The sequence below is a fragment of the Euleptes europaea genome, chromosome 1 (genome assembly GCF_029931775.1).
Source record: "Euleptes europaea isolate rEulEur1 chromosome 1, rEulEur1.hap1, whole genome shotgun sequence".
Taxonomy (NCBI): domain Eukaryota; kingdom Metazoa; phylum Chordata; class Lepidosauria; order Squamata; family Sphaerodactylidae; genus Euleptes; species Euleptes europaea.
In genome coordinates, this window is record NC_079312.1 from 96,771,334 (window position 1) to 96,915,512 (window position 144,179).

General features: G+C 43.8%; 4 protein-coding genes across 4 annotated transcripts in view; 2 read left to right on the forward strand and 2 right to left on the reverse strand.

Annotated features, from left to right (window-relative positions):
* Positions 1-17,078: 17,078 nt before the first annotated feature.
* On the forward strand, positions 17,079-20,655 carry GDF9 (growth differentiation factor 9). Its single transcript, XM_056867043.1, has 2 exons — positions 17,079-17,364; positions 19,736-20,655. The coding sequence occupies exons 1-2, from the start codon at positions 17,094-17,096 to the stop codon at positions 20,653-20,655; spliced, it is 1,191 nt and encodes a 396-aa protein (XP_056723021.1). The 5' UTR covers positions 17,079-17,093.
* Positions 20,656-48,417: 27,762 nt separating this feature from the next.
* LEAP2 (liver enriched antimicrobial peptide 2) lies at positions 48,418-50,143 on the forward strand. Its single transcript, XM_056866919.1, has 3 exons — positions 48,418-48,510; positions 49,316-49,452; positions 50,107-50,143. The coding sequence occupies exons 1-3, from the start codon at positions 48,451-48,453 to the stop codon at positions 50,141-50,143; spliced, it is 234 nt and encodes a 77-aa protein (XP_056722897.1). The 5' UTR covers positions 48,418-48,450.
* A 6,588-nt stretch (positions 50,144-56,731) lies between these two features.
* Positions 56,732-103,931, reverse strand: AFF4 (ALF transcription elongation factor 4). Its single transcript, XM_056863846.1, has 21 exons — positions 103,777-103,931; positions 103,266-103,392; positions 98,878-99,678; positions 97,581-97,625; positions 97,105-97,191; positions 87,321-87,357; positions 85,783-85,831; positions 83,130-83,184; positions 82,699-82,736; positions 81,443-81,605; positions 79,683-80,597; positions 76,808-76,896; positions 74,690-74,924; positions 72,084-72,181; positions 70,903-70,966; positions 70,638-70,774; positions 64,623-64,694; positions 63,154-63,247; positions 60,394-60,437; positions 59,675-59,895; positions 56,732-56,998 (listed from the first exon to the last, which is right to left on the reverse strand). Exons 1-21 carry the CDS (start codon positions 103,875-103,877, stop codon positions 56,880-56,882), a joined length of 3,591 nt encoding a protein of 1,196 aa, XP_056719824.1. The 5' UTR covers positions 103,878-103,931; the 3' UTR covers positions 56,732-56,879.
* Positions 103,932-137,712: 33,781 nt separating this feature from the next.
* ZCCHC10 (zinc finger CCHC-type containing 10) overlaps positions 137,713-144,179 on the reverse strand; it is a 19,301-nt gene continuing 12,834 nt past the window's right edge. The window contains exon 4 of the mRNA XM_056863835.1: positions 137,713-138,083. Coding sequence (XP_056719813.1) covers positions 137,813-138,083 — 271 coding nt within the window. The 3' untranslated portion in view covers positions 137,713-137,812. The remainder of the gene's footprint in view (positions 138,084-144,179) is intronic.

Genomic DNA, 144,179 nt, shown 5'->3' on the forward strand with positions numbered 1-144,179 from the left:
AGTGTAAGAAGCCCTGAACCAGAGAGCTGTGGGATCACAAATAACCCTCCTCTATTCAGGAAGGGAATGATCTGGATCACAGTCTTCTTGTTTACCATCTCTCTGCAGAGGCACACGCGTTAAAAACCAGTCCTGTACTTTGCTACAGCACAGACAGACAAGATTTCATATATTAGAAAAGGGACCACCTCAACCCTGAGAACCTCAGCACTATTGCATCTGCAATGGAGAAAAACCTCAACAAAATACAGGAAGTCCGACCCGCCGTGCAAAAGGTTGGGGGGGGGGGCGGACATAAGTGTGCGGAGATAGTGATGCTGTCGGCTGTCCGCCCTTCTAATCACATGCTTAAAAAGCAAAAAGAATAATTTAATAAGAGCAGGTGAACACCACGCATGCCTAAGTGCCAAACATGTACTGTTTCACACAACACACAATTATTCTTTCGGAGCTCATACATTTCTGGCTAAGTCACCACTTCTACACATGGAAAGCCTATTCTTTTGAGCCATTAATGGGCTGATGTACTACACATGCGTGCCACCGGCACAAACGTCTTTCCTACAAAACAGAATGACAATATGATCCATGTTGATAATATTGCTACAATTGTTGTGATATATTCAGAAACCAGCAACCGCAACAATACTTTAGAAAAAGCCTTAAGAAGAGTCAAGAGTGGGACCAAGCCATGCAGAGAATTCTCACAGGGATCCAGAAACAGAATCCCTGAAAAAAAGGGTCTTCTGAACTTCAGGTCAGATCTAAGCTTCTCCTTGTGCAAGTGAAAGGCATTTTCCTTCCAAATAGTCCTCAGTCCATATCTTGTGCCATTCTGAGGATCCTTTGACCTTCTGAGGCAACTTTTTAGGAAGCTCAGGAAGGAGATGGCTGCAGCAGGAACAAGGATGTGGGAAAGACCTGTTCTGTTATGATCTGTTCAGGTTACAATGCACACTTCTTTGGATCCCATCCATAGTTTACAACTGGCAAATACCTACTATCTGATGCAATTTTAAAAAATTGAGTTCTAGATCTCTTTCCGGCAATAACAAGGCCTTAATACCTTGAAAACTACAGACTAATTTGTCCCTTTTCCCCAAGTGTGTTCAGTTTAATAGAACAAAATATTATTTTACTGCCTATTCCAAATAAAATCTTTGGTAAATCCTGCTGATGGACCTCTTAAGTGGTATTTACACTTGAAGAAGGACTGCTTCATATAATATAACAATGTTTTCACACACAGTGGGTTATTTTAAAAACCTCTTAGCTGATTGGCTTGTTTTGGTGTATCAATTCTTACATTTATCTCACTAGTTTTAAGAACACTGCCAATAACTCCATGTCCAGTTACTTGAGCCATAAGTTCTTGATTAAATGAGCTACTCCTAAGTATCTCAGCCCATGGGATGGACATCTTTTCAAATTTATGCAAATGATAATATAATCTGGACCTGTCTTTCCCCCGGAAATATTTTGCCCCAAAGGAGTTTCGGTTTTTATGCATCTCTGCTTACTATCTTGGCAGGAAGTCCTGATCCAGAGGAGTAACTGAGAATCCCCATTAACGGGTCCTCGCACAGGGCAGCTGCAACATAAAAGGAACTGCTGCCCTTGTGACTGTTACAATGTGCTATGGGGATGAATAAAAGGCTCACGTACCTTCCAGTTATGGAATATTGGAGATATACAGCAACTCTTACATTTGCAGCTCTGACAACACTTATTCCCAAGCTATCTTACAGAGATGCATGAAACCTCTCCAGAGGAAATTAACTCCAGTTAACAATATTGACTTTAGCTTGTTCTAAATCAATAAAATACTGATATTCTATAAAAGACACAATTATACAAGGCTCCCATGCTTTGAGCAAACACTGTGTTTTATATGCTTTAATTTCTCATTCAGTAACACAAAACTAAGTCATTCACAGCTCCAACACAAGAAATAAATGAAAAAGAAACATAGGAGTCAGGTGCTTTGTTAATTCTTTTTTGCTCCTGTTTCTTCTGTTGATTGAAACAGGGAACCGACATAGGCACAATATCCCAGCACTGATTTTTCCACATTTAAAACAGAAACGGATTAAAAAAACAAAAACATCAGACAAAAAATGTCCTGTTGTAAAGCATCACTACACTTTTAAATTGTGCAATAAACAAGAAGGCCTTTCCCAGTCTCCCACTGGCAGTCTCTAATCCACCTTTACCTATAAATCCTCATTCACCTTCACTGAAGGTACATTGCCTCCAGATGTGAATTCATATACCCAGGAACTAGAACCAATCATTGTAATTTATATACCATATGTCAATCCCCTTCCTCCTGGGGATTTGTCAACAAAGTTTCTAGATCTGCAGCAGCATAACAAATCCTTGAGGGGAAAAACAGTTATAATTACCTGCTTACCATCATTCGATGTCGCCACTGCTTAACTGTGCCTCTCAAGGCAGTTGCTTGAAAGACTTTGGTGTGTTTTTTTCCACGATACTGTTTCCCTTTTAGTGCCAGCACGCAGCAAGATGTTGCTATAGTTCCTTTACCCTCTCTCACACACAAGTACAATTTCTTTAGACTCGGAGAGAACTGGGCTCAACTCGTTCAGTTTTCTTTGGTTCCCCTAGCTACTTTTCTACCATAAAGGTAATTGGAAGAAATCCCTATCCAATCATTGGAAAGTAGGTGGGGTTAGAATAATGAACCTGAAACTCAAGCTTCAGAGTAAAAGCATTCCAGGCTGACCCAGATTGCCTCATGCAAAAAAGGAGAGAAAAGCACCCGCCAGCACTGGACAGGAGAAGGAAGATTTATTCTACTAATTCCAGTCCGACTCAAGGCTCAATTGTTTTTAATGTAAAGGCACGACCCACGGGGGCAATCCCATATTCATGGCTGAAGACCACAGCGACCTGTCACGGTGTCAACTCATATGAATTCCTTTGCCCTTCGAAGAAAATACTTCCTTGTCTTTTATTCTTTTTCTACCTGAAAAAACATTAGCAAATTTTAAAAATTAATGTTATTGCAGTTCTGTCCAGTGCTGTTTCAAAGTATTTTTTTTAAAGAACATATAGGGAAAATTTACACTTTTAAAGATGATGGGCAGCTCAGAGCTGCTTTCCTGATTACTGTTTTTGTTCATAGGAGTATCCTGGCAAATTATACACCTAGGTCGTTTATGCAAGAGAAATTTGTGCTAGGTTTGCTGCTCTGCACAGTTTTCTGATCCAAATTCTCAAAACTGTATGCTTGGGGGCTTTTTGCCCCCAAAGATTTTTGTCTCTTTGTTTCAAAGTGTTATGTTAGCAAAAAAAAAAAAAAAAAAAAAAGCTAAAATAGTTTATAGGAAAGAAGTGGGGAGGAACAGCCAGCTCCGTCCCCAGGATGTTAACACTCGCTGCTGAAACTGACCAGAGAGGAAGCCTATGAGGCGGGGGGGGGGGACGGGACAGCCAGCTCTGTTCCAAGTAGGGTTGCCAGGTCCCTCTTTGCCACCGGCGGGAGGTTTTGGGGGCGGAGCCTGAGGAGGGTGGGGTTTGGGGAGGGGAGGGACTTCAATGCCATAGAGTCCAATTGCCAAGGTGGCCATTTTCTCCAGGTGAACTGATCTCTATCGGCTGGAGATCAGTTGTAATAGCAGGAGATCTCCTGCTAGTACCTGGAGGTTGGCAACTCTAGTTCCAAGATCTTCACACTTGTTGCTGAAACTGACTAGAGAGACCAAAGAGGACACGTATGAGGCGCAGAGGAGGGAACAGATGGCTCTGTTCCCAAGATCTTTACAACTTACAGCTGAAGCTGACTAGAGAGACAAGAGAGGATGCCTACAAAGTGAGGGGGATGGGGAACAGCTGGCTCAGTTCCCCGAGATCTTTACACTCGCTGCCAAAACTGACCAAAATGGCTTCTCTGGGAGAGGTTGGATGAGGGAGGGGCAAGTGAGAATAGGCAGGGGAAGAGAAACCTGAAGCTAAGATTATTCACAGAAATTGCCTCGATTAGCTTTGCTTTGGGTTCGAGGCAAAATTTTAAATCGTGATAAAACAGGTTCCTGAAAACACGGAACAAGTGCTCAACGACCGCAAAGTGACATCTGAAGGTCAGAAAAATCATGAATAATCCAAAGGAAGCCCCGAAGCAATCCCACAGGGACCGTGAGGCTAAGTAACCAGGCATAAATGGCCATGAAGTTGTCAGGAGCGGGCCTGTTCGGCTCCTTGGCTCCTCTGAGGTGTTATGACTTTCTCGCGGCTTCTCGCAGCTGCCTCGCTTTGTTGTTCTAACGGACACTTTATCTCGTGCATTCCTCTCCCGTGGGAAACTGAGTTACTATGCCAACCTGCCATATCAGCTATGCTAATATATATTACTGCCAGCCATTCTTGGCTAAGTTAGTTTGCAAGCACTGTTAACCCGTTTGATTTTTCCAATAAAGTCAACTTGCCTTAGGACTACCTGTCTGGGTTGTTGCTTTTGGGGATTCTTCGGGCCAAGGGCTTACAGAAGTAAAGATTTATATTCCTATCCAGTCATGTATCTAACAGCCACATGCTAAGAATTTAGGAATTGCTCTTCCAGCCAAGAACTAACCAGAGCTGACCCTGGTAAGATCCCGAGATCTGACAAGCTCCCACAATCTGACAAGATCAGGCTAACCTGGGCTATCTATCTCCCAGACATAATTTTACTCATGCAAATGATTTGTGGGATTGTTCCTACAAACAAAAAATACTGAGACAGACCTGCTATTCTGAAAATATGCTTCCAAATGGATTGGGGAAAAATTGTCTCAAAATACTGTTAAATTTCTTCTTCTTCGTCTTTTTTGGTGTGGTCAAGTCACAGCTGACTTATGGCAACCCCGTAGCATTTTCAAGGCAGGAGATGTTCAGAGGTGGTTTGCCATTGCCTGCCTCTGTGTTATGACCATGGTATTCCTTGGAAGTCTCCCATCCAAATACTAACCAGAGCCGACCCTGCTTAGCTTCTGAGATCTGACAAGATCAGGCTAGCCTGGGGCTAACCTGGCCAGGGAAACTTACATTACTCTATTGATAAGAAACTTCTAAATCTAGCATTTTAAGATATGAGCAAAACTGTCTGGGAAAGGATCTTGAAACTATTTTCATATTTACTAGAGCAAACAGGTATTGCAAAAGGCAGATTATAGTTACTCAATGTGCAAAGCAAATCTTTAATACTCAGGAGCTCTAAAAAGAACCTAGGAAACAGATACTGCATCCTGCGGCGCTGGTGATAAAGCAACTTCCATTGACAACATGGCATATAAGGGTATAAAACATGTGTTCTGACTAAGCAAGATTGCCAAGCCACAACTTGTTGATCTATTTTTTGTTTTGGCAAGATGATGAATATAGGCCACTACAACACTCTTCAGATATTAAATACAGGACTACTGGATTGACCAAATGACTTGTCATCACGTCAAAGACTAATGGTGCTATCCTAAACAGAGTTACACCCTTCTGTGATCACTGACCAATGGATTTAGGAAGGCACTGTAAATTGCACTGTATTTCTACCTACTAGATAATGTATGTTATGATCTGCTTCTCCAGATTAGAGTCTGCCGCTCTTAACCAACACAGCATGCTGGGTGTCAGTTAAGCCCATGCAGCTGCTTGGCCGGGGTTGCAGCACGGTTTAAATGAGATCTTGAGCCCAAGCAAAGACCCCACGCTCTTAGCCTCGTCGGCCTGAGGTCTAAATTGGCCCTGATTCTCTTTGTGATGTTGTTCAAAGGCTGCAGCCTAAAAATGGCTACTAGCGCCAAACGTTCTCAGGATCTACCGCATTCCCACAGAGTTTGTAGCTGATTCTTCTGCCCAACTGCTCCCAGTAGGCTCCCCCCGTGAATCGCATGTGACCTGAGTCTGGAGGGAGGAATGTCTTTGTGATAAAGATCAAGCATTCTCTTTGAACCAGCTAGTACTGCAGCAAGCAGGCAGCTGGCAGTGCGCCGTATCAATGCTTTGCGCTTCTTGCCTGGAGAGCACAGCAAATTACTACCTTCAGAGGATTAGAACCTGACTGGAAAAGACACCACAAGTGGGCCTTATGGCAGCTTGGCCTGCCCCCTTCCTAACCTGTTGCAACACTATCTTTCTGCTTCTTGCGTAGGTCACACTCAGAACCCTTCATGCGCTGTAATAAAGAAGTAAATTATTGCCTTCCTCAGATTAACTGTAAAGGCATGCAGTGGGGTAAAAACATGAAAAGCTGCTCCTACAGTAGTGCCATAATCTCTTGCAAATGTGGGTCAGAGGGACTGTGAAGGACTCCTGAGGCCTGTGGCATGTGAGAGAAGCCATTGCTCAAGAGCAGGAAAGCATTCTACACCATTTCTGCAGCACTTCTGTTTTCCTAAAACAATTTATAGACACTGCAAACTAATATTCCTCATGGACATATTGAACTGCTTTAGAAGAAGAGCTGATTTTTATACTTCACATTTTCTCTAAGGAGACTCAAAGCAGCTTCCCCTCCCCACAACAGACACCTTGTGAGGTAGGAGGGGATGAGATAATTCTGAGAGAACAGTGACTGGCCCAAGGTTACCCAGCAGGCTTTATGTGGAGCAGTGGGGAATGAAACCTGCTTCTCCAGATTACAGTCCGCCGTTTTTATCCACTACACCAAGCTGGCTCTTTATACCAAGGCAGATCATTAATCCATCCAGCTCAGTATTGTCCACTCTTACTGGCAGTGGCTCTCCGAGGTGGTAGGCAGAGCAGGATCTTTCACAGCATCTGCTATATGAAATCATCACGGTGGCAGAAACTGGCTCCAGGACCATTATCACGCCAAGTATTGCTCTGATACTGAGCCACACCTCTTTCCCCTAGCCTATACCATAAACTACCAATGAAGAGATTGGGCATCCATACACAAAAGAAGGTGCAAATTGTAGACTAGAGTTCTGCCCTAGAAGGCTAGCATTGCTGTATGACATGAAATTAATTTAACCAGGAAGGTGAGAAAGATTTAGGGTTGCCAACTCCAGACTGGGAAATTCCTGGAGATTTTTTTTTTTGGGGGGGTGCCTAAGGAAGGCAAAGTTTGGGGAAGGGAGGGACCTCAGTGGGATAAAATGCCATACTGTCCACCCTCCTAAGCAGCCATTTGCTCCAGGGGAACTTATCTCTGTAGTTTGGAGATCAGTTGTAATTCCAGATCTCCAGGCCACACCTGGAGGTTGGCAACCCTATAAATATTATTAGAGCTGTGATCCTATGCACACTTAATGGAAAGCAAGTCCCAGTGGGATTTCTAGCACTTACTTGCAAGTAAACATGCATGGGATTTTAATTTATTGATTAATTGAAAGAGTCATACCTTAAACTTCAGTAAAGCTCAGAGTTATTTACAACAGAACAGGATAAAAAACACATTTGTGCCACAAACTATAACAAACTTAAATACAATTGAGCAACTTTGCCTAAAGAGTATAATCCTCAGTGAATAATTATTTTTCAAGTGTCAACAAAAGGCCCTTTCAAACAGAATGGCCTGGAAAAGCTGAGGGACGGGGCTTTCTGAGCTGCTTCTGGAAGCTTGTTCTAGAGGCTGGGGGTAGCAACAGAAAAGACTCTCAGGCAACAGCAGCAAACCCCACCTGTAATGCAAGGAGGAGCTGCTGGGTGAAACGAGGCTGATGTGCAGGTTCACAGAGGGAGGGAGAGGCGCTCTTTTAAATATGTGAGACCCAGGCCATGAAGTGAAGCACCATCACCTTGCACTGAGATCAGAAACAGACAGGTATCCAATGCAGCTGGCTTTAAAAATGGCATGGTAAGAGAATAGTGGCTGGTCCCAGAACAGACAGGCCATCACATTTTGTACCAGTTGAAGGTTCTGTACTGTCTTCAAGGGGAGCTCCACATATAGCATATTACAGTAATCTAGTTTGGAATTTAGAGAAGCGTGGATCAGGGTACACAGGTCAGAACTCCCTTCCCCAGGATGTGGTGATGGCTGCCAACTTGGAAGGCTTTAAGAGGGGAGCGGACATGTTCATGGAGGAGAGGGCTATTCATGCCTACTAACTTGGAAGGCTTTAAGAGGGGAGTGGACATGTTCACGGAGGAGAGGGCTATTAATGGCTACTAGTAAAAATGGATACTAGTCATGATGCATACCTATTCTCTCCAAGATCAGAAGAACATGCCTATTATATTAGGTGCTTCGGAACACAGGCAGGACAATGCTGCTGCAGCCATCTTGTTTGTGGGCTTCCTAGAGGCACCTGGTTGGTCACTGTGTGAACAGACTGCTGGACTTGATGGACCTTGGTCTGATCCAGCATGGCCTGTCTTATGTTTTCTTATGTAAGGAAAGACAATCTTCAGACAAAATCATAACCAAGTGACATCTAAAGTTGGCAATCCCATCCAAAACATAAACTTTCCAACCATCTGCCCAGCTTTCAACCTACTGAAACAACTTCTCACTCTACATTGTTTATTAACCTATTTAATATTTTGAACATGTTACTGGACATTGTAATCTGTCTATGTTATCAGAACACAAGTTCCATGAGCTGTCCAGCCCATTTCTAGGGCTAAACGTAAATAAAATATTTCAAGTCTTTTCTGTTCAAGAATCTAAAATTGCAGCACATCAATGTATCTAATTCTAAAAACAGGAAAATCTGTGGATACTTAAATCCAGAGTTTGGAGCCACAGAGAGACAAGGCAGATCTTTCTAGATACATGAAAAAAGCCCTAGGTTTGCAGAAAAATCTGAACTCTTAAAAAGGGGGGGGAGCCCCAAATTACCTTTTGGTCAGGGCTGTGTGGGTATGGTAAGATTAATGGCTTTTGATTTTGATATCAGGAACCATTAAAAAACCCCACAGAGTTCTAATTAGGTTTTTAAAAAGACCCAAACTGGAAGCAAATGGTTAAAATTGTTGGCTTGGCTAGGCACACCAAGGAGGAGAAACAGGAAACAAAGTCTGAAGCCAGTGCCAAGGTGAAAAAGCTGCCTTTATTTTTCACTTCCCCTGAGCTCATTTCTCAGAAGTGGAATGTTGAGGTAAAGGAATGATCAGCTGAGGTCAGCCAGTTATTCTCTTTGGGGGTTTCTTTTTAGTACTCCACAACATCTTGAGCTGTGCTCTGATTAATTCCAACGTATCTGTGATTGGTTTATTTAGATATATGTTAGTTATGGCCCTGACCTGGATGGCCCAGGCTAGCCCCATCTCATCAGATCTCAGAAGCTAAGAAAGGCCATTCCTGGTTAGTATCTGGATGGGAGACCACCAAGGAAGTCCAGAGTTGCGACACAGAGGCAGGCAACAGCAAACCACCTCTGAACACATGAACCTGCCTTATACTGAATCAGACCCTTGGTCCATCAAAGTCAGCACTGTCTACTCAGACCGGCAGTGGCTCCCCGGGGTCTCAGGCAGAGGTTTTTTACATCACCTGCTCACCTAGTCCCTTCAACTGGAGATGTCGGGGGTTGAACCTGGGACCTTCTGCATGCCAAGCAGATGCTCTACCACTGAGCTACAGCCCTTTTAGTCTCTTGCCTTGAAAACCCCATAAAGAATCACCATAAGTCAACTGTAACTTGACGGCACTTGACACGCACACAAACACACACTAGTTATGAAAGGCTTTACTTTTAAAGATCCATGGTGTGCTCAGTCTGCTCTTAATGCTCCCCTATGTGCTCATTCAGGCAGGATACCAAGGGCTAGCCTGGCTAGAAGGAAAGCTGGGGCTGGAGGATAAAAGGAAGTTAATTCTTACTTGCGTGTGAATGCACAAGACAACTTTAAGAAAGCCTGGGCACTTGAGGGGAGATGAATGGCAAATATACCCCTTGGTGGTGACAAGCCCACAAAAGAGGGTCCTCAAAAGAGGTTTGGGGAGGAAGAGATTGTCCTTGACGAAGCGCAAATATGCCTCACCGCATAAACTAGTCCACTCAGCCACACCAGGAACGGATAAAGGGGGAGGGATCAAGATGGTGACATTTTGTGACAATAAGCACTTTAAAATCCCAAATAAATTTCAGAATCAGAGTCTTAACCATTGCACAATATACATGCTTGGATGCACCAGTGTGTTTCTGCAGACAGAAGGATTTGTTCTCTTGGAGCACATCTTTCACTTCGCCTCTCCTGCTGCAGCCCAAAATCGCCCCTAGTTTTGGTGGGACCTTTTGGACCACAGCGGGAAGGAGGAGGTGAGAAAGTCGCATTCTGCAGGCGGAATTCCTTCTGTCCAGAGAAATGCTTTGGTGGATCCAAGCCATCATCACGAAGCTTGCTTGTCCTTATACTGATTTGTAGAGACATCCAGCCTGGGAGGGGTAGCTGTATCAACTTTCAAGAGGCAGAACTGATAGAATGGTTTGGCATCATCAGGTTCAGAGCAAACCCAAGCATCCTTCCCCGCCAATGAACTTAGAAGGGTATAACTCTGTTCAGGGTTGCACTGTTTGTCTGACTGCTGCTGGTCTTAAAACTGAGCTGGTTGGAACAAATAAAACAAAAGTTACAACATTTCAGCAAATTGTAGATTTGTTGAATTAATCTTGAAACAGCTTTGTAATTAACTCTACCAACTGTGTGCCAGGACTGATATTTTATACGTTATTTAAGCCATCACTGCCCTTTCCTGGAAACAGCTAGAGAAGAAAGTTGGATATTTTATAACAGTACAGGAAACATGTCTAATTAAGCACTACTGATAAGCCAAGGATATTCTTTTAGATATTATCCTACTGAAGCAAAAGGAAAGCTGGAAAGCTTTCCCTAATTTGATATTTTCAACATTTGAAGGCTTTATGCATTCTTAAAATTATCATGGCTGGCAGAGATCTTGAGGAGTACATTCCACAGGCAGTGACTGAAAACACTGGGCTAATGTGGATACGTACCTTTTTGATTAGAGATATGTGTGTGCTGTGCTCAGGAGAGGAATGAAAGATAATCTGGAGGCTTACTACAGGTACAATTCCTTTTTTTGTTTCTTTAAGATCAGCATTAAAGGACTGAAAGGTAAGAGGGGCATTAACTGTAGATTATATAGATATGAATCAGAAGCCGTCCATGGTAATTAATATCTCAGGGGACACTGTTGCATAGTTGAAGCCTAAATACAAGATCTATTCTGTAAAAGGAATAAAAATCTGTGTGATCAGTACTCTGGATAACCAAGGAGCAAACTAGATAGTTCTTTCAGGCCCTTTGTCACTTGCTCAGCTAAGTTATGTCTTGGAGGAGACCACTAGACACAATGGTGTGAAGCCCACATGTTATAGCCAGGTCACCACCAAACTCCAATAAATCAGGGTGAAGCTGTGAACGTGTCTTGGGTGGGTGCTTTAAATTACACTGTGAGGGGAATGGATGCTGAACCTTTACCATGTGCACATTTTCTCTCTGAAATCATTTATCCCAAGCAGTTGCTTTCCCTGTGAGAAAAACGGCTGTGGAAAAGCAGTATTCCAAGGGAGCATGCACAAATGGGAAAAGGGTTCAGCATTTGCTGACTGACCCACATGGCTACAAGACCATACAGGGCTCTTGACCCTGGGAATAAACTATCCCAGCGTTGGAACGGACTGCGGCAGAAAAGATCTGTGACAATCAGCAACTTCCACTGAAGCATCATAGGATCTGACCCAGCAAAACTGTCCTCTCCCAACCCAATACCAAAGTAATATGTTGCCATTCACTTGCTTTCATTCTTAATGTTAGGGTCTTTTTAAAGCCCCTGCTGGATTTTTCATGCACTCCAATTTTTAAACTAATGATTGGGAATATTGCCATTGCCCCACAGCAAAGCTATTCCTTTCAACCCCTGCTGTAGGATCTAGGCTGGCAAGAGTACAATGCTGCCCCCACCCCTGACACACACACAAAAAGCCACTGGGGCTTTTAAAAATTGCCACTGGGGCTTTTTAAAATTTAATATCCCTGCTACTGACATCACCTGGAAGAAAGAATGTGAATCTTCTACCACAAATGCACAACACCTAGGAACAGCAGGAAAGGCTTCTTCCATAACACTTATGAATTTAGATTTGAAGTTAGATGAGCTGAAGTTGTTAGAGAGCCCCCTGGTGGCAACATTTGTTTGTAATAGGTGTGCCTAGGTAGCAGTTTTTAAACTTTTGTGCTGGTGATCTGTTGCCATGTCAATGGTTACTACCAAAAGAGCTCCAAAATAAGCAACACATCATAAGACAACATCATATTGTGCATGTCAAAACATTAACATTAGTAGAATATGCCATGTAATGTGTCAAAGTTGTTTTCTACGGTGACGAGCATCTCTTCTTTCCTCGAATATTTCTATTAATGCTGAATTAAGAACAATTCCTTGAAAAAGTAACAGGTGGCAAGCTTACCATGGCCTACAACATTCTCTAGCATATACAACATCTGAACATATATGGTGGACCATCGTTCTGATTTACTTGTCCTTGCGACCCACCACTTTTAAAAAATATTGCAGCTGCTGGGTGAAAGCCTTCTAAATTACAACTCATCTCTGCCAGCGCTCTTATGCAGCTGTTCTGTGAACACTCCCCAAAAGACCAAGAACTGGGGGAAAGTGGTTTGTTTCAAATAGCTCACAGGCATTGCTGGAATTGTACACATGTCACTGAGATGACTGCCAATGGGGAGACCACAATGCAGGGTCCGTTCTTCCTTCTCACTTGAAAGGCTCTTATGTAGCAGCTGCTCCCCAAGGTGGCATTAACAAGTGAGAGTTCCCACATCTCAGAGAACCTATGGGGATTTGTGCACAGCCACACAATACTTGCAAAGAAAATTATTCATATCTTCCCTCTGGTGTAGTGGTATAGTGGTTAAGAGCAGTGGTTTGGAGCGGTGGACTCTGATCTGGAGAACCGGGTTTGATTCCCCACTCCTCCACATGAGCGGCGGAGGCTGATCCAATGAACTGGATTTGGTTCCCCACTCCTCCACATGAAGAAATGATATATGCATGCAGGCCTTCCTAATAGGCTCAGGCTGACCATTCCACAAGGTGGGAGAGACACCACAGAGAATACCTATGAACAAAAAACTATTGATTTTACCTGTTGGGTGGTGGCACCTTCAGAAGGCTCTGTTCTGATGAGCAAACTTGTCACAGCGGAACATAGCAGGAGAGATAGTCCTGCAGCTAGGTAGGGCCAGTGCCTTTATGAGCTTGCTAGGTGATAGTCAGCACCTTGAGTTTAACCTGGTAACTGATCGGTAACCAACGGAGAGTCTGCAGAAAGGAAGTGATATGTGGATGCCTCTTGGTGCCAGACAGTAACCTGACTGTGGCGTTGTGTACCAACAGTAGTTTCTAAGTTGCCTTTAAGAAGACCCATGTAGAGTGCATTACAGTTCTCTAGTCCAAAGGTAGCCACAGCATGGATCCATGTAGCCAGGTCAGTAAAGTCAAGTGAGGAGGCCATCATTAGAGCTAAGCGGTAAAAGGTAAAGGTCCCCTGTGCAAGCACCGGGTCATTCCTGACCCATGGGGTGACGTCACATCCCAACGTTTACTAGGCAGACTTTTGTTTTATGGGGTGGTTTGCCAGTGCCTTCCCCAGTCATCTTCCCTTTACCTCCAGCAAGCTGGGTACTCATTTTACCAACCTTGGAAGGATGGAAGGCTGAGTCAACCTTGAGCTGGCTACCTGAAACCAGCTTCCGTTAGGATCGAACGCAGGTCGTGAGCAGAGCTTGGACTGCAGTACTGCAGCTTACCATTCTGCGCCACGGGGCTCCTAGAGCTAAGTAGAGTTGGTAGAAAACACTTTGTGTAGCTGCATCAGCTTGCTTCTCCAGCAGTACTGCTGGATCCAGAATCACCCCTGGACTCTTAACCAAGTCAGCAAGAGACAACTGGATCCCATCGAAAGTGGGGGGCACCATGTCCTTCAGGGTGTCAGCCTCCCCAATCAATAGTACTTCCATCTTGTCTGGATTCCGTTTCAGCTTGGTTACTCTTAGCCATTCAACTACAGCAGAGAGGCTGTTCAGAGACTCTACAGCAGCACCAAGAGATTTGGATAAAGAAATGAAGAATTGGGAATCATCAGCATATCGATGACACCCTATTCCAGTGCATTAATGGCTAATGTGTTGCAGCAGCGCCACAAAAGTATTGACACATTCACTTACATTACACCCGTAACCCTTACAAGGTATTGCCTTGCTGAGAACCTCTGAGCAAGTGAGCAAAGAAGAGATGTGGCATGGCATTCTTACAGCACAATCATGTGCACACTTTCCTGTGCAAGTGTCATTGAACAACTGGTACCTACTTCTGAGTACACATAGGACTATACATTCCATAGTGTACTTATGAATGCCAACAACATGAAAAACAGTAACCATGCAGCGCTGTCCCACATTAGTCACACACGGCCACAAGCAATTCGCTCTGTCACATATAAACACTATTTTTCTTCAGACATTTCAAGGTAAGAAAACTAAATCCCAAACACCACATATATCAAAACCAATGGAAGCAAAGAGCAAAGATGAAACCCATAAATCATACCAGTATAAGCAATCCATGCACAGAGTGAAGAACAAGACTGCATTTAGAGACAGAAGCATGTGTGATATCCCATTATCTATTTACGCTGGAGGAAGGGGTGAACTGGATTTATTGCTCCAGCTTTACTGCTGAGACTGCATAATTGCCACCACCTACTGGGTTAAAGAGGAGTAGGACTCTTAAATATTCCATTAGGGTTCAGAGGAGGAATCCACATTCTCAGTCCCTTGGCTGAAAGGCCCAAAACATGAATGTAATAATGCATGGTGAGATGTGAGCAGCAAAAATCCCTTCCAAACAATATGTTATCAATATGTTACTTTTATGAACAAAACACAGAGAATTTAACTGCAGCCAAGCAACAACAAAAATCCATGGAGCACAGATTCTGATAACTCCAGACTAGGGGATGCTAATGGGACTGGATTTATTTAAAATATCTATATGCCCACCTTTCTCCTGTGCATCTCTGGACTCAAGGTGGGTAACCACAGCATAAAAACAATATTATAGTGTTAGGGTTGCCAACCACCTCAGGCTGCAATCCTAAGGGCATTTTCTTGGGAGTAAGCCATATGGAATGACACAGGATTTACTTCTGAGTAGACCTGCCTAGGATTGCTCCCTTAGTTTGATTTTGCCGTTGAGAATGTAAGAAGAAATCATGAGGTACGCTTAATTCTGCAGTATTGTGGTGTCCAGATAGGGCCACAGACATGATGCTTAAGAAACCTGCCCAACTGTAGAAATACTTAATGCCTCTGGTTCCATCCATGAGTGCAGCAAAAACACCCTAGTTCTTCCACCTTGAGTCCTCTCTGCCTTGCCCTAAATGACATGATTTAAATGTGACGGTGGCAAGGCAAAAGATCTTGCCCATACCACTTTGCATGGGCCAACTGTCTCATTAAAACAGGACCCTCAGCCATGCCAAACAGCTACATATGCTTAGTTACACTAGAGGTCCTCAGGATGTGGAACTCCTTTGCACAGGTTTAAATGAGACATGGAGCCTTTGCAAAACTGCACAGATCACATCAACAACATCATTTCAAAGCCAGGACTTACAAGTCTGGTTAGGCCTCAGCTCTGGACCACTCATGAGGATCAAGGAATGGATACAGCACAGACATTACAGGTAGTTTGGTTGAAATCAGTGGGTCTGTCTTCAGTAGTGAGTTAAATCAAGGAGAAAAGCAAAAGAATCACTTTTTCTGAGTTCCTCAAGAGTAGCCTACAGAGACAGCACAGCAGATGAGCACTTTGAAAAGCACAGACCTGTCACACGAGGACTCTGTAGATCTACAATGACAGGACTTGTACAGCCACAATTCTTTGTATATGTATCTGTGAGAAATCTCCACTGAACATGTGTGTGTGCGCTGTCAAGTCACAGCCGACTTATGGCAACCCCATAGGGTTTTCAAGGCAAGAGACGTGTCTTAATAATATATCATTAAAACAAATAATTACCACTATGCATTTTTAAAGCCAGGCCAGGAAAAGTTCTATTATTTAGATATTTATATCCCACTTTTCTCCTAAACACCATCCTCTGCTCTTCCATTTTATCTTCACAACAACTCTGTGAGGTAGGTCAGGCTGAGACTGGATCTCGCAGATCCTACTCCAGTACTTTAACCACTAAACTCTTATGAGATGCTCTTGGCATTTACTGCTATTTAAATGTGCCTGGTAAAAAAAACACAAGCTGTTTTCAAATGGTAGTTTGTACTTGAATGTCATTAGAAACAATGGCAATAAATTATTCATATTTTCTAACATTGTGGGGTGGGGGGACAGAAGGATTAAACCCCCTGAGTTTCTTGATTTGCTCAAAATGAAAGCAGCAGTCCCCAGTGCGATCTGATTTCTTGGACCTGATAACTCCCTGATATTTCCTACTTTATTACTGTGTCTCAGACCAACAACCAAATGTAGGTGAATGACTCTAACATATACAGACTATTAAAATAAATATTGCTACTTACAGTAGTAAAGTTCAGTACATGTGTTTTCCTGAATCAGGGCCTAACTTAGCCAATTGGTCACTGCACTTTCCAGGTGAGAGTAGAGATCTTACTTAGCAAACACGCTAGCAAACGGCAGAGTCTGCAGCTGATCAGGCAAAACTGGCAGTGCCATCCTAAGCAGAGTTATGCCCTTCTAAGCCCATTGAATACAATGGGCTTAGAAGGCTATAACATTGTTTAGGATTGCACTGTGGATCACCTAATCAGTTGAATGGCTTTTCTTCCATGCCTAATTAGAGGGGAAAGGCTTTCAGTGATAACATGGAATTTATTTAAGAAACCTGAAGTTGCTGCTTCCTTTCTTTAGAGCACAGCCTGTCATGGGGGAAATGGTGTCTTTGTCCTGACTAATCCCCATCATGATGGTTCCTTGGGGGATACTTACCTGTTGTTGTATTGGACTGTTCTTTTCTGGTGCCCTGTGTTCCCCCAGTTCCAGAGATGAAGGGGGCTCTCAGCCATGGCTGGTCTCAGAAGGAGATGCCTCTGGACCACTTCCAATGCTGTTGTTTCCTCCAGATGCGGAAAATGGCTATGCTCTGTTACCTCCTCTTTTCAAAGTGCTGGTTGGTCACAGCCATCCGGCAGGGAATGACGGTGCCCCAATGCCACGTCCAGACTCCAGAGCTCTGAGATACATGAAAAGACTGTATAAAATGTTTGCAACCAAGGAAGGGATCCCGAAGGCTAACAAAAGCCATCTCTACAATACAGTCCGGCTCTTCGCTCCACGTGCTGAGTGCAAGCACCCTACTGAAGATCAAAGAAGAGGTAAGTGAGATAGTTTCAATTTGGGGGTTAACTTCCCCCCCAACTTTACAGATCTATTCTCCCATCTGCATATTTCTTCTCAAAACCAGTGTAATTATTATGAATGGTTCTCATGTTTTGTTTAAGGGTATAAAAAGTAAAGCCTAGTGTGGTACCTAGTAACTTTTAGAAAGGTTACTAGGCACATACACATAGTAGCCCTCACTTTAAAGGCTATTGGTAACCTTCAGGTAAGCATTTATCTGTCCCCTGGATAATTCAAAGCCTGAATGTTTTCAAGGACACACCAGTAGAATTTGGCCCTCCAAAGTATGCATAGTTACACCACTAACGTTGTCTGAGGCTACCACCATGTGTTAATTCCATAGCCTTGTACCTGTACTTGATTTATTCTATCAAAGCTGCATATGAGTACAGGGAGCTTGCTGGTGGTTTGTAAAACTGTTCAAAGTGGGGAATACATATCCATCAAAACAGTAGTTCTGGCTGTGATTACACAACTTTGCTAAATGCTGATTGTGTGAAGGCTGCCCCACTCTTGCTTGCTGCTTGTGACCATCACAGTGCAGTCCAGTTTCTGGTATATTTACTTAGAAGTCCCCCAGCTGTGTAACTACTGAGTAATATGTTCAGAACTGGGGTCTTAGCTGGAGTTTTTCAACCATGTTTGGAATTAAGCAATTCTAATATTCTTAGCTTTGTGTCAAAGTAAGCTGTTATGGTTATTGAGAAAGCTGGATCATATGTATTTGTCTTGTCTTTGCAAAGAGCTACGGCCAGAGGAATTACTGGCTTCTGTTGAAATCTTGCCTCGTTTCTATCCCTTCACTCAGAAACTAATCATGAAGGCCTCTGATTTACTCAAAGTGCCTTATAGAAGTAGACCAAGGTAGAAATTGTCTGTTCTGTTATTAAGGTTGATGTAACACGGTCCCCTTGCCCTCCTACTTGGGCCATGCAAAACTTTGCTTGAAAAGATGGAAGAGCTGTAAAAGTATGTTATTGTTCTGGTTTCTGGCATCATGGCACACAGTACTGTTCTTGCTTCACCTGTGAGTAGGGTAGACCTCTAACTGCAGTGATATAAATAAGCTAAAATATATCTTTACATTTGGTCAGCTTGAAAATAATATTGCATAACTTGAGAGAGCTGTAAATTGAAGAGATGGGATGGGGGACACAGTTAAGAGGTTTGATTATTCTTAGGAAGACTATATACCAGGCTAACACTGCTGCCTTTCCCCCCAGTGCAGATATATACATGCTGCTTGTGATGCTGTTAACAATTCTCTAGAATGGCTACCTGCAGTATGTTTTGGTGTTCACCCCGTGGGGAAAGGTTCATATTATAGTGTGCAAACAAGAACACATTCACTCAATGTGTTCTTATTCGTACGCTATTATAGGAAGAGGTTCTTCACGTACTCAGTATTAGTACTGAACAAGTGAAGATGCTTACAGGCAACAGGAACCAGCATTTTCCTTGTCTACCAACCCTGTGAGATAAGATAGGTGAGTGATAATAACTTGCACAAGTCTACCTTGTTACCTTCATAGGTGAGAGGAGACTGTGGCCTTGCTCATCACAGCTGTGAGGGACCACAGCTCAGTGGTAGAGCATCTGCTTTGTATACAGAGAGTTGCTGGTTCAACACTGGCTTCTTGAGTTAAAAGGATCAGGAAGTAGTAGATTTGAATGATTGCTCCCTGAGACCTTGGAGAGCTGCTACCAGTCAAAGTAGACAGTAATGACTTTGATAGACCAACAGTCTGACTCGGTGTAAGGCAGTTTCATTTAGTCAAAATATCTAGCTACTACATCGCTGCTTCAAAAGCCAACATAAGGAAGTGCCTTATTGTGAAGCTATTTAGGCCCCTTTTCTGTATCTGGAGGGACTCAACAAAGTAAATCATATCTGAATCCTAGCATGGTATAGTCAGCTATGCTGTTTGTATGTTTACGTCTTTAGTGTTTTAGAACTCTGGTTCAATCTTTAACTGCTGTTTTTTGTGTGCATAATTTAATACTCCAGAATGTCAAGGGAGAGAATACATTTTTGTCTGTTTGCCACTGACATTAGAAGACTCCTTGAGGCTAGCACCACAAAACATGAAAAGGTGAAAACCCAACAGTACTAGAGAAAAACTGTTTCATTTGTAAATCCCAATGTGTTTCAAAGCAGTTAGCTCCTCATCAGGACTCAAGAAGAATAACTTTAATAATTTTCTCCAAAAAGACCTACTGTGTCTTAACTTCTTGAGATAGCCACTGGCTCAAATGATTTCAAGTTTGTCTTTTCCACTTAATGCAATTTGACTAGTTAAATTGCTTTAATCCCTCCCTAAGAAGTTCTTCTTTTCTTCTTTTTAGGAGACCTTCGCTCAGTGGATCTGCTTTTCAACTTAGATTGTGTTACTGCTTTAGAGCACTTATTCAAGTCAGTCTTGCTTTACTCACTGGATAAGGCAGTTTCTAAATCATCAGCCATTACGTGCACATGCAATCTAGTTGTCAAGGAACACGATTCCTCTGATCAAATATGCTCCAGTGTTCCACATACAATGACTGTTGAACTCAGACGGAGGTGGGTTGAGATTGATGTGACCCCTTTCCTCCAGCCTCTGATAGCCTCAAACAAGAGAAGCATTCATATAGCTGTGAACTTCACTTGCCTGAAAGATAATGAGCCTCTTCACTCTAAATGGGATTTCTTCAATATGGCTTTGGTCTCACCTTCTCTCCTTCTGTATCTCAATGACACCAGTGAGCAAGCTTACCATAGGAGGGATATGAATCCTATATGGTCTGGGTTGAAAAACAGTCCTCTCACGGGTCCCAGTGAAGAGACAAGGAAAGAACCCATGAAGGTTGAAAGAGCATCTCGTCATAGAAGAAATGAAAATGGGAAAGTGGAACATACATCTATTCCACCATACAATTTAAGTCACTTTTACCAGCAGTTTCTCTTTCCCCAAAATGAGTGTGAGCTTCAAAACTTTTGGCTGAAGTTCAGCCAGCTGAAATGGGACCGATGGATAATTGCACCACATAGATACAATCCTCACTACTGCAAGGGTGAATGTCCAAGAGTGGTTGGGCATCGCTATGGCTCTCCTGTCCACACAATGGTCCAGAACATCATATATGAAAAGCTAGATTCTTCGGTCCCCAGACCATCCTGTGTTCCTGCTGCATACAGCCCACTGAGTGTCTTGAAATTAGAGAGTGACAGATCAATTGTTTACAAAGAATATGAAAATATGATAGCTACCAAATGCACTTGTCGCTAAAACCAACCCTGATTTCCTAATGCTTGTATTTCAGTATTTTTTCCCCCACCCTTACAAGAAAGTTATCCTTCTGAAGACTTAGCATGGAGTGCTGTGGCAGGTATTTCCTTGATTGCATTTATTTTTGTTAGCTCCTTCTGATTTAACAGGAGACTAAATGTGAAGTTTGGTATAAGGAGACTTCTTATTTCTTTCCAAACAGAAAAAAAAATATGGTGAAATGTTTTGGTTAAAAAAGTACTATGCATCTCTAGGTAGAGCATAGGAGACAATGAATACCTGTCCTTTCATGCCATCTTTTGTGTAGTTGTTAGTTTAGTCTTTCCTATGTTGAAAATATTTTAAAAGAAAACGTTTTATGACAAGTGTCTAGGCACAAAAGGTTTTACTATTGCTGATTTATCAATCACTTCATTTTTATGTGTACTTTTAGTGGTTGAAACTGGTTGTCTGAGACAACTCAGCCCTTTATTATGATGACTACCAGATGTAAAGATTTTAAAGCAATGGATAACCTTTTGTCCGTCTCTGAAGGCTCTTACAAAAGAATATCACATAGAACAATTCCTGGTTGTACATCTAGAGCTATGAATTTGTGAGAAGTAACTTGTTAGGTAGACTTCACATGTTATGAAACTACTAAGATGTGAAAGCATTTATGTAGGATTTGCTTATGAACTGCATGTAGGTCATTGCATCCATTCATATATATAGTAAACCTAAATGGGAAGCCATAATTAGCTATGATTTTCTACATGTAGCACAGATATGATTTATGTAGGTTTCTTACATTAACTTTGACACTGAGGTATCACAGATGTTCCATAATGTAAAGAAGTGTTCCTGTATTCCAGAGATTGAATAGGAAAATACCGGTTAAGAGCCTATATCAGACAGGTTTTATGAACTTTATCAGATTTGGCATTCCATAATTTTTTAATGCTTGCTATTTTCTATTCTGATTGGCTTATGAACAGAAAAATCGTTAAGCGAAATATAAATTGTTATGAAGTAATGTTCTATGTTAACAGTTTAATGATTGTATATGTAAGTTAAAAGCGTTCTGTAGTGATCAGCTAGCTTAAAGCATTTTAGTGTTCCTGTTGTTGCTGAATTTAAATGCCGTCTGAATGTATTCATAAACCTAAACACTTGTTGGAAATAAATGTGAAGCAGCTACTGCTTGCTTTTGTTTTTCTTCTGTGCTGTTGACTCCTTGCAGAGAAATTGTCTTCTAAATTATGTAGCCCTATTCTACAGCAAAATTCTATGAAATTTGTACATGTGTGGTTGGTAAGAGGTATGCTGAGCTGTTTTCTCTGCACTCTCAGGTGATCTTGGTCCTGACTATTTCCTTGTAGGTGTTTTTTAATCTGAGTGCATAGAATATTTTAAAAAGTCATGCATTTGGTAGTGAGGTGTCTCAATCATAGGAAAGAGGCATTCTATCAAAAGCTTAGGCTTGAGGATGCAGTGTGGCAGGCTATGGACAAGATTTTCTGAATATATGACATGTATTTCCAAAGCACAAATACTAAGAGGTATGTTCAATGTATTAGGAAATTCAAGCAATTATTATATAGACTTTTCATAGCTGCAGGAATAAAAGGGACAGTTTATTGCTGAGAAGGGCCAAAGTGACCATGGAGAGTCAGCTGAGTTGAGCTGCCTAGGTTCACAGAATCAGCACTGCTGTCAGATGGCCATCTAGCCTCTGCTTTAAAACCTCCAAAGAAGGAGGGAAGCCTGTTCCACTGAGGAACTGCGCTGTCAGAAAGTTTTTCCTAATGTTTAGCTGAAAACGTTTTTGATTTAATTTCAACCCACTGGTTCTGGTCTGGCCTGCTGGGGCAACAGAAAACAACTCGGCACCATCCTCTATATGACAGCCCTTCAACTATCTGAAGGTGGCTCTCATATCACATCTCAGTTGTCTCCTCTCCAGAGTCCAGGCTAAACACACCCAGCTCCTTCAACCTTTCCTCATAGGACTTGGTATCCAGACCCCTCACCATCTTCATTGCCCTCCTCTGGACACATTCCAGCTTGTTAACATCCTTCTTAAACTGTGGTACCCAAAACTCAATACAATACTCTAAGTGAGGTCTAACCAGAGCAAAGTACAGTAATACCGTGACTTTGCTGATCTGGACACTATACTTCTGTTGATGCAGCCCAAAATAGCATTTGTCTTTTTAGCTACCGCATCAAACTGCTGATTCATGTTCAGTATATGGTCTACTAAGACTCCTAGGTCCTTTTCACACATACTACTGCCAAGATAAGTCTCCCCCATCCTATAATTATGCATTTGATTTTTTTCCTGTTTAGATGCAGAACTTTTTTTTTGCTGTCAAGTCACAGCTGACTCATGGCGACCCAATGGGATTTTCAAGGCAAGAGATGTTTGGAGGTGGTTTGCCATTGCCTGCCTCCACGTCACAACCCTGGTATTCCTTTGAGGTCTCCCATCCAAATACTAGCCAGGGTCAGGCCTGAGTGAGTGTGAATGGCCCACAGTCACCCAGCAAGCTTCCATGGAGCAAGTGGACATTTGAACCTGGGTTTCCCAGGTTCTAGTCTGACACTTTAACCACTACACCACAGTACAGAATATGTATTCTTGCCCACGTGCATGTTACATTCATGTTACAGCTGAAGCTTAAGGAAAAGCCTCTTCAAACATCAGAAGGGAAAAGAAGCATTTCTACATTCACAGGATGGACAAGAAAAGAACAGCATTATGATATTCAGAATTTTCATATACTCACCTACAATGGTGGTTCCAGTGTATCCTAAGACTGACCTCTCTTTCAATAATTTTTTCCAGCATTTATTTAATTCATTTATACCCTGCCTTTCTCCCCAAGGAGGACCCAAAACGGCTTCCATAATTCTCCTCTCCTCCATTTTATCCTCACAACAACCCTGTGAGGTAGGTTAGGCTGAGTGTGACTGGCCCAAGGCCATCCAGCAAGCTTCCATGCCAAGCGTAGGGATTTGAACCTGGGTCTTCCAGATATCAGCCCAACACTCTTAACCACTGCACCACACTGGCCATTTAGCAGCCAAGGAAGCAGGTGAGAGAGACACACGAAGGCTGGCCTTTGGTTGTGGAGGAAACACAACAGGAATGATTCCTTGTCGCATTCTCATTATTGCTGTGAATGCAGAGGCATTTGCAATGGGCTCTCCACATGGAGGGTGTGAATTCACCTTTCTTTCCTCCATTCCCCACCTGAGCACTTTTTGTTAGCTCTGCTATTAAAGAAAAAAAGATATGTATCTGTGTTATAGTATTATAGTGCCATACCTACTGCTGATAATGAAAAATAGCAAAATGACTGCCAATGGAGGGGGGAGAAGAGCACGGAGAGTATAATGGGAAATGAAAGAGTAAAGGGTCCCAGATGTTGATGGGCAATTGTAGCAATATGTCCTCGAGTATAACCTTTCACAGAGAACAGGTTTGGGGGGAAATGCAGCAAAGTAGGAGAAAACCTTGAAGGTGGGGGACTGCATGATAATGTACTGTACAAGCACACCCAAAGTTTGCTGGGTGCAGGGAAGAGTGTGGAACAAAACCTCCATTTGAAAGCCTTTGGATAAACCAGATGTTGTTGAGGCTGACAGCGGAGGCGGCAAAAGCTAATGGCACATGGGAGCATTTAGGGAGCGAACTGGATCTTGTAGAACAGCTTAGATCAGTGATGGCGAACCTTTTAGAGACCGAGTGCCCAAACTGCAACCAAAAACCCACATTTATTGCCGAGTGCCAATGCGGCAATTTAACCTGAATACCACCCCCAGAGGGGGCCCAGAGGGAGAGGCTAGGGTTGCCAAGTTCCTCTTCGCCATGAGTGGGAGGTTTTTGGGGTGGCGCCTGAGGAGGGCAGGGTTTGGGGAAGGACTTCAGTGCCATAGAGTCCAATTGCCAAAGTGGCAATTTTTTCCAGGGGAACTGATCTCTATTGGTTGGAGATCACCTGTAATAGCAGATCTCCAGCTAGTACCTGGAGATTGGCAACTAGTTCCTTAGTGTTTTCTCTCTACATATCAAGACAAATGGAAAGGTGTTTGGAGGATAGCTTGTGGGCACTTCAAAGGTGGAATAGGACTGCACGCCCCTCCGCCCGCACAGACCCAGAGGGTGCTGGAGAAGCCGCTGGAGGGAAAGAAGGAAGGAAGGAAAGAAGGGAAGGGAGGGGGAAAGGGAAGGAAGGGAGGGAGAGAAAGAAAGAAAGAAAAAGAGAGAGAAAGGGAGAAAGAAATGGAGCAAGGGAGAGAAAGAAAAGGACAGAGGGAGACAGAAAAAGAAAGAGGCCATTTATGCATGGGAGGTTTTGCCTTGGATTTGCCACTCGGTGGGGCGCGGCGGCAGGCTTGTGAGAGGCGAGCAGGGTGGGGCAGAGGGCGCCTCCTTCGCACCCACCGACCAGCCATGCCCCTCCGCCCGCACAGGCCCAGAGGGCGCCGGAGAAGCCACCAGCCATGCCGAGTGTGGGCGCTCGGCTTCTGTTCCCCGCTCTCCCACCCGCCTGGCTGGCCGCGCACGCTCCAGTGGCAGCAATGGCGGCAGCTTCTCTGGGAGAGTCCGGGGGCCACCGCCAATGATGTCGGAGGTTCCCCACCCCTGGGCTACAGCCTCCCCCATCCGGGGTGGGGCAGAGCCGGAAAGGACAGCGGATTGGAGGAACCGTGAGTGCCGGCAGAAAGGGCTACGCGTGCCGGAAGTGGCACCCGTGCCATAGGTTCGCCAACACGGGCTTAGATGAAAGGGGACGGAGTGCAGGGTAGGGACTCTAGCCTACAGCAGAAGAGCTGATGTGGTGTGATGCTGGTGCAGAGATTTTGAGGTGATGTGAAAGGATGGTGCATTTGTAGGATTGCCAACTTCCAGGTGGTTGAGCAAACTAAACCAGCAACTGTTGTAGAAAACAATTAAATAAAAAATGTATATATGATTTCAATAGTGTTATTCAAATATCATATACACTATGTACAATAAGTCTAGGTTAGCAAACTTAACCATAAGTTGCAAAGAACACAAAAATATAGGTACAATGTCCTTTTTTCAGTCTTTTTTAGCTGTATAAAGTATCGGTAAGATGGTCAATTCTCCATTCAAACAGAAGTCTGGTAGTCTTTCTGTTTCGGCTTAGCAAGAGCCTTCCTCAGCGACCAACGCGAGCTGTTAGTAACTAGCTTTCGCGTTGGCAAGATCAGTTCCCCCGAAGAAAATGGCCGCTTTGGCAATTGGACTCTATGGCGTTGAAGTCCCTCCCCAAATCCCGCCCTCCTCAGGCTCCACCCCCAAAATCTCCAGGTATTTCCCAACCCGGAGCTGGCAACCCTATTGTGAGAGATCCCCCTCTCTGAGTTTGCTTCTCCAAATCAGTTGCTCAGACGTTGATACAGAAACAATAGATTTATTGAAGCCTTCAGGAGATGAGACAGGCACAGGTAGAAAGTTGCAAGTGAGGGGCTATACGGGTTTACAGAATATATTGACTCCAGGGCACTGGGGCACTGGGGTTCACACTTATTGTTATGGGAAGTTACAAGCTTGGCATAATACAAAACATCAGACGGATCCCAGGAAGTCTGGTGCGGCTATCACACTTCCAAGGCCGCACCGGCCTGAGGGAGTACTGGCAGGAAGAACAGCGGGGGGGAAGATACATGGGCCATCAGGCCTGGCGCCTGAGACCAGAAGGTGTGAACTGCTTTTACGAGTTCACTGATAACACCGCAGGTGATGGAAAGCAGAGACACAAAGACAGAGACCCTCACATTCTGCCCCCCTTAAGGCCCCCCTCCGAGAGGACGAGGCTTATCGGGATAAGCGAGGTGGAATTCTCGAACCAAGCGAGGAGCTGCCATGTGGGGTGCGGCCACCCATTCGTCATGAGCGGAGCCAAGGTTTTTCCAGCGAACAAAGTAAAACAGTTTCCCTTTCTTCCATTTGGAATCTAAAACCTTGGATATTTCCAAATGGGTATCCCCTCCTACTACGGTAGGAATCTCATGAGCGGGAGGGGGGTGGAACTGGGGAGCTGCTACATAAGGTTTGAGGAGGCTTATATGGAAGACTGGATGAACTCCCTTGAGAGTCTTAGGGAGACTCAGTTCCACGGTAACCTCGTTGATTACTCTGGTAATGGGGAAAGGTCCTACATAACGGTCGCTCAGTTTTTTGCAGGGGCGAAGGGAGCGGAGGTTTTTGGTGGACAGATAGACTTGCTCCCCCACCTTGAGTTCCCATCCCGGAGACCGGTGTTTGTCTGCTTGTTCCTTGTACTTGCTTTTTGCCCTTTCCAGATTTTTGAGCAACCATGGCCAGGTGGATTTAACCACCTGAATCCACTCCTGAAGATCAGGGGTAGACTGGAGCTCTGGCGAGACGGGGGCAGAACCGAAAGGGCCAAAATCCGTCCCGTATATAACTTGGAAGGGACTAAAGCCGGTAGAGGAATGAGGCGCATTGTTGTACGCATATTCGGCAAATGGCAGCAGGTCGACCCAGTCGTCCTGGTGGAAATTTACATAGCAACGCAAATAACATTCTACTACCGCATTTACTCGTTCCGTTTGACCATCCGTTTGGGGGTGATAGGCGGAAGAAAGGCCCTGTTCCTCCACTCCCATTAACTTTAGGAAAGCCCGCCAGAATTTGGCAACAAACTGGACCCCCCGGTCGGAAAGGACCTTCCTCGGGATCGAGTGTAGCCTGAGGACGTGCGTGATGAACAGTTTAGCTAAGCCCTGGGCTGAAGGAAGACCTGCACATGGAACGAAATGAACCTGTTTGGAAAAGAGGTCTGTAATAACCCAGAGAACCGTTTTCCCCCGACTTGGAGGTAGGTCGGTGATAAAATCCATGGCGATGACTTCCCAGGGACGGGAGGGGTTCTCAAGCGGTTTGAGAAGCCCCGGGGGTTTTCCCATCCGTTTCTTGGCTGTGGCGCAGGTGGGGCAGCTGCGCACATTTTTCCAACCCTTGGTGGGAAATCACATACCCCAGAAATGTAATAGAAGGTTGGTGGAATTCACACTTGGACACCTTAGCATACAGTTTGTGCTCCCGCAGCCGCTGGAGCACTTCTCGCACTAGGCGCACATGTTCTTCCATGGTCTCAGAGTAAATAAGAATGTCATCGAGAAATACCACCACCCCCCGAAACAGTAAATCATGCAAAACTTCATTAATTAATTGCATAAAGACACTCGGAGCCCCCGAAAGTCCGAACGGCATGACCAGGTACTCAAACATCCCAAAACAACTGGAAAAGGCCGTTTTGGGTTCGTCTCCTTCTTTGATGCGAATGCGGTGGTAGGCTTCTACCAAGTCCAGTTTGGTGAAGATTCGGCCCTCCTTTAATTGTGCTAGAAGGTCAGGAATAAGAGGGAGGGGGTAAGCATTAGACTGGGTGACTGCGTTCAGTCTGCGAAAGTCAATACACAGTCTTAAATCTCCCGTCTTTTTCTTTACAAAGAAAGCTGGGGCTGAATAAGGAGCCTTGGAGGGGCGTATGAAACCCCTCGCCAGATTGACATCCAGATAGTCTCGCAACACAGTCTTTTCACTAGGGCTCATGGGGTAAACCTTTCCCTTAGACAGTTTGCCTTCCCCTACAATCTCGATGGCACAGTCCGTTTCTCTGTGGGGAGGCAGTTCGTCGCACTCTCTAACATCGAAAACATCAGTAAACTGCGAGTACTCAGAGGGTAATTGAGGAGAGACTGGGGCGGGGGACCCTACCAGTGCGGCGGCTGGAGTTCTGAGTACCCGTTCCTTGTCATGCAACCCACAGGGGTTTTCGGGGAAGGAAAGCACCCGTTTAACCCAATCAATGGAGGGATTGTGTCCCCTTAACCAGTTCATCCCTAACACCACAGGGGTTACAATAGGGGCGATGGTGAAATACAACCGTTCCCAATGTTCCCCCACGGACATAATCACGGCTGCAGTTCTGTGGGTCACAGGGCCCCGTTTAAAGTCACTCCCGTCCATTTGGGAAAAACGGAGGGGTCCCGGAAGCCGCTTGCGCCGGACACCCAACTTCTTGGCAGTTTCCTCATTTATCATGGTGCGGGCACACCCCGAGTCGACCAACGCGGGGACCTCTAACGGGGGACCCCCTTTGGGTAGGGACAGATGAACACGCACAAATACATTGTCCTCTTGGGCGCTTACCATCGGTGGAGCTCCTTGCACAACGATAGGGACGGTCTGCTGCGGAGCCCCCTCTACAGCAGACCGACGGCGTTTTTTGCCGGCTGTTCCCACTCTTCCTCCTCGCTGGAAGAGGGGGACGGGGTGGTGGCTTCCGGGGAGCCGTCCGAATCAAAGACGGTATTTGTAATCCGGGACCCCGATGGGACCGTAGAGTCGGATGCCCCATCCTGGGGGCGCGCGTGGAGAGCGGAGGGTGCGCCGGAGCGCCGGCTCAGTGGTCCACTTCTGCGGCGAGGCTGGCTGTCGGCGGCCGGTTTCGTCGGCTCGGCCTGGGTTTGGCGGGGGGGGGTCGGACGGCCTGAGCGAGAGGGGCATTGCGATGCAAAGTGACCCTTTCCCCCGCAGATCAGGCAGACGCCGGCCTCGAACCGCTTGCGGCGTTCCGCGGCCGAGAGACCCCCGCCACCCCCTTGCCGGAGTTCCCGGCCACGGTCACCTCGGGGCCTGGGGTCTCGCCCAAGCCGTTGCTTGGACAAGTTCAGGAGTTGTTTGCGATTCTCGATGTCAGCAGCATGGCGAACCCAACCTTCCACATCCGGGGGGTTCCCTTGCATGAAGGCCCAATGTTGGAGGTCTGGGTTGAGACCCTCCCTGAAACATTGTACCAAGGTAGCTTCACTCCAGTCCAGAATTCGGCTAGCCAGTGACTGGAACTCACTTGCATACTGCGCCACCGACTTAGTCCCTTGGCGCAGTTGCATCAGGGAGGCTTTAGCCCGCTCACCCAGAGTCGGGTCCTCAAAACGGTTTCGGAGTGCTACCATGAACTCGTCCAGGGTTCGCAGCACCGGCGAGCGGAGTTCATACTGCAACACCATCCAGGCAGCCGCCTCCCCTTGCAGTAAGGAAGCCACGTACTGCACCCGGGACTCCTCAGAAACGAAGGTTCGGCCTTGTTCCCGCATAAAAATGTCTACTTGGACCATAAAAAAGGTCAACTGGTCTCCCGACCCGTCATACGTGACTTTCAGGTCCCGACGGGCCGGGGGGGCAGGGGTTGCGGGCGGAACTACCGGCGCCCCGTCTGGGGGAGCACCGGCTGGAGGTTGCAACTTCAGCGCATCTAGGGTCGTGGCCATCTCACCCATTACGCGTTGCATGATCTCCATCTGCTCCTGCATAGCCCGGCGGTCTTCCTGCCACTGCTTTCGTTCTTCCTCCATGAGGGCCTCTTTGCGGGCCGGGTCCCCTTCGAGTCCCGTGCTGGGGAAGGCCAACCGGCGATCCTTCGCCGCAGTCCGCGAGAGCGACCAGCCCTTGGGAGAGTCCAGCCAATAAGTAAGCCCCCGGGGACGTCCGTCCCGATCTTGGTCGGGGGCGCGATCCTTCGGTTTCTTTGGCTTGGCTCCCTCCTCCTTCGGGTCCGGCTTCTCCGGCTCGTCCGGTTCCTTGGGGGCATCGGGGTTAGGGGTGGTGTCCTCGTCGGCTGACATTCTGTCCAAAGCGGTACAGCTGCAGTCCGAGAGGCAAGGACTTGCAACTTAATGTGAGAGATCCCCCTCTCTGAGTTTGCTTCTCCAAATCAGTTGCTCAGACGTTGATACAGAAACAATAGATTTATTGAAGCCTTCAGGAGATGAGACAGGCACAGGTAGAAAGTTGCAAGTGAGGGGCTATACGGGTTTACAGAATATATTGACTCCAGGGCACTGGGGCACTGGGGTTCACACTTATTGTTATGGGAAGTTACAAGCTTGGCATAATACAAAACATCAGACGGATCCCAGGAAGTCTGGTGCGGCTATCACACTTCCAAGGCCGCACCGGCCTGAGGGAGTACTGGCAGGAAGAACAGCGGGGGGGAAGATACATGGGCCATCAGGCCTGGCGCCTGAGACCAGAAGGTGTGAACTGCTTTTACGAGTTCACTGATAACACCGCAGGTGATGGAAAGCAGAGACACAAAGACAGAGACCCTCACACCTATGCATTTGGGATGGCGAGGGGGGTTATTTGAGAAGCTCACCAGAGTGGTTCTCTGTCAAAGCCAGTGGCTTTGAGGGCAAAAGGTGACCTCAGGGTCTTGGACCCTCAATCCACTGGGTGCCAATGCCCTTGCTGCAGAGAATGCTACTTCTTTGGCTGAGCGAGGACCTTTGAGGAAAGGGACTTTGCAACACCTCTTGTTATAGGCAGTGACTTTCCAAATAATGTTCCGAAATTACCTGTTCACAGCGGGTCGCCGCGTTAGTCTGTCTGCAGTAGGAGAAAAGGGCCAGAGTCCAGGAGCACCTTCAAGACTCACAAAAATATTTTCTGGCAGGGTGTGAGCTTTCGGGAGCCACAGCTCACTTCTTCAGATACAGCTTTTACCTGTTCTCCGTTGTAAAAGTTTTTGCCGTCCCTTGTGGAAGTGAGCGGATGCTGTTCTCTACTGCGGCGCTGCCCTGCAAGGGAAGGCGCCCAAGCGTGGAAGAGAGCCCCAGCAGCTTCGGCTGGCTTAGCCGCGGCGGAAGCGTCCCTCTTTGCCCTCCACGTCCTATAGAGGGCGCCCCAACCCTCCGGCGCCCCGGCGGCCTTCAGGCGAGGCGCGCCTCGAGGAGCTGATGCGGCCGACCAAAGCTCGCGTCGTTTACTGCTGGGCGCATCCAGAAAGAAGAACCCCAGCCCTGGCGTGGCGGTCGCTCGTCTTTCTCTGGAGCTGGCTGGCTTGAGCGAAAGAGCCTTCGTTTCATTTTGAGCTTTGGCCAACGCTTGTCCTCTCAGTTACCTGGGTGGAATGCGACCCCACCTTGGCTCCGTTTCACCCAGGGTGGCTAGGCTTTCCCCCACGGAATCCTGGGAGTTGTAGTTTTCTGAAGGTGCTGACGGTTCTCAGGCCTTTTCACAGAACCACCTCTGAAGGAGAAGGGATAGTAGAAAAGGGCCAGAGTCCAGGAGCACCTTCAAGACTCACAAAAATATTTTCTGGCAGGGTCCTACCCTGCCAGAAAATATTTTTGTGAGTCTTGAAGGTGCTCCTGGACTCTGGCCCTTTTCTACTATCCCTTCTCTTCGTATCTGAAGAAGTGAGCTGTGGCTCACGAAAGCTCCTACCCTGCCAGAAAATATTTTTGTGAGTCTTGAAGGTGCTCCTGGACTCTTGCTCTTTTCTACTACTGCAGACAGACTAACACGGCGACCCACTGTGAAAGAGAAGGGAGTGAGTTGGAAACCAGGTGATGTGCAACAGCCCTATCAGTTCTGCGTTCACTTGGAAACAGGTCCCACGATGTTCGGAGGAGCTTTTGCTCCTAAGAAAGCGTGCCTACCACTGCAGCCTTAATTCTGCAGAGAAGACGTTTTGAGAATTGCTCCGCATTGTTGGCAAGCTTCGCACAACCAGTAATCCCCCCTCCAACATTGTGGAGGGGCTGTGGCTTAGTGGTAGAGCATGTGCTTTGCATGCACGGGGTCGCAGATTCGTTTCCAGAGCCACCGCCAGTCACAGTGAAAAATGCTGACCTTGATAAATATAGTGGGTTATAGATCCAATCAAGCCTGAACTGACCCTAGAAGCTAAAATGACTAAACTGAGGCTGTCGTATTTTCGTCACGTCATGAGACCTCAAGAGTCACTGGAAAAGACAGTCATGCTAGGAGAAGTTGAGGGCAGCAGGAGAAGAGGAAGACCCAACAAGAGATGGACTGACTCTAAAGGAAACCCCAGCCCTCAATTTGCAAGACCTGAGCAAGGCTGTCAAAGATAGGACATTTTGGAGGACGCTGATTCATAGGGTCGCCATGACTCGGAAGCGACTTGACGGTACTTAACACACACACATGTATTTGTGGGCCCTCCACAATGTCTTTAACTAAATATAAACCCCTTTATCTTTATAGGGGCATTATTGAATGGAAGGAGAGTAAATGGGTCTTAAAAAGTAGGGAAGAATTAAAGATAAAAGACTGGTTTTTATATTATAAATTACAAGATATTTTTAACAAAGACAGTCAACTTGGATTTAATAAAAATAAATCCGAGTTAGAAAAGATATTAGATAAAGGGAATAAACGAATGATAGGTAGGATGTACAAATTATTGATTACAACTAATTTAGAACAAGAAAGAATTAAACCAGTCATGATCAAATGGATGCAGGATTTAGGATTTAATATAGACTTGGAAAAATGGGAAAATTTATGGAAGAGGGATTTTAAATTTACAATAACCAATGAAATTAGAGAAAATCTCTATAAAATGTTTTACAGATGGCATATAACGCCAACTATGGTATCTAAGATGAATAGTCAGGATAAAGAAATTTGTCTGAAATGTGGAAAAGAAAGAGGAACTTATATGCATGTCTGGTGGACTTGCAAAAAAATTAAAAACTTTTGGAAAAAAATAGTGAAAGAAACAAATAATTTGATTAATGGTAAAGTGAAAAGGAAACCATTATTTTGTTTACTGGGAATACCTACAAATAATATTTATGACCGGGATAGGATTATTTGCCAATAAAGTTTTACTGCTGCAAGAGTTGTGATAGCTAAAGTTTGGAAACAAACAAATAAACCTTCAATTATAGACTGGAGAGAGAAACTGTGAGGATGGCCAGATTAACGGAATTTTTACACGGAAATGATTTGGAAGAGTTTAAACAAACATGGTTTAAGGCCACCTCATATTGGGATAAGATGGCAAAAATGGATTTTACTATGTTATTTAGTGAGTTATAGAAAATTTCGTTTTAGGTAAAGCTAAATTTTAGATAACTAACAAATAAAACTACCAGACACTTCTTCGGAAGTCCTGGTGATGGGTCACTTGTTTTTTCTGGTGGGTGGGGGGAAAGGGTACTTTTTGATGATTGTATTGAAAATTGAATGGTATTGAATATGTTATATGAATACCCTTTTACACTTTTTTTTCTTTTTAATACTATTGTATTTTTCTTTTTTTCTTCTTTTTTCTTTTTTATATTGTAAAATTCAATAAAAATTAATAATAAAAAAAAAGATAGGACATTTTGGAGGACGCTGATTCATAGGGTCGCCGTGACTCGGAAGCGACTTGACGGTACTTAACACACACACATGTATTTGTGGGCCCCCCACAATGTCTTTAACTAAATATAAACCCCTTTATCTTCATTATTATAAAGATAGCCACACAGGTATGGAGAAGAATGCATTGTCTTCAGGCCCAAGCTAGAGGTTCTTTAGGCTTGCATGTCTCCAGATTTTTGTGTTTCCTTGACTGCCCATACAGCACAGCTGATTGTTTTGTGTGGTGGGTAGAGCCCTATGTTGATAGGTACCATGATAACTATTTGGACCAACAGCTTCAGGGGGTAATTTAAGTCTGGAAAATGGAATTGGGAGGGGATGCTAAAAGCCCCTTCCCTAGTGCTTACAGCCCTGATTATATTGGCCTTTCTCCATGCGGCTTTTTAAAAGATAGTGGGAGATCTGATCCTGGATCCCTGTTGCCCAGCCTACTCTGACTTGCAGTTCTCTGGAAGGTGAGCACAGACACTGAAATAAAATTGTACATGCTTTTCTATTTACAGACATTAGAGGGAACAAAATATAACCAAGACTAAGGAATGCATAGGAACAAATCTGTGGCAAGAAATGAGGGATTAGCATACAATGGAAAAATCAACAAAATATCTGTGGGAATAAATTTGAGGATATTTCTACCAAGATAAGTAGTAATACTTTTGTTATTTCGAAGAGTGATGTTCAGTTTAGGAAGGGTATATGCACTGCAGTTGCGTCTGCAATAAAAACTTTAATGCTTTCCATAATGACAAGCTATTAACCCAGACTTTATTTGATATGTTATTTAGCAGATCATGATTTGTAACTGGGAAATTGAAATACTGCTAATCATCTGGGTTTGAGTATTAAAGGTCTTCCAGTTAATACACATAGCCGCAAACCTAACATTTTGACATCAGGTATTATTAGACTTCATAGTGACTACATTGGCTTGTGGTTAGTTGGCTTCAGAAACTAGAATAGTTCATTATGTCAACCTAGTTTAAGTTTGGCAAGGAAAATGGCCTCACTGTATTTACTTGAGCTTTGTTGGTTGTTTATTTTAAGGGTGATTAACTCAGTAGGTTCTGTGCTCTTTGCTTCTGTATATTTAAGAAACTAACCTTCGTACAACATTCCATCAGAATCAAAGAGCAAATGAGACTTCTCCCCACTATTGTTTTATGACACATCAACCACACAGCTGTTGCATGGGATGCAGAGATCTTTCTGCAAGGAAGAGCTACTGGTTGAGTGTTCCCATTTCTCAAAACTGTCTGATAAAATGCTTTTTGAGCTCACAGGGCTTTTGGGATCTAGGGTGCTATCTGGAATAGGGCTGTGGTAATACTGGCTTAGATATAACCCTCTGTACTCTCACCAGTGTTCTTACCATTCATCCAGTGCATTTTTACCTTATCTTCCTTTCAAGGACCTTGGGGTATTTATTTTATTTTATTGGATTTCTAGGCTGCTCTTCCTGACTTGGTCAGGCTCAGAGCGGCTTGCAACATTGTGTAGTGTACATTGTCCCCATTTCCCATTTTATCCCCACAACAACCTTGTGAAGTAGCTTAGGCTATGATGTTATCAGAGTGGGAATTTGAATCCAGGTCTCCCAAACCCTAGGATGGCACTTTATCCTCTATGCCACACTGGTTCTGAGTTTGATCCCTGCACCAGGGTTCCGTCTGCAAAAAAGGGAGTGGCTGAAACAGGCTAGTCACAAGACAAAGTGTAGAGAATCTCTTTTTGACTTATGTTATCGATTTATTACACTTATAGCCTGCTCTGCCCATAAAGGAGATAAGGGCAGATGCATGGATTCTAAACATGTGCTCATCTAGAATGGTTAGCAGTCCAGAGCTTTTTATATTCCCAAGAAGAAATGCTTTGAGTGTCTTCAGGCCATTGTGGCTTGAGACAGACTTTCTTGGTACTTGCTTTTCTAGACTTGTCCTTGAAGCTCCTGTTCTTGTTCCCTCTTGAGGGGTCATGTGCTCCCCATCCCATGTGCTTCAGCATGCATTATTCAGTCTTACAAGTGCTCTCCCCTAAAAGCGTAAGACCGTTCCACCATTCAGCCCACTATTACACATTGGCTGGATATTGCACTGTTTCCTTTTTAGGACACCTTCAAGACTCCCCCTCCAATCTTCAGATGTGGTAACTTCATCTGGCTCAGCCTCATATAGGCTTAGCATATTATTTAGCATATTATATAGGCTTAGCATATTATAACCAAAATCTAATGTGTTTCTTCAAAAGACTAAATTGGTATGTGTAAAAAAGACTGACTTGTCAAGATAACTCCTTTTTTAATATACTGGCTACTTTGGGGCTATGTTGACAACAAGTGATTTTCCTCTTATCACCCTGTTCAGTATAATTTTAAACAAAGGCTTTGCCAAGTATGGTAAAGTGTCTTCACCTCTTTAAATGAATAAACAGCTGACATTCTGATTTATTTGACATGTGTTTTATATTCCCCTTGGTGCTGTAACCTTGGGCCTGTGGCTATTATGACAAGTGCCAATAGCCGAAGCTGGCAGTTTCTGAGAACCTTTGCCTCAGTTGGCCTCCATGAGAAAACCAAACATAAGGCTCACACTTGTAAAATGAGCAAAGGTTTGGTCAGCTAACAAGACCAGCTCCATATTTCAAAAGCCTCTCCCTCTCCAAAATTCTCAAACTCCGTTTGCTGGATTTCCTTTGTGCTACTTCTTCAGCATCAGTCTCCACGTTGCCGTCCCCATTTTCTATATTTTGCTGACCATGTGAGTGTTTGAAAGGTTTCCAGATAATTTCTTTTATCCTGTCAAACTATTCCGAAAAAAGTGTGAAATGGCCCACGATGACTCAGCACTTCTCTTGTGTAGGTTCAAAGTCATCTTGACATGCACCAGATTTCAGAACTTTCTGTTGGCTAGTTGGCCAATTGTTAATTCTTTTTGGGGGGCAGAGCTCTTTTTACCCCTCTCCACAGGACTGCAGGGTGCCACCCTGACATGCAATTATTTGAATGCACACGAACTCATATGAAGCTGCCTTCTACTGAATCAGACCCTTGGTCCATCAAAGTCAGTATTGTCTACTCAGACCGGCAGCAGCTCTCCAGGGTCTCAGGCTGAGAGCTTTCACACCAGCTACTTGCCTAGTCCCTTTAACTGGAGATGCTGGGGATTGAACCTGGAACCTTCTGCATGCCAAGCAGATGCTCTCCACTGAGCCACAGTCCCTCCCCATTTCCTCACATCACCCAGATATAACCCAAATATGACAGGAAAGCAAATCATGTGATGGTCCTCAAACCTGCAAAGCTGAGGGTGACCACAGTCCCTAGAATTTTGTGTCCCCTTATCCACCCCCCCTTGGCAGCCCTGCCTACCCATGGGGAGAACCCAATAGGATTCATTGATATAGGTGCTACCAATGAAATCCTCTGCACCACATGTGAAGCTGGAAACTTTCCCACTTCCCCTTCCAGCTGCAAGCTGCTGTGCTCCATGAAATGCAGTTCCTAGAGGTGGGACCTTGGGAATAGCATGGGGTATGACATGAGAGTCTGCAGTGGGAAAAGGAGCCAGCAGAAATCTCACACAAAACCGAAGCAAACTTGGTTCTAACTGTTGATTGTTCCTGTGCTTGGAGTCTTTCACATTCTACCTAGCCATGTTGTGCTTTGCGGTCCTAAGGGCAGGAGCAGCACCAAAGCGGAAAAGGTGGGAGGCAATGAATACAAATACGCAAGGAAATGGGTTAACAAAGGCCACAGCTTTATTGATTACAGCAAATGTAGCATTGGCAAAGCATAGGTCCCAGAGCCAGGTACTGGGCAACCACCCTGTCAGCTGATGAACGATCCCCCACCCAAGGGTTGGGAGGCAAACCGAAGTGGCGAACCAGTAGTTCCACTTGGGTCATAGTCTTTCGCCACCTGGGAGTGGAGCCACATGTGCTCACCCACAGGACTAGAGGGGGACAAAGAAGGTAGAGTACATTCAGAAGAGGGAGTCAAGTTAAAAATTTAACACTGAGTAGTTGAAATAAGTCAACATAAAATAATGCTGTCTCCACAGAGGGGGCAGAGGTGAGATGTGATGACAAAACAGGCTGTAAAAGTCATGCAGGCCGTATGCTTCAGGTGTGGTTTGTGTGACCCCAGCTGAACAGGGACAGTCATGGCAAAGGACAGACCTTGGCAGGTTCTGGGTTATAAACCTATGACATGACTCTGTCATGGTATGCTTACTTGGTAGCATTACTCATTAGGTAATTAGAAAAGTATAGTATCAATAGATAGGGTTGCCAACCTCCAGGTACTAACTGGAGATGTCCTGCTATTGCAACTGATCTCCAGGTGACAGAGATCAGGTCCCCTGGAGAAAATGGCTGCTTTGGCAACTGGACTCTATGGCATTGAAGTCCCTCCCCAAACCCTGCCCTCCTCAGGCTCCGCCCCCAAAACTTCCCACCAGTGGCAACCCTATCAGTAGAAGTTTTTAAAAATATTTTAAAAATGTTTAAACCTGACTACACAGGAGTCCTCTGGGTTAGTAGAAAGGCAGACCAGGGACTTCAGTTCTCTCCTAACTTGGATGGGGTTATAGTCTTCTTGAAAAGCCAGGTTTGCAGCTTGGGAGCACTGCTTGACATGACAATCACCTTAGAAAACCAGGTGGCTCCAGGGGCTCGGAGTGCCAGGCCCAGCTGATGCACCAACTGCGTCCATTCTGGGTCAGTTAGATCTAGCTACAGTGATCCATGCTTTATTTATACCTAGACTGGACTGTTGCAATGTTCTCTACTTGGGGCTACCCTTCAAGAGTTTTTGCTCTCACAGTTCTACTGAAGATATCACCCAAAGGGAGGGGAGATGGATGTTCAGATTGCTCACATCACAGGAAATAACATTGCTGCAGCATCATCCATCTTGTTTAAAACCTTCCAGTGTTAGAGACTGAGGTTTCAGGATATAACTTGCGCTCATAACTGGTATGGCTGGAGAACTGGTACAGAACCTGTAGCCATCAGCAGAACAGAACACGTGATGTATCTTATGCATGTCAATAAAGGAACAACCAGTTCTTGTTCTACTGAAAATGGAATTTGGAAATCCAACATCCCTTGTATTCCAAAATAGGGTCTCAGAATATTTTTGTAACTCATTTAAATTTTGTTAGGATGCCTGGAGCTATTAGTTAATCTATCCTCCACAACAGTTTAATATAGCACTGAATAAATGATGCAAGTTGTCAGTGGATTGAGTGATCAACTAATAGCTCTCCTAGTAATTGATTTTATTGTCTTCAATAAAGTTGCATACCCCCCCCCCCAAAAAAAGTGTTTGGGAGCTGCAGCTAGTTCAGGATTCTGTGCCTAGACTGCTGGTCGGGGCCAGCTATTCAGAGCATATGTTCCCAATACTGCAGCAATTATACTGGCTATTGATCCACTCCCAAGTCTAATTCAAGGTGTTGGTTCCTTTAAAGCCCTGCATGGCTTGCTACTAGGGTTGCCAGGTCTCTCTTTGCCACCAGCAGGAGATTTTTGGGGCACAGCCTGAGGAGGGTGAGGTTTGGTGAGGGGAGAGACTTCAGTGTCATAGAGTCCAATTGCTGAAGCAGCTGTTTTCTCCAGGTGAACTGATCTCTATCTGCAGAGGATCAGTTGTAATTGCAGGAGATCTCCAGCTAGTACCTGGTGGTTAGCAACACTACTTGGTACCAGGATACCTGAAGGATCATCTTCTCCCATACATTACTGCCTGGGAATGAAGATCACAGGGAGATGTCTTCCTGACTGTCCCACCAATGAAAGACACTTGTTTGGTGGGTACACGAGAGAGGGGCTTTTCTATGGCAGCCCCACAGTTATGGAACCTCCCCAAGGAGGTGTGCCTGGCCCCCTCACTGTCAATCTTCAGGAGGCAGTTGAATAGTTTTTTTTAGGACTGCCTTTGATTGATTTAGCTTTTATTATTGGCAGCCCTAATTAGAATTTTTAATCTGTGACTTTTATAGGGTTTATCGTTGTTTTTATTGTGTTTTTATAATGTTTCATTTATATTGTAAGCTGCCTTGAGTTCCGCAAGGGAGAAAGGCGGCTAACAGATGTTTTAAATAAAAATAATAATAAATGAAAATGATGTATTGGAACAAAACAAATATAGTTTATTTTAAATGTATCCACTCTAAAATCCATAATGCCCTTGCAGAAACAGAAAGGTAATTTACTACTTTCTACTAGGCCTTACCACTGAGAAATGAAAACGATGCCACAAAGAATTGCTGAGCCAGGTACAGATGTTGTTGTCTCCAAAGTCATGAAAACAACAGCAGGACCCCCTTTTGACAAATTAACCCTGGCTTTTACGTTGCATTGTAAATTTGTCACTATGGAGCGTTCACTTCCTGAGCTATCAGCATCTGATGATGATGTTCTCTTTTACATATTTTCTTTCTAGTTGTGACATAGGAGCACTAGCTGTACAGTCGTCCCTTCACATTGGCCTAGATGTGTGATTTCTATTTCGAGCTTTCAAGTTTTCCTCAAAGGAACTGGCTGTAATCTCTAATCGATATTGTGAAGTGTGGATAAGTCTTTGTCCTGTCTGCTCCCACTGAACTTTGTGTTAGTACAAGGAACATTTGTGCAACTTTACAAAGAAATCCAGACATTCTGTTCCAAACTTGGTGTGGATTTAAAAAACATGGTTCACTCTTTATTTGTTTTAAGTATATGTATTAATAACAAGTGCAGACTTTGCCTTGGATCCAACAATCATTTCTGCTGATGGAAGGGATTTCGGTCAGCAGAGCAGGAGCTCCTTGCTGTCCTCCTCCCACAGAAGCCCAAAATGCCTCCCAAAATGCTGCCTCTGGAGAAGACCCACTCCCAATGAATGACATGGGGGAGCTGGAGTTGTGCAGCGGGAGGAGGGAAAGCCTCCCCCCCCCCCCCGTTAATGGAAATCCTCCATGGGATCCAACCCTTTATTAGTGACCTGGAGCTGTGTTTAAACAATGAAAAACTAATTAATATAGCACTTCCAATGCACAATACCTTAGTTTTCACTTGAATCCGTTTCCTATCAGCTCTCTGTACTAAGATAGTTTTATAGAGTAGGAACTAAGCTCTGCTCAGATCAGCCTAACAAATCAGGACCTCAATTAAGAACTTGGCACCCGTTTACAGTTGCTAGACTTGGGTCCCTAACCTGGTGACAGCACAGTGCTTGTTGACACCTTTCCTGGAGCTCAACAAGTGATTTCAGAAATCTGGGTGGGGTCAGGTGGGGTTTTTGCCTAGCAGGGCTTCTCATTGGCTGTGCAGACTTTTTAAAAGTTCCTTTGGCAGCGGCCACCGCAGCACAAGGATCTTCACTGTGTGACTGAAGGAGAGCTGCGGCTATGCAAGAAAATATTTTCAAACAATATGTTAATTGTAAAAGGAATCCTGTTAAACAGCCTTCTGCCAGAAATGTTGAAGAGTTGCTATTAGAGTTATGCAGAACCTCACTCCCTGACATTTTGTGGTTGGCGTCACCTCCTGTGGTTTTCTGTGCTCACTAGTATGTGTCAAAATGCCAAAGGTGTCTGTGGGCTCAAAAAGATTGGGGACCCCTATACTAGGCGGTGGCTTTCTTGACGCACAATGTGACTTTATTGGGTCAGCTGTGCCTAGATCTCAGTTTACCTCAGCAAAAAAAAAAAAAAAAGGTTCCTGGAGTCAAAAGCTTTGTTGTATTTTTTCATGTCTGCACATTTCCCCCGCCGTTTGGTGTTGGAAACATTTCCCCATCGTTTATTCTCCAATGTTTCCCCGAGTACTTTTGCAGCGATATTTATTTTTCTTCTTATTTGAGCCAGCTTCCCTTGAGTGTGTGGACATCTTGGAAACGTTCCTTATTTCTCCACCCCGCCAAACACCTCTCACTTGTTCACACCCACTGTTTTGCCCATTTGCCTTCCCTTCCCCTCCCACCACCCATTCCCCCCCTTTTTTTTGTTTTTTTTTAATGCCTAGACCAGTGAAGGAACACTTGAATAAATCCCCTGTCAGATAGGCTCTCTGTCGGCCCGGGATATGAAACAAGATGGTTCCCCTGACAGACAAAATGGAGTTTTTTGTGCACTCCGTTCCTCTCCGTTTGCACCCGGTCTCCTGCCCTAGATCTGCACCTCAATGCTAATCTGATACCGCAAAACAATGCCGGAAGCCCGGGAAGATCAGCCAGTTAACGCATGCATTTATTTCCTATATGCGTTGTCTTAAGTCTTTACCGGTAGTTAACTTCTGTATTGTTTCTTTGTCTTCGAAACCTAATCAACCCCATTGTATTTACCCTATATCCGTGTTGGCGAACCTATGGCACGCGTGCCACTTCCGGCACGCGTAGCCCTCTCTGCCGGCACGTGCGGATCCTCCAAGCCGCTGGCCTTTCCGGCTCTGCCCCTCCCCGGATGGGGGCGGCTGTAGCCCAGGGGTGGGGAACCTCCGACATCACTGGCGGTGGCCCCCGGACTCTCCCACAGAAGCCGCCGCCATTGCTGCCGCTGGAGGGAGTGTGCGCGGCCGGCCAGGCGGGTGGGAGAGTGGGGAACAGAAGCCGGGCGGCCACACTCGGCATGGCCGGCGGCTTCTCTGGCGCCCTCTGGGCCTGTGCGGGCGGAGGGGCGTGGCTGGCCGGTGGGCGCGAAGGAGGCGCCCTCTGCCCCACTTCGCTCGCCTCTCCCCGCATCCCCCCCTTGGGGCAGGCAGGCCGGGTGGGAGATCCCCTCCGGGCGGGGGGCTTAGGGGCCTGGGCAAGGCAGGCAGGCAGAGAGGGGCGCTGAGCTAGGCTGGGCTCCCTCCCTCCTTCCTTCCCTCTGCGCCAGACGGGCCTCCTTTCCGCCGGAGCTGCACTCTGAAAGGGGTGGGTGGAGGCGGTGGCGGCGAGGCCCAGCCTGGCGGGGGATCCTCCTCCTGCTGCTGCTCACCCCGGCCACGTGGGAGGCGGCCGGTGGGGCCCAGCCCCATGCACAGGCAAAGGGCGCGGTGGCAGGGCTGGTGGCTGGCGAGCCGCGGGGTGGGAAGTCAGGCGGAGGCTCTGGGGCGCCTCCGGGGCAGGACACCGAGCCTCCGCTGGAAGGGAAGGGTCTCCCGACGCCCGTGCGCTGCGGGCTGTTCTGCGCGCGCGCCCCCCTTCTCTGCTGCGGGCTGAGGGAGGAGGGGGGCGTGTGTGTGTGTGTGTGTGAGAGAGAGAGAGAGAGAGAGAGAGAAGCGGGAAGGCTTTCCTGTCTCTGGCCATTCATGCATGGGATGTTTGCCTTGGATTTGCCGCTCTGTAGATGCACATTTTCCCCCTCCAAATTCTCAAAACTCATCAGTAAGTCCCCATGCAGAGTTTTGAGACTCCGGATGGGGAAAATGTGCATCTGGAGAGTGGTAAATACAAGGCAAAATCTCCCATGCATAAATGGCCTCTTTCTTTCTCTGTTTCCCTCTGTCCTTTTCTTTCCCTACTTTTCTTTCTCTTTCTCGCTCCATTTCTTTCTCCCTTTCTCTCTTTTTCTTTCTTTCACTCCCTCCCTTCCTTCCCTTTCCCCCTCCTTTCCCTTCTTTCCTTCCTTCTTTCCCTCCAGCGGCTTCTCCGGCACCCTCTGGGTCTGTGCGGGCGGAGGGGCGTGGAGTCCTATTCCACCTTTGAAGTGCCCACAAGCCATCCTCCAAACACCTTTCCATTTGTCTTGATATGTAGAGAGAAAACACTAGTTGCCAATCTCCAGGTGCTAGCTGGAGATCTCCTGCTATTACAAGTGATCTCCAACCAATAGCGATCAGTTCCCCTGGAAAAAATTGCCACTTTGGCAATTGGACTCTATGGCACTGAAGTCCTTCCCTAAACCCCGCCCTCCTCAGGCACCACCCCAAAAACCTCCCACTCATGGCGAAGAGTAACTTGGCAACCCTAGCCTCTCCCTCTGGGCCCCCTCTGGAGGTGGTATTCAAGTTAAATTGCCGCATTGGCACTCGGCGATAAATAAGTGGGTTTTCAGTTGCAGTTTGGGCACTCGGTCTCTAAAAGGTTCGCCATCACTGCCCTATATGTACCGATGCTTCCCCATGCCTGTATTCTAGCCTTAAGTTTCTATGATCTTCTGAACTCGCTGACTTTCTCAAATAAAACGTTTAACTGCACCGTCTGGAGAGAAGTCTTTATTACCAGGAACGCAACGTGTTGCTGAGACCTGACATCCCCTTCACTGCGGGAAAAAGGGGATTTGTGTCCTGGTGCTGGTATTTTTTGGAACTCTGACTTGCACAAACCTCTCCTGCTGCTTAAAATGGGTGGCAGATCTGTGTGAAAGATTTTTTAAGTGAAGCCTTGTTTGTTTGACACTCCTGGATTGAATGCAGCATGAACGTGAGATTTCCCCCATCCTGCATTCGATCCAAGGCAATGCAAAAAAGGGGGGTTTTCGCGTTTGTATCTTCCTCCTCTCACTTCAATTTGAAAACTATAGTCTTCCCTCTCATTGGCAATCTTTTCCGTGCATGTTAATGAATGCACAGATCCCCCCCTCTATGTCTTTCAAACCAATCTCTTTAATCAGGTTACTTTTGATGCCGCAGAAAAGACAGGAGACTGCTTCAAACATGCGGCTAAAAAGAGTAGGACCCCCCTTCTCCTCTCTTCACCTTTTTTTAAATTTTTGGAGACTCAGATCAGCAATAGAACCCTGGATTGGTAGATTGATTGAGTGTCCTATCAATCCAGTGTTCTGTCACTGATCTGAGCCTCCAAGACTCATTCACCCCAAATCAGTTACTTTATTCACATCAGAACCTTTGTTTATAACCCAGTTTTTGCTTTTAGGTTCAGAGATGATATAATAACTAAACAATTTGACAATTAAAAACTGTTTGTTGCATTGTATATAAAATAAGCCAATTAGAATATTGCAGAAATATTCCTATATGTTTCATTATGTGCAGTTTATGACAAAATTGTTTTGGGGGAGCATTTTATTATGTTGTCTATTTAAAATGGATCAATGAGTCTGTGGTAGGCAGGGGCAATCCTGGACTGCTCCAACAGGCCAAGGGCATGGCTAGTGAGGCACAAGGATTAAGCCCGTGGGCAGGGTTTGACCCAACAGCTATAATATTGGGTGCAGCTGGCTGTTAGGTGCGGTGGCAGCTCTAAGCAGCAAGAGCGTGCAATTAGGATAGCGAGGGCAGCAGAAGAGGGGAGGTGAAGGATCGCTCTCCCAGTATCCCGGGGGACTGCAATTACTGGGATGGGATTTAAAAGTGCTTGTGAGGAGGAGCTGGGGAAGTGTGCACATCTGGCGTGGGACAGTGGAGAGGCACAAGGTGGACGAGGCAGGGAGTAGTAACTCCCCTGAGAGGGGCTTTGGGACTTTTCTTCTACTGACCAATGAAGTTCTTATTTGGACTCCTTTGTGCCCCGACTGCATTCCTGGGTAACATGGAACCCCAACCTCTCGCCCAGCCTCCTACAGGCGTCCATACTTCCTCCCTCCCTTCCCCCACTCTGGGACAGACACAGAACCCGAGACTACAGGGTCTCTCTCACTCACAGAAGCATGCAAACAGAGTAAAAGAACCCCATTGTGGCCACCTCCCTTGCTTTCCACAGTTTTGTCCTGTGGAAGAAGCAGAAAGATGCTGATTATGGGCTTCTTCACACATGACATTTTCTGAGTACAACTGAACACCACTGTGACAGTTCCATATATATTACTCTTAATTTACTTGTCTCTGGAAGTAAGCATAGGCTTACATCAGGACACACAGTGCAAAACTTACAACTGTGGTTGTAAACCATGTGTGAAGACATTTGAACATGTGGTCTTTGTATGTGATCTCAAAATATAGCTGTTTTCCTACATCCACGTGAATTCCACATTCCAAGCATGTCATGTGTGAAACAGCCTTAGTTAGGCTGCCTGGAGCAATGCCATTGTGCCTGCAATCAACAGCCTTGTCCTGCTTATGTGTCTGTTTCAGCTTACAGGGGCTTTTACTGTGTTTCTCTTTGGGAAAGACTTCTTGACCCAGGCCCTCCTTACCCCATTACAGAGAAGAATGTACATTGATGTTAAAATTCTATAGAGCATGCCCTGCTATTCAACCTTGGAAGGACAACTAATCCAAATGCAATTACCTTCAAACAGAATACATAGACTATGCTTGTGCCAAATGAGATTGTCCTAACTGGCATTTCTGTACACAGCTAGCATTCTCCTCAAACATTACATTGTCTTGAAGGCTTTTTTTTTCTTTCAGTGCAGTATGTTTGCCTGAGTTATTCTGTTATCTGGGGCTGTGTGTATGCAAGACAGGCAAAAACAAAGCTTTGCCAGAAGGGAATAGAAACAGAGACCCAGGCTTTGTCAGTTGGGAGGGACACGATTGCATCGATTCCATTTGAAGATGCTATTGGAGTACAGTCTGCTCCTAGTAGTGTAGCTGACTTTCAGTTGGTGAAGTCTGCTGAAGTGGACAAGGTGCTTAGAGGTGAACAGCTGCCTAGATCAAGACTTAGGCCTTGTCATTAGCAGCTGATAGTATCTAGCTGGGTTAGGTTGTTCAAGAGGGTCCAGGAGGTAATTGGTATAGTCCAGAAATCACAAGACCCCTCCTGATGAGGGCATCCCTAGGCCCAAATGACCTGAATAATTAGTGTATAGTGGCCTACATTCCATTCTTAAGGAAGGTACTGAAATGGATGGTGGCTATGCAACTTCTGGAAATCTTGGAAGAGATGGATTCACCTGGGTTTGAGATGGAAATGGGCTGGGTCACCCCAACAATCTTCACTGGGAAAGTAAAACAAAGAGTACATCCCTGTTGATTCTGCTGGACCTCTTCGTATCCTTTGATACCATCAACCATGATATCGTTCGAAGAGGATAGGTGGGTTAGCAGTGGGGAGGGGCACCATGCCATGGTGGTTTTATTTTTACTCGACTGTCTGGTTCCAGAAGTGTGTGTGTGTGCTACTTAGGCCCATGGCATTTGTGCTTTTGGCTCCCACAGGGGGTCTCCCTCATGCCATTTAACATCACCATGAAACCAGCAAGGAGAGACTGTCCATGGATTTGGAGTCAACGTCAGCAAAACATAGATGACACCCAGCTCTGTTTCTCCTTAACAGTTGGAGTGGTGAGTCTGTGGAAGTCCTGAACAGATGCCTGGTGAAGGTAATGGGATGGATAAAGGATGAAGCAAAGCTGGAGCTTTGTATACATTTACTTTTCTGGAGTACCAGCTACCACTGTACTTCATGTATCAATGCTCCAACATTATTTCCTTACACCACACTTCTCAGTTTAATAGGCAAGGGAGAAACACAAAGTAAAACCAGGAGTCAAGAGGAGAGGAGGGAAAGAATTTAATATAAAAGAGGGAAATGAAGGAGACAAGGAACAAGACAAGGAACACGCAGAATATTATCTTCCAAAGGTACAAACATTATGGAAAAAATGCTATTCCTCCCCCTTGACTGACACTGGCCTGTCTATTCCCACTTCACCTGTATAAAAGCATTGTTTAAAAGTAGATTTTACTTCTGATTACACAGTGTTATATATTTAGCAGAAATTTTGTACATAGAAAAGTTTAGATGAATGGTTTTGGAGGAGACAAGACCAAATAAAAGCAGGTTTTAGAAAGTTACTGCACTTTGGATTTCCCTTGGTCAACAGGGATCTCACGATTTCTACAGTACTTGCTTTGAAACAAGCCAAGATTAGCTTCCCAGAGATTTAATTAATAACTATTCTTAGAACAACCCTACACAGGATCAGCAAAGATTAAACACAGTGCATACCGGGCTAGATTAAATCAACATGCCACATTTTCTGAATAGGTAATATGAAACATGTTGAGTAATTTGGGATTGTTTTTTCTTTTTAAAGATTTTCTTCCGATTGTTGGCTGTTGCAGATAAGTATTGCAGAAGAGGTTCAATGTGCAATGGACTACTTCATATGATCAGAAAACAAATGGTAGATCTATACGCTCACAAAAGCTCATGGAGGAAACAGCCAGAACTATACCACTTCTGAGAGTTTGGGGAAATGTGCGAAACACACATCTCATGCATGACTGCAAAAGTCACCATTCACTGGAGGAAACCAGATCATAATCAACACTCCCCCCTTCTCCCTTCACATGAGGCAACTACTGGCAATTGCCATCAAATTCTAGGAAACTAAAAAAAGTATGATTTATTTCTATTCTGCTCTGACCATTTGCCTCTTTTCTGGTACATTGTGAAATGAAAGTTTAAAAAAAGGAACAGTTGGCATGTTCGATGCACTGAACAGGCAAAGTACAAGTGCTGGAAAAGTAAATATAGTTAGCCTGGTGGACAGACCTTGGACCACCACTTGAGTAGATAACTTATTAAACCTTTTTCTTCCCACAATGAACTTTGGCTCCTTAATAAGTTGGCAGCTGATGCAACACAGAGGCTTTGAATCTATAAAAGCCAGGCAAGACAGCTGGACAAGTATGTTCAGGAATTTCAGTAGCTTCTGTAAACACACTGACCGGTGGAAAGCTATCCAAAGATGAAGCAGTACTTGAAAATTGCAGCAGTCATCTTAGCTTGTTCTGTCCTGCTGACTCAGGTAAGAACAGAAAGAACTGTCGCATTTGACTTGCTAGTTAGCACAATAATGGTCTGAGTGTTATTTGCATGACTTGTTCTGAACAATGCTTAGCTACTACTGTCTTTGTTACTGGAGTATTAAGATACTAGTGAAGGTAAAGATTGCAGCCCTAGCACAACCATCTGAGTGGTTATTTATTCACAATCAGCAAAATACCTGTCATTGCAAGGTACATATGTGCAAAAGGGCATTTTTATATTTGCAAGACTCACTTCTGCAGACAGACCAGGCTGCACTCCTTTGCAGAATCTGAGATCGGTTGTAGCAGGTGGGATCATTGCTTCAGGAGTGGAAAGTGAGTTTTGACCTTGCTATATCATCAGCTCCACGCACTGCACATCACTTTCTCCTGTATCGATGACTGGTTGTAGGGGGAAGGGGGAGACAAGCACCCTAGGCCGCAGCTGGTGAAACTTGCTATGTGGGTAATAGTTTAAAATTCCCACTGGTTTAGATAAAATTGTACCGAAACAGGATAACAATGGAGTGGATCCAACCATGCTCTGAGCAGCCTTCCTTCACCTTCATTGGCTCTTCCCTTTCCTTTGGAAACTGCTCAGCGGAGAGGGAAGACAGGTGGGATCCACCCAAATATTTTCCATTCTGAAATCCTGTTGATGGTAGGAGTCTGAGGGCATCCAAAAGGCTTAATATCTAAACGGGTCCATCTTATGCTCTGAGCCTGGCTTTGGCTGGGAAGAGCAGGGTAACAAATGGAAATAAATAAATTATGTGTAATGGTCACCTTGCACTTGCTTTTCAGACTCACTGTGCTGCGTTGCATCCACAAAGCTCTCAGCTAACCAGGCTTAAGAGAATGACACCTTTCTGGAGAGGCGTCACAAGGCCAGTTGGAGCCCCATGCAGGGATGACAGTGAATGCTTCAGCAGACTATGCAGGTAATCGCCTCTTCCTTTGAAACAAAGCACCTGTGTTTCACACACCCAACTGGCCAGCCAAGGCTTCCATTCAGATATGCCTTCTGCAAGAAAACCAGCCTAGTCATCTTGGACAGAAAGATGCCTCTTGCAAAAATTAGTTTTGCATGATTAAAAAGTGATGAAAAGGAACACCTTGACAGGTATACCAAATATAGAATGACTTCTTTGAGAATACTTTGTTTCAATTAGGTAACTGTAACACTTTACAGCACCCTAGTTTTAAACACTATTTAGATTGTTTGCATTATGTTTTCCAAACAATTTGTCAGATTTCTGATTGGGAAATCAATTAGGCTCAAGACACTAAACACAGATGGCTTTTATTGACCATCTGCTAAAAATTTCCTGTAAATATACCTACAATCACCACCAAGGAAAACAAATCTCATTTCAGACTTGCAAATCTAAAAATGAAATCCAAGAAACTCCTCTGTGACAACAAAACAATGGCAGGTTTATTGCCCTCCCTGTGAAAACACACAACCACATGGAACAATCACTTCTTTAGTGAAAGGCTCATATAAGTTTGCTTTCATAAGTCAGCGTTCAATTAAAACTTTCTCTGTATGTGGCCTAAGAAAATGTAAACTGACTTATTTTTCTCTTTTGCAGGAGTAAACGCTGTTCTGTAACAATATCAGAAGAATGATTCAAGAAGAAAATGCTGTTTCAGTTGACAATTTTCCTGTTTGTTTATTTATTACCTCCCTAGAACCACTGTATATATTTAATGTGTTTTTTAATTCAAACCTTTCAACAGCTGTAAATGCGCTTGCTCGAAGCTGTTTTAGGCTATACCTCTGTGAGCTTTTAGCTTAAATTGATCTTAGTTTTTATACTTTGTATTTCATTTTTTATCATGACATTAAAGATCTGTTTAAGCAACTATTTATCTTGTATATGATTAGTCAACTGGAGATAAATTGAAAGTACTTGGAGTAAAGCTGGACTATAGACCTTAACCATTTTGCAGGAATTAAGGGAACGTCAATCTTTGACTGTGCCTCATCTTTTACAAAGCTATCAATTTGCAAGCATCCAGCTAACTCTGAGAGCCAGAAACAGCATACATTATAGTAAGCACCTCCCTCTACACTAATGCTGACTGAAAGAGATGAGCAAAGATATAACAGTTTATGGCTTGTAGACATTCATTGTGTGGTAATGTTGCAGTCAGCTTGATACAAGCATTAACTTTAAGAGGATAAAGTGGAACAGAAGCACGGAGTGTGTGTGTTGCCCCTCACAAAGCCTACCAGAACACAATACTGACCTTTCCACCCTACCCCCTATCATGTTTTTCTGATGAGATTTCCCCTATAGAAAAGCCTATTCATAAAGGATTAATTCAAGCACTGCACTTGTAAAGTTTAATACAGAAAATCTATTTGATATTTATTAAACTTAGTTTCTCCAGTTACAGTTTTGCATTGTACAAAGCATTTTAATGACACAGTAGTTAAAAAGATCTTTACAAATTGAAATGTGATACCCTTTTCTCCAAATATTTAATTGCCATAAATTTGTTTAAAAATACACATTAAACGCATATTTCAGACACTAAACTTTCTATAATCTCAATACCACAAAATACATAGAATATACTATACAGATGTGGAAAAAAATCTAGTTAGTATATAATACTTTGCTCACCATTAACATACGTGAAATGCACATACTGACTTAGAAATCCTAATTTGGAGCCCCAAAGTACCCTTTTGAAATTTCAAATGTATTGCAAAGGAAATAAAATATCACAGTTTTCTTTTAAGTTTAGTTTTGGTTGAAAACAGATGACTAAATATGTTGGTAAGTTACAAAACATATAAGACATGGACATGTCATGTACAAAGCATACAATAGTGAGCCATCCTGCCACCCATGATCAGTACCAAGCTGCATGCTCAACAAGGTTTTTTTTTTAATTGGTAGTTACAAGTTAAAAAATAACCTCCCTCCCATCCCACTTCTAAAGTTTACCCCCACACACAAAAAAGAAAAGAAAAACCTTCTTTACCAAATAATTTCAAATAAGATAAAGGATCTTTAATAAATATATAAGCACTTTATCCTCCATATACAAAACTTCTTAAAACCATTTAAAAGGGGGACCAGATATAAACGTCAGCGGCTGTGCTTGCAGAAAGCCAAGTTCTCTCGGAGATTTCAATGCAACCATCTCAAAACAGAAAGGGAACGTTTTGAGGTCCAATCTGCCAGAATCCATTCTCCCAGTCACGTGAACCGTACCAGGGACAGATATCTTGCCAATGCATTTACAGATGGAATCGAGGAGTGAAGTCAATGTTATATCAGTTTTGCCCCTTATCTGAGCTGCAGCAGTTGGTTCAGATGTCTTCGACCAAGTTCTTTAAGCTCAGATGAGCTTGCAAGAGCTAAAAATTATCATTTGGGGGGGGGGGGGGAGAAGGAATTTGTATCAATGTCTGAACTTTCCAGGATAGTCTCAAACCAGTGAAAAATCTTCTAGTGGCCCACCACTGCTACATTAAAGTGACAAACACCCAAGAATCATCCAAAACAATACTTGGTACTGTTAAGCGGTATTTCTTCTCTCTTGGAAATTGTCTCAGGAAAGGGCAAATTAATAGAGCTCACTAATAAAAGCTTTGGCTATACTTTGTTGAAAGATATATCCAACATTAATGGTTATTGAAAAAAACCACAATTTCCTGCAATACTGCTTCCACTCGATTAAGCTCATTTAGTCCTTGATCCAAATATTTATGAAATATTTGCCATTTAGGACTCTACCAAATGGTTTGAATGCTGCTTAACTCCTCTATGGATCAAAGGTGTTCAAGCTCAGCTTCATCTAAACCACTTCAGTAAAAATACTGCAGATTTTACAGTGCAGGAAAAACTATATACACACCAAAAGTTAGCTTTTCCCTTTAGCTGCCGAATTTGGCAAACTAAACAAGTTATCGTCTGAAAGCTGCATTTTACTTGCACTTGGCAAGCATTCAGTTATATCCATAGAATCTATGCATGCAGTGGCTGATCATAACACACATTACTGGGGTAATTTTGTATAAAATCACAGCATTTAAGCCTCGTTGCTCTATAATCAACTCACAGCACTCCTGCATAATATGAAAAATTTATCACCACCACCAAAATGAGGATGGCTCAGGAGTCAATAAATATATCAATATAGTCAGCTGCACTACAATCTAACACAAACTTTGGACAGATCCGAGTTCGTTCATCTACATATGCATGTGAATATATGTATTAGAAACATGTACATTACAAATTGCATACTACTGTCAAAGATCGAGAGCCATTAGCTCTGTTTTGCAGCCAAGAGATTTAAATCACACTGAATATGTGGGTCATCTTGGTCTGGTACCCTGAATGTTCAATGTAAGATACAAAACGAAGTAGCCAAGTGTCTACAAGTCCATGATTCCTAAGGACCTGCCATCAGAATTCTGCTTGAGTTTGGGATGCATGTGATTGCCACTTCATCCCCAACCCACAGATTAAACTTCTGTCGCTTTTTGTGCTGCACTATCTTTCACACCCACCGCCCGCAGCCTGGTGGAATGCCCACAAAATTTCACTGGTGGATCTCACACTGTTCATGATTTGCTCTCCTATGACCCTGTGAGGCTGACGGAAAAATTCAACATAACTTGAACGCCTGAGCAAGCTTAGCCTGACCATTAAGCCATTTTTAAAGGCTCATCACTGGGATGAACTACAAACACTGATATGTGTAACACACAATCATGAACCCCTTATACGTAACAATGCAATATTTTTCAAAATGAAGACAACAGCACAAATTATGACAGTGCTCAAGAGATGCTTCCTTATTTTAAGGGCAGATTTGCAGCATAATTCCATGTAGGCCTACTTGGAAGCAAGTCCTATTATGTTCCTTGGGGCTTACTCCCAGGTAAGTGCATTATCAGCATTGCAGCCTTAGGTTGTTCACTTGGATTTGGGAAAGAAAAGTAGATGCGTATGAGATTTTCTTTGAAGTATTAAAACTCTGGCAAAATATTCATGTACTTCAATGAAAAAGAAATTCAGAGTACAACACTAGACGGCCTTTTGATATCTGTTGACTCCAATACAACAGATTAAAAACTACTAGGAAGCAAAGCACGACTTATTTAATTTGAGCACACAAATATCTCAGGAGGGGACATATTGGAACAGATAGTGTATGCTTCCTTAGGTCCACAAAGCAGAGAGGCATTGCTAGATTTACTATTAAACATACCCTTATTAAAGATTCATCTGGAGAAGTCCCCCCCCCCTTAAATTCTAAAGTGATGGACTTAAGTTTTAAAACAAGATTATTTCCAAACAAAAGGCAGGAGAAAGACAAGACGTTCACACTAACAGGAATAGTAACTGGATACAAAAGCAAGCCAAAACACTCTGCAGATCGCTGCAACCATAGAGCTTATATAATCCAGCTCTCAACAGTGTAGAGGCTTCAGCAGGACAGTGTGCCAGGCACTTCTGAGCATTAAGAAAAAAGTAACTTCCCAATGGATTTGTGCTGGAATACATGGACCAAGGTACATGAAAATACACCTGCTTTAAAAACTACTTTAAATATAAAGTCCGGAACTCTCCCAGTCTGTGAATGCAATGAACTGTGCATCTGGGGAACAATATAAAGTTATGCGGCAGCATGTGTGCACACATTGGCCCTAACAAGCCACACTGAAAGAAACACACTGGAAAGCCAGCGTGGTGTATTGGTTAAGAGCAGCAGACTCTAATCTGGTGAACCGGGTTTGATTCCCCACTCCTCCACATGAAGCCTGCTGGGTGACCTTGGGCTAGTCACAGTTCTCTCTGAACTCTCTCAGCTTCACCTACCTCATAAGGTGTCTGTTGTGGGGAGGGGAAGGGAAGGCGATTGTAAGCTGCTTTGAGACTCCTTAAAGGCAGAGAAAAAGCCGGGTATAAAAACCAACTCTTTTTCTCCTTCCAAATATAGATATTTGGATTTACCCATCATGGAACACATGAAACTGCCTTATACTGAGTCAGATGGTCCATCAAGGTCAGTATAGTCTACTCTGACTGACAGTGGCTCTCCAGTGTCTTAGGCTGAGGTCTTTCACATCACCTACTACTGAATTCTTTTAACTGGAGATGCCTTGGAGTGAACCTGGAACCTTCTGCATGCCAAGCAGATATTCAACCACTGGGCCACAGCCCCTCCCCTCACTGTTTAACCAAGCCTTGGACTCACACATAGCAAACGTTTATAGAGTGAACACTCTTTAATTTATGATGCAGTATGAAGCTATACCTTCATCCATTTAACAGAGTATTGTCTACTCTGACTGGCAGCAGCTCTCCAGTAAAGAAAGGTCTTTCCCAATATAAGCTATTGGAGATAGCTCCACTGGCGATGCTATAGATTGAGTCTGGAACTTTCTGCAGGCAAGCCATATGCTCTACCACTAAGCTATGCCCCCTCCTCCTCTTTTTATGCACACAGGAGGAATAGATATGACTATTTTTTTATCCACTTGTTCAATACATTCTTATGGGTGGAGTGCAACACTAAACAGTATTAATGGTTATGAATACAGACCCAAAGGGTACTGATTTCAAATTAATCTATTCCAAGTTTGGAGGGGTATGAATTTGCGAATCCCTGGAAGAAAAAACACGTCAGAATACAAGGCCCTATGTTTACTGAAGTCACTATAAGTAATGAAGCTTCTCAATATCCTAAGGACATATTGCAGTACTAATTAATGTAGAATTCTATTCCTTCTTTCAAAAGTCGCCATCATTTGGCACATAGCTACACAGCTAGACATAAATTTAGTGCAATCGTTTTCTTGAACATGCACGTTCATATCTGGGACAGGATTCAGGAACAAGGGCAGGTAAAGCAGCATTCCACAATCCCACACTGAAGGGGTTCAGAGTTTGACTCTAAAAGACAACCAAGATGTATTGCCAACAAATGACAGCCACTAGTATTAGGGAAAAGGAAGTGGAATTTTTAGCAAAGTACTGCAGGAGACCAACTGGACACAATACACTGGGTCCTACATGTAAAACCTCTTGTAAACAGTACTCAAAATCTTCATCTAAAAAGGCATAAGGCACACCAGACTTGATAGGGACAGTAAGAATTTTTTTTTTACCTCAGAAAAGCACCTTCTATGGAAAGGTACTTTGGTTAGAAACCTTAAAGCAGTCGTTCAGAAATCCATGCATGATTCTTGCTGATCACAGTTATTTCCTTTTAAAAATTAATAAACTATTCTCATCACAAACGTTTAACAGTAATGGTGATGTAAAGACAATGGGAGTAAAACCAATATTTTAAGTAAACTGGGGAAAACACAGTTTACAACGTCCCTGTAATCATATAAGCCTACTCTTTACCCCATCTTGCCCACTGCGTACTCATGTTCAACAGAAGACACTGTTCATGTTTTCTGGTTAAGAGCTGGAAATGAAATAAGCATCAGTTCCAGGTAAGCATTAAAGTTAGTGGCTTCAGTGTCTAACAATGACAAGCAAGGAAATAAAGATGCTGCACAAAGCATAAGATTGTCCGTTTGAAACAATTTCTAGTCCACACCTGGAGACTGAAACTCATTGTGACCCACATCACTTTGACATTGCATTAAATGCAACTTCCTATAATGTTTTGCGATTGTTAGTGTTAAGACATGAGTTTTGAAACTAATTTTCCATATAGCGTTACATTTCATTTCAGTGGGATGGCTTAATGTGTAGAAGAATATCCTTGGAACTTTAATACTTAGCACAATAGTAAAACTGTGGCTGTCATTTAGGGGTTGAGTCAGATATTCATGAAAATGTGTCCCTATACTTTAGAATCTATCAACCCTTATTTCTTGTACAAGCTCTACCACCACAAGACATTACAGAATAACAAAGTTCACAAAATACTTAAATAAAGTGTCTACACTTAATCTCCACTAAGTACTTGATAGGGGAAATTTATAGGAAAACACAGCTAAATCTTTACAGCCCCAAAACAGAGCTTTTAAAAAACAAATTAAAATAAATAAGTTTTAAACAGATCTATTAGGCATAATCACTCTAATTTCAATCCAATTGCAGCTCAGTGAATCCATATTATATTAAAACGTTGCAGAGTTTAAAATATTTTAAATATCTTAAAAAGGGGACAAATGAATAAAGTTCATTGACATGATGATTTCGAGTTCTCACACACATGATGCTGGAGACACATGAAGGCATTCCTTAATCATACTTTCCACTAAGCAATGCGTTATGGCAGTCTTCCTTATTTTTATGACACAGTGTTGAAAAAAAATCAGAGGCAGTAAGAAAAGTGTCTTCTCCGTTTTAAGATTTCTGCAATCCAGGTATCACTTGGCATCTGAACGCAACCAGTGTAGTCCCTGTCTAGTGTAACGTACTAGCTCTGTCATGAGACTTGCATTAAAGATCAAAGGGCCCATAACTTTATCCAGCTCTGCGAAGAATTCTACAGAAAATAAGAAACAACAGGAATGATACACACATTTCCACATATCTCCCGAAACCGATAAAGTACTGGAAGGGCTGTCATGTGAAGTGATTGTATCGCTTTACTCTGCTCTGGTTAGACCTCACCTGTGTTCAGTTTTGGGCACCACAATTTAACAAAAATTGTAGATAAGCTGGAACGTGTCCAGAGGAGGGCAACAAAGATGGTGAGGGGTCTGGAGACCAAGTCCTATGAGGAAAGGTTGAAGGAGCTACGTATGTTTAGCCTGAAGAGGAGAAGACTGAGAGGGGATATGATAACCATCTTCAAGTACTTGAAGGGCTGTCATATAGAGGATGGTGCCAAGTTGTTTTCTGTTGCCCCAGAAAGTCGGACCACAACTAACGGGTTAAAATTTAATCAAAAGAATTTCCATCTAGACATTAGGAAAAAAAATTTAAAGTTACAGCGAAACAGGCTTCCTTGGGACGTAGTAAGCTCTCCTTCCCCGGAGGTTTTTAAGCAGAGGTTAGATGGCCATCTGTCAGCAATGCTGGTTCTATGACCTTAGGCAGTTCATGAGAGGGAGGGCATCTTGGCCATCTTCTGGGCATGGAGTAGGGGTCACTGGGGGTGTGGGGGGGAGGTAGTTGTGAGTTTCCTGCATTGTGTAGGGGGTTGGACTAGATGACCCCAGTGGTCCCTTCCAACTCTATGATTCTATGAATTCACGTGATGGACTTTATGTGTATTAATTTTGTATCCAGAGCACTGTCCAAATTTTTCGACTAATTCCATTAGGTGTCCAATGGATTCCTAAGGGTTTAGAATAGTCAACACAAGATTAGAAAAAAACCTCCGTCATTCTCTAGACTATTCTATGATGGACTTTTTTCTGATTGCAATACTAATCTTGTGTTAAACCGACTTGAGGTAGCTGAAAACGTTATGACAGCAAGAGACCGCGTACACTTTCTGAAGACACCAAAATGTCTGAATTGCCACTTAAGCTGGGTCATTATCAAGACTCCATATTAATCTTGATTACACGTGTCAAATGCCACATAATGGGACTCTTTCACCACTCAAAGGCTCAAACACTGAATTTTCCGAAGAAATACCGTATTTTTCGCTCCATAGGACGCACCTGACCATAAGACGTACCTAGTTTTTAGAGGAGGAAAACAAGAAAAAAATCTTGTTTTCCTCCTCTAAAAACTTGTCTCATGGAGCGAATGCCAGCTGGGCGCGTGCGCGTTGGGACGGCGCGAGCCGGTGTTCCCTGCCCAGACGGCCAGCTGGGAGGTGGGCGGGGCCGCACAAAGCTGGCTGGGCTCGTGCGCGTCGGGACGGTGCGAGCCGGCGCACACGCCCTGCCGGCTCTGTGCGGCCCCACCCGCCCCCAGCTGGCCGTCGGGGAGGGAACGCCGGCTCGCGCTGTCCGGACGCACACGCACCCAGCCGGCTCTGTGCGCCCCGCCCACTTCCCAGCTGGCCGTCGGGGCGGGGAACGCAGGCTCGCGCCATCCGGACGCGCACGCGCTCAGCCAGTGTTCCCCGCCCCGACGGCCAGCTGTGAGGCGGGCGGGGTGCACAGAGCCGGCTGGGCGTGTGCGCGTCCGGACAGCGCGAGCCGGCATTCGCTCCATAAGATACACAGACATTTCCCCTCACTTTTGAGGAGGAAAAAAGTGCGTCTTATGGAGCGAAAAATACGGTATATTGCTAAATATATTGAGTTTGACAATCCAGATAAGACAAATTGTTTGGTGAACATTTTGTCTACCCTGTGGTCCATGTGCCACATGTGGAAATTCAGTTAATTCCTTTTTCAGCTGAGGAATGGGAGAGAAGCGTCTCTTCTAAGTACCAGACGTTACATTAAAATAATTTTTTTCTAGCTAATACAAAACGCTTTCAACTGCGTAGCTGCAACAAATCCAAATTTAACAGATGCTTGAACACCTTTAGAAACTTTACCCCAAAGATACTTTGGGCATCTGGTAATTTTGACATGGGTGGCCAGAAAAGAGTCAAAATTGTAAAATAAACTTTGCACTTTAAGATGGCAATTTCCAAAAGTGATTCAAGATTGCAAAAATTTCTAACCTGTGTGCAACCTTGACCTTGTGAACAAGTTCCAGAAATGGGCAAGATTCTTTGGAACTGAGGCTGTTTACAGTTACTCATGATTGTGCATGGGGAGGGGTGATGCATGTGGGTCTTGAGATCAGAGGATACAGCTGGCAGATATAACAAAACATATGGGGGCAAGGTTTTACAGGATCTCCCCCACCCTCCCCCCAGAGCCATTTCTGATCCTAGGAGAGTTTATTTCTGGGTTTCAGGGACTTGTGTGTACTAATGGTTGGTGGGGAGAGGGAAGGGAGCAAATTCAATCCTTTCTCTTCCATGAGCAGAGCTCCACTCATGCAAAAGGCAAAAAGGGTGATCTCAATTCCTCCCCCCCACCCACGGGTCTGGCTATTAATATATCAAATCCCTCAACCCCGGGGGAATAGCTGTGGGGGGAGGGGAAAGATCAGGGATTGCCTGGCGATCTGCAGGATCCAAACCACTGTACTGCTTAAAAATCAAATGTTAGAGGGGAAAACATGACGATACACTGAAATATCTAGGTATACAAATGCGTCAAAATCCAGCAGACTGAAAAATACTGTTGTAAGGTCTTACCCTTTTGCTCTCTGGCAAGCTGATCTGCTTGGTCCCAAATTTCAGTGGCATACAGAAAATTAGACGTAACCTGGACATAGCTGGCTGCCATCTGGTGGATTCTCTGTGGAATAGTCACTGAAGAAGTGCTCCCTGGGGGGTTGGTTGACCCTGAAGAGTAGCTTCCTGAATTCCCCGGAGACAACTTTGGAGAGACCGGAGACGGCATACTGCCTGGTTTGCTAGCAAGTAAAAACACAGGTACACATTTTGCTTTGCTGCACCTTGCATTAACCCAAGGCAGAACATGGGGTCACAGTTTTTGTTCCAGCATGTAAAAAGTGCATCCAGACATATGCTGGATGCATGCGAGAAACCAAGCCAGCCAGGTTCTCCTGTGTGCATCCCCAGCTACACGATCTGAATTTGTCAGTGGAGCTCTGCTGATGTAATGGAACTTTCTTACCTTTGACCCTCCCAGTGCAGCCTATGAAGCTCCCCAAAATGCTGCTCTTGGGAGTGGGGGGGGGGGCAGGAGACCCTAAGGAACAATGTGGACAGGCAAAGTAGGGGCTCAAAGTAGGAGGGAGGAATCGGCATACGCCAACATACACAAGGGTGTGTCTGTGTGGAAATGTGATTACTGCCATACATAAACCCTTACAAAACCCTGTCTTGTTTTTTTTTTTTAATCAATGGTTACACGAAACAATATAATCCTCTGTTGAATAAATGCTTACCTTCCCATACCAGGTGATGGGGCTTGAGAATTATTGTACGAATTCTGTTTAGGAACAAGAAAATCACAAGGTTTTAATAGACTGCTGAACTGTTTGATAAAACCTAACAAAAAGGATAAAGGCACAAAGTTGCTTTAAAGTTGGGGCAAATGAAAAGGGGAAAAAAGTCACAGAAATAAATGAAACCGAATCTGGGCAAGACTGAAAGAATTATTTGAGACTGTTGCTATGACAACTTGCAACAAGATCTGGTAACTAAGCAGCAACACAGAAAGTGTGCCTAAATACTGGTTAATGTGAGGATAGTATTAATTTATTTTTCCTGCTATTGTTGCCAGCTTAGTACATTGCAGAGCTAGATTCTTGTACAGAGTGGGATTGAGTTAGTTGTAGAGAGTCACAGCTCTTATTTTTATCCCCACAGTTGCAGCATACATCTAGAAAAGGCACATAAAAATGTTACATTATTAGAAAGAAAAAAGTAATTATTGTAAAACACCCAACTATCACATCTACACAGAAGCTTTCAGGTGGAAATCAGGTTTGTGATAATAAAGGTTTCAGAATAAAACTAGGGACACGGTATTTAGCAATTATTGTTTACCATCTGAAATGTGTATTTAGATTTAATTCCAACTCTATAAATGAAACGGTTCAATGGTTATTAAATGTGTGATATGAAAAAATGACATCTGCTGCTTGGGTTCAGGATACCTGAACAGTCTTCTCAGATCTGTATGATCACCATAGCCCTCTCAACACTTGAAAGCATTAGATTTTGAGATCTTACTTGAAGCTTTCTGGGATTAGAAACTATTACTGGAAAGTCCTGTGCCTCCCTAAGAGATGAACATAACTGATGTAGAATCTAGAAAGAACTTATCTGGCGTTTCCATGTCCATATCCCTAGCCCAAAGGTATTTATAAGCTTTCTTGTCTAAATCTGAAATGTTCTGAAACTGACAACAGTCCTTTAGTTCCAAGCATTTTTTCTGCAATTTCTTACAGTGCATTAGATTTCTCCAGTGGCCAATAAGCATTACCGGATTTTTGCTCCATAGGATGCACCTTTCCATAAGACACACCTAGTTTTTAGAGGAGGAAAACAAGAAAAAATCTTGTTTTCCTCCTCTAAAAACTTGTCTTATGGAGCAAATGCTGGCTGGGCGCCTGCGCGTCGGGACGGCACGAGCCGGCGTTCCCCGCCCCGACGGCCAGCTGGGAGGTGGGCGGGGCCGCACAGAGCAAGCTGGCGCACGCGCCCAGCCGGCTCTGTGCGGCCCGCCCGCCTCCCAGCTGGCCGTCAGGGCGGCTCACGCCGGCTCACGCCGTCCCGACGCGCACATGCCCAGTTGGCTCTGTGCGCCCCACCCGCCTCCCAGCTGGCCGTCGGGGTGGGGAACACTGGCTCGCACCATCCCGATGCGCATGTGCCCAGCCGGCTTTGTGCGGCCCCGCCTGCCTCCCAGCTGGCCGTCGGGGCGGGGAACGCTGGCTCGCCCCGTCCCGTTCCGACCCGCATGCGCCCAGCTGGCATTCGTTCCATAAGACGCACGGACATTTCCCCTCACTTTTGAGGAGGAAAAAAGTGCGTCTTATGGAGTGAAAAATACAGTAATTCTTGAAAGCAACATACTTCACTTCAATCCACTGACACCTGAGTGATACAATCCTTTTGTTTTCTAAACAAGTTCTTCACAAGTAATAAGTTACCTGAACTTTAAAGTTTTAAAAAATGGCACTTTCCCGCCATTAAGAAGTCTCCTGATATACAATCAATTAAAAAAAATTAGGATTTCAAACCACCAAAGCCAAAGGGGAGTATATCACTGCTCACATATTGTCAAAAAGTGTAGGGGACTGAGGCCAAGTAAAAAACTGGTGCCTGAACAAGGTATGGCGTGGGACTTCCTTGTTCACTGCCAACCGCTGCCAAGGTTGTTTGGTTTAGTTGTAGTACTGCATCTCTATCCAATTAAGGGCATCCACGGCAATTCACAGAGATAAAACAACATAAATATAGTCTCAGTATAGTTCTTTGATTCCAAAGATAAGACCATTATTAGTCAATCAAAAGTAATTAATTAGGAAACAGCAAATCCTCAAGTTTTATGAGAAACAATGCAGGATGTAAAGCTGGAAATATATTAACTGCCAGGATAGAACTTCTGGGACATTCTGCAAAAATGTTACAGATCCAGAGAAGCAAACTGGACAATACAAGCTATCATTGGAGGGGAAAGAGGGGAAAAAACAAAACACAAACACAATTATAGAGATGTCTGTAAATAGTAGCTAGGATTATGTGTTTATTATATTTCTAGCCCGCCCTGAGCCTGGTTTTGGTGGGGAGGGAGGGAGGGAGGGAGGGAGGGAGGGAAGGAAAGAAGGAAAGAAGGAAAGAAAGAAAGAAAGAAAGAAAGAAAGAAAGAAAGAAAGAAAGAAAGAAAGAAAGAAAGAAAGAAAGCTACTAAAACTGATAAAGATATTACTGGCTCAAGAAAACCTATTGCTGGAATAAACATTTTTACCTTTTAAGGTGCCAGCAGACCCCTTGTTTTATTTTGCTGTGACAAACTAACATGACTACCCATCTGGAATTGCCAAATTCTTCAATTATTAGCCATATTATTTAACTTCTCAATCTAACAAAGATTAATTTATAGTCAGTTACAACCACTCTGGAAGCTAACTTCAGTGAAATAACGCACCAAGTGAGAAGAATTCCTTATAAATGATTTGCAACAGTAGACTTTTTACCTTTAGATGTTCTGTTAGTGTCTTGGAATACTTCAATGCACTTTCCTTCTTCAGCTTGAAAAGTCTTAAATATAACAAAGACTGGCATCTAAGACTAGTAAAAGAAAAAAAGCAATATTACTTTAGGATCTGCTAGTAATAGCTCAATTAATAGGAGCTGTGCATTCTAAAAATATGCAATATACTTCCCATCTTAAACTGACACCAGAATATTCGTGACTCAAGTTCTCGTTAAAATCAGGTATCAAAAATAAAGCCCATTAATATCTTGACTTTGTTCTTAGTGAATGATAACCACCATAGCATTATTTTTCTAATACTGACTTTGAAGAATTAACTTTAGTCATATATCAGTAAGGGAAGAAAATGATTTGTTTTAGATATTACGTATTACAAAGAGAGGGCATCTCCCCCATTATTTCCTTTTTCCTTTTCCTAAAAGCCCCCATAGCCTCTTCGGTTTTCCTGCTTTCTCTTCTCCTTCTCACTCACAAGCCAGCCTACCTTTATCAGCCGTCTTCAGCTTTCCCTCCATCCCTCACCCTTGCAGCCTCGTCCTGGGAAAACTATGGCCCAGTCGTTTAGTGCTGGCCGTGAGGCTAGGCCCAGTTGTGCGGTGGGAAACCCACAAGGACTTCCAGGGGGACTCATTTCCCCTGTATCCCCTTCCCTACAGTATTTCCTCTTTCCCTCCTCCTGGCAACCCTCATATCCTCACCTTTCCCTGCTTCCTTCTTTCCTTCCCACGCACCAATCAACGTACTTTTTATATGCCTCCCATCTTTTGCGATATTTATTATTTATTTCATTCATTTATACCCCACCTTTCTCCGCAACGGCAACTAGCTTACATCACTCTCTTCCATTTTTCCCTTACAATATCCCTGTGAGGTAGTATAGTGAGTGACTGTCCCAAGGTCATCCAGTAAGCTTCCATGACAGAGAAGAGATTTGAACCTGGGTCTCCCAGATCCTAAACTGAAATTCTAACCACTGCATCACACTAGCTTTTGTGAAGTTGCTGCTGTTGAACTGTAATGAGTAGCTGGGTCTAGGGGAGTCATGCAAGTCATGTGGTAGAAGGAGTCTGGTCATTTCAGCCAGGCCTGGCTCTCATCAGTCCTCCCCCTCAAAGGCCAAAATAGCCCTGAAAATGGCCCTGCACTGCTTGCTTTTTATTTATCAAGGCTTGAAGACTGGCAATACTGTTGCCTAAGGACAGCCACTTATGACATTAGTTCCTTAAAGCTACAGGTGATGCTTTTATTGTTTTGAGGCGGGTTTTTTTTTTTTTAGATTTTATATTTTTTCTGCAAACCTGGGGCGTTTTTCAGGTTTATAGAAAGATCTGTCTTCTCTGTTCATGGCTCCAATCTCTGGATTTAAGTATTCCACATAAGTAACTTTTCATGGCTATATCTTGCTTTTAGTTATTTACATCTTCCCAATTAAATTCAATATACACATACCACAGTACTGCTAGCCTTTTGTCAGCAGCAGTAGCATCTGGTGCTGAGCAATTCTTCAGTTTCATAGTGTACCTGCAATCAGAAAACAATTAATACACCAAAACATCCTGTTTTTAGTCAATGTTCTTTTATCAAAAATTATTTATGCTGAATACACTGCACCAAAAATATTGTGCTTAATTTCAGCAGGGCATAGAATTTTGTTTTTTAAGACTACAGAGGAAATCTTATCTTGATAAAACCTCAATAAATATAGCAAGGAGTATGAATATTTTTAGGTAATCGGAGCCTTGACTACTTACCGTGAGGGCTCCTTCTCTTCTGAGGCGGAGGGCATCTTGTAGCCGTGGGTTATTGTCCACGCCCTATCTGGAGAGGCAGGACTAAAATGATTTCCTGCTGCCCCCTATCGGGACACTAACCCTCTGTTCCTCAGTCACAGGCTTGCCTAGCTCTAGACAGGAACAAACAAGGTATAACAGAACAAAAACGTAACCTTAACCAAAAACACAGGATGGAACATTCCTATAACATGAGAAATAGACAGGACTTGTGACTGGAGCGGTCTGAAACTGACTGTCTTCTGAAGGTATGGTTGATAGCACGTCGTCTTGACTTTTCGCCCGGGTGGGCAAGATGCCCTCCGCCTCAGAAGAGAAGGAGCCCTCACGGTAAGTAGTCAAGGCTCCGTTCTCCTCTGAGGCTCGGGCATCTTGTAGCTGTGGGATCTATAAGAGCTCCCATCAGGGTGGGTCACGCATACTCCTCCACAACATGCTGTAAAACCCTGCGGCCGAAGGCCGCTTGTGCAGATGACCATGTGTTGATCTTGTAATGCTTGACAAACGTAGACACGTTTGACCACGTAGCTGCACGGCAAATTTCGTCAACAGGAGACTGCCTGTCAAACGCCGCCGTTGTAGAGGCGCTGCGAAGCGAATGAGCCGTAATTCCCTGTGGAAGAGGAGCACCCGCAGCTTTATATGCCTCCGCTATCGTTGACTTTAAGGCATAACTAATGGATGCCGCGGACATTCTGAGACCCCTGTTAGGACTGGAGATGTTAATAAACAAGTAGTCCGTCTTTCTCAGTTCTGCTGTTCTGTCAATGAAGATGCGCAAGGCTCTACGCAGGTCGAGAGAATGCCAAGATCGTTCCTTTGGACAAGATGGTTTAGGACAGAACGATGGTAAAGAAATGTCCTGACCACGATGAAAAGGAGAGTTAACCTTAGGGATGAAGGTAGGGTCTGGTCTCAATACCACCTTATCCCTATGAAAAATGCACAGACCCTGACGAATGGATAGGGCTCGTAGTTCCGACACTCGTCGAGCCGACGTGATGGCCACGAGGAATAGAACTTTCATCCTCAGGAACCTTAGAGGTACTGTCCGAAGAGGTTCGAAGGGTTCCTTCGTTAGGGCCTTGAGGACGATGTTAAGGTTCCAGGTAGGGAACCGGTGAACCGTAGGAGGTCGAGTCTGGGATACTCCCTTTAGGAAGGAGACAATATGCCGATGTTTGGATAACGAAAGTCCATCCACCGTTGGTATAACTGTAGCTATGGCTGCGATCTGTCTGCGTTGAGTAGAAACTGCCAGGTTTAATCTCACCCCCTCCTGTAAAAACCCCAGGATGCTGTTGATTCCTGGTTGAAGAGGGTCAAATTTCCTTCTACGTGCCCATCTGACAAACGCCTTCCATGATGCGGAATATATGTGCCGGGTCGCAGGTCTGCGTGCCTCAAGTATGGTGTTCACAACCTCTGTAGAGTAACCCAGATTGACAAGGTTCATCCTTTCAAGTGCCAGACGGTCAAACAGAACCAGTGGGGGTCTGGATGGATTAAAGGTCCCTGGCGTAGAGCTCCCCACTGCATTGGAATTCTCCATGGATCTTGAACTGCCAGTTTTCGCAGAGTGACAAACCACGGACGGCGAGGCCAAAACGGTGCCACGAGAAGTACGTTGGCTTTTTCCGTCTGAATCTTGTGAAGGACCTTCGGAATGATTGGCAGAGGTGGGAAGGCGTACAGAAGAGTCTTTGGCCAAGGATTGAGAAGAGCGTCGATTCTCTCTGCGTCTGGGTGGAAGTATCTCGAGTAGAATCTTGGAAGTTTGGAATTGTCTGACGAGGCGAACAAATCTACCTCTGGAAGACCAAATCTTTGCGTGATGAGACGAAAGGAGTCCTGGTCTAAGGACCACTCTCCTTCGTTTACTTGTTGCCTGCTTAACCAATCGGCTTCCACGTTGAGGGTGCCCTTTATGTGTTCTGCCCGGATTGACAGGAGCTTGAACTGGGCCCACTGGAACAGTCTGACTGCTTCCTGATGCAACGCCGTTGACCTTTTGCCCCCCTGTTTGTTCAGGTGGGCCTTGGTAGTTGTATTGTCTGTCCTGACCAGGACGTGATGATTGCAAATGTCCGCTGAGAAGGATAGAAGAGCCAGTCTCACAGCTCGTAACTCTAGTACATTGATGTGTTGGGTCGACTCCTGAGCAGACCATCGACCCTGGGCAATTTTTCCGTTGAGGGTGGCTCCCCACCCCTCCAAACTGGCGTCCGTAAACAGCTGAAGAGGATCCTCGTGTAGGTAGTGTGTGGGCTTGGTTAGATTCTCTCTGGACGCCCACCAACGCAAGCTGTTGCGGACCCTGACTGGTAAGGGAATTAATCTGTCCCGCTTCATCCCAATGTCCCCTTGATATGGACGGAGATGCCACTGTAATTGTCTGGAGTGGAACCTGGCCCAGGGTACCACTGTTATGCATGAAATCATGTGCCCTAAAAGCTTCGCTAGGGACATTAACCTGGCTGATTTGGAGCGGACGGCCAAGGAAGCCCGACTGACAATCTTTTCCACTCTCTCTCTTGACAGGGATACAGTGTTTTTCCTAGAGTCTATACGGACTCCCAGGTGGACCAGAGATTGTGAGGGGCTGAGGGAACTTTTCTCGAAGTTCACTAAATACCCGTGGTCTTGAAGGACCTGAACCACTCTGAAGGTATGCACCCGGGATTGTTCCCTGGATTGTGCACAGATCAGGATGTCGTCCAGGTACGGATGTACCTGGATAGACTCCTGTCTGAGGGTGGCCATAACAGTCACCAGGGTTTTTGTGAATACCTGGGGGGCAGAGGCTAACCCAAAGGGGAGTGCCCTGAACTGATAATGATCCTTGTCGTGGGTGAAGCGAAGGAACCTTCTGTGGGATGGGTGGATGAGGACATGGAGGTAGGCCTCCGTCAAATCCACCGCTGTCATAAAGGTCTGAGGCTGGAGGGACTCTATGATGGATTTTAAGGTTTCCATCCGGAAACGTTTGCGCCTCATCTTTCTGTTCACGTATTTTAAATTGAGGATAGCCCTCCAGTCCCCATTTTTCTTCGGAACCGTGAAGAATATGGAGTAGACCCCCATCCCTTTCTCCGGGTTGGGGACCTTCTCCACGGCTCCTATGAGCAACAGATGTTGAATTGCTCTGGCGGTTCTGGCCCTCTTTTCTTTCTTTAGAGGAAAAGGGGAAGAAAGGAAACGATCCCGAGGCAGGGAAGAAAACTCCAGGAGATATCCCTGAGAAATTATCTGAGATACCCACGAATCCGGTTTGGATTTGGCCCAAATGTGACTGAAAGCCTGAAGTCTCCCCCCCACTCCCAGCAGTGAGGCGTCATTGTGAATTGTTGTTTTTGGGAAACTTGTCCCCTTTGTCAGACCTAGTCTGGCCTTGTCTCTGGAACTTCCCCCCTTTCCGAAAGGACCTGCTCTGGTTCCAAGAGCTGTTCTGGTCCCAGGAGCCCTTTCTATAATCTGCCCGGTATCTGGGAGAAACCTTGGATGAACGAAAGGACGGGTAGGAAGAGGATCTATTCTCCTTTCGAAGTTGTCTCGGGAGCACGTGCTTCTTATCCCTAGTTTCAATCAAAATCCCATCCATTTTTTCCCCGAAAAGTCATCCCCCTTTGATGGGGTATGACATGAGGATGGTTTTGGATCTGAAATCGGCCGGCCAAGCCCTGAGCCATAGAGCCCTTCTAATGGACATGGTGGAAGCCATGGCCCTGGCCGTGAAGGACATTGTGTCCAGGGATGCATCTGCCATGAGAGTAATGGCGCTAAGCACTCTTTCCAGGCCTCCGACTACCCTACGGTTCTCGGCTGGAACCAGTTGTAGAAGCTTTTTGACCCACAAATAAGAAGCCCTCGCAAAAATGGAGGTAGTGGCGCTAGCCTGGATGGCTAGGGCCGAAGCCTCGTGAGCCTTCCTTGCCAGCTGGTCAGTCTTCCTGTCCAACTGGTCACGGATGGAACCTACCCCATCCTCAGGGATCAACCCAGGGGTCTGAAGGTCAGCCACGGGAGCATCTACTACATTAACTTTTAACATCTGCATGGCATGGGGAGCCAGGCTATAGTGTTTTTTGACATAGGCCGGAACCTGCTTGTTGGATGAGGGGTTATCCCACTCATCCGTGAGGGCCCTAATGAAGAACTCTGGGAAAGGAACCAGATTGGACTGAGTTCTCCTTCTGGGAAAGCACTCCTTTACTCCCTCTTTGAATTTAGATTTGGGTTCCTCTGAGGACTGTTGTTCCTCATTAAGATCCAGGGCAATCATAGCCTTTGCTAGTAATCCTTGGAAGTCCTCCCCCGAGAACAGCCTGGGTTGTTGGTCATCAGGGCGAGGGGTCTCGTCCTCGGAGTCGAACTCCCCTTCCTCACGTTCTTCTCCTGCTGACTCCTGGTCAGAGGAAGGAGTATCCTGATGGCTAGGGGAGTCAGAGCCAGATTGAGAAATCTGCTGTGACTGTGACTTTCTGGCGGCCTTAGTGGGCCATGAAGCGGATGTCTCTCCTCTGGATGTCCCCCCCGAGGTGGATGGACTGCCCTCCTCCCCCACGGAGCGGGAATGGGAAGCCACAGTGGAAGGGGATCCTGAAACCCCGCCAGAAAACTGGGGCAGGCGCATTTGAAAAGCCTGAAAGGCTTGCCACTGCCTCTGCAATGCTATATTAACCATGTCGTTGGCCTGATCTGCGGTTAAAAACCTCCCTGTTGCCGCCTCTGAGGTGGGAAAGGGATTAAAAAATGGTTGATGGGCCGATGCCTGTTGCATAGGCATAAAGTGGCCCCCTATAGGCCCTAAGGAAAAGGCGGGAAGAGGTACTGCAGGCTGCCTTTCTGCTTGTTCCGAACGGGGGGGGGGGGGACGTTACCACCTCCCGACGGGAGACCTTGCATTGCCACGGGATCCAGAGTCGCGGGCGAGGTCGCTACTGAGGAGGGCTGGTTCCGCGAGTAGGCAGTCGGGTCCTTCCCGCTGGCTCTCGCTGCGCCGGAAAACTTCCCGTTGCCGCGTCTCCTGCGTTTAAGGCCGGCAAGGGTCGGGGCTGTTTTTCGCGCCTTCTTATGCCTGGGCTGTGTGGCGACTTCCCGGGTCTCCAGCAGCTCTCCGCTCTCCTCTGTTGCCAGCGCGGGTCCGCTCCCGCCGTCCTTGGACTGCGCGCTGTTGCCCGGGGCGAACTGGACCAGCCCCAGTGAGTAATCTTTCTCCGAGAGAAGGTCGTCTTCTCTATTCAAAATGGCGTCCGCCATTTCCCCCCCCCCCCTCTTCTTCCCGACACAAGACTGAGGACGACACCAGGAAGGTCGGGAAAAAGACACCGGGTAGGTAGGATAGGGTGGGGAGGTAAATGCTAAGAAATAGAGGAAAGGATTGAGGGAAAAATACACGAAAAGCCTCTAAAACCTAAGCCTAATCCCAGAGCTGTGAAGATCACTGCTCTCTCCACTAGGCAGGACAAAAGACTGAGGAACAGAGGGTTAGTGTCCCGATAGGGGGCAGCAGGAAATCATTTTAGTCCTGCCTCTCCAGATAGGGAATGGACAATAACCCACGGCTACAAGATGCCCTCCGCCTCAGAGGAGAAAATTTAACCTCACACAAACAAAAAACATCTTTAAAAAGACAGCTTGAACTCTTTGAACCTGTTCTGACTTTATCACTTACTTGATCAACTCCACTGTTTCAGAATACATAGGGAATGGGGACTTTGATTCCTGAGCATTCTTCTCCAATGCATTCCCACATTCAATGAATGACACTACAGCATCAAGGTAGTACACCGCTTTCTCAAACCTGTCAGACTGAATAATACCAATCTTTGAATATCAAGAATAAAAGGGAAGATTAATAACAAGGTCAGAAAAATGGCCTAACAAGAATTATACTAATGTATGACAACAAGACTACAGTTTAATATTTTTCCCCTTACCAATGCATCAGCACTGTGCTTTAACTTCTTTGCTTCTTGCAAGTAATGGTCTGCTGAGTAAGTCCTGAAACCCAAAATGAAATCAATGAGATTGATAAAATCAGCTGAGTTTTCTTACACAAACAGAGCAGTTCCCACCATACGCAGAGGGTGATGAAGAAACAAACTTGTATGAGGACAAATGAAGGCCAGGTGAGATAATGCTTCTTAACTTTTTGTTCAACAGAATAGAGAAAGCTCTTGCAAAAGCCCCTGGCTGTCCTGGTACCAAGAGATCTGGTACTTCCATTCAAACAAACCCTCTTGCATCCCCTCCTGTCCTGGAGAAGGTCAATGCACCCAGCTGAGCGATACCCCATACAATGCAGGAACTTTGAGGGTGGCTGCTGCTTTGGCTCAGTTCATTCAAAGAACAGCGGAGAATGGGGACGAGAATTGCTCTCTTGTGACAGTACTGGGGCCCTAACACTACATCCACACACACACTTGTATGTATCAGGAATGTGGGATGAGGCTCCAAATGCAGTCTCTTTGCTAACTGCAATTTCACCTGAATGTACTTGGACTTTGTTTTTTGGGGAATTTTTTTTTTAAGTACCACTGAGGGCTAGGCAAGAGCAAAGAGAATTAATCACGTTACTCTCAAAAATGAAGAGTATGCAAAGTTGACTTTAAAACTGCGACACCAGCCTACCATGCGTTAGCAATTCAAGGCAACTGTCTCTCCTCTAATAGGTGGAAAGTGGAATATTTTAAAAAGGCCATCTTGGGCCTGGAGAAGACCAGGGGCGAAAATGCATGGTTGCTTTAGCCTCCTTTATTTCCTGTTTCAGCCAGGATTCAACTAGGATCGAACGCATGTATTTCGCCAAACGTGGGTTCGATCCTGGCTGAATCCTGGCTGAAACAGGGAATGAAGGAGGCTAAAGCGACCATGCGTTTTCGCCCTAGCAGACTTGCAGGAAGACCACCACAAAACAAGCAACCTAAAAAAAATTGGATCAGGGACAATCTTCAAGTAGTTTTTTTCCCCTGGCAACTATGTAACTCCCTCTGGCAGAAGAGTGCTCAGGTACCCATTGTCATAGAACAGTAAAAAAGACTCCACAAAGACATAAATATTAATCATATGTTCTTTCTAACACACAGGTGAACAGCCTAGCTTTTATTTTTGTCCTCACCTGTCATCAAACACTAGTTTTGCCCTCCGGGATTTTGAGCTATCTGCAGCCGTAGCAGAGGCAGAAGAGCCGTTTGAAGAATTATTTAAAACCTTTTCCTTGAAAGAAAAAGACATAACACTGTTAGTTAACACACTGATTTTGGTCAGACAAATGCTCATTGCCCATGCTTCGCTTAAATGCAATCCAGATGTGTGCCACCACTCATGCTTACCACACAGAGAGCTTGACAGACACAGCCGTAGCTACACTGAACCCAGCAAATTCAAAATATAAAGCGAGTAAGCAGTTTCGTTACAAAGCAGTTAATAATGGTTTGCCCACAGTAAAAAAAAAAAAAATCAACATTTTTAATTTATGTGACATACTACGCAGCTTTATCACGTCACCAGCCTTTGCTGCCGCAGAACCATGCAAGCAAGATCAAGTTGCAGCCAGATGACTGAGCTGAGAATGAATATTGCCACTGGGCGATAATGCAGTACACCAACTTGGGATATTTTACACTGTAATCGTTTCTTCCAAAGAAAGCTACAAGTCCCGGGGATGGTTGAAGCTATAAAATCTAAGAATTGCATACGGAGACGCTCATATGGCCACCTTCTATGCTGTTCTCCCTAGTCACCACTGCTCCTTCCTCCTCTTTTCAACCCTCCCACAGCTGCTGTTTTCTCTGCTTGAAAGACAGGGTTAAAAAACAAAACAAACTGCTTCATAGTAATACCCAGGTGCCATGTGCAAACGGCTCCCCTGGGATCAAATATCAAAGCGAACAACACTTCTTTTCTCCACACTGTGCTTATGTTCCCTGTTCCCATTTTAGGGCAATATATGATTGTTATTTAACATACGGGGCTTTCCCTGCAACACTGGAGTACATCTAAAGGTATTCCGTGCAAAAGAAATTTAAGCATTTGTAAAACAAGTAAGCCATATTCCATTGCACCTTTCACTAGCGGGTAAGATTTCAGCCCTGAAATTCATCCACTCGTGCTAACATTTTAATGCAGGAGGGGCACAAAATACTTCCCAAGGGTCATAAGTGGCCCACCAACTTTTATAGTACAGCACACAACCCCTCCCCCCAACCAACTGGGTCACTCAGCAGATTTCATGCCTCTGACCGGCTTTTTTGCTGGGGAGGGTGTGATATAAATTTAATAAAATAAAATAAACTCTTAGCAGGCAGCCTGCTCATTTGTGTCAGGCCAGCTAGGTGCCAATGAAGCAGCATCATAAGAGACAGGCAATTAAACCCCCTCTCTCTTCCCTACCTGGCCCGGAGACTAATTTAGGCTGTGTGAGCCTGCCATTCATCTACAGCACTGGTTCCCAACCAGGGGTCCACGGACCCCCAGGGGTCCGCGAGAACTAAATTAAGGTCCGCGAAACAAAGTTATAAACCCATAATAAATTAATATTTTCAATTAAAAGTTCTCTATTATAAAAATATATATTCAAATATTATTCTAAGTTTAATGTTTAACTAACAGTTATGATTAAAGTTTATTTTCAAATTCTCCGAATTTTTATTTTGAACCTTGGGGTCCCTGCACTGAACAAAGAAGTCCTAGTGGTCCCTGGTCAAAAAAAGGTTGGGAACCACTGATCTACAGAATCAGATAGTGATCGTCATTTTGTCTGTTTGAGCTACCCAAATTCATAGCACCCCAAAACCTGAAAATCATGGGACCAGGCCTGATGAGGTCATGGGCAGAGCCCAGTAATATATTTTCACAGTACAGCACATTTAATTCCAAACATGGTCAATTCTGGCTCATGACACTGAATTTTGTACCCCTGTTTTAATAGAATATGAAAAGCCTATGCTAGTTCAAAGAATTCTGTATCTATATCATCCTTTAATGGCATATGGATTACAGTTACAATCATTAAATATAGTTGTATCCAAATAAAATAATAGTTTATGTAAATAAAATAAAACAATCATGACAACAATCAGATGGGTTTACACTTGATTGTTCAAAGAATTATTAAGACACAGCAGAACTATGAGGGGGTACTAATTACCCTAATTAAAAGGTGGCCCAGACATGACTCAGGACAAGCTTAGAAAGAAGGGTACCAAAGACATCCATACAAGCCAACTTCTGTTGCCTGTAGAAGCTCTCTGAAGCACCCAACTCCCTCGGGACCAACCAGCCAACTCCTTTTGGGGAAAAAATCTAAGAAAAATCTTGAGAAGACATGATTCCAGTCCTTGCTTAAATATCCAGCTACTTGTTTACTTCTTAAGATTTTTCACTGTCCTATTTTCCTATAATGCTTCACAGCTTTGCCTCAACCACAAGTGCTTTAAATTACAAATTCAGCAACCACTTTCACTTTTAAGAAAACACTGCCATGCTTATTAGAAGAACCCTTTTGCCACTCAGAGTAACAGTTGTCCCTTAGAAAGCTACCAGTGCCCAACACCTCAACTCTACCTACTGAAAGCCATGTTTATAGTCATAAGTATATATATGCTCATAAATATATTAGGAGCAGATATACTCCCCTGACTCAGGTAAGTCAAGGGAGAGATCAGATAAGAAATCAGATTTCTCCCAAAGCTCAGGAAAAAACGGACACAAAAAAGTTCTTACCTTTGTTTCCTTAGAATTACTAGAAGACTTCCCTTCAGTCTTCTTTTGTTTCGATGAGCTGCTTTTACTGCTGCTGCCTTCTTTATTGTTGTTACTGCTCGATTTCAAGGAAGAAGACTGACTGCTGGTTCTCTTCCGAGAGCCGTGCTCTTGCTTGGAATCTTTTTGGATGGCTGGGGTGGTGCAAGGAGAAGGGAGAGGATCCTTGTCTTTAGCAGCACTTTGCTTTGACAACCTGCAAAAAAAGGCAAGGAGGTTTTTTTTTTTCATTCTCCTGCTTCATCGATCACAAAGCAGATAACTTGTTTTGCTACGCTGTTAACATTTCCGTATGAAAAAGCAGACAATGGTTTTCAACTCAAACAGCATTTGCAAAAATAACCAATAAGGCACACAGACAGAACAAAAGGGAAATGCTCTAAAAGAACATTATGGCCTGGTAATGCAAAGGGGTCAAAATGCATATTCCATCAACTTGCAGCTGGTAAATATTTTGCTCACTGACACTTCTTTCAGACTCCTTTGGATTATTTATTGGCAACAGAACATTTCCCCTGATGGCAGAGAGAGCCTATTCATGGCTCAGAGGCAAGATTCAGCTTAGCCCCAGGCATCCCTCTCAGGTTTCAATCAAGGTACAGTAAAAAGTATGGCTTCAGTTTCTCTTTCAAGTATATATACTCCATACATGGTTACATCTCTCTTCTTAATTTTGTATGTACCAAGCATAGTAATGAGGAAACACACACACACACACACAAACACAAGGTGCTAAGCCTGACTGCATACGCACCGAAACTGTGAAACATTCCTAGGTAATGCCACCTTTATTATGAGGCCTCTGGCCCTTCACAAACAAGAGCAGGTGTGTAAGAATGTTTGTGTTTTTTAAATAATGAAATAAGCGAGGAAAACAAACTATTTTGTTATCCCAATGACAACAGCAAAGAACCAAAAAATAATGGCCATGATTCAGATGTGTACCTTGTGACAAGACTTTGTCCCCCCCCCTACTTAGGGGATGCATACAGCCTCCTAAGATTTTTGGGTCTAGGTTCATTTTGAACTATAAACCTTCCCCTCAGTTTGCAGGTGGTCTACAGGTATCGAGTGTATAGGCTTTGGGTTCGCTGCTGTGAGGTAAATTTTGTGGCGCACAAGGAGATTATTGAGATCACTGAGGCTGGATTCATATATAAACAATTAATAGGGTTTATTTATTTTCAGGTTGGTTTTAAAGGAACAAACCAACATCACAGGTCTCCAGTTAGACAAAGGTTGAAAACGCACGGTCGCTTTAGCCTCCCATTATTCCCTGTTTCAGCCAGGATCAAATACGTGCATTTCGCAGAACGTGCGTTCGATCCTGGCTAAAACAGGGAATAAAGGAGGCTAAAGCGACCGTGCGTTGTCACCCAAAGTAGAAACCTGGCTGAGGCACGAAAATTTAAACTGGGTATGACTTCAGAGAGTAGTTAGACTTTCTGCAATGCTTTCAGGCACAAACAGGCTTTTATTGACTAGCCACTAGGTTAGATTCTCTCACACACACAGGATTCCACCCACACCAGCCGGCCCTTTCCCCAGAGAGAGTCAAGACTACATTGAACAAGGTCTGCTCCTCACCAGAGACAGGCCTAACAATCGAGCACTCTCTTCTCTGCCAGAGATAGAGCTCAACCGCTCTGCCACGCTACCAGGCAGAGCTACCCTCAGCTCTGCCTGCTCTTTTTCCTGAGCCAGACCTGAGCTATCCCTGCTCTCTCCCTGAGGCAGAACTTTTCTCCTGTGTTCCCTCCCACATCTCATCCCCCTTCTGAAAGGCGATTGGATGCTGGAGCAGCACTCCTATCTGAGTGGCTGATTTTCATCTGAGTGGCTGATTTTCCCTTCAGGGGCAGGATAGACTCCTGTCCATCATGACCCCGTTCTCAATTTTTGGAGAACTGCTCTTACAATTCCACTGGCTTCCCAAGCTGCCACTCAAACTGCCTAGGCTCAAAAATAAAAACTAGTGGGGAGGGGTGTACATTTTCCTGAATTCCTTTTACACAGGTAACACACCAACCAAAATGTGGTACTTTAAAAGTGTCATATCAATACTTTATCAGCACTCACTCTCTATTACTGGACGCCTTGTGAACGGATGAAGGTTTCTCATCCAGTTTTGTTTTCTTGCTTTCAACGGCTCGGTTTTCTTCTGCATTCTTAAATAAAACAAGCACAAGTTAAATAATTGCAGTGATGTTTTATAGACTACTACAATGAGTTAGCAAGCCATTTACAGCATTAAAATCAGTCAGCTAGTAATAGAAAACCTCCGCAGAAATGATGTAACGTCGTTATTGTCAGTCAAATTTATTGACACTAATAGAAAGCAGCAAAATGTAGATGTCTTACTTGAGCAGTACAAAGAGGATTGAAATGTGACTTAAATAGTTCATGAATGCAAATGTGCGACAGCTCAGTTTACTCCCACTATAGGCTGTCAAAACAATAACAGGCCTGCCACTGCTGACACAAAAGCCTTCATTAGATACTAATGGAATGCAAAAGGAAATTTATTCCTAAAAAAATAGAACAATCCTATGCAGAGTAATTCCAGTCCACACCAACCAAAATAAATGGATCTGTACTGGAATCATTCTGCATAGTATTACACTGCAAAACATTTTTAAAATACACCAATAATTCAGCTTTTGTAAAAAAAATCTCTTCTTAGCATATGTGTTAAACCTTTCAATCATAAAAACAGGGGAAAGTACAAAATTATTCTTCTACATTCACTAACGTGGTACAAAAATACTATACCAGCCAATCAGAAAACAAGACTGCCAGTATAGTTAAAATTTACAAGATACATTTATACTACAAAGAGCATTTGCCTTTATTTTGCAGCGTAATTGTGGAACAGGGCTTTTTAGGTCTGTGATTAGTCATGTAGTGACTAACATGTCAGCTGTAAGCCTAGAAATCTCAGTTTAGCAAGGAAGAGTTTTAGGCCATCTGGTAAGCTCAGCCTCACATCCCTGGTCTGCTTTATGGGGATAATAACATGGCTAAGGGGTTGTTGTTAGGGCTGAGCTAACATACATGGAGCACTCTAAACACCCTCAAGGGCTATATAAAAGGTACGTCTTTATTTAGGACACTTTTATGCCACTTCTCCAAGAACCTGCCTGAGGCAGCTTACAAATTAAAAATAATAAATACAAAGTGTTAAAAGTTATTAATTAAAACCCAGCAATAAAAACCCAGCCCAGCATAAAAACATAGACCATAAAACAGACCACTGATGGCTTAAAATAACTGTTTCCAGACTAAAATAGTGTTAAAAGCTCAACCCCTTAAATAAAAGCCTGGGTGAATGGAACCATTTTGGCCTGGTACCTAAAAAAGAAACCAACACAGGCACCAGGTGAGTCTCAAGGGGCACCACATTTGCATGGTGCTACTACTGAAAAAGCCCTGTCTCTGGTTGCCACTCACCTCACATCTGAAGGCAGGGCACAAAGAACAGGGCTTATGAGGCAGATCTTAATTGGCAAGCTGGACAATATGGGAAGAGATGGTCCTAATATTTTCTGTACTGATGATCATAGCTACCAAGAAGATTCTGGAGATGTTGGTGAAACAACTGATGAAGCTCAGATTTGTAAATCTGCCACCATGATCACTACCATAATAAAGATTTTTGTTTCTTAACAGTGTCCTTTCCGGGGGGGATTAATAAATATATCTCAGTTCGACATGAGGATTCCTATACAGGAGTACTGAATTCGCGTTAAAACTGGGCAATACTATATTAATAGAGCTAAAATTGCGTCCTACTTTTGAAATTAAAGGCACAGAATCAAGTGTATTTGGAAAGAATACTAGAAGAGAAAGCATCTCCCAGCATCTTTGGCTTTTCAAGCAATAGCTAGCTGGCTTAGCTGTAACCAACTACCAAGAGGAAAAATTGAAATATATGCAGTTAACAGCTACACAGGAAGCTGTGTAGTGCCAACGCCATCATTATCATAATAAAGCTTTTGTTTCTTGACAATGTTTTTTCAAAGGGGGGGGGGGAATCACGAAATGTGTCTCAGTTCAACATAAAGATTCATATACAGATGACCAAGTTAATTTGTATATTTTAGGCTTAACCCCTAAATATATCCTAAGCAACCATAGCATGCCTGGGATTGTCTGAAAGTAGCAGCTTAACTAAAGCCACCATTGAATCGTGGATTTACAAAGTCAGATCTTGGGCCTACAAAACATTAACAAAATTGGCATCCTCAAAGAAAATTTAAGCAGGGAAATGTGGCTGACAGTGCAATCACATCAATGGGCTTAAACTGGAGTAATTCTGCACAGGATTGCATCGCTAGGCTCCTTCACAATGACATGTGTAACAACTTTAAACAAAAGACAAACATTTTAGTCCCTGTAATCAGGATCTGTTGATGTGATAAAGTTGCAGAAGTCTACAATGCAAACAGGCTAATGAGATCATGGAACCCCATCTCCCTGCCAACACAGATGTTCTAAAAATTAAATCCTCTCAGCACACGTAGAAATCACCCAAGGGATTTTGCTTGTCATCTTTTAAGATTTTCTAAGTCCATTACACTCCATTAACACAATTACCAATTAATAGATGTCATGTCCATCAAATTAGAGATATATATTCAAGCAGACACCGCCACCAGTTTTGGTTGGACTGACTAAACTATCAGCGGCAAAATTTATCATTAGAAACATACCTTTGCTTGCCTTGGTAGTACAATGGTAATATCAACTAATTCAACAATCGTGTCACAACGCACTCCTTTCTCTTAAATCGATTTCCCTCATAATCATGGAACTGCAGGTATGCCTTGCTAAAATTAAGACTCTCAAATCAACTCCTGACCTGCAACAGAGCTGATCAGTCTTCTGTTGTACAGACAGGCTACCACATGTAAGATCGTTGCCATTAAGAGAACTGAAGACAGATTTAACATACCTTATGTTTCCTCTTGCCCTTGGTGGAAGTTTTGTCAGAAGATGTTTTCTGAGGCTCTCTTGGATGCTTCTCAGACACATTTTTCCTCTCAACTTTTGATGGGTCTGCATCTTTGTAAGGCTTCCCTGGTATTCTGGTTAAGAGGGTCAAGTCAATCTTCACAATAAGGGGATACCTTTCATCAGGATCACTGAGTGGGGAAAGGAGTTCCTTCTCTTCCATAGGAGAGAACATTCTTTGCCGTAAAAAGTTGTCATCCTCCTCCATGGAGGGCTTAACAGGAGTCCTATTGCTCTCAGAGTATTTGGGGGTTTGTGATGAAGGAGGCAGGCTCTCATTCTCATCAGAATCAGAAGATGAGGTACTAGTTTCTATGAATTCCTTGGATTTCTGGGAGGATTTACCTGCAACCTTGCATTTCTTTTTCTCTGTTGTAGGCCGAGGGGAAGATTTGGGTTCTTTCTTTATGTTGGGCTTTCTGGAGCCTTTAGTGGCTGCCTTGTGTCTGTTAGAAGGTATATTTGTTGCCATGTCCAAAGGGGTTTCACTTTCTATTTTCAGCCCCCCTCTAGGGGGCTCTTCCACAGACGGTTTGTCTGCCTTTTTGGGTTGTTTTTTCCCAACAGTCCTCCTTTGATTGCTTTCACTCTGAGCAGGTGATTTCTGTCTACCACGATTGCTCTCTGAGCCTTTTTGGGTAGCTTTGGAATCTCTCCCAGGAGTAGAAGAAATGGAATCTTTAGACCCGCTCTGATCTGCATATCCACTCCCTGAACTCTGATCTCTGCCCTCTTTTTTGTAGCTTTGTGTTGAAGGGATGTTACTGTCCACAGAAGAAGCTGGTGATACTTTATGTGGATTCACTTTGTTCAGCCAGTTGTCAAGCTGCCACCTATTTGCTGGAGGTGGCTCAGGCTAAAAGAAAGAAGGGGAACATTTGAAAAACAAGATATCCTGTGTGGTTAATGAACTGCATCAAAACTACAAATCACAATTTTTGTTATTATAAAGGTAAAGGTAAAGGTCCCCTGTGCAAGCACCGGGTCATTCCTGACCCATGGGGTGACGTCACATCCTGACGTTTCCAAGGCAGACTTTGTTTGCGGGGTGGTTTGCCAGTGCCTTCCCCAGTCATCTTCCCTTTACCCCCAGCAAGCTGGGTACTCATTTCACCGACCTAGGAAGGTTGGAAGGCTGAGTCAACCTTGAGCCGGCTACCTGAAACCAACTTCCGTTGGGATCGAACTCAGGTCGTGAGCAGAGCTTTTGACTGCAGTACTGCAGCTTAACACTCTGCGCCACGGGGCTCCTTCTGATTCTTGTAATAACTCTGTGCTGTGTTTTCCTGGGCAGGAAGCCACAGAAAAGGCCATTTGCTACTTGTTTGCAGATCTGGGAGCAACTGCTTCCCCCTCTCAGGCAAACAGATTGGTAGCAAATTACCAGGCAGTTTTAGGATTGGATCTTAGGCAACATGAGCAGGAGCTACAACAAATCTTTGTAGAGGTTAGGCAACACGAGCAGGAGTACAACAAATCTTTCGGCATTCCTCTTTCCAACAGCGCCCCTCCCCTCAATAACACCTGAAAAGTAGCTCCTGTGTGTCAAGAGTCCTTTGGAAATAGTATGGGATGCAAGATGGAAGACTGAATTCACTGAAAACGCCCACCCTTGAGTTATTGCTATATTTTTAATGTCTGAAAATTACTAATATCAAAAGGGTATCTCGTTGGTCATTTGAAAGCAAACGAAAATCCTACCTCTGGAGTTGCACTCTGTGATGGTTCATTGGCCTCGCTGTCACTGGAACTACTTTCACTTTCAGAGTCCGAACCAGAACTGCTCTCAGATCCGCTGTGACTGCTTGAGTCATCCCTGGAATTATCTGCCCCTTCGCTTGTATGCTGAGATGGCTCAGAATTACTGGAGGATGATAAAAGAACACAATGTTATGTTATCTTTTTTTTTCTTCCAAAAATCACTGGAACTGTGACTAGTAATGAATATAAAGATCAATAAGAAAAATGGTTGTGATTTTCCCAACCAGCTGAAGACGCATGACAATTCAATTACTGGTGAAATCCTGATTATCTCTTCTTTTAAACAAAGCACTAAAATCCTAGAGGTGAAATCATGAATAGTTCAATACCACTGTATTTTTACACAGCCAGTTTGCTGCATTAACTAGGATGCAGAGAACATTAAGATAATCAAATGCTAATTTGCTGGTTGCCCCCCGGCCCAAAGTGTGTCCGGCTGGCCTCAAACAGGGACAGGGCTTTCTCTGCCCTGGCCCGTCTGGTGGAATAGTCTCTCTAATGAGACCAGGGCCCTGCGGGACCTTATGGGTTTCTGCAGGGCCCGCAAGACAGAGCTATTCCGCCAGGCCCATGGTTGAGGCCAGCTACAGGTCCTTTTCCATCACATGCTGGCCTCTCTACCCTACCCTACCCCCCTTTCTCGAAATTATATTCTTATGGGGGCTAGAATATGGCAGGTCCTACTGGGGCGGATATATCACAAATTAAGTGCGCCATCTGATATATGATATAGTTCTTTAATGACTTATGGGGCAGGTTTCTCATCATGGTTTTATTGATTTTACTGTGTTTTGTTGTACTAATTTTACCTGTGTGAGCCGCCCTGAGCCTGGCTTTTTTGCTGGGAAGGGTGGGACGATAGATAGATAGATAGATAGATAGATAGATAGATAGATAGATAGATAGATAGATAGATAGATAGATAGATAGATAGATAGATAGATAGATAGATAGATAGATAGATAGATAGATGCTTGAGTTCCACCAATGAGAGAGACCTAAGCTCAAATCCCTGACTTACTCGGTACCTTGGGCCAGCTGCTCTCTCTTAGAGTATGCTACCTCATAGGGGTGTTGTAAGGATAAACTTAGAAGAGGGAACCTTAGACACACTGTCCTCAGCTCAAGCTATGATCATGACATAGATTATATAGATACAGACAGACAATAGTGCTATATCAACTACGGATGCCTACCTCCCAGGTGTACCTCTTGGCACCGTCTTATCAGAATCCTGTAATTAAAGCATCATATTGTCCATAAAAACAGAAGAAAAAACTACAGAATTAGCATCTCATCTATCTTGCTCTAGCATCTATAAAATGCTGCTCAAGGGTAAAAGAATAGATGCAATGATTATTACCCACATAAAGTGTAGTTCATAAGAATGTACTTTATGGAAGTGAAAATACAGCTCTTAATTTGGTAATCTTTAAAACCAGGTATAGACAGACATCAACAGGCGATCAATTCGGAGCCCAGGGAGGAAAGCATCACTTCAAATCTCCCTTGTCAAGCCTTGTTGGTCAATTTACAAGACTTTACAAACAATATGTCTTTGTTGCCTCCATTCTAAAATAACCCTGCCTGTTTTTATTATGATCTCAAAAATACTTCTAGCACATACCTGCTCACCATCACTGTCTTCACTACTGGTGACTGTTAGGTCATTTATCAGCACACTAGGAAAGAGGAAAGGGGGGAAAGGTTTTCAAAAAGTATTTTCTGCTATTTGCTACTATAATGTTCTAAGAAATCAACTTGGTGCATGACAATGCCATTAATTTTCCTCTAATTTTCATACCATGTTTATGAGAGCACACAAAAAGTTCTGAAGTGTTTACATCATTACAAGAGAAACCCAGGACATAAACAGGGCAACCCTAAAGCAGTTACACCTGGCTATGCCCACTGACTTCAACGGTTTTAAAAGAGTGTAACTCATTTTAAGACTCTACTGCAAAACAATCAGCAATATCTCAGATTAATCTGATCTACAGCAGAGTTGTATTATGTAACGCCATGAGCCAGTGACACACTGGTTCAAGAAACCACAACAAAGATTTCATCAGTGTAGCATCTCTGGATTGCGCAATTGCACTAGGAAGTTTCCCCATGCAACTTGGAAGCAGATAAAATAGCAACATGGTGTGGACTGGAAAGAGGGGTGGGAGCATTAAGCAGAATCTAATCCATATTGCCAAGGCTAGAGCTCCCACTTGCACCAAGGTCACACTGCTCCAAGAGATGAACATTAACCTGGAAGCATGAACACTAAAGTGCAAAGGCACTCTCCCAAAGGTAGAATTGGCAAAGACAAAACTAATAAGGCCAGGTCTGCATCAAGACTGGTTGCTTGAAACAGAATACAAATGACTTAAGATCGCAGAAAAGGAAGGGGGCAGAAGAGTATCAGTGAATGGTAAAAACACCGAATAAATGGCAAAGCAACAAGTGCTGGTCCATCAGACCCCCAAGGTGACAGCCAGATGGCTGCGGAACTCATAGGAACTGCTTCTCTATTAAACAGTCTGGCTTCCTCCTTCAGAAAATGACAAGCTTATCATTTATTGTTATATAAACAAGCTAGGGAGAATCCTCCCTTAGATACTTCTGGGTTTGCAGCATGCTACAGCTTGCCATTGCATCCACACTAGGAAAATGTGGTTTATGCTTGTCTCACAAACCAAGACTCCAAGCTGGGAATTTACTACCAATACACATAACAGTTTTGGGTGTCCAGTCAATGCACGTAGAGAAGGAGTGGGTATAAGTATGCCGGCCTCACCCCTATGTGATCGCAGGCTTGTGGCACCTATTTGCAGCATGCACTCCCTTGCTGTGATCAGAAACGTTTGAAAAGCCATCACAAGGAGAGAGAATACACTTGTACACTTTCTCCATGCATGGGTGCCCCGCTCCCATGCTGGTAATTTTATTTATTAAAATATTTATATCTGCCATCCCTCTCGGTTCAAGGAAGCGTAAAAATTATAATAAAAATTATAACAATTTAAAACCAGCAAAACCAAATTTAAAACCACGTGACCACACTCCCCTTGGAGGCGAGAGTGACCGCCTCTCCCATGAGTTGTGCCCACTCTATGAGTTGACTGAATGTGCAGAGAGGTTGTGTGTAGAGGGCTACCGTAGTTTGGAATCCTGGTTTATAAGGCAAAAACAATTCATGACCTGCCAACTACAGTTTGCTATGAACCAGGAAATACCTAACTATATAGTCCCATGTGAAGGAGGCAGAGATGCATGAGCCATGTATCCCCAAGGCTTTTTTTTTGGTAGCATCTCTGAACTGAGCTACAGTATTGCAAATTAACGACAGAGAACTATTAGGTTCACCATTTGTCTAAGAAGCTATATTGAAATAGGTTAAATAGAACTGAAAGGACAGTGATACCCAAATTCCTTTCCTGCTTTACTATACTGCTACCCATTAAACATTTCATTCAATAAATGCAACCAAATAGAATATAGGTATTAACAAGCATTTAAGAGCCACACTTGGCAACACTGTAACAAACATAGAATCTTACTCTGTCTGGTTTGATTCACATCTGTAAAGGGGGGAGAAACAGAAACAGGGTTTAAAATGTTCAACTTGACAGGTAGTTTTGGAACTAAAAACAGCTTCTGATTACACCAATCTAATACACTCACCCAATCTTTCCCACAAAAGGCATTTAAAAAGAGATATGATCACCCCAACATTAAAGGACAAAAACATCATTAAGGTAATGGACAAATATTAAAATCTATCCATCTGGTCCAGACTCCAAACATCTCTGAGACCTTTAACAGCCCAGTTCATGTGTGTCACATATCTGGAGTGATGCAGAAAGCTACAAGGGAAGATCAGGTCAATAACAGGCCCCCAAATGGAGAAAACCCCATCAATCAATTCTGGAAATACACAGATAACGGGAAAACCTTGAACAGTAATTGTATTTGGGTTTGAGAATCAGCTTAAAAAACTGTTCATGTGACCAACTCAGACTTACATATTAACTAATGCAGCAGCAACAGTATCTGGTTCCAGGCTCAGTTATTAAAGTGAATAACAGTTCTACCATAAGCATGCACTGAGAAGAGGGAATTAGAAACCGAGTGATATGTTAAGCAACTTACAATTCTTTGTAACAGTTACACCTCTGAAGGTGGAACTCTAGAACCTCTAAAAGGACCATCTTCCCATCATGCACACTTTCACATTATCTTTGGAATACTGCAAAAGAAACTGAAATTCCTTTGTAAGGAACACTTACGATTTAGATTGATGGCTATTGGATGTTTTTGAAGAAGGATTATATCTTTCTGAAAGTAAAAGAAAATAACTGCTTGAAGTCTAATTATACAACATACAGAATAAAAAAAATTACCTGGAGAAAATGACAGCTCGGACAAAGACTGCACTGTTAGATACAGTGCAAGCAGGTGTTGTCTAACATAGTCCTGTCAATGCACTTGAGTCCTCATGCAATAGCCTTTTGTACTCCTGACTCAACACTCCAAGCAGTATAACTCAGCATTGTTGATGCACCAATTAATTATGCACTAGATTTACTACTACAATTTTTTCTCTTTAATAACCAGTTTACGGTTAATCAGGTTTTTCTAACGACAATAGAAGAGCTAGTGGTGAAAGAAGACCATAATAACCTACACTATTCATAGTCTGCAAAATGGTGCAACGGTGATGGTCTTGTCAATTTTAAAAGAATAGATTAATTCTAGGGGTGTGCAAAAGGTGGTGGTAAAATTCAGATTCGGGTCTAATGGACCTGACATTTGTCAGGAAACCTGGATATTCCTGAACTCCCATATCGGGAATATCTGGATTCCCCAAAAAAACTCAGGCCCATTAGACCCGCATCCGAATTTAACACCCCGAATTTAACATCCGAATTTAACACCCCCCTTCACTTACCTTTACTGAAGCTGCTGCAGTGGCCACCACTGAGCCCCCCAGTGGAGGCTGGGGGTGGATGGTGGCATAGAGCTGCACACTGCCTCTGAGATCTATGTGGAGGCCAGAGGCGGCAGCCAGCTGTGCAGAGCTGCATGCCGGGCCTGGCCGGGCCAAGCCCGACTTGCAGCTCTGCGTGGCCCGCTGCCTCCAAGCCCCAAGTGGAGCACAGAGGCAGCGGTGGCAGAGTGCTGCCCTTGCCACCAGGTAAGTGATGGGGAGAAGGAGAAGAGGGGATTTCCCCCCAATCTTTTTTAAAAAAATTAAATGGCGGTGGGGCCGTAGTGGCCCAAAAAATGCCAAAAAAATTAAAGAAGGCATGGTCTGACACTATAAATTAAATGTGGTCACTTTCATGCAACTTAAAAGAACCAAAAACAGTCTTTGTATAAAGATGGGAAATATTCTGAGGACAGACAGGAATGAGAGCTGGCATAGACACATACAGGTTTTTGACAAAAGCAGTGCCTGCTCTGAAAAATGTTCCAAAAATGGAAACGTAAATAAGCTATAACTAGTGAAGCTGTTTTGCTCCTTCCCTACAGATATTATTTCATTCTCAATGTATGTTAAAGAGCTAATAAATATTTCTACAACGAACAAAGATATAGACAGCAACCACTAAGAAAGTTTAGAATTACTCTCAAATAAGTCATTTCTTAGCCGTTTGCATAAAACACAGATTGGAGTCTTTAACTGGCCAAGGATCAGCCTGCTTGAAAGAATATCACTAGTAAAAATTTATTCAATGGATAAAACCTCATATAACAAAGATATTCTGAATGAAAATCCTAAAACAGAAATAGATTATAAAAATAATATAATTAAACAACTTACTTTGTTCTCCGGTGCCAAAATTAGTCTGCTGAGTTTCCTGGAAGAACACTAAAAGTTACTTTTCTCTTAAAGGTAAAAAAAAAAAGTATTGAAAGAAATAAAACTTTAGTCATGCTGCCTCTGATCATTTAATTTTATTGAAGTCCGTAGCTAGAAATGTCATCCAAGACTATCTGAACCTATTCCAAAATCAAGAAGATCTGCAAACTTTAATCCTGCCCCCCTTATGATCTTGTTTCACATTTCACTTTCCTGGTTCCAAATAATTTTAAGAATTGTTTTATTGATTATTTATTAGTTGCCCCCAAAACCATATATCTAGGAAGCGGAGTATACATATCAGAAATAAATCACTGTTAATCACTCCGTATCAAGAGGCATATGGAACTGGGCTTCCTAAAGGATTAAGCACACATTCATACACAAATAGATACAGTTACATATGTTCAGTCACCTTATGAAAAATGAAAAAGAGGCATTGTCAAAAACTGAAAGAGAAAAAATGCTAGTGTTGAGAGAAAAGGTTTATTGTGACAGAGTGAAAACCATAAACAGTCTAACATATGTTACTATGTATGGAATGTTCCTTAAATATTTAATTTACTGTAAACAATATGAACCAAAGTAGAGTCTCTTTGCAATTATGTCCAGAAAGTTACTATGCTTCCCAGCCTGGAGGCAATTCTTACTCACCACAAGTAAGCAGCTACTGACAAGCCTGAACCAGCCAACAGTCTGAGTAAATATTCAACTCATGCTTAATTATGTAGAATTATGAACACAGAACTTTCCTATGCACTTATCAAGATGGGGTTAAAGGAATAACACAAAATGGAGCCTTGGACACTTACCGTAGAGGCTCATTCTCTTCTGAGGCGAAGGGCATCCTAAGAGTTGGGTTGTTTTCCCTCTCCATCCGGGTAGGCAGGACCAAAGACTTTGACTTCCTGTCTCCCTTGGCGGGAAAACAGCCTGCAGGAAGCCAGTTATCGTCTAGCCTAGCTACATAAACAGTACTAGAAACAGACTCACGAGAACAAAGTACTAACTGATATACTGATGAAAGATAACGGAAGTACCTTGATAATGCAACTTAGAACTTCTGTTAGTGTAATCTAATAAACTGGTAACTGTAACTGAACGTCGAAATCTAGTTTAGGGTGGGCAGGATGCCCTTCGCCTCAGAAGAGAATGAGCCTCTACGATAAGTGTCCAAGGCTCCATTCTCCCCTGAGGCAAGGGCATCCTAAGAGGTGGGACTTTATAGAGCTCCCTTGTGGGTGGGTTACTTATTATTCTACTACATTTTGTAGCACTCTACGGCCGAAGGGCGCCTGTGCTGAGGACCACACGTTAATTTTATAGTGTTTAACAAAGGTTGACACCGATGACCACGTAGCAGCCCGACATATCTCTTCTATAGGGGCCTGCTTATCAAAGGCTGCTGTCGTTGCCATGCTACGGAGTGAATGTGCTGTGATTCCCCCTGGCGCTGGGGTACCCGTCGACTTATACGCCTCTAAAATACACTGTCTGAGGGTATAACTAATGGCCGCTGCTGACATTCTTTTACCTTTAGAAGGGTTTGATATTCCTATGAACATAAAGTTGGTTTGTCTAAAATCTTTTGTACGGTCGATGAATATACGGATAGCTCTCCGCAGGTCCAGAGAATGCCACGATTTTTCTCTGGTACCTGACGGTCTGGGACAGAAAGAAGGAAGATTTATTTCCTGGGCCCTATGGAAACGGGAATTAATCTTAGGCTGGAAAGTTGGGTCTGGTGTTAAGACCACCTTATCTTTATGGAACACGCAGAGGCCCTTCCTGATTGAGAGAGCTCTGAGTTCCAAAACCCGTCTAGCCGACGTGATAGCGGTTAGGAACAATACCTTCATGCGGAGATATTTCAGAGAAACTGTCCTAAGTGGTTCGAAGGGTGAACCCGTTAAAGCTTTCAAGACGAGATTGAGATTCCAGGATGGAAATCTGTGAACGACTGGTGGATGAGTTTGCAATACTCCCTTTAAAAAGGCCGTGATGTGTCTATGTTTTGTTATAGGGAGCCCGTCCAAAAAGGGTAACACCGTAGCCAGTGCGGTTTACCTGTCTCCTTAGGGTCAAGGCCGAGAGCTTAAGGCGTACTCCCTCTTGTAATTCACAGTGGGTAGCCGTGTTAGTCTGTTTGCAGTAGTCAAAAAGGGCAAGAGTCCAGTAGCACCTTAAAGACTAACAAAAATATTTTCTGGTAGGGTATAAGCTTTCGTGAGCCACAGCTCACTGAGCTGTGGCTCACGAAAGCTCATATCCTACCAGAAAATATTTTTGTTAGTCTTTAAGGTGCTACTGGACTCTTGCCCTTTTTGACTTTTTCCCTCTTGTAAGAAATCCAAAATCTCAGATATGGACGGTGAGAGTGGGTTGACCTTCTTTCGCCTAACCCATCTAACAAATGGTTTCCATGACGAATTATACATGCGTCTAGTGGAAGGTCTACGGCAGTGATGGCGAACCTTTTAGAGACCGAGTGCCCAAACTGCAACTGAAAACCCACTTATTTATCGCCGAGTGCCAATGCGGCAATTTAACTTGAATACCACCTCCAGAGGGGGCCCAGAGGGAGAGGCTAGGGTTGCCAAGTTACTCTTCGCCATGAGTGGGAGGTTTTTGGGGTGGTGCCTGAGGAGGGCGGGGTTTAGGGAAGGACTTCAGTGCCATAGAGTCCAATTGCCAAAGTGGCAATTTTTTCCAGGGGAACTGATCGCTATTGGTTGGAGATCACTTGTAATAGCAGGAGATCTCCAGCTAGCACCTGGAGATTGGCAACTAGTGTTTTCTCTCTACATATCAAGACAAATGGAAAGGTGTTTGGAGGATGGCTTGTGGGCACTTCAAAGGTGGAATAGGACTCCACGCCCCTCCGCCCGCACAGACCCAGAGGGTGCCGGAGAAGCCGCTGGAGGGAAAGAAGGAAGGAAAGAAGGGAAAGGAGGGGGAAAGGGAAGGAAGGGAGGGAGTGAAAGAAAGAAAAAGAGAGAAAGGGAGAAAGAAATGGAGCGAGAAAGAAAAGTAGGGAAAGAAAAGGACAGAGGGAAACAGAGAAAGAAAGAGGCCATTTATGCATGGGAGATTTTGCCTTGTATTTACCACTCTCCAGATGCACATTTTCCCCATCCGGAGTCTCAAAACTCTGCATGGGGACTTACTGATGAGTTTTGAGAATTTGGAGGGGGGAAATGTGCATCTACAGAGCGGCAAATCCAAGGCAAACATCCCATGCATGAATGGCCAGAGACAGGAAAGCCTTCCCGCTTCTCTCTCTCTCTCTCTCTCTCTCACACACACACACACACACACACACACACACGCCCCCCTCCTCCCTCAGCCCGCAGCAGAGAAGGGGCGCGCGCGCGCAGAACAGCCCGCAGCGCACGGGCGTCGGGAGACCCTTCCCTTCCAGCGGAGGCTCGGTGTCCTGCCCCGGAGGCGCCCCAGAGCCTCCGCCTGACTTCCCACCCCGCGGCTCGCCAGCCACCAGCCCTGCCACCGCGCCCTTTGCCTGTGCATGGGGCTGGGCCCCACCGGCCGCCTCCCACGTGGCCGGGGTGAGCAGCAGCAGGAGGAGGATCCCCCGCCAGGCTGGGCCTCGCCGCCACCGCCTCCACCCACCCCTTTCAGAGTGCAGCTCCGGCGGAAAGGAGGCCCGTCTGGCGCAGAGGGAAGGAAGGAGGGAGGGAGCCCAGCCTAGCTCAGCGCCCCTCTCTGCCTGCCTGCCTTGCCCAGGCCCCTAAGCCCCCCGCCCGGAGGGGATCTCCCACCCGGCCTGCCTGCCCCAAGGGGGGGATGCGGGGAGAGGCGAGCGAAGTGGGGCAGAGGGCGCCTCCTTCGCGCCCACCGGCCAGCCACGCCCCTCCGCCCGCACAGGCCCAGAGGGCGCCAGAGAAGCCGCCGGCCATGCCGAGTGTGGCCGCCCGGCTTCTGTTCCCCACTCTCCCACCCGCCTGGCCGGCCGCGCACACTCCCTCCAGCGGCAGCAATGGCGGCGGCTTCTGTGGGAGAGTCCGGGGGCCACCGCCAGTGATGTCGGAGGTTCCCCACCCCTGGGCTACAGCCGCCCCCATCCGGGGAGGGGCAGAGCCGGAAAGGCCAGCGGCTTGGAGGATCCGCACGTGCCGGCAGAGAGGGCTACGCGTGCCGGAAGTGGCACGCGTGCCATAGGTTCGCCAACACGGGTCTACGGGCTTCTAAAATAGTATTAACCACATCGATGGAATAGCCTTGATTTAAAAACGACCGCCTTTCAAGTGCCAGGTGGTCAAACATAACCATTTAGGGTCTGGGTAGTTCAGGGGCCCCTGGTGTAGTATGGCTCTCTCCGGTGGTATTTGCCATGGTTCCTGACAGATTCTTTTGAGGTTCGCGAACCATGGCCGTCGTGGCCAATATGGAGCTATGAGGATAATGTTGGCTTGTTGCTGCTGAATTTTGCGCAGTACCTTGGGAAGAATGGGAATGGGGGAGAAGGCGTACAGGAGACCTTTTGGCCATGGGCTCAGGAGAGCGTCTGTTCCTTCCGCCTTTGGGCGAAAGAATCTGGAGTAATACCTTGGTAGTTTGTGATTTTGTTCTGAAGCAAATAAGTCGACAGAAGGGGTGCCAATTTTTTCTGAGACTAGATGAAAGGTGTCCTGGTCTAATTCCCACTCTCCTTCGTCGACCGTTTGGCGGCTTAGCCAATCGGCCTGTACATTGAGAGTCCCCTTGACATGTTCTGCTCGGATCAAAGGAATGTTTATCTGAGCCCATGAGAAGATTTTGGCTGCCTCCATGTGAAGGGAGGAGGACCTGGAGCCGCCCTGCTTGTTCACATAAGCTTTTGTTGAAATATTGTCCGTTCTTATGAGTATGTGATGATTTCTGATTTTTGGAGCAAATTCCCGCAGGGCGAGCTTTACCGCTCTGAGCTCCAGAAGATTGATGTGAAGTGTCGATTCTAGTGGTGACCACTGCCCCTGGGCTAGATGCTCTCCGAGGGTGGCTCCCCAGCCCGTCAGACTGGCATCTGTAAAGATCTGCAGGGGCTCCTCGTGTATATATTGAGTTGGTTTGTATAGGTTCGATGGGGAGGACCAGCAACGAAGACTCTGTTTGACCTGTGAAGGAATGAGAATCGTTTTGATCCTTTTTCTGGCAATGTCTAACTAATGTGGACTCAGCAGCCATTGTAATGGCCGCGAGTGGAACCTGGCCCATGGTACTACTGCGATGCATGATACCATCAATCCCATGGGTTTTGCTAAGGCCATCAGTCTGGTTGTTCTCTGTCTTGCTGTGGATCGAGAGTGAGTAATTATCTTGTCCACCCTTTCTTTGGTTAACGAAATGGAGTTGGTTTCTGAGTTGATCTGAACTCCCAAGTGGACTGCGGATTGCGATGGGGTCAGGGAACTTTTGTGGAAATTTATCAAGTAGCCATGCTCTTGGAGAATCTGAATAACTCTGGCAGTGTGAATTTTGGATAGATCCAGAGTCGGGGCACAGATCAGGATATCGTCCAGGTACGGATGTACCTGGATTCCTTCCTGTCTGAGGACTGCTATGACAGTTATCAGGGTCTTGGTAAATACCCTGGGGGCACAAGTAAGACCAAAGGCGAGGGCCCTGAATTGAAAGTGGTTGTTTCCGTATGCAAAACGGAGGAAGCATCTGTGGGAAGGGTGGACCGGTATATGGAGGTAGGCCTCCACGGCCGTCAGGAAGGTGCCAGGGAGAAGGGACTCTACGGTGGACTTGACCGTTTCCATGCGGAAATGTTTGTGGGCCATCCTCTTGTTACTTTAAGTTGAGGATGGCCCGCCAGTCCCCATTTTTCTTGGGGACTGTAAAAAATATTGAGTATACTCCCTGGCCCCTCTGGAGGACCGGGACCGGTTCTATGGCCTTGATTTGGAGGAGGTGTTGTATTGCTGTCAGTGTAATGCTGTGTTTCCCTTTCCTGGTTGGGATTGGAGATCTGAGGAAACGATCTGTGGGGTGGGATGAAAACTCCAGGAAGTAGCCCTGAGTTATGATTTTGGAGACCCATTTGTCCGGATTGGACAGAGTCCACCTCGCGGCGAACTGCTGGAGTCTCCCCCCTACCTGGGGATGATTGGCGTCACTGTTGATTGGTTTTGGTAAACTTGTCCCCCCTATCCTGTCTGGGCTGGGATCCTTGTGATCTCTGAAATCTACCTCCTCTCCTGAATGGTCGAGTACCCCAGGAACCTCTAGATGGTCCCCAGGATCCTATCCTAAAGTCAGTTCTAAATCTGGGTGAAGGCCTGGAGGGACGAAAGGACTGGTATGGAGATCTATGATCCTTTTTAAGCTGCATAGGCAAAACCTGTTTTTTGTCTTTAGATTCTACGAGAATGCTATCCAGCTTCTCTCCAAACAGGCGACCTTCTTTCACTGGGTATGACATCAAGGTGGTCTTGGCCTTGAAGTCTGCCGGCCAAACCCTCAGCCACAGAGCCCTTCTAAGGGAAGTGACTGAGGACATTGACCTAGCCACAAAGGACATAGTGTCTAGCGACGGATCAGCCATGAGCGTGGTAGCATTTAGAACTCTCTCCAAACCTCCAATTACCCTTAGGTTGTCCTCAGGAACCAGGTGCAGAATCTTTTTTATCCAGATACGATGCTCTGGCAAAAATGGAGGTGGTGGCACTAGCCTGAATAGCTAATGCCGATGCCTCATGTGCCTTCCTTGCTAAAAAACCTGACTTTCTATCCAATTGATCCCTTAGGGATCCCACGCCATCCTCTGGGACCAAACCTGGAGATTGGAGATCCAGTACTGGTGTGTCCACTATTGGCACTTTTAACATATCCATGGCGTGGGGTGCCAGTGTGTATAGTTTTTTAATATTAAGTGGAACCTGCCTATTAGAAGAAGGTTCTCCCATTCTTCTCTGACTGCCCTCTCAAAAAATTCAGGGAAAGGGACAGAATTAGTACGAGGTTGCTGTCTGGGGAAACATTCCTTTACCCCCTGCTTCCACTTTGATTTGGGCCCCTCTGTGGAATCCACATCCTCGCTCAGGTCCAGAGCCAGGATGGCTTTAGCCAATAATCCCTGGTAATCTTCTCCTGAGAACAGCCTATTATGCTGATCTGTAGTCTGGAGAGATTCTTCGTCCGAGTCAAACTCGCCATCCTCTTTGTCTTCCCCCTCCCCTTTCTCCTCTTCTTCATCCTCAAGGGAAGAAGAAGTAGATTTGGAAGTATTTGCTATAGCCTCCCCAGTGCAAACTATGGGAGCCTTCATGGCCGCCTTAGTGGGCCATGTGGATGTACTGGGTTTCGTTGAAACACTCGGGTCACAAGTTTCCTCCACATTAGATCTAGCTAGAGAGGAGGGGGGAGGAGGTCCCGCAGCCCACCAGGGGTTAGGGGGTAAACGCGCTTGGTAAGCTTGAAATGCTAACCATTGGCGCTGAAGGGCACAGTTAATAAGATCGTCGGCATTCTCCCATGACAAAAAATGGCCGCCCGCCGCCGATGGGGGGGGGCGTGCCAGCGCCCGGAGGAAGAAATCCCGCTACCGCAGTGTTACCAGTCGCCGCTGCCGATTCCGAGGCCGCCTGCACGCCGGAGACCCGATTCGAGGGGCTGCGAGAAGAGGCGGGCGAGATCCGCCCGGCTTTCTGCCCAGCGTTTGGTTTGGCGCCTCGCTTCCTTCTCTTGCCGCCCTGCTGCAGCGGCGCGGCTTTTCGCGCCTTTTTATTTTCGGCTGACTTGGGGGCGGCTCGAGTGGCGGCTCCGTAGGCTGCGGCATGGTCCCTAATGGTCCGCAATCACAGCCGTTGGGAGAGCCGGTAGACTTGTGGGAGGATTGCAACAGCCCACTGTGGAAGTCTTTTTCCGAAAGGAGGTCGTCCTCCCTGATCACAATGGCGTCGGCCATTTTGAATTCCTCTCAGCTCTAAGCCGAAGGGAATGCTCACACACTGGGAGGGTAGGGAAGGGAACCAGAAGGAAAGACTACAAAAGGAGCAATAAGATAACTTACAGTCAAACAGGGTAAGGAAGACGAACAAAAAACTCTAACTACACCTAACGATTTGCAAGGCACAGAGCTGTGCGAATGCTGCTGCTCTACCCGTGGAGGCAGGACAAAGACTGGCTTCCTGCAGGCTGTTTTCCCGCCAAGGGAGACAGGAAGTCAAAGTCTTTGGTCCTGCCTACCAGGATGGAGAGGGAAAACAACCCAACTCTTAGGATGCCCTTGCCTCAGGGGAGAATGAGTTAATAAAGCTGAACCACTGCAGTTAGTAGCCATGTACGATTATTTTGTGAAACTCACTGCCACTGGTACTTTATGTAGTTTTATTAAAATTAAGAAAACTGTCAGGTGATGGGACAAATGGACAACATACACAGTATATTCATGAAACTGACACAAATTTTCACTCAAGGTAATACAAAAGCGGGCCAAGAAAAGTGCAATGCTATAGTTTGTTCTCTTGTGGATAAGCCAGAACAGCTGGATCCAGACAGTAATTTTCACTAACAGAAGGCATTACCATTAGCAGGCCAAAACTACCTGAAGGGCAAACAAGTGACTGGTAGCAAGGAGTCAGGGAATCAACAAAAATTCTCCCCCTCTCTTATATAAGTGCATCCCATGATACTAATTTGGATGTTCATATCAAAATTAATATCTTGTTCTCTCTCAGTAAGCCATCCAAAACTCTTTTGGGGGGAAAAACAGAACAAAAAGGATTGAATCAACGAAATTACTGCTTTTGCACAAACCAACCACTAGTAAACGGAAAAAGGATCCATCCACAATGATATGAGAATCTGAACTAAATGAAAACAGTACTAGAATTGTCCTATGCAAAGCTGTTTTAATGTGAGTTCTCATTACAGATATGCTTCAGCAATTATGCCCTGACCTGGACAGATTAGGCTAGCCTGATCTCACCAGATCTCAGAAGCCAAGCAGGGCCAACCCTGCTTAATATTTGGATGGGAGACCACCAAGGAAGTCCAGGGTCGTGACGCGGGGGCAAGCAATGGAAAACCACCTCTGAATGTCTCTTGGCTTGAAAACCCTCTGGGGGTCGCCATAAGTCAGCTGTGACTTGACAGGCAAAAAAAAAACCGGCAATTTTAAACATCTATACATAGCAAGCCTACAAAGAAGATCCAGTAAGCTATCCCTGTGCTACTCAGTAGACAGAGTGTACCTCAAGAAGAAAATAAGAATCAACTCAGGCACCTGCTCACTCTAAATTGCTGTTTATAAATATCACAAAGCAATTCTTGATCATTCACTGCTGGACTGGCTGCACAAGATTTTAAGATGTTTTAGAGAACACAAAGTACTAAGTACGGAAACAGCATAGCTGGAGCTTCCTAACAGGAAGAAAACTTGAACAATTTATGGCCTAATGTTTGAATGCAATAAATAATTCCATATTTTTCTAAGAGCAATTTTTTCCCCCAGAAGGGGAATTTTTCTAAGACAATTTCCCCCCCCCAGCCATCGAGGAGCAGGGCATGAATTCAATTTCATTATAAAGGTAAACAGGATTAATGTAAAAAAAGCAAGAAAAGCAAGCCAGAACGGAATTTAAAAACACAAAAGATAATGCCAATACACTCACACAAAAGTACAATTTCTGAAATACATTGTATTATGAAAGTTGTAGTATACTATAGGCGTTTTCCCCATTGCAGTACCATTAAACTTTCAGCTACAGTTATAACATTGTGTGTGCTGTCTACTCACCTTGGTTGGGAATGGAAATTTTGAAGGTTCCGTTTTGCAAGGTGTGTGAATAGCTGTCAGCGGAGGAGGCCAAATATGGGTCATCTCCTATAGTCACACAAAGCCCAAAACGATTATACATCCATGTTAATACAAACTAAACAGGCAGACTTCATATTTGAATATACTCAATAAGAAAGCTGACTTTGACCTTGCTCACCATCACTGTTAGCTGAGATAATTAAAACTAATTATCAGCATACTAAGTTTTATGAACAGCAAACTAGAAATGCTTTAAATTTGCAAGCAAAACAGAAGAACTAAAAGCCATCAGGTTACGTTAATAAATATAAAACTTTGCAATGATATTCTTTACTATCTGTAAAATGTTAAGAATTTGACAGCGTGTAGTCAAATTGTTTTGAATAAACTACATTGCCACCATCCTGCACACATACTGAGAAATTACTGGGAGACAGAAAACAACAACAACTTACTTTTAGAATTTCATCCACACTGCTCATATCTCCAGATGCTGATGCCTATAAATCAAGGTTCAGAATTAACTGTTTTATTTGCACTGCCATGTTGGTCTGAGGTTCAAATTCAGCATTTCCCATCTAAAGCAAGTGCCCCAAAGACACTGTATTAAGGTACAAGAAGCAGAATAACGCAAACTCCACTGAACTGACCTGAGCATAATTCTGAGTAGACCTACTTAGTTAGGATTGCTCTCTTAGAAACACAGATAAACTTAAGTTAGGCGCCAAATGGCCATGGTACTATTGCAAAGAACCACCTTCTAGCAGCAGTAGTCCTCAGTGTTTTCCCCAAGACCTTCCTACACAGGGAAAATGCTTCTTTTTGCCATTCACTCCTCACATGGTGAAGTGAACAGCAAACAGAAGCATTTCCCATGTGCAGGGTGATGGATCTGGATCCTAGCCTTAAAGAGTTACAGCTGTCATATCCCAAAACTGTCATAATGAAATATCACAGCATATTTTCAACTATGCCCTCTCCATTGGTTGAAATTCAAACTGTACCTAGTTTTCTTATAAATACAACTTGAAACAAGCTACCTCATTTTAAAATTCTGAACTTACAATATTTTTAAAAGATTAATTCTTTCTTTAAGATTATGGAATCTGTTGGCTGTCCTTGTATAAACCGAGACATGATATTCTATGCTTCTCTTTCCTAAACTATACTTGAAATACTGTAATGGAATCAAATTTTTATGGCCATTAGTTTTATAGCCATTCTTTTTTTCACTTTCTGAGTCAAGGGCCATGAAGTCTATGAAGAGATTTCATTCAACTTGCCAATTACTATGTTTCAGGTCTGATAGTAGAACGAAACATAATAATTGGTTTTCTAACTACATTTTTGCTCAGTGCAGGAAGCTACACCACAGATGCAAACAGATACATGGCCCAAGATCTCACTTGTGTACACTTCTTTTCAATAAGCACAGCATTTGGGTCAAAGAGGCATATGTAATTTTTGTACAAGTGTCGGCTAGTGAAGTCTGATCAGCACTTAGATAACATTTGGTGTTAAAATAATATTAATCATGGCAGATTTGAAGATCTTAACTCCAAAAACAGTGCACATGGGAAACAGTTAAAACACTGGAGCATTTATCCCATAGCAACAGATGCTATCACTGGAAGGTGATTTCAGCAGAAGTCTCCTGTCTGTCATTCCCCCCCCACCACAAGCATATTTTATCCATGGAATAACAAGTTTCAGGGTACACTGAGCATGTAACTATTAAAAAAGACAACTTACATCAAGAGGCTGAGAGGGAATTTTCAGTTTTGTTAGATGTGCTTTGCTACTCGGCTTCAGTTCGTTCATATTGTTGCTGTGAGTCTGGCTACTGTAGTGTTCAGAAGAAAGCTTTGGTTCCATGGACTCCTGACCATCCATGGGCCTTACATAGGCAGTGGGCTTCTGCAACATTGTGTTAGACTTAGACATAAGTGAAGGAGGGAAAGACTGGCTAGAATGCTGGCCACTAGAAAACGAAGGTACGCGGGAAGGCGAGTCCCAGGTGGCATCTGGGTCTCGTGGAGATTTAGAACGCTGATGCTCCTTGCTGTGGTGATCATTTCCATGAGATCTGGAATGGCTGGGGTTCACAGAAGAAACAGTAGATGGTTTTCCAGGGCTGGAAGAACGAGACTTTGAGTGTTCTGATCCATGCTGGGGTTTTTTCCGGCTACTGGTGCTCCCACTACCGCCATATGAATCACGGTCATGTCTCTGTCCACTACTGCTAGTGCTACTGCCACTGTTGCGCTGGCTGCCATGTCCACTCTGTAAACCTGAAGACCGCTTCTGTGGCTGGGAAGAAGTGCTAGGCGCGGGACCTACAGGCGTCCATTTGCTGCTTTGGTGAGAACCAGTACTATGTCTCTTTTCACCAAAGAAATTTTGGGTTGATTTTTCATCTGGTGCTGATGGTACTGTTGGTTTGGGAAACCCAACAAGGTTCTGGAGAGAGCGGTCACCTATAAAATCCTTCATTTCATCATAGTTTCCAAGCATGCTTTGGATACGGCTAGACAATTTATCTTCTTTGCTGGTCTGTATAAGTAATAAAAACCACAATGCAAAGGTACATCAAAATACATTAATAAATCTATACAATTCAGCTTTAAAGCAGATGAATTTCTGAATGCTAATTATTTACATATTTTTTCTAACGCTTAGTTGTGCTTTGCCTAAATTAATTCAGCAACCACTGCACTTATCCACAACAGAGATATACAATGTTTAATCAATGGTTTCATTAAAATTCACTTCACCATTAAATCTCAAGAAAATGAAGCTATACAGTTTCATTGATTAACTTGTGCCAAATACTAAAGATGAGTTACAAATTAATTGTTATGCAGTCAACAAAGATTCTGGGACTTGGGTCTCTTAAAAGATCTGTCATAATAGATCACATCTGCCTTTCCCTTGCATCAAAGAAAAAGAAACAGAACCATTTTTCATTTGAAGTTAAGCTACTATGCCTTGCCTTCTAACAGTAAAAATCGTAGGCACGGAATCTGTCAGAGTCCAGCTGAAACTAATGTCAATAATACTTCATTGTATGGATCTTCTGTAATAATGAAAACATGCATTTGCTTATGAGTACACACTAAATATTCAATTAGGCTCATGATTAAAAAGGTTAAAGGTGGCATTTTTTCTGGCAATAATTTGCTGCTTATTAAATTGCAAATCACAGTACACTTAAGAGTTACTTTCCTTTAACATGCTCAAAACTAGATGAAGTAAAATCTTCTCTTCTGATTATCAGAACTTTAAAAACTACAAACAGTGGCTACATCTTACATAGCAACAGAATTTTATATTCAGGAAACAATTAAAAAAACAACCTGGTTTTATCATTTCAGTAATGTATAAGTAAGCAGCAATTTTCTATTTGAAAAACAGCAACCAGACTGCATCTCTGCCTTTACTGAATAAAAAGGCCAAATGACAGTCTGCCACACTGTAGGGCACTCTGTCTGAATACACATGTGGCTCACTGGGACAGTTTACAGTAATATGCCCAGGGATACCACGTTTTAGAACCCCACTCAGCCAGGAAGCTCACAGACTTGAGCCAGTCACATTTCTGTTATTAGGCTAGACGGAGGGGGGGGAGGGGGGGAGTGGATAATCATGTACACTACCCTGTGCTCCTTGGATGCAAATTTGGACATGGAATAATAGTAACAGTCGTGCATTTCCACAGCCACCCAGGTTTCCTGTGTTGAGATTTTTTAAGCCAAGTCATGTTTACCTAGATTCCCAGAGTCCTGGGATTAAAATGAAAAAAACAAACTGCTTTCAGCCACGCTATTTCTTTTTCACTTAGAATACTCCAAAGTTCTGCTTATCAGATGCAACAGTTTGACAATTTCTCCCTTAGAACACACATTTAAGAACTCAAGCCTTAATGTAACAAGGGCTAATGCTAAAATGAAACTTAAAAATCATCTTCCTTCAAAGAACAGAAACACAGCAATTCCTGACATTGTAGGTCTTTCCTAATGCTCATACAAGTTTATTATTCGAAAACTATTTAAATTCCAAGAAACTGTTATACATATGTAGGCGGTCTTGACTAATTTGGCTGTTTGTGGGTAGTTTTGACTTCACTCTTCTTAGTCTGACGCTAAACTTCATCTACATCTTTCCATCTTGTATGCATTGTTAACTCTGCAAGCTTGCGCTGCTTCAGTTTTCAAACCACAAGACTGAAAAAGAGGTTGAAATGTTTTAAAACTTCCCCTTGTCTAGCTTCTACATTCCCCTTCATCTCCTTTGATTATTTTCAAAAGGCTGAGAGAAGAAAAGTAAAATTGATGAGTTATTCTTTCCAGTGATGCGTTTACTGGAAATAACATGGTCCCTCACAGGACAGAGATAAAAAGCCAGCCCAAATGGTTCAGGTACCCATCAATAAGCTCTGCAAGCTCTGTTTGGACATATACCAGGGCACTTGACACAGCCTTTTAAAGGGTGTACACTGTACAATGTAAACAACCGCTGTCCCTCATACATAACTTGTTAGCATGCCTATTAATGCATGTCCCGAAGTAATTGTTTTACGCTTTGTAGAATAGAAAGTTCAGAACAATAGCTGTCCAATCACTGTACCATAAAGCACACATGAAAGAAAAAATAAGTATAAAGGGTGGGGGACTATCTGTGGTGTCAGTGGGGTAGGAGTGAGATATAAAACAGATCCATAAACCCAAGTTAAGTCTCTGAGTCTATAACATTCAAAATGCTTCGTAAGTGAAATAAACAGGCAAAGTGGTTCCAAGCTGCATAATCTTCAGTCCCTTACCTTTGACCCATCTGACAACAGAGATACTCAGTGATACATCTGCAGCAACTTCATAAACAAAACGTCTGTACTGTAAAAAACCCGAAGTCCAAGTTTTTCAAATCAACCATTTTCCGTAACCCAGTTTCTGCCTGACTGCTTATACTTTGGTTTCAATTTTAGTTACAACTACTACAATTATTGAGCAATCCTGAAGGGGGGGACGGAACTGCTCAGGACCCGGCTTGACCCCTACGCCAGCATAAGTGCCACTTGCACTGACAAAGTGGGGACAGGCGCCAGCACAGGCGCACTTACGCCAGCTCCAGGGAGCCTTGCAACCATGTGAGCCTCCCCGGCAGCGTTTTTCCAGCGCAAGACCTCGTGCCAGCATCGGTGGGGATGTTCCTGGGACAGAGCTGACATCAGTCAGCTCCCAAAGCCCTTTTGGCCTGGGAATGCCACTTTTTGCAGGTGGCTACTTGTGCCTGTAAAATAGCTGGCGTAGCCCAGTGAAACTCAATGGAAGAGTTTCACAGGGTTTTGTGCGGATCGTCGTTTTTCTTTTTTATTTCAGGCCAGGAAGCCTCTCAGGAGGCGGCACGGCTGTGCCATCCCCAGGGTCCCCTAACTACCCTCCCCATTCATGATTGCTCTGACCGATGTTATTTAGCTATAAAAATAATGCAGGACTGCATTATCGATCACAATAAACAAGAAGGAACAAGACACCAGAACATCAAGCCCTAACAATTCTCTGATTTCCATGGCATATAATCTCCATGAAGTCAGAAATGTTTATATCCTGAATCACTCTCTTGCAACAAAACCTCAGTGTAACAATAATCTCTGCAAATAAATTTCTATTCAGTTATTATTCTGTACTAACACTTCACATATATACTGCTTAGCAGCTAACTGGTTTCACGTGCAGATTATATGGATATTAGGGTACTACTTACAGAAATTAGAACGTCAATATTTTCTTTTTTAATGTTGATTGGATGAATCCAAAACCTGTTTTAATCCCAGAACAGTCATAAAATTCTAGCAAATCTTTCACCTCCAGTTATGTTAAAAACACTTCAAACCATGTAACATTCTGACTTGGTTATCATCAAAGGCACAAAATCACAACCCCTCTCACTCTCAAGCTTCTTATGAACACGAGTTACATCAGAGGACTCTAATTCATATCAGGGCTTGGAAGGCTCATGCAAAACATTTTCCAGAAAATTTTCATAAGTGCAAACCACTAGTCAGATTTAAAGCAAACAAACCCTTAAACCATCTTTTTTGGAATCTGACATAAAAGCTCATTTGAAAAACCACATGCACTTACAACTTTATATGGTTCAGCAAAGAGAGGAGAGTTAGGTGGAAAGGCTTCTTCACCCTGTTGAATTTCTTGATTACGCCTCTCTCTTTCTTTAATACGCAGCGCATTCCGGTCTTCACGGTTCATGTTGCTATGAACAAAAATAATTTGATTACACAAAAGGCGATACCGTGAAGGTAAGCTACAAAGATTTTCCCCCTTGACAGTACGCAAAGCATCTTAAGAATCCTACCTTCCCTTTCTTTAAAACATTGGTGCCTTTATATCAAAACTTGGATGACATCTACTACACTGGTAATACTTATGCAAGCAATTCAAACATTCTCTTAAGGTCATGTTACCTGCATATTTAGAATAAGTTGATAGAAAATATAACTGAGAAGCATTCTCCATAATTAAAATCATTAAACTCTGCCTTCTCTTGGTACCAATTATGACAGTCACATTATGTCCCACCATCCAACCTATGAACCCACATGCTCATATTCAACAACTGCCATTATTTTTGATCTACCTCATTTTTCTTTCTTTCTGTCCCCAACACAGCTTCCTTGGTGTCCATCCTTTGTAGCATGCTCTCAGCTCTGATGTTTCTAGGTTCCCTAAAAATGACATTTCTATTCTAAATACATATTTCAGTAAACATCTCCAAAGTTACAGCAACAACTGTCTCAAAATGCCTACACTTACTGATCTCTGAGTCTGAAGAACATGGAAGATTTCCCTTTATTGAATGCGCCAAGATAAGCCCAATGCAACAGAGCTCTGTTTATTTGACCTAGTGATCTAAATATAAGCCATAAATCTACAAAAGAAAAGATTCTCCTTAAGCTGAAAAAAGCAGCCAGACTAAATGTTAAATGATAACAACAAAGTTTGTTTGTGGATACCATGCATAAAGTGATAGTCATTATTTATACCACTAAAGAATACACAAAGATCTCTACATAACCAAGTCACAGAGAAAATTTCAATTATTTTCTGTGTGCTTGCTAAAGAATTATTGTCAAATACTTATTCTCAATAAAATGCTTTTGTTAACTGTTTACTTCTGTAAAATATCATTCTTTTTCCTTTGATACAGCAAGTATTGAAAACCCTAGTGGTTTTAGCCCTGCTATAACAGAAGACACATCACCATCAAAATACTTGGCACAGAGCAATTAAAATTACAAGGCACCTGCTTATGCCTATCACAACATAATATACTCTTAACAAAATGTACCTAAAAAAATACAGTAAAATGGCTAATGTGTAAATGAAAATAATCCTTAAGAGCTTGAACAAATTCATGTACAAAAAATGTATCACTTCATGGCTCAAGAGGGCTTTTTACACACACATATTATTTCAGAGAGGCTTAGGGGGTTACCGCATTATGTATTCCCAGCGATGTATTAAGAGTTTGAAAATATTATAAAAAACATCGCTTTAAAAGGGTTTTTGGATGCAATGGCAAATAAATGGTTGGAAAACGTCTTCACAGCTAAAGGGGCCAAACAAAGTGCGAACAGTATTTTTTATAACATTTTCAAACTCTTAATACATCGCTGGAATACATAATGCAGTAACCCCCCCAGTCTCCTCTTAAACCCAATAATCAGTTTTCAAAAAGTAATTCAAACAGTCCTAAATTTTACGATATATGCCAGCCCTGAGGCAAAAACAAAAGCTTATGCTAGCTTCTGTATTCACACTCCTTTCACAAATCCCATTATCTGATTTCTAAAGAAGTCTACCCAGGACCCAGGAGATGTCAACAAGTACATAACCAAAAAGCAAAGTGATTGACTGGGTCGTGGGTGGACAACTTCAAGCTTTCCTGGATGAAGCAAATTGTTTGGATCCTTTCCAATCTTGGTGGCCCTGGTGGATGACTTGTTCCAGGAGATGGCCAGAGGAAGTGCAAATCTGTGGATTATCCTCAGTGGCTTTCAATACCATCAATCATGGTATTTCTCTGGACCACCTTTCCAGGATGGGATTGGGAGGCACTGTTTTACAGTAGTTCCTGTAATCCCTGGAAGATAGGTTTCAAAAGATAGGCTGCTCAGCACCTTGGCCTTTGGGGTCCCAAAACGTTCCATCTTGTCCCCCTTTGCTTTTAAATATTTACATGAAACCACTGGGTGCGGTCATCCAGAGATTTGGGCTGACATGTCACCAACATGTGGATGACACTCAGCTCTATCTCCAGTTGAACCAAGGAAAGCTGTAGAAACCTGAACTGGTGCCTGGAGGCAGTTTTGGAGTATGTTCAGACTAATAAACTGAAGCTTAATCCTGACAATATGGAACTGTGACTACTTGGTACATAAGGAAGGCCATGCTGGATCAGACCAAGGTCCATCAAGTCCAACAGTCTGTTCACACAATGGCCAGCCAGGTGCTTCTAGGAAGCCCACAAACAAGACAACTGCAGCAGCATTATCCTGCCTGTGCTCCACAGCACCTAATATAATAGGCATGGTCCTCTGATACTAGAGAGAATAAGTATGCATTATGACTAGTATCCATTTTTATTAGTTAACAATGAATAGCCCCATCCTTCATGAACATGTCCACTCCCCTCTTAAAGCCTTCCAAGTTGGCAGCCATCACCACATCCTGTAGGGAGTTCCACAATGTAACTGTGCATTGTGTGAAGAAATACTTCCTTTCATCTGTTTTGAATCTCTCACCCTCCAACTTCAACAGATGACCCCACATTCTAGTATTATGAGAGAGGGAGAAAAGCTTCTCCCTGCCCACTCTGACCCACGGGGCTCCAATATAAGCTTTACTAGCTTCCCAAATGGAACCTTTAAGAACTTCATTACTACTGTTAATTTCAAGACATAGAACTATCCACTGTGGGTTCAAAAAAAAAAATCCGACTGTCCATATAGCCTTGAACAAAATCACTAGCAACTTCCAAATCAGAAACTGCCACCAAAATGGCAAACAAATTCCCAAACAAAATTCAGAGTTTCCAATAAACCACCCAAGCACTTCCTACATGTTACTATGCATATTCATCAGGACATGCATTAGAAGAAAATTCACTCCAACATAGGCCTTCAGTGTTCATATCATATTAATTTTTACTTGAAACAAACATAGAAGACGAACAATTCACTTAGAAGGTTTAATTAACATTTGAGCAGACTAAATGCCAATGGTTATTCACAAAATTAGAGGGTTTATGATAGAACCAAATTCTAATCTATAATTATTTTTAAAAACCAACATGAGAGGCAACTTTCAAAGCCTAAATTTGTCTTCAGGCAGTCAAATATGCTTGGAAATAGAATTTTAACTATAATTGACAATAAAGTGAGATCACACACTAAACATTACAAATGACATTAAATTTATTCTCTCTCTACTCTCAACCGTCTGAATTCAGAAGTTGTTTTTTTTTTTTTGCAAATGAAACAACTTGATTTTTCAAAATGGCAATCGTCCTTCATTGGGTGAATAATTCTTAAGTGAGGGGAATTTAAAATCAAATATCTTTCTACCAAGGTCAGTCCCGTCTACTCTGACCGGCAGCAGGGTCTCAGACTGAGCTCTTTCACGTTACCTACTGCTTGGTCCTTTTAGCTACAGATGTTGAGGACTGAACCTTGGACCTTCTGGATACAAAGCAGTTCTACCACTGAGCCATAGCCCCTCCACAACAGGAATGAACAGGCAACAGGAAACTCAGTAGGCAGCTGGGAGGACACAGCACAGGGGAACCTGAAAGCAGAGCTGGAGCCAAGAGGGCCAAGAGAATCATGCGTAGAACCCCATCCTTTTACCCCACTTTCTTTGCCTCCACAAGCCTTTCTCCTCCCCTTAGCTTTTATCTTATTCCTCCTGTCCCTCTACTGCCACCACTACTTCCTCCTCCAGGGCTAACCCAGCAGTGGCACTGTTCTTGCCCTCCCCACTGCCTCCTCCTTCCTTCCCTGCTGCTTCTCCAGTCACTGCCAGGCCTGCAGACCTCTGCTTGCCTGGCTCATCTGCCCTCCATGTGGCCTCCTCGCTTTCCTCCGTTATTTCTACCAAGGAACTTGCAGGAGGGGTAAGGGGAGCTCCCACAGACTTCTTCTACTCCTCTGCCACTTCAAATCTCCTTTCCCAGGCAGTGGAGGGAGAGGAAAGAGAAAACAGAGGTAGAGGCACTGCCCATTTCCTTCTCCTCCTGGGCCATCTCTGCCTTCTCTCCTGGGCAAGGAGGAGCGCAACCTGGGAAGGAAGGAATGTGAGGTCTCTTTTTTCTTGTTGCTGCCTGTACAAGCACAATGTGCCTCCGTTTTGGAGGGACCTTAAAACCCCCAACTTAAAAAGCTTATGGAAGCTGTCTGTACCTGGCCCCGTTCTCTTGGATTTTTGAGCCACACTAGGGCCAGGCACAGAATTACATCTATGAGAGTATCTTCAAATGGGAGGGAAGGACAAATATGCTGAGCTCCAATGATTAATATGCTTTCATCAGGAAGGCAGAGGAAAGGAAGGCATTTTGTAATCAACGGGCCACAACTGAAAAGGCTCTTGCTCTTCTCAGCTCTCACAGTGAAAGGAGACAAGGCACAGCTCATACAGTACTACCTTTGCGATCAATATTAAATTTGTCTTCAAAATGCACACGGATGAATTATTTCATGTCTAAACCCAAAAAGAGTTGTTTCCAAACTATATTCCTAAATATACCAATCACACTTCCAAAAGACTTGCACAGAGACAAAAAGGATTCCAAAATACTACACAGGTGATGTCTATCAGGCTTAAAAAAAAAAAAAGACAGCTTAAAAATGTATTAGCAGCAAATGGTCAAAAACTCAGCACTCAAATTTCTAATGATAACATTATTTATTACCAAGAATAGTGCTAGAAATTCTGACCTCTGTATTCTGAGAACTAAGCTTACACAAGAACTTTGGCCCTTCCATATTGAGGTTTCTTTTGTGTATTCCACCATAAGGCTCATGTATGTTATAAGTAATTATACACTCAGACAACTAACAGCAGCCTTTAGCAAGTGCTGTTACATGATATTTAGAAGATGAGAAGTTCTATGATAAGAGAAAATGTACCATTTATCCTGGAACGCTTCCCATTTTGTTCTTTCCATTACCTCCAACCACATAAGCATGTATCTGACACCTTAAGGCCCTTTTACCTTTGTATAGTAAAATATAGTACAAACCAGAAGGAACATGCATCCTCTGCTTTTTCAGATGGTTAAGGGTTCTCAGATCAAACTCCATTCCTGGACTTTGCTATATCATTATATTTCCTCCTACTTACTCTAATAGCACAAGTTAAAGGAGTTCTACATGCTGTAATTCCCTTGGCTGAAGCATTGCTGAAACCTTTTGGGGGTACTCAAATCAAACAAACACACTGCTGAGCGCCATGTACCGTGGCCAAACATTTAAATTTTCAATGTCAACTATTTCAAACTATCTCCTTGAAAAAGATATCACCACCTCAGTGGTTTAAGGGCTTTTGGTTGGATGATTTTAAAAATGCTTTCTCAGGCAAAAGCACAAATGGCTCATCACATTCTGTGCCAATGAACTAGACAGGATGCAACCCGAGTCCTGCATGCCAATATTTGACTATGGATGATAAATAATCCCCAGTACAACTATAAATAACTAGCTCTGACACACCCATCTTCAAGAGCTACATTAAACACCTGTGATCACTCTCAACGGCCGCCTACTGACCTAAGTGACATTCGATATAATTACTGACTGTGTGGTGAATATCACAAAGAATACAGAAATACTACGTAAATACTGAAGCAATGCCATGCCACAAACGTGGGTGTCAACAACCCTTTGGATAAAAAAAAAAGCTCAAACTCTGCTGCTGAAAAGCTAAGGTGAAACATATTAGCATAATGAGATAATTTAGAAGACGTGAGTGAAAGTGTTAAGTCAGCTAAATCCAGTTCTTGCTTGTTTCAGACAGTGGTTATGTATACCTGGTTGCATAAAGGTTTTTGTATGCCTCTTTTTTTAATTAAAAAAAAAACACCTTTCCGCTTATCTTTTAAATGCTTGCACACTAATTTTACAGGAGTTTCTATCTGAAATGAAAAGGTGAGGAAATGTAACAGTTGATGGAAAAGAGAATAATTGTTTGCCAAAGTTATCAAATTGCAATAATGCTGTTGTAAGGATTGCTGAACACATTACTTCAATTTTCTGGGAACAAAGTGCAATCTGATTCTCATTAAGGTCAACCAAAACCCCAATACAGTTTTACATTTTATATTATTTAGAGACAACTGTCACAAGTGGCAGAGGGGGGCTAATGTCTTATCTGCAGAAACACATTAGTTGAGTCATTCGTTTTCTGGACTCACACAGCAAGTTTTTGCTGTCCATACTGTGTGTGTGTGTGTGTGTGTAAAGTGCCTTCAAGTCGCAGCCGATTTATGGCGACCCCTTTTTGGGGTTTTCATGGCAAGAGACTAACAGGTGGTTTGCCAGTGCCTTCCTCTGCACAGCAACTCTGGTATTCCTTGGTGGTCTCCCATCCAAATACTAACCAGGGCCAACCCTGCTTAGCTTCTGAGATCTGACGAGATCAGGCTAGCCTGGCCATCCAGGTCAGGGTGTCCATACTGTACCTGTCTATATTGTGTGGGGGGGCAACTGTACTACAGGTGAAAGTGTGTTCTCTGCATCATAGGTAGGCAGATACTGGTACAGTGTTGTCAAATCTATTGTACTTTAGCTGCAATGTTTAAAGTGGAAGCAGGAGGAATGTTTAGTGGTGGTGTAGATTAGATTTAAGTGATCCCAAGATGTACACTATAACTTCAGGGGTGTCGAACTCGTTTGTTGCAAGGGCCAGATATGACATGAATATCACTTGGTTGGGCCGGGCCATGTGTACCATAAAATTTAATGCCAGGTACCGGAGATGCAAACTTTATAGAAGACACAGGCAAACCAATTAATGATATTATGTTTTACTTAAAATACGAACAAGCTTACAGCAACAACACTCTTACAGTATTTTCTTTTATTTAACAGTCTTTGATAATTGACACCTCTTGCTCTGAACTAATGCATCAAAATGTGGAGTCAAAGTCTGTGCAGGAGCAATTTTGAGTGTGCTATTTAGGTGTGTCTCTAAGCTGAGAAAGTACTTTTCATTTATTAACATTTACTACAGAGAAGAACTGTTCATGCACATATGTTGTCCCAAACATAGACAAAATTTTAGCAGCAAAAGCCTTATGTTGGGGGTAATTTGGACCCCAAAACTGGTAAAATTGGCTAAAGCCAACTTCAGAAAATTTATCCTTGAGCACAGCATCCCACTGCAGATCAATTATTTCCATCTGGAGCTCCTCTGGAACCTCATGGACAACCACAGAAAATGGATTATGGAAAACTTTCTTTTAAGCATATTTGTATTTTAAGTTTAAAAAGTAAGTAATTTAATATCATTTAATTGGCTTTGCCTGTGTCTTCTATAAAGTTTGTATCTCCGCTCCCTGGCATTAATTTTAAAAAAAATTAAACTGGTAGGGTGGCTGCCTTGGCTGGTGAGCCCAGAACACAGATCACGCCTGGAGGGGGGGTGGCTGCCTTGGCTGGCTTGCGTGCCGGATATCTCAAGTGGCCGCATCCGGGGCCCGGGACTTATGTCTGATACCCCTGCTTACATCCATAAGTTAAAAGTCTTGTTCAGTTTGTATTGTGGCATATGTATCAACAATATTTTAAATAAACATACCTTGCATTGTGCTCTGAATCTCTCACCCCCTTAAAAACATATTAATGTTTCAAAGTATTGTCTCAAGGATTTTGGTGGGTTTTTTTTAAATAGTTCCCAGCTTTTAATAAATGATTAAAATCATTACAAACTCTATACATGCGCTATTATGTTGATATCCAAGTTAACAGCCTACTCAATGTGAAAGCGACTAAGAAAATCTTGTACATAATTTTCCACAATACTGTCAACACTAAATTTCTATCATTGAGGGGAAACATTTTTTATAATCAGATGCTAAACTCTGGTTTTAATCTGATTAATAAGGTTGGGAACAAAATGTTTGTGTTACTCTTCGAATCCACTGCAACACAGGGTGTTAATGAATGGCCGTTTTGTCCATTTCTACCGCAAATATAGCAAATGTCCCATGTAAGCAGACACTGTCGTCGCCCGACTGCGGGCTCAACCTGCCCATTTCCGGGATATAAGCAGGTTTTCCCAATCCTGCTTAGTCCCGATTTAAATGGTTTTTGCTAGTGCATTTCTGAATGCCCGGCCCCGGCATCAGCAGCTCCTTTCTGCCCCCCGAATTCGTGCCTCTCTCTCACCCTCTCTCCCCACCCAATCCCTCCTCCACTTCCCCCCTGCATCAACCAGCTGGGGTTTCAGCACAAAGCATCCTGGAGCCCCACTGTCAGAGGCGAAGCGGTGGCGGCTCCTTCCAGCACCAACGCCACACATTTCCAACCACTGCCACCTCCACTTGGCAAACTTTGCCGGGTGGAGGTATGCGGCGGCTGGAAGTGTGTGGCGTTGGCACCAGAAGGAGCTGCTGCTACTTCACCTCTGATGGTGGGGCTCTGGGATGCAGGCTGCTTTGTGCTGAAACCCCAGCTGGTTGGTGCAGGGGGGAAGCGGAGGAGGGTGCAGGAGTGGATGGGGGGAGAGGGGGAAAGAGGCGCGGGTTCGTGGGTCAGAAAGGAGTCGCTGCTGCCCCATTTGTTTGTCCCTGTCCCTATGCATTGTTTTTTGAACACGGGGTAATAAAACGTGAGACAGGACAGGGACAAACAAATTTGATTACAGCCATGCATTAATGGCCACAGTTTATCATTTCAAATAAATATAAAAGACGACGCTAGCTGTCACATATTAACATACAGGGTAATAATCAGTCACTGTCCAAAACTAACCTGTTGAATTAGACAACAGAAATTATAGCAATTGAAGTTCCAGAGAAAATAAATAACTTTTTTTCAACAACACTAGAAAGTATTTTCTGGAATTTTAGTAAAATGTATTATTATTTCAGCCTTACAAGTATGTCCACAAAATGTCACTAGTCCATAAAAAGGTTTACTAATTAGCCCTCACAAACATAGCTGCATTAGTCATTAGTTACTTTAAAAAGACAAGACACTTTTTGAAGCTTTTCAGCCCAGTATCAAAAATTGAAGCAAATGGGTATTTACAAAATAAATTTTGTGCAAGAACAGAATTCAAGCTCCACTATAAAACCATCAAATAAGAAAACAAAGATAGATATACCTAAATATGAGAATATCAGTTTTAAAGACAAGCAGGTTGAAGTTTCCAAGAACATCATAGGTGAATTACAAGCAACTATATTAGGGTTTTCCAGTAAAATTACCATCATCGCAGATGGGTTAGCAACACTGTCATGTCAAGAATGCTGCTTCCTTGACATATCACAGACCACACCAATAAAGAACTGAGGAATCAGTAATCAGAAGGAGATTGAGACTGGGAAGGAGCTAGAAAAGATCCTTAAATGTAAGGATGTGTCACTAGAGTCTAAGCTCAAGATAATTCATGCCACAGTATTCCCCTATTAGATATGGGTGTGAAAGCTGGACAATGAAGAAAGCTGACAATAAGAAAGTTGATTCATTTGAAATGTGGTGTTGGAAGGCAGTTTTACGGATGCAGCAGACTGCCAAAAAGACAAATAGATCAAATCAAGCCCAAACTCTCCACAGAAGCTAAAATGACTACCGTATTTTTCGCTCCATAAGACGCACTTTTTTCCTCCTCAAAAGTGAGGGGAAATGTCTGTGCATCTTATGGAGTGAATGTGTGTGTGTTAACTGGAGCAGCAGCCCGTCTGCGGGAAAGTCCCGTGGCCCTGCCCGGCAGCCGCCTCTTCCTTCACCCTCCCCTGCCCAGAAAGCCAGCAGCCCCCCACCCCCGTGCGGAGGCCAAGACACGTCTCTTGGGCAGCGGCCAAGGGCACCTTTGGGACGGCTCTCGTAGCTGCGCCAAAAGTCCCGGCGTTTGGGCAAGAGAAGGAGGGGGAAACAGGCTTTGCGCACGATCCTGTGCACCTGCGCTGGAAAGCTAGGCCGGGCGCCATGCCTCCCCGGGCCCTCCGACAGACAGCCGCGGGAGTGAGCCTGGCAGGACTCGGCCGGTCTCCGGAGAAGGCAGGGAACAGCGAGGGCTCGATCCTCCGGGACGTTCTCCTGCGCAGCCCCCCCCCCCCCCGCTGGCGCAAGAGGCACTCCCGCCGGATAGGGCGCAAAGGCGCGACCTCCGCTCCTTTCCTTCTGCAAACTCGGGACCTTCCTACTCCCGCCCGATGGATGCCCTCCCCCCCATCCGTTGAGGGAGGCTGTGTTTGGCGGCGGCGGCAGGGGGGGGCTGAGCTTTGCTCAGAGGGTTAGGGTCAGGGGCTGGGCTTTGCCGTCGCCCTTCCGCCTCCCCCCTCAGGCGGACACAACTCCGGAGGAGACCCCGCCACCGTTTTCCTTGCCGGGCGAGGGGAGAGCGCCGCCGCCTGCGATCCAAGCGGCTGAGTCAACTCTTTGCCGCCCCTCCCTTGGAAAGTCTGAACTCCCTCTGCACAGAACTGGGGAGGGGGGCGCCGGCATCTCTTTCTGCCACTCTCCCCCCCACCCGCAAGCTTGTGCCTGAGTAAGGGGGGCCTCCACAAAGCAGTGGTTGTTCCACAAGCCACAGAAGGCCAGCGCCTGCTCCCAAGGGACTGCTCTCTGGGACCGGTAGCTTATTAAATAGTTTAGTACACCATTTGATTCAGAATATATTTTTTCTTGTTTTCCTCCTCTAAAAACTAGGTGTGTCTTATGGTCAGGTGTGTCTTATGGAGCGAAAAATATGGTAAACTGAGGCTATTGTAATTTGGTCATATTATGAGAAGACAAGACTCACTGGAAAAGACAGTAATGCTACGAAACGTGGAGGCCAGTAGGAAAAGAGGAAGATCCAACACGAGAGGGATTGAATCTATAAAGGATGCCACAACCCTCAGTTTGCAAGACCTGGGCAAGGCAGTTAACTACAGGGCAATCTGGAGGTCATTAATTCATAGGGTTGCCATAAGTTGGAAACAGCGGCATTTTACACACACACACACATTTATGGAAGAATTTGAGGATTTTAATTAATCCAAAAAAATGCCAACAATGTAGGCGGTTACAACACTATTAAGATTCCTTAAATACTGACTTGTGTGCACAAGGGCACATAATGAATATTTATAATGACAAGGACTGAATGTGTCTAGTACACTAGAGATAATAAAAACTAAGGGTGTGCATTCATTTTTATAGTAATGAAAAAGACGGAAATCCATTTGTCATCATTTATGCTAAAAAAAACTGAATGGGATTTACGATGGCATTTGTTTCCACTCATTTTACAGTTCAGAGGGTAAGAACCAAGAGAGATGAAAGTGACATCTAACTTTCCCAGTCATCATAGTTTAACTAGATCTTGCAACTGAAAAGAATTGTAGAAGAAATCCAAAGAGGTCATTCTCTGCACAACTCCCCCCCACCCCAGTCATCACTGGCTTGGGGGTGGGGTACATAAGCTCCAACTCTCAAAATTCTCTTGGTCTGTGCTAATATCATTCTCACAACATCTATGGGATCGATGCTTACTATTTCACAACTGGTTGAGACAGTTAGGTGGATTGGGAACTGGTTGGAGAACCACACCCAAAGGGTAGTTGTCAATGGCATTTCATCTGATTGGAGGGAGGTGTCCAGTGGGGTGCTACACGGCTTGGTTCTGGCACTTGGGTCTGGTACTTTTCAGTATTTTCATAAATGATCTGGATGAGAGGGTGGAGGGACTACTCATTAAATTTGCAGATGACACCAAACTGGGAGGAATAAATGAACACCCCGGAAGATAGAGATAGAATTCAACAAGATCTGAACACACTGGAAAAGTGGGTGGATATGAAAAAGATGCAATTCAACAAGGATAGTGCAGAGTTCAACACGTGGGTAACAAAAATGAGAAGCACACATACTGGACGGGGGATACTCTTCTAGGTAGCAGTGTGTGTGAACAAGATCTTGGGGTACGAGTAGACTAAGCTGAATATGAGCGGTCAGTGTGATGAAGTGGCAAAAAAGGCTAATGTGATTTTGAGGTGTATCAACAGGGCCATTACATCCAAATCGCAAGATGTCAGAGTTCCGAAGTACACCACATTGGTCAGGTCACACTGGGAGTACTGTGTGTAGTTCTGGAGGCCTCACTTCAAAAAGGATGTGGACAGAATGGCGCAGGTACAGAGGAGAGCGACGAGGATAATCAAGGGCCTGGAGACCAAGCCCTTTGAAGAAAAGCTGAGGGACTTGGGAATGTTCAGTCTGGAAAAAAGGAGATTGAGGGGAGACATGATTGCCCTTTTTAAGTATTTGAAAAGCTGTCATTTAGAAGAAGGCAGGAAGCTGTCGCTGTTGGCAACAGAAGATAGGACTTGTAATAATGGGTATAAATTGCAGGCGGAAAGGTACTGGCTGGATATTAGGGAAAACTTTTACAGTAATAGTAGTTCAGCAGTGGAACCAGCTGTCTAGGGAGGTGGTGAGCTCCCCCTCACTGGCAGCCTTCAGGCGGCGGCAGGACACACACTTGTCAGGGATGCTTTAGGCTGATCCTGCACTGAGCAGGGGGTTGGACTAGGCGGTCTGTGTGGCCCCTTCCAACTCTATGATTCTATGATATGAGATGCCTTTGCCATTATAGCCAATGTAAATTTTCTGCTGCTTTAGTTAGGCTAAATTATTCTTCCATTACGATTCCCTTAGTAGTATAGCACAGTAGAAGTCTTTCAGTGTCACACTTCTTATTGGAATAATATACAGGGCCAAAAAACTAAGTTCATAAAAGACTTTGAAATAATCTGGAGAAAAATACCACACACTGCACATTTTGGGGAAAAATATAGACAAGTGGCTCACCAGCTTTGTCCTTCCATGGGCACACCAATAAAAAAATGTCCACATAGTGCAGCTGCTTACAGTTCTTTCAATAAATAGAAAATATTTTGCTTTTTTATCCAGCCTATGTAACACTGAGATAAAAAGTGTCCTGTGAGTTTTTCCAAATAATTCCATGACACACTGAAATGGAAGTATTACAGTTGTCACTAGGCTGGCACAAACAATAGGTTTCTCTAGAGAAGACTTGCCTCACCATAGGCAGATATGGGATGGGGTAACGATTAATAATGTTAAATGCTTTCCTTTACAGTTTACATTGGCTTTCTAACATCTTGGGTTCAAAGTTGGGTATTCTGAAACACTCATTTCTGCTGCCATGAATGTGAATTTAGCGGGAATTGTACTTGGGGTACCTGAATCTCTGTCAGCAGCTGGATCGAGGTGGGTCAGGGCTGCTGATACTTTTAGATCTATTGGCAGCCTTTGACATGGTCAATCACGATATCATGGCCCACCACCTCACCAACATTGGAATCTGGGACACAGCCCTTCAATGGCTGCATGCCTTTCTCCAGGTTCAGGCACAGAGGGTGGCGCTTGGGGAGGAGATATCGCAGCAGCACTCTTTGGTGTGTGGGGTGCCACAGGGTGCAATCCTTTCCCCAATGTTGTTTTAACATCTATATGCGCCCCCTCGCCCAGCTTGTCCAGAGTTTTGGACTGGGTTGTAATCAGTATGCTGACGACACCCTGCTTTATCTGTTGATAGATGTCCATCCGGACTCTACTCTGGACACACTGGCCAGATACTTGGATGCCATGACTGAATGGCTGAGGAAAAGACGGCTGAAACTCAATCTATCGAAGGCGGAGGTCTTGTGGCTCAGCCATGGTGGCTCTGGGGTGGGGTGCCGCGGTGATTCATGTGACGGTCACCTCCAGGCTGGATTACTGTAATTCACTCTATGTAGGGCTGCCCTTAAGACTGATCTGGAAGTCGGTGGTCCCCAACCCAAAGAGTGTCTGGCTGTCCTTGACCAGGGCTAGGGCTTCTTCAGCCCTGGCCCCGGCCTGGTGGAACTCCCTGTGGGATCTCAACGAATTCTGCAGGGCCTGCAAGATGGAGTTATTCCACCAGGTCTATGGTTGAGGGCAGCTACAGTTTTCCATCAGTGCTGGCCTCCCTACCCTACTTTCCCCCATCTTGTTCTGTACTATACTATCTACCAACTAATATGTGGGGGTCCTGTTCACAGGCTCTGCAGCAGCCCTATGCTGCAAAATAAGTGCCATTCTGATTTTATTGTAAATGTTTACAGAACTGTAAAGTTTTTGGATTTTGTAAGTGATTTTATTTCCATGATTTTATTGCAATGTTATTATATTTACTATATTTATTATCATGTTGTGAGCCGCCCTGAACCCAGCCTTGGCCTGGGGAGTGAGGGTGGGATTCAAAACTAACTAACTAACTAAATATATTCTAGCTCAGTTTGTCTCATGGTCCTATCTAGCGTATAGGTCCCACTTTGATGTTAAAGTAATTCAATGCTTTGTCCCTAGTTTTTCTTAAGATTAAAATATATATATATAGGTAAACTTCTAGAAGGAGCTATCTTCCTAAAGCTTGTGTAACTACTAATTATATTGTTTAATGCCTCATTTTAGCTACCACATTGTGGTGTATTTCACAGATCACGCTAAGCTGGTTTTCATCTTTTAACAAAAAATATGTTGTTAATGTTACATAGAAAATTTGGCTATGATTTCAGTGCTCAAGAGTTATAACATTTTCAACACGTTTCACACATTTCCAAACCCTCTTAATAACAGGCACATGATTTAGCTCAGGTTTGAGTATGAAAATGTAGAACTGTCCTGACTGTGCACAAATTTTGACTCCAGGTCAGATACCGCATTGCAGTCAGTTGCAACCTGTTGGCTTGCTAACCCTATAAAGTGGTGGTGGTCAATTTCACACATTTTACCCAGCTCCTTTTACCTATAAAGGTCCCCCAACTCTCAGCAGAGGATCTCAAGGCTTTAGTGGATTGCTGAAGGAACAAAAAGATAAGGGGAAAACCCAACCCTGCAAGCATGAATCTCATAGGGTGCAACTCAATATGTTTGCCTTTTCCTATCCCACTTTGAAAATCACTAGGAGGAAAGGCTGATTTAATCCAGTTTCCCATTTTGATACTCAAAATATTTTTGTATGCAAACTTGATACTATAATGAAGCACACTAGTTTGCAATTTAGTAGACTTATAGTGCCATGCTTAGCAGAGTTACACCTTTCTAAACCTACAGACTTCAATGAACTTAGAAGAGTGCAACTCGATTTAGGATGGCACTTTAAAACTTTTATACAACTTAAAAATGTTTAAGCCAAAACCTTTGATCATGCAGCGCAAACTGATTTCACAAGACTTTCACTATAATATGCAATAATATCTCTTACTTAAGAGATATGGCTGCAATTTGCATGTTTTGCCAACATAAACATCCTTACCTGCAAGTTTAATTATCTAAGGGCCCAGCAGGAACCCCATAATAATAAGTTATATATTTTGTCATATATGGTGCTTAACCTCAAAGCAGGCTTCAACTCTGTGCACTAGATATATGATCATGATTCATGACTAAGATTCTGAACACAGGTTTTATTATAACTGTATTATATTTTAAATTCTATTTTTAAATGCATTTTAGATACATTTTCTATAATTGAATAATTAAATGCATTTTAGATACGTTTTCTATCATTGAAATTTTTATTAAAAATCATCTGATTAAATTTGGGGGGACCCCTCTACTTTTACCCCACCAGCCAGCCAGATTCTACAGTGGCCTGCAGTGCATTCAGAGTTTATGTGGACAAATTTTGTGAAGCCTCCCCACACCCCAAACTCAATGGCCCTTAACTGAAACAGACCTACCGTTCTATCCACAAACCACTTCTTAAGATACATCTCATTAATTCCTTGCCACTCTGTATTATTTAACCCTGTCTGCTGTAACGTCTCTCTGACCTTGGGTACATCTATAAAAAAAAAAGACAATCAAGGAAGTAAAACAGATGAGAAATATTTTTAGTTCTGAACGCCAGGCATATACTTGGTGGTCTTCTAGGTGCTTCATAGCCCTTCCTTTGGTTTTCTCTTGCAGTCAGCAAACACAAGTTTAAGCAGCACCAAGCAAACCATTACAAATTGCTGATAAGCTGTGTTTAGCCTGGTGAGTCAAAACTTCTGCAGACCTATCCTAAACAGATTGGTTTAAAACTGTATAGTAAGTCAAATAGCTACAAAGGTACCACTTAAAAACTCTATGCAAATAAAGGTTTAAATGAATGAAATGATACAACTTGAAATTACCGTGGCCAAAGATAATTAAGGATACTATGATAAAAGAAATTCAAGAGCTGGATATCATCATCTATATACTCATAGTGAAGTTGGGCAAACCTAAGGATACTTAAATCTGGTGCCTGGAGCTGTGAACAGGCAAGACAGATCTTTCTTCAAAGCTGAAAAGGGCCCCAGGTTTGCAGGAAAATGTGAAATATGAAGAAAATTGGGAAATCTGAAGATGGGGGAGGGGAGAGGTGGAAAGGAGAGAAGGAAGCATGAAAAGGGAAGACGGCTTTAGGGAAAGATTGAGGAAATGAAAAGGAATGAGATGCCCTTTGCAAGTTCTTGCAGGTCCCGTTTGTTGAACCATAATCTTTCAGTAGCAAAGGAAATCTGCCCAGAATCTAGTCACCACTGTGTGCTCTATTATCCATAACCAGAACTACTCTAATCACAGTTATCCATGTGCTAATCGCCTGCAGATTAGATTACTGCAATGTGCTCTACATGGGGCTGCCTTTGAAAAGAGCTTGAAGGCTTCAACTGGTTCAGACACAGCTGCTAATTTACTAACTGGGGTTAGTTAACACCCCAGTGTTAAGAGATCTTTCTTGGTTACCCAGTTAGTTTGTGAGCCCAAATCAAAGAGCTGGCTTTGAACTAATAGTCTGACACAGTCTAGGACCAGGTAATTAAAGGACCACCTCCTCCTGTACTGTCCTGTACTGGAGATCATCATTGCAGGCTCTCCTCTATGTGAAGAAAGAAGGGCTGAGAAAGAAAACCGTCTGCTCCTATGCACTTGTTGCTGCAATGCCCTCTGTTGAAAGTTCATACGGCTGCTTGTTGGAAGCGGTGGGCTGCAGCAAGGAGGGGGAAGGAAGCAAAATTGCCTTTCCTCTCTGTTCCATTACCAGCACTTGTTGTTCCATCAGCAATACTCTGCTGATACAGGAGAGAGAAGGGAATGATTTTACACCTGCTCATTGCAGCACAGCAAACTGCATGGCTATTTCTCTTCATGGGTCCCACAACGCCGAGAATTAGCTTTCCTGGGTCAGAAACCCTGAGAATTAACTTTCCTGGCTTTTCGGGGGAAGGGAAAAAAGAGAAGATAATCAAACAAAGATCCCCAGTCCTTGTGCAGGACATCGCTGGATCCAATCTTTATCTTTCCAGTAATACTATTCCTTGCTTATAGTGAATTAGGGAAGACTAAGAAGGAACACGGGAAAGGGCACCATTCAACATAGATTTCAATCAGCATCTGTTAAACAAAACCTGTCATAGCTGCAGATTATGAGACCTTATTTGTAGTTAGGCGTATTAAGTTACCTATGACTAAGCAATGTACTGTATATCACTTTCTAAAACAGTAAAAATATTAAGATTTAAGAAGTGTATGGGGTCCACTGAGGTTGTAGAAAGCCTCAGAATTAAATCAACATGTTTTGTGCATAGCAATAAGTTAGTATGCACTATTATTTAGGAGGTAGTTACATAATGGAAAATTATTATTTGAATTAATCCACCCTTCCTGCAATACTGCTCATATGGTTCAAAATTCAGCAGAGGTCTTCTCTTTTACATTTAATTTCCTATTTGATAGGTATATTCAATAGGCAAGATATGAAAAGGGTATACTTATTCAAATTTTCTAAGAATGGAGATAACAATAGCTTTTAATGATCAGGAAGTCGTACTAGTTACCATCCATACAACATGTGTGTGTCATAATACCATTTCTAGAGGAACTGTTTTTATGCTTATCATGGAGCTTTCACCCTGGCGAAGATAACCCAACCATGAGAAGTATGAACGTCACTACTGTAATTGGCTGGATACAGACCATGGCAGCTTACCATATTGCCAACACACCCATGTCCAGTGCAGCTTTTGTTCTGTTTTGAGAGTGCTCATGCAACCGCTCATAGAGCACTTTTAAAACAAAGGCAATTTCTCCAGCTCAGCATTGACTTGACCAGAAATTGCTTGCAATCTATGTCAGCCAATTTTACCATTCTCGATCTGTGGAATTATTATGAGATGATACAATCAGTCACACCGAGAAAACAGGTTGACTTCCGCCCAGTGAGGCTTCACTGTTACAACTCTACAGTTATTAGGCTATCAATGTAGGATCAGGCCTAGTGCCAGAATCCATCAAAAAGGGAAGGGGCTCCTATAACTTTACACAGTTTGTGCATTTATTCCACAGTTTAACTGCAACAAATATTTTACTGCAGTCATTTACTCTGAGGAAGTAAGCACTAACTCCATTAATGATGGATGGTATGAACACACCTTAAATGTCTACCCTCTACTGAGTTTCTAGAAAGTTTACTAATTTTTGAATGAAAACATCATGCTTTTTAAAAAATGTCAACACTTCTTAAATTTGTTTACTACTGATGGGGATGGTTTTAGAAAGTTTTACTGTTAGTTCAAAGCATCAAAACCTTCAACTATCATAATTGGCTTATGACAAGAAATCAATGGTTGCATAAAACTGAAAAGAGAGGTTTACAGTTGTCAGATACTAGGGCATGCTTTCTGGGAGACACGAGAACCAAGGTGCTCCAAGTAAAGATCTGAGAGAATTTGATCCATAAGCAGTTACTAGATAAGTTTTAAATTTGTTCATTATATGCTGTGCATTTGTAATAAACCACCTTGGACTGATTCTTGGGGAAAGGGGAGCCACAATTATTTCAAATAAATACATTTCCACCACCGTGCCTCTATTCCATGGAGCCAATTTGGACTGGGACCGCAAGGAAAAGGGGGCCTTCTCTCTTCCCCTGCATGCCATTTTTTTACCACTTAAACTGGCCCTGGCGACCCACTATTCGTCCCATCGGAGAAACCGATGTGTAGTCTTCAGTAAAAGCAAGTTCCTTGCCCCCAAGAGCAAATATTGGCTTCCCAGGGCCATTTCAGGTCAGGAAGATAGCATGGGCAGCAGGAGGCTAAAGTCCCTTCCCTTGTGGGCCAGATCAGAATCAGGCCCACATGCATGCCAGGAATTAAGTTCCAAACATGGAACTCCCAGAGTGGCCATTGGTCAGCCGTGTGGGGGACACAAAGACGTTACACAAATGATTTAGCCCATTAATGGCAGATCAATGTATTTATATAATTATAACCAGAATCTATGAGTACTTCAAGGAGTAACCATGGTTACTCCAAACATGGCAAGATAACTTATCATTTCTAATCTAAATCTTCCATAATTATACATATGTCTGTTAAACCTACAGCAAGCAATACAAGACAAAAGGAGCTTCAAAGCAATCACTCCTTCCAAGTTCTGGGATGATTTGGACCAACACTACGAAGTGCCTCAAAGCTGAAATCCCTCCAACTAGTGCAGCCCGTTTTCTCATTAGTTCTAGCACGCATTGATGTTCACTCTGTGGGAGGAAGCCCATCACCAGATAGAGAAGATAAGTCACTTGTTGGGTCGCTGTATTAGCAGATTTCAGTAGCCTACCAAAAGATTCAGATACTTCAAAGTACTGAGGAAATTTTGAACTTGCAAAGAATTACTTTAAAAGTTTTCTTGTTTTAAGTTACAAGAACAATAAAGATAGGTTTTGCCTTTTGCACTAAATGGTACAGCGGAGTAAGCAGGATCCCCTGTTATTGTGCAGGTCTTCAGTGAGAAAAAGGGAAAACATTTTAGGCAAACAGGAAATATCACTGAACTACGAAAGCTCAAAAGAATAGACCGCCGGACTCCAAGTTCAAAATGCTGTCTGCGAAAGCTAGTCTAAATAAGTGAAATATTTGCAGGAGAGGCTACAGATATAGCGCCATGATAAGAAACACACTTTGCATGGATACTATGCCATATCTAATCTCTACCAAGGTTGTGTACAGAACCTCACATATCTTGATTAACAAGCCTGCTTTACTCATCCTTTTTTGGCCAGATACACAACCTCCGCAAAAGAATCAAGTTCAGGAATGACCAGTTCATCCTGTTTTCAGCAGTAGCTGGCTATGCAATGTAATAACTGTCTAGTCCTTGTGGCAATCACAAAGGCACTCCACCCATCCAAAGCAAAGTTTCCAGAAAAAAATAACTTGCCAAAGTTTCCAGAAAAAAATAACTTAACTCAGGACTTCAGCCTGAGACCTGGAATGAAGCTGCCAGTATAAATAGCACTGTAATAGATGAGCCAGCTCAATATAAGAGTAGCTCCATATACAGCTTTTACTTTCAAATTAAAGTTTCTGACACACTGCACAGAACCAGAGATAACCATGATTTTTTTAAACAAAATTGGCAATGCAAACTTTAAAGAGCATGCATCCGAAGCTGCAAGTTCAAAGAGTCTTCACAGATCATCATAGGTCTCACCACTGTCAGTTTTGTAGGAAACTGACATTGTGCTTGTAGCTTACTGTTCCTCACACTGGCAGCTTGAGATGGTGCTAACAATGGTATTTAGTTGTGTTCGAATTTCTCTCACTGAAGCTGAAAGTGGAAGGCATAAGCAACCCAATAAATAGTCTTTTCAATCATTATCATATAAGCCCCCAATATAAGTCCCCAATCTGTTGGGGTGCCTGTGGGCACCTTTGGAATTCTAACAGCATGGTGGGTGCAGCCACAAAATGGCTGGCACAAAATGGCTGCTGCAGCTTGCTTTCAAGCACACAGTGAAGAAGCAGATTCTACCAAGGCAACATTTAAAAAAAAGCTGTGCAGCTAGTCAGAAGCCTTGCTGGAGAAAAGCCCCACCTGGGCCCGCCCACTTTCTAAAACCACTTGGCGGGCACCAGGAAAGATGTCGACAGGTGCCACAGCGCCCACAGGCACCACATTGTGGACCCCAATATAAGCTATTTACCGGTAGTAACAAATTCCTGCCTGAAACTGCATTACTAAACTGAAACCTCGAAGCTGTAGAGAAACTATAACCAGTAGATAACTGAGAATGTGAATAAAGTTACAACTTGGGGGTACAATTTTGTAACCTCTGCTCCAGTGTTGCTTGAACTTCAGTTCTGGTGGATGGCAGAGTAATACACTGTTTATTCTAGACTAAACCATGTGACTATTACTTTATAGTAGCTTTTCAATGATCTTTCAGAACTTCAGTTCAACAAAGTTGGAACCAGTCATGACCAGTTAAAACATTGTTTCTAGATTTTAAGCTACCTTGATACTATTGACTTTAGTGCAGTCAACTAGTTTAAACCCAAGTATTCCAGTTGATTTGAGTCTCTCACAAAATAGACACTGAAGATGGTAAAAAAATACAGTAATGAAGACATGGGCCTGAAATATATAAGTGGTCAATATTTCCCCTTGAACCACCTATCCTTTGCTGAACAACGCTCACACTTCAAATTAAAGTGCCAGGAGAATCATGCTGACTTGTTTAAGCATTTAGGAGCGACCATTTATATCTTTAACCAGTGTTCATAGCTTTGTTGACAAGCTACATCCAGAGAAGACAAGGTTGATACTGATGGAAAATCCCTGAGTCTTGAAGAATTAAAAACGGAAACTGATGGGGTTACTCAGTAGACACAGGCTCACAGCCTTGGCATCAGGCTGGAACAGCTTTGTTTTGATAAGGCAGTTGCTGTGGAATGTAGCATGGCTGTCAATTACATCTCCTGTGCCTTTTTTTAGGGAGGCAAACATCTTGCAACATTGATCCATACTTCTGTAACTTCCAAGCTAGACTATTTGTAATACACTTTATCTTAGCTATCCTTGAAAATAGCTCAGAGGTATAGCAAAATACTGCAGACTGTTTTCCATTACATATCAGGAGATGCAAGCCTTTGCTTTGTCAAAGACACTCATTTTACCTCTGTGTTTTCAATGCAAAAGTGCTGGACTTAGCCTATACTGACCTGGATGGCCAAGGCTAGCCTGATATCGTCAGATCTCGGAAGCTAAGCAGGGTCAGCCCTGGTTAGTATTTGGATGGGAGACCACCAAGGAAGTCCAGGGTTGCTGTGCAGAGGAAGGCACTGGCAAACCACCTCTGTTAGCCTCTTGCCATGAAAACCCCAAAAAGGGGTCGCCATAAGTCGGCTGCGACTTGACGGCACTTCACACAAACACACATGACTAAGATCCACTTAACCTGAGACAGTTGCTCCCTCTATCAGCTTTGCTTCGATTTTCATTCATCAAACCAGACAGTGTTTCAGCCACCACTCACTCATGCCCTATAACCAGCTCCCAGAAGCAGGGCCTCTACAGTCATGCACCCAAGGTGATGAAATGACCTCCCTATGATTGCTCTCCTTTACTTGCATTCTGCACAGGCTATAAAACTTTCCTATTTTATTTGGTCTCCTTAGAGTGACTTTTCTGATTGCCCAATATATTTTCAAATTATTATATTGATTTTATATTACATTTCCTTTCCCTGTTATAAGCCACTTTGAACACATGCCAGAACAATGGCAAATAAAAACATTTAATCAATCACATGTTCAGAAGAATAGCAAAAAACAGATCATAATTCACCTTATTGATCCAAAAGTGCTACATCTGTATAAACAAGTCTTATTCTGAATCAACTCTATTGGCATAGAAGCAACAGAATCAAACCTCCTCCTCCTCACAACAGACACCCTATGAGGTAGGTCACAACTTACCAGCATGGTGTAGTGGTTAAGAGTGGTGGTTTGGAGTGGTGGACTCTAATCTGGACAACCGGGTTTGATTCCCCACTCTTCCAAATGAGCACCGGTCGCTAATCTGGTAAACCGGATTGATTTCCCCACTTCTACACATGAAGCCAGCTGAGTGACCTTGGGCTAGTCACAACTCTCTTCGAACTCGCTCAGTCCCACCTACCTCATAGGGTGTCTGTTGTGAGGAGGAGGAGGTTTGATTCTTCCTTAAGTGGTAGAGAAAGCTGGCATATAAAAAACAACTCTTCTTCTTCCTACCTGAAGAGTCCTGTACAATTAAAAATCTGCTCCTCTATCAATGCAGACCCAATCATAATGTCCTAGGGCCATTTTTTTCAGATTCAAAAAAGCATTATCACTTATTACATGTTTACACAAGTATGGGCAAATATCACATGAACTATATTGGCATCCATTCCAGCAATCATACAGCTTGGGGAAAAGGCAAATCATTGCCCGAGTCATGTGCTTGCACCCAAGGACAGCAGAGGCATCTCACGCATACAGACATATTGCATAAACCAGTTCTCAGCTCTACAGATAAATGAGCATAGCTATTCAAATGACCCTTCTTCGTTATACTTGGAGTACACTTCAAATTAGAATTCTGTATAAGAGCACACAGAAGATTACTGCACCCATTTGCCAAATGACCATTAAATCCAAAATCATGATCACAGGACCTTAAGCATAGTCTGTTGTAAAAGATCTTAAATGATAAAACGCCAACCGGGGTGGGGGTATGTTTTTTTTTTTAAAGAGTCACAGGATTCAGCCCCATATGCTACAGAGAGGCAACTTACTTCACCCTCTCCCACAATCCCCTTTTCCAAGGCACACACAAGCACAAATGAACTCCAAACTAGGCAAATTAGCAACTAGGCCTCCCTACAGTTTATTTACTTATCAGTCCCAAGAGCTGCTTTAATTACATGTATAGATATATTACACACACACTCACACACAGTAAAGTGGAAGGAACAAAGCAGTGACGTCAATTAATGCCAAAAAATTCCAACTAGTGTTGAGAAAGAAAAACGAGGTGGCTTCATTAAGTGCAACCTATAGGTGTATCTATCCCAGGCAATTTCACAGGCACTTCTAGGAGCACAGGGAGAGGCCTTGTACACATAAAGACAAACAGTGCATGAAATGCTCCTCTAGTATGTGTCTGTAAAAGGTACATGTGTATGTTAGGGATGAACTAAAATAAATGACAGGAATGCCCACTGGAAACAATGGGAGAGGTCTCATTGGATATAGTGGGAGCCAGGAATAACAATTGACTTGCATGGGCTCCATTAAAATACACTACAGCAAATAAAAGTTGCAATGAAAATGCAGAAGGGATTTTGAAAAACTTGCCCTGGAATGACAGCCTCCAGAGTGGAATTATGGTCCCTGGGCCCAAACAGACTGCTCTGGGCCTAGAATGAAAGTCTCCAGAATGAAAAGCAGTCCCTGGGAGTAAAATAAGCGTTCTGGGATGGGAACAACAGCCCGCAAAGTAGAATGACAAACCCCTAGGGGTAGCATAAGTGTTCTGGACTGGAATGAGCAGAGCAGAATCACTGGGCCTGAAATTACACCCCCAAAGTGGAAGGACAGCCCCAAGAGTAGCAGAAGTGTTCGGGGACTGGAATGAGCACTCCCACAGTGGAATGACAGTCCCTGGGCCCAGATAAACTGCACTGGAACTGGAATAGGGGCCCCAGAGTAGAAGGACAGACCCTGGGACTAGAATCAGTGGTCTGCGACTCGAATGACAGCTCCAAAAATGGAAGAACAGCCCTTGGGGCCCAGATAAACTGCTCTGGGACTGGAATGACAGCGCCAAGACTGGAATGACTGCCCCAAGATTGGTATTGGGAGTCTGGGACTGGAATGTCAGTGTGGTGTAGTGGTTAAGAGCTGTGAACTTGGAGAACCAGGTTTGATTCCCCACTCCTCTACATGAAGCCTGCTGGGTGACCTTGGGCCAGTCACAGTTCTCTCAGAAATCTCTAAACCCACATAAGAGGCAGGTGATGGCAAATTACCTCTGACTGTCTCTTGCCTTGAAATCCTATGGGGTTGCTATAAGTCAGCTGTGACTCGACAGCATATACACACAGGAGTGGGATGACAGCCCCTGGGCGTGGCATACATGTTCTAGGACTGGATTGACACAACACTTCTGCTACGCCCAGGGGCTGTCATTCCACTCTGGGGGGCTGTAATTCCAGTCCCAAAGCTATCTATCTGGGCCCAGAGACTATAATTCCACCCTGGGGGGGTGTCATTCCAGTACCCGGGAAGGCTTCTCTAAACCCATTCCACACTTTTGTTGCGACTTTTGTTTGCTGCAATGTATTTCAATGGAACCCATGCAAGTCAACTGGCATTCCTGGCTCCCATTATGCGCAATGGGCCTTCAGGCATCTCCTATTGTTTCCAATGGGCATTTTTGTCATTCGTTTTTAGTACACCCCGCTTGCCTTCTATCTGGATGCCTTCTGAACCTAGGAACATCTCAAGGGGGAAAAAGGGGAGACAGCAAGCAAAACAGGGTCCAAAGAAGAGGAGGCCCTCTTTTGAGTTTTGAAAGAGAAATGAAAGGAGGATTCCAGGCAGCAGTCGAAAGAAAGAAAGGGAGCGGATGCCAAACGAAGACGGGGAGGACCGAAAAGGAGCAGGAAAACGCCTTCCCATCCCCCGCTCCCCGCGAAGATGCCCGAGGCGACGTTGGCAGCCCTCGGGAGCGTGCGGGGCAGGGACGAATAAAGGCTGCTTGCCCACGACGGGGGTGGGGATGACGTTTCGGCGTCCTCCAGCCAAGTAAAGGCGACTCTCGACTTCCACTCTCCGGGAAGCGGGGCCTGCCTTTCGCCGAGCACCCCCCCCGCCCCAATCCGCCCGTCACTCACCTCCGCTCGATGTCCCGCTACACCCCGACCATGTCCCGGTGGCCGCCGCCGCCACCGGGCGGGTGCGAGGAGGGCCGCGAAGGCCCCGCAGGCGGCCGCGGACGAGGGGAGGGGCCGGGCAGGCCACGGCGGATCACCGCCAAAGGGCAGGCGCGGCGGCGACGGATCCCCGGCTCCGCCGCGACTCCATGTCTGGCGGGGGGCTGAGCGAATCCCCGGCCGGGCTGGGCCGGAGAGGGTGGGCGGTAATGTCAGCCCCCCTGCCTGCCTGCCGCGGCCGCCTTCTCCTCCTCCCTTCCCTCTGGAGTCGGATTACCCACAAGCCGCCGCGCCAAACCCAGCCCCGCCGCCTCGCTCCTGCGGCTGGGAGGCGGGGCTCAGGCCCCGCCACGTGACACCCCTCCCGTCCGACGCGCTCCGCCTCTCTCGCCCAGAGAGGAAGCGCCGGGCTGCGTGAACGTAAGGCGTAGGAGAGGAGGGGGGACGTTAAAGAGAGACGGTGCTCTCTTGCGCCCCCTATAGGGGGAAGGCGAATAACGACACCTTTGTGGAACCCTGTTGATACAAATCCCCACTAGTGGATAAGGGGGGGGGGGGTTCTCAATTCGATAAAATGACGGCACTACTTGTGGACAGATGTGAAATTGCTTACAATAGAATAGCAACACATTTAATATACGGGAACAGCACAACCTATAACTTCAAGTAACCAAACAATTACAAACACAATACACAAAATCTTCAGTGCCCTTCAGTAAACAACACCAAGTGCAATAACAAGGAGAGAAAGAAAAGTCGACAACTTAAAAGTTTAACTGCAGGGTTGTTGCTTCCCTTTATATTCTCAATGAATGCTGCTGAAGATGCTGAAGGCCTTCTCTCTTCCCAGTCTGACCTGTAAAAGGAAATGATTAATCCCCTCAGTTTAACTCTGGCTTCCCTCTTCCCAGCCAGCCCAACTGACTGAGGGATATGGCAGTTGCAGTTAGTAACCTACCTAACTGCCCATGCTAAGTGAGCCCCCCTGGGTCCTAAAGCCCACAAAATTGGCAGGGTTACATTTTCATTCCCTACAGGGGACTGTGGAGCGGCTTTCTTGCCCCCCCTCCCGTTTGTCTTATTGTGAGAATGTGAGAGCCAGGGTGGTGTAGCGGTTGAGAGTGGTGGTTTGATTTCCCCACTCCTCCACATGAAGCCAGTTGGGTGACCTTGGACTAGTCACAGCTCTCTTAGAGCTCTCTCAGCCCCACCTACCTCACTGGGTGTCTGTTGTGGGGTGGAGAAGAGAAGGTGATTGTAAGCCGGTTTGAGTCTCCCTTAAGTGGTAGAGAAAGTCGGCATATAAAAACCAACTCTTCTTCTTATTTCATCCAAACTGCTAGAGAATACGAAAGCTTGCAAAGTGTAAATTGGGTTAGCGCTAAAGGTGGTAGGTCAAGAGGCTTCCGACTAATGGCGACCTTATGAATTAATGACCTCTAAAATGTCCTAACGTTAACAGGTTTGCCCAGGTCTTGCAAACCGATGTGTCTTCCTTGACTGAGTGACTCCACCTCACGTTGCCTTCCTCTTTTCCTGCTACTTTCAACTTTTCCTAGCATTATTTGCTTTTCCAGTGAGTCTTGTCTTCTAATGTGACCAAAGTACAATAGCCTCAGTGGAAAATTATTGCCTCTGCGGAGAGTTCAGGGTTGAGTTAATCTAGAACCCATTTATTTGTCTTTTTGGCAGTTCACTGTATCTGTAAACACCACATTTCAAAGAAATCGACTTTCTTCCTGTCATCTTTCTTCATTGTCCAACTTATTTGTCTTTTTGGTGGTCCGTGGTACGGTAAACTTCTTTAACACAGCAATTTGTAAAAACCAAACTAAAAAACAAAAGCTATTTAAACGTGGGTAATATTTAATGACCTAAGGTGACGGTTGAACAACATTTTATTGGCCCACCCTGAAAAGTATGCATACCACTGCTAAACTGATGAGTGGAACCACGCCAGAAAAGAATAGTATTTTATTCCAGGCATAAATAATTGAATGTGCAGCCAGCCTACTGGACTATGGCTGTTGGGTTAGTAGGGGCATTACTCTAATAAATGAAGGTTACTATGGACAGCCAGCCATGATAAATAAATGAAACTTAAACAGGCAGAACCTAGGGTTGCCAGGTCCCTCTTTGCTGCCGGCAAGAGCCTGGGGAGGGCGGGCTCTGGGGAGGGAGTCCAATTGCCAAAGCAGCCATTTTGTCCAGGTGAACTGCTCTCTATCCGCTGGAGATCAGTTGTAATAGCAGATCTCCAGCTAGTACCTGGAGGTTAGTAAATCCCTAAGGAAATAATTTCAGTACACAGCCACTGATCGTTTTAACTTATGCAAATTTACTTATATTTTTTCACAATATGCACATGTATATGCGTAGCACTCTTCTCACTAAAGTTCTGAGCTGCAAATAGCCTAAACGTGTTGAAAATTATAGGCTTAAAACTCTATGTACATAAACAATTTTCTTCAAATAATACATTCATCTCAGAACATACAAACCCCCGGGGGAATCATTCTTACAACCAGCAGTCGGGTCGCAAAGTCTTATTGGATATATTTCAATTCGCCATTTGGCAAATACAAAAAGGCCCCTATGTCAATGCTGAAAGAATCCTATGCCAGCAAGAGGCAAGGTTCATTCATTTGTTTCACTCTATCCATCCCTATGGGTTAAATTCAGCTTTGGATCTGTCTAGTTATTTATAAAATTAATTACAATTAAATTATTAATCATATTTATTGCATTTTAATTCATCACATTTACCCATTAAACTTGGTCTTGACGTCCTTTTATGTATTTATAGGAATCATGTTCTGTAATTTTTCTTAAAAGTCTGTTTAAAATATTTATATCTTAAAAATCAAAAAAATATATTTATACAATTAATTACATTGTCATAGAAGTTTACACAGGATACTTATCCCAGCAGACTTGAGTATCAACACCTGGTAGATGTTATTTAAAGAAAGGCCACAGTGCATGTTACTAAGAAATAGAGACTATGGGTCATGCCTGTGAACTGCAAGGCTGCAGTCAGGTAGGATAAGTTCACTATTATTCACAATTGTATTTACACAAGGGTGGGGGTGTTAGGCAATAGTATATACTCATATGTTGTTAATGTTTTAGAAATGAATAAGGGCACAGTCTGATGAAGCGAAGTTTACTCTGCGAAACAAGGATAAGACAACCGGGAACTTGTAACCATATTTTGTGCCATAATTACCATAACAACAACAACGCGAAGTTACAGAAGCTAGCGTTTGAAACCGGTTTACCAGCAGGAACGGGGTTGGAGCCACCGGATTGGTTTACGCGGGATCAGCTGACCGCGATTGGAAACAATCTTGATTTATACTGCCTGAGTTGTGGCGAATTGAAATATATCCAATAAGACTTTGCGACCCGACTGCTGGTTGTAAGAATGATTCCCCCGGGGGTTTGTATGTTCTGAGATGAATGTATTATTTGAAGAAAATTGTTTATGTACATAGAGTTTTAAGCCTATAATTTTCAACACGTTTAGGCTATTTGCAGCTCAGAACTTTAGTGAGAAGAGTGCTACGCATATACATGTGCATATTGTGAAAAAATATAAGTAAATTTGCATAAGTTAAAACGATCAGTGGCTGTGTACTGAAATTATTTCCTTAGGGATTTACTAGCTTTGTATCAGTACCTGGAGGTTGGCAACCCTAGCAGAACCACAGTGCTGCAGAAGAGCAGATGAGGATAAAGTGGTGAGAAATATTACCTACTTGTAGGCTTTCTATAGGCACCAGTTGGCCATGGTTGGAAACGCTGGGCATTCTGGACTGGTGCCAAGGGGCTCCTGTCTTCTTACTTACCCTTTTGTATCTACAACCTTGGAATGGTGAACTGTAAAGCCCAATAATTTAATTTCACCTTAGCAAAAGAGTGAGCTGCAAAGTATTAGTTACACAAAATGTTCTTTCCAACATGGACGCATATCAGAAGTCAGCTGGGAATTTAAATTAATAACTTTCTACCTTATTTTATAAAAAGGTTATGGAAAAATGCACAAGAGGGGCTGAACTCTAGTTTCTTAAGGATGTAATCCCATGGACAGTTAGGAGTAACTACAGTTGAATACCAAACTCCAGAACTATATAGCTTTAGCAGATCATTGAAGAGAACACTGTTGTGACACATTTTCCAAGTTACGGTAGTTTTAAAAGCAGGTCATAGTTCTCATTCTACTTGAATGCAGATCTTTAAAATACAGTTCATGTGCAAGTTTTTTTAACATGACAGTTTCTGCAACCCAGGGAGCAAGAGATGGAACTACAAATCAGAAAGTCGACATCTCTCCCTCTATCATCTCATTAGGTGGTCTTAGGCAAACTACCCTCCTCCGCCACAAAATCACTAACCAACCTTACAGGGCTGTTGCAAGCATTACATCAACAAGCTTATGTACTATTTGAACACATTTGCATACTGAATACTATGATTTAAAATTTCACGAGTTATTTCCTTAATAATATTTTGTGATTGCTGGTAAGTGATATGTAGCACTTAGTGTCTTCCAGTGCTACAAATAAAATTCCAAGCTTTGGCTGGCTCATAGTTGCAGATAAAATAGTTTGCAGTGTGCTCAAATGAAAAAGAAGCACCTATTTCATAATATCCATGTATTAAAATTTCTAAGAAGAGATTTACTATTACAAGAGTTTGCTAATTTCTGTCTCGGGTACTTGTTACTATAGTAAGCATGAATTAGTCAGCTCCTGGAAGTTTGAAATCAGTTCTTGTTCTCGGATTCCTTCTGAAAGAAGAAGAGACAGAAATAACACCCTCAAAGAATGGTGACATTCCTTGCTGAGTTCAATCACACATTAGCATTAATGTGACGATTGTGACGACTCCCCAAGTGAAAGATCAATAAAATGGATGCATGTAGCATCTCTGCATGTAGACAACTTACAATATAGATAGTTTCACATTTCCCATTAGTAGCCATTGAACAGGCATCTTAAAAACCAGAAGAGGGATAGTCCACAGGCAAAATTCTTCAAGTCATAAGAGTCCCATCCATTAATCATATTCTCAACAGTAAATATCTATTTCCATATTTCTATAGAAGATCCTGATGAAGCAAATTGTGAAACGCGTAGGGATCTAGAAGAGCTAAATAAACTCTCAACCTTTCACCTTGTTCTCCTTTGTCTTCTCCTGCCCAGTGGTGTGGCCTTTTTGTCTCCTGTTACACTGAATCAGACCATTGGTCCATCAAAGTCAGTATTGCCTAGTCAGACCGGCAATAGCTCTCCAGATCTCTGGTAGAGGTCTTTCACATCACTGATTACCCGATCCTTTTAACTGGACACCTTCTGCATACAAAGCAGATGCTTTACCACTGAGCTACACCCCCTGAGAAAAACCTTCTGTCTTATTACATCCTTTGTTTTGTCATCAGTTTATAAAGGTTAGACTTAGAACCAAAAGTGATATGCACCTTTGATAAATTAAAACCATTCCATAAAACATTATATCAAGACAATTTGTATCTGTTATGCCTATGACTGAATGTTCCAGAAATCTGTTCAAAGCCTTTTTTCAGAGATACACATATCCACAATACTTTAAAAATGTACACCATTCTGAGCAACACTACAAATAATATCTTCTGGATACTAAATGGGATGGCAAAACTATTGTACATGGGGATCACGAAGCAATGTGGAAAGATTCTTCCTTACTGAAACTGGTTGTGTCAGGTTAGCAGGAACGATCACCTTGGTATCTACAACAACGCCATACATCTGCTCAGATAGAACATCAGATCAGTATCTTCCTGATGACCAAGGCCAATTCCACTTCCCACATCCCTCAAATTGCAAAATAGTAAACAGAACACTTTGTACTACCTTGTGTACAACCACCAACACTGAGGAACCTACAGATGGAGAAAAGCTTTAGAAATGACTAAGTAGTTCCCATGACTCACATGTAACAGTGGTTAATTTCTAATCTTCAATGTCATTGTCTTCTCCTCTAGTTTGCTTGAGTTAAACTGGGGTGAAATTTCAGTAAGCCACAACCAGTGTATCCATTCTGAGGAAGCATATATTATAGACATCCCGAGAGTAGAGTACTTTAGTTGGTGCGGCTGACGGTTGCTACAGGTCAAAAAAATCCCTGTTGACAGGACACGACCATTTCAGAAAAAAACACGGGTCTAGAACCCTTTACATTCCTGACATGCTAGACTTCCTTTACAAGGAAGTATTTATTGGGAGGGGGGAGTAACCCCCACCTGCAGTCCGAAGTAGGAGTGGTTCTGGATGACTGTACTATTTGATTGTTTCACATGAAAGTTAGGTATGATTTCAAAACATCACAGGACTCTTTGTTTTGTAATTTCTTAAGGTACAGTGTACAGAATGCCTGCAGATTATTCTCATCTACCTCCTTAGATCCATATTAAGATTACCTTTTAAAAGCTTACAATTTTACTTTTGCTGTTGACTTGAATTTTCCCAGTAACTCTTGGCCAAAATTTATTTTCCACTAAAGACATTTTTAACAACATTGTTCACACATTTCTGATTATGAGCAAGTATATTGCTGCAAGCCCCACCCCACCCCCCATTATCTAAGCTACTCTTGTTCTTCTCATTCTATTCCAGCAGGGACTAGCGTCCACTGACTCTCCAATACTCCCTTCACAATCTTTCATGGCTTTAGGTTCTTCAGAATGAAACAAAACTACAGGTTTGATTCTGCACTTGTGGTACATAAACGCAAAATATTCACATTCTAAATCTGCTTTAATAATTTATTAATCTTTCCTCTTAAATGATACATTCTCTAGCATGACTCGTTCAAATAATTTTCTGGTAGTGTTAGAATTACAGTATCTGAATTCTGCAAAACACAGAAATGGTTACAGACTAAAATGCACCACTTACATAAACATTTAAATAGAACATTTGTATTCAAAATTCAGTCTACACACTACATTTTCATAAAAATATAAAAAATAGTTCAATAGTTAATTCATATTTTAACTAGGCTAGGATTTTTAAGATTCTCCCCACATGTTCCCTCTTAAAAAGACTCCCATCAATAAGAAACTAAAAGGAGACTGTATCACAAATTAAGTGACTACTGCCAATTGCTAAAATTCATCACAACAGCAAGTTAGTTCACTTCTGTCAACTAGCAAGAAATGTACTGCAATATGATCTTTGCAAAGAAGTGTCCGCCATCAGATTTTCATACAATTATATAAAATCTGTGCTATGCAAAGAATAGATCTAAACAAGCAACTGTAACTTAAAATACAGTGGAATTTATGCAACCAATATAATCTAGTTTATTTTACAATTAATAATTTCACAAACATAGCACAAGGGGGAAAACAGACATTTTTTTACCCAGCTCCAATGAAAGTATTTTTCTTCCTCACTGAAAATAGGGCATATACGTTATTACTCTTTCTCCAGGTTCCCAAATTAGTATGTGGAAGGTGCACAACGAGGTTTTCAATCTTCCTTATTAGTACACACATAACTTTATGAAAAAGGCACAAAGATGAAACACTTCTGTCGCAATGGTTAATGCTACTCTCTCTCTCTATGCACTGTGCAAGTGATGCTTTATAGGAATGACCATTGCCTCAGAAAAGTTTCATATAAGAAGCTCTGAACACAGGTCCTGTTAAAAAAGATTAAAGCATTTGGCCCTGGTCCAGAGATTCTGGTGCATAGCACTGAGATGAGTATGCAAATGCATGTAAGGATCTCCACTGCTGAACAGGTAGCACTGACAGGACTGTTCACTTATCAGAGAGAAATGGATACCTGGAATAAGCCTCCCCAAGCCCAAAAGGCAATTAGGGCTTTCAAAAACAAATAGGTGACCATCCATTTGCCTGGAGAGAACAAGTGTGGTAACGTGTGTGCAGCCTGGTTACTGTGCTATGTTCTTTGCAAAACATCCTTTTGCATATATGGGAACAAATCAAGAACAGCAATCTGTGCACAGAAGGTGGTTTCCATATGCAGAACAAGATCAGTGAGAACGTATGAACACAAACATATTGACCAGCAATCAGCACTGACAAAAAGTTTGACATTGCAACTAATATTTGACCCAGAAAAGCCATTTGGAAAAAAAAAGTAAATTTATTTTATCTATATTTGATGCAATATCATTATTTCCTCTTTAACTCATAGTGGAGATTTAATATGGCTTTGCTATATTGTCAGCCACCTGAAATTAAACTTCATATTCACCCCCTTCCATCTTGCTGGCAACATGAACATGGCATAAAGGCTGCTCTATGACGTAACGCAGGATGATTCAAAGCAATAAAGTTGCTTTCTAGCATGTAAACATCAGGGCGACTGGGCCTTAGTTCATATAGACATTTGATAAATTTCTTTAAAAATTAAATGAAGTAGCCTTTCCTATTAAACAATAGCCCACAAAAATACTCTTTCAATAAGCATTACTCGCCATTTAACAATACCCTAGTGTCTACTCTGTAAAACACTTACACTTTTTTCCAAATTGTAAAGATTGACCTGCTCGTTTTGTTTGGCCATAAACGCAATTTTAAATGCCATTTAATTTTTCAACACCAACACCAGAGTTCTGACCCTGCATCAAAACTATGTCTTCTTCTTTTTCTTTGGTGGCTCATCATCTGTGCTGCTGTCTGTGCTGGTACTGCTGCTGCTACTGGAGGAACTGGAATCTGTTTCAAAGTCAGAAGAGCTGGAAGAACTACTTGAAGAAGGGGAGGAGGAGGAAGTGGAAGTGCTTTCGTCGCTGTCACTGTCATCAGAAGAGGAGGAGGAAGAATCGTCACTTTCAGAAGACGACTCACTAGCAGAACTGACGCTGCTGCTGCTACTGCTGGAACTTGTCACACTTTTGGACCTGCATAAAATGTTTAGAAGGATCAGCGGTTGTTATTCAAGGTCACTGAGTCAACTGAGTGGAGTCTACCAAACCAGATTTCAATTATACTTTCCATGGGTTGGATCCAGCCAGATTTTCTGCTGGCCAAAAAGAAAGAGGGTTGCCTGTGACCGTGAAGAAAATGCTATGCTGGAGATTATTATTATGAGAAAATTATTTTTTTACAATAAGAATTGTTCAACAGTGGAACCGGCTACTAGGGAGGTGGTGAGCTCCCCCTCACTGACAGTCTTCAAGCAGCAGCTGGACAAACACTTGTCAGGGATGCTCTAAGCTGATCCTGCATTGAGCAGGGGTTGGACTAGATGGCCTGTACGGCCCAACTCTATGATTCTATGATATTATGGGACACAAACAAATGTTGTGTGGGATCTGGGCAGCAGTAAGGGCAGGGTCGAACAACAAAAAAGCTATATTTTCAAAATATTTGGGAGATATCTAGGGCTGACATTTTAAGAAAAAATTCAGTAACCTTTTGCTTATTTTGCAAGGGAAGAGTTTGGAAGGGGAAAAAAGACATTGCTTCCCTGATTTTAAAAGTTTAACTGCTTCTTAAGTAGCTACAAAAAAAGATACAATAAACCAACACTGTTATGCCAGTTACTATGTGTAAGAAAATCAACTGTTAATGGAGCTTTAGCTCCTGAGAAGACTCCAAACGTTTATAATTAAGTACCCACAGGTACAAAACAATCACAGTTCCAGACTACCAGTCAGGAACTGTGATTGTTTTGACCAATGAAAAAGGCCATTTGGCCGAAACGCGTTTGGTCTGGTCAAAGTCTAATTTTGTGGTGTTATGTCTATGTTGTAAGTTTACATGAGCATGTTGGTTTGGTGGGCTATTGCAGGGCCTTATATATGTTATTGATTTTAGCCTGTAATAAAATATGCATATTTTGTATTGACATAACCCTTATATTGTATAACTTTTGGCCATGGATGTTGATTTTTTCTTGACCTTTGGGTACTTAATTCTGTGGTTTTTAGGGTTTAAAAAATTTTCCTTTGTTGTTGATGAAGACTCAAAATGATTTCTAGCTTCATAGCTCTATCACTAAAAACAAGAATGTTATAGCTAAGAGGTTCAATTAATCTCAGATTCTAGTAAAACTGCAAACACAGGTCTGTGTACACCTGAAGCCTTTAAGTCTCTGAAACAAATTACTCAAACCTTCACAAATTGAGGTCAGAGAATTTTCTGGAAGTACATTCTTAAAAGAATGTTGTATGTGTAAATGCATTTTCCACTAAAAATCAATTATTTATCCTGTTCCTTTTCTAGAAGAAAGCAAGCCTGTTACATAGTTAAGGACAATTGGTTCAGATCAGAATAGAGCATTGTTCTACTCACCGTGAATGCTCATTCTCGGAACTGAGGCAAAGGCGTCTTGATTCGTGGGTTATTTCCCTCCATCTTCAGGGTAGGCAGGACTAAATTTTTATTGGCTTCCTGTCTTCCCTTGGTGGGAAATAGCCTGCTAAGCCTCAGATACAGACTTGCCTAGCTACTAAGAAACAGGAATGAAGCTCCTTGATCAACAAAAGTCAACAACACATGAAAGAATGACACAATAAACAGTGGAACCCACAAAAAACATGAACTTGAGCCCTCAGGTAACTTTTGGTTACAATGGTAAACCCCTCCCTTAAATTAGGAATCCTACCATACTGATTCTGGAGGAAGGCTAAAACCGAATTAACTGTGGATTAGGAGTGTACCTCGTTAAATAAGAATGCACGGGTGGGCAAGACGCCTTCGCCTCAGTTCCGAGAATGAGCATTCACGGTGAGTAGAACAATGCTCCATTCTCCAAACTGAGGCTTCTGCGTCTTGATTCGTGGGACCTCCAAGAGCTCCCCAAAGGGTGGGAAGTGCCTCCTATTCCATGACATGTTGAAGCACTCTACGCCCAAAAGCTGCCTGGGCAGAAGCCCACTTATTTATCCTATAGTGCTTGGTGAATGTCGACACCGAAGCCCATGTGGCAGCTTTACAAATTTCTTCTACTGAGGCTTGTCGATCAAAAGCCGCAGAAGTGGCCGCGCTCCTAAGGGAGTGCGCTGTAATCCCCTCGGGAACTGGCTTCCCCAATGAATTGTATGCTTGAGCAATACACAGCTTGAGGGTACTGCTAATGGCTGATGCTGACATTCTCTTTCCCCTACCCGGATTGGATATTCCGATAAACATGAAATCAGTTTGGCGGAAAGGCTGTGTTCTTTTAATGAAAATGCGTAGAGCCCTACGCACATCTAAGGTGTGCCAAGCCTTTTCTTTTGGTCCTGATGGGTTGGGGCAAAAAGAGGGAAGGACAATTTCTTGATTCCTGTGAAAGGAGGAATTGATTTTGGGCCTGAAAGTGGGGTCAGGTATCAGAACCACCTTATCCTTATGGAAAGTACATAGACCTTTCGCAATAGAAAGAGCCCGAAGCTCAGACACCCTTCTAGCCGAGGACACAGCTACTAAGAATAATACTTTCATTCTTAGGAATTTTAAGTCTACGGAACGGAGAGGTTCAAACGGAGCTTTTGTGAGGGCATTGAGGAGCAAATTCAAGTTCCAGGATGGGAAGCGGTGTCTGATTGGTGGCTGTATTTGAGACACCCCCTTCAGAAAGGCTGTGACCTGCTGGTGTTTAGAAGTAGGGACCCCTTCGAGTTCTGGGATAACAGTAGCTAAAGCTGCCACCTGTCTCCTTAAGGTAGAGCATGATAGTTTAAGGCGCAGGCCTTCCTGGAGGAATTCTAGGACCTGCTGAGGACCAGGCTGTAGTGGGTCTACTCTCTTCCGTCTTGCCCAACAGACAAAGGCTTTCCAGGAGGAATTATAAATACGCCTAGTGGATGGTTTGCGGGCTTCAGAGATGGTATTTACTACCTCGACTGAATAGCCCCTGTCTAGCAGAGCTTTCCGCTCAAGCGCCAGGCGGTTAAGGAGAACCAATGAGGGTCCGGGTGAACCAGGGGCCCTTGCCTGAGAGTTCCCCATCGAGTTGGGATCTGCCAAGGGTCTTGGCATGAAAGTTGTCTTAGGGCCGCAAACCAGGGGCGACGCGGCCAGAAGGGAGCCACCAATATGACCTCTGCTTTCTCTCGTCTGATCTTTCTCAATACCTTGGCGAGGATGGGAAGGGGTGGGAACGCATAAAGTAGTCCCTGAGGCCACGGACTTAGAAGGGCATCTGTGGCTTCCGCCTCCGGGTGGTAAAACCTGGAGAAGAACCTTCTTACCTTGCAGTTTTCTGCGGAGGCGAATAAGTCGACCAAGGGATTTCCGAAGGTGGATGTAATTTGAGAGAAGGTTGCATGGTCTAAAGACCATTCCCCTTCGTCGGCGAACTGCCTGCTTAAGTGGTCCGCCTGCACGTTCAGAGCACCCCTGATGTGCTCGGCCCGGATTGAAAGTACATTGGATTGGGCCCAGATAAAGATCTGAATTGCTTCTAGGTGTAATGCCGAAGATCTGGAGCCCCCCTGCTTGTTTATATAGGCTTTGGTCGCCGTGTTGTCCGTTCTGATGAGGACATGTAGCCCTGTGATCAAGGGGGCAAAAACCTTGAGAGCTAGTTTTACTGCTCTCAGTTCTAGAACATTGATATGTAGTGTTCTCTCCCTCATTGACCATCGGCCCTGTGTTGAATGTGTTAGATATGTGGCCCCCCAGCCCTCTAAACTGGCATCTGTGATTATCTGAGCCGGTTCTGCGTGAATGTAAAAGGAGTGATTGGTCAGATTCCTCCGGTCCATCCACCAGTGTAGACTCTTTCGTGTCTCTACTGAGAGAGAAATGAGTTTGTCTTTCTTCTGGGCAATGTCTTGCTGGAAAGGACGGAGTTGCCATTGGAGCGGCCTGGAGTGAAAGCGGGCCCATGGTACTACTGACATACAAGCCACCATGTGACCCAACAGTTGCGCTAGTTTCATGATCTTCGCAGATCTGGACCTGGCTATGGAGGAAGCAGAATTGATTAGATTTTGAATTCGCTCCTGGGAGAGAGAAATAGCGTTGATGGATGAATCTATTCTCACTCCCAGGTGGGTCATTGATTGCGAAGGTATCAGGGAGCTTTTCTGGAAATTGATGACGTATCCATGCTCCTGCAGGATTTGTACCACCCTGTTTGTATGGACTGTGGATTGGTGGTGAGATTGTGCGCATATCAGAATGTCGTCCAGGTACGGATGTACCTGGATTCCCTCTTGTCTGATGTTGGCCATGATTGTCACCAAGGTCTTGGTGAAGACTCGTGGTGCTGAAGTCAACCCGAAGGGGAGGGCTCTGAACTGAAAGTGATTGGTTCCGAAGGTAAACCTGAGGAAACGCCTGTGAGTGTGATGAATGGCCAGATGTAAATATGCTTCGGTCAGGTCCACTGCTGTCATGAATGTACCTGGGAGAAGGGAATCTATTATTGATTTTACTGTTTCCATACGGAAACGCCTCCGAGCCATCCTTCGATTTAAGTATTTTAGATTGAGGATGGCCCTCCAGTCCCCATTCTTTTTGGGGACTGTAAAGAAGATTGAGTAAACTCCCAGGCCTTTCTCGAGAGCAGGGACCTGTTCGATGGCTCTGATGGCTAAAAGATGTTGAATGGCCCTGATGGACCGGTCCCGTGTCTGTGTTTTGGATGGTACCGGGGAACTGAGGAAGCGATCCTTCGGGGGGGAGGTAAACTCCAGTAAGTACCCCTGGGAAATGATCTGAAAAACCCAATTGTCCGGGGCTGAAAGGGCCCATCTGGCACTGAAAAATTGGAGTCTCCCCCCTATCGGAATTTGGTCTGAGTCACTGTGGGCTGGGCTTGGGGAACTTGTCTCCCCTATCAGCACGGGGCTGTTGGTTCTGGGGCCTGGAAAATTTTTCCCCTCTCCGAAAGGGTTTTGAGGAATTCCAGGAGCCCCTCCTGGTGTCGCTTCTAAACCTGTTAGGGGTTCTAGGTTGACGAAAGGACTGGTAAGATGGAGATCTATGCTCCCTCTTGAACTGTTTTGGCATTACCTGTTTTTTGTCCTTCGTCTCTACCAATATCTTATCCAGCCTGTCCCCGAAGAGCCTGCCCTGTTGTATGGGATACGACATAAGTGTTGTTTTGGCTTTGAAGTCCGCGGGCCAAGATCTAAGCCAAAGAGCCCTGCGGATTGAGGTAACTGAAGCCATGGACCTAGCTGAGAAGGCCATGGTATCCAGTGAAGCATCCGCCATGAAAGAGATAGCCGACTGGACTCTCTCTAAACCACCAATTATTCTCTGATTGTTAGGAGGAATAAGTTGAATGAGCTTCTTTACCCACAGGTATGTAGCTCGGGCGAAAAAGGAGGTTGCTGCACTAGCCTGGATAGCGAGAGCTGCATTTTTATGGGCTTTTTTAGTTAGAGCATCAGCTTTTTTGTCTAATTGGTCCCTAATAGATCCCATGCCATCTTCGGGCACAAGTCCCGGGTTTTGAAGATCAACCACCGGGGCGTCCACCAGGGGAACTTTTAGAAGGTCCATCGCATGTGGGGCAAGAGAATATAATTTCTTGATCGACTGAGGTGTCTGTCTATTAGCAGCAGGGTTACTCCATTCATCCTGAACTGCCCTCATGAAAAACTCCGGAAAAGGGATCAGATTATGTTTGGCTCTCTCACGAGGAAAACACTCTGGAACTCCCTGTTTTAGGTTATTTTTAACTTCTGTAGAGTCTGAGGAAGGTTCGTTTAAATCAAGTGCCAAGAGGGCCTTGGCCAACAGTGCCTGGTAGTCATCCATTTTAAACAGGCGCATCTGGGGCTCCTCGCCCGGAAGCACCTCTTCGTCGGATTCGAACTCGCCCTCTTCCTTCTCCTCGCCCTCTTCTCCCTCCTCGCCAGAATCAAGGGAGGATTGGGAGCTATTGGCTATTACAGTGCTGTTATTAATTTGGGAAGTTTGTGCCTTCAGTGCCGCTTTTGTAGGCCATTGTGAATTGTTAGAAGGCCCCTCCCCAGGGTCTGTCGCCCTGTGTACCTCTCTCGAATAATGGGAATTATTAGAGTTGGAAAGGGGGGAGTCAACTTGTCCCT

What these genes read in the sequence shown, in the direction of transcription:
- GDF9 (XM_056867043.1), top strand. Translation starts at nt 17,094, where the DNA reads ATGCTGTTGTTTCCTCCAGATGCGGAAAATGGCTATGCTCTGTTACCT. An exon ending in TACTGAAGATCAAAGAAGAG is followed by an intron (nt 17,365 to 19,735) that starts GTAAGTGAGATA and finishes TCTTCTTTTTAG; the next exon opens with GAGACCTTCGCTCAGTGGAT.
- LEAP2 (XM_056866919.1), top strand. Translation starts at nt 48,451, where the DNA reads ATGAAGCAGTACTTGAAAATTGCAGCAGTCATCTTAGCTTGTTCTGTC. An exon ending in GTTCTGTCCTGCTGACTCAG is followed by an intron (nt 48,511 to 49,315) that starts GTAAGAACAGAA and finishes CTTGCTTTTCAG; the next exon opens with ACTCACTGTGCTGCGTTGCA. An exon ending in TGCTTCAGCAGACTATGCAG is followed by an intron (nt 49,453 to 50,106) that starts GTAATCGCCTCT and finishes TCTCTTTTGCAG; the next exon opens with GAGTAAACGCTGTTCTGTAA.
- AFF4 (XM_056863846.1), bottom strand. Translation starts at nt 103,877, where the DNA reads ATGTCATTTTTAGGGAACCTAGAAACATCAGAGCTGAGAGCATGCTAC. An exon ending in TTCCCTCTCAGCCTCTTGAT is followed by an intron (nt 97,626 to 98,877) that starts GTAAGTTGTCTT and finishes CTTGATTTATAG; the next exon opens with GCATCAGCATCTGGAGATAT. An exon ending in AAAAGGCTAGCAGTACTGTG is followed by an intron (nt 63,248 to 64,622) that starts GTATGTGTATAT and finishes TTCTTTTACTAG; the next exon opens with TCTTAGATGCCAGTCTTTGT.